The following is a 144,179-nucleotide window of genomic DNA, read 5'->3' on the forward strand; positions in this document are numbered from 1 at the left end:
AGCGTAAAGTAAATAACGATAATGAAATTGCAATAAAATTGCGATAAAATAAAATTGCGATAATTAAAAAGTACGATAATTAAAAGTGCGATTAAATAACAATAAATAAAAGTGCGATAATTAGAAGTGCAATTAAATATAAAATAAAGGAAATTAAATATGAAATAAAAGAATTATGCTTATTTAAACTTCCGTAATCATGATGTTTGACGTGTTGATTTTAGTTTTATGCCCATGGGTTAATTGTCCTTTGTCCTGGATTATTTAATATGTCCGTCTGGTTTTTGTCCATAACAGTCCATCAGTCATAAATATAAAGTGCGAGTGTCCTCGTCAAATTATTATTATACCCGAAGTTAAATATTCCAACTAATTGGGGATTCGAATTGTAACAAGGTTTTAATACTTTGTTTAATGAATACACCAGGTTATCGACTGCGTGTAAACCAAGGTTTTACTACTTTGTTAACAATTACACCAATTACCCTTGAATGTAATTTCACCCCTGTTTTAATTATTCTAATGGCTATTAATCCATTCTCGTGTCCGGTTAAATGAACGATTATTCGTACATATAAATACCCCGCCCGTCGTGTCCGATCGAGTGTATATGGTAATTTATAGGGACGCCCAATTGTAAATCTTTATATTAACATTAACAAACTTTCATTTAGTTAAACAAATATAAAGCCCATTAATAGCCCATAGTCTAATTTCCACAAGTGTCGTTCTTTTGTCCAAACCCCAATTATGGTACAAAGCCCAATTACCCAATTTTAGTAATTAGCCCAACATCATGATTACTTCGTTTTAAATAAGCATAATAATAACTTAGCTACGAGACATTAATGTAAAAAGGTTGAACATAACTTACAATGATTAAAAATAGCGTAGCGTTACACGGACAGAATTTCGACTTACACCCTTACAATATTTGCTAACATACCCTTAGTATTAGAATTATAATTAAAATTAAAATATAAATTATAAATATAAATATAAATTTTACGTATGATAAGAGAAGAAAAAGATGATGAAAAATGATCAGAATTCGGTTTGCTTTATAGGCAGAGTTGATTTTTGGGGCTCCGCGACTCGCGGCAAAATCCTCTTCAAACTCCGCGAGTCGCGGAGAATGAATTTACAGCTCACACCCTTGGAGTCTTTCTCTGCCGACGGTTTTATAATATATATATAATATATATATAATTAATTGTATATTATATTATATTTATATACATAGTTAACTTGTAATTTTTAGTCCGTTGCGTCGAGCGTTAAGAGTTGACTCTGGTCCCGGTTCCGGATTTTCGAACGTCCTTGCGTACAATTTTATATTTTGTACTTTGCTTTTTGAATCTTGTACTCTTGTAATTTCGAGACGTTTCTTATCAATAATTGGAACCTTTTTGATTGTCTTTTGTACTTTTGAGCTTTTTGGTCGTTTGCGTCTTCAATTCGTCGAATCTGTCTTTTGTCTTCACCTTTTATTATTTAAACGAATATCACTTGTAAATAGAACAATTGCAACTAAAAGCTTGTCTTTCTTGAGGAATAATGCTATGAAATATATGTTCGTTTTTAGCATTATCAAATATTCCCACACTTGAGCGTTGCTTGTCCTCAAGCAATATCGTTTTGAAATACAAGAATCACTTCTTTATTCTTCACACTTTGTACATCAGTGATTTCTATACGGCGGTATAAACAATGGTAGTAACGATATGGTTTACAGTCCCACATGACTATAAAAATTTAGATCCATTAAGGAAATTGGATCTTTATGAAAACATTTGATCTTTTGAAATTTAAATCTAGTTTTTACCCTAGATAAGTTTTCCGGGATAACCCTTTTCCGGTGTTTGCAAAATATTTTTGTGGGTTTGGTGGGTTTCAGATTTGAAAATTTTAGCTCAAAACTTGCTGTTTTGTGTCACCCACTTGCTAACCTTGTATTTGGAAAGCAACACGTCCAGTTTACTTGTCCCGTATATTACCTTTCGGTAAACTACCGTCCGGTTGTAAAGGAAAGCGTTGAACAAGCAACTGTTAAGGCAATGTCCCGTGACATGCTTTTGATTATGGTCTATAACGTGTCGGACGCAATTACTATCCTTGGTAGGAGCAATAGTAAAGCTCACCCTTATAATTTTTCGGTCTGGCACAAGGTCCTGTCTTTGACCATGCTATGCAACCACCGTTCTTACGGTTGACACCCGATTTAGTTCAGGTGACCTAATGAATTCCAGGTGAATTCCTAGGATTTTACGTTCAATGGTAATGAACGCATTGAAAATAGGGTTTTCAGAAAACAAATCGGTTTGTAATCTTGATCAAAATATTTTCTCGTTTAAGCTCGAGTTTAGATATCATCGAATTCCATGAGTTTGTAATTCTCAATCTTTAAGGTCAATCTCTAGGATTGAGTAATATCAGTCTTAAAAGCTGATTTTTAATCTTTAAGGAGATTATCCTTTCTGGGGATCTGATTCATTAGTCTTATCCAGCTAATTTGCATGGTGCCCCCCCATTGTACGAGATAAATCCTTCTCATGGTTAGGATAAATCTGACCACTTGGCGACCCTGTTTAATGCTGAGGTCCGTGGATTTCCTGCTGATTTTAGTGATGACTTTTCTAGATTTTTCGTCAACCTACAGCTGGTCTGGACGACAACTTCATGACCTAAATCAAGAAGCGCGTGTCTTTTTCGGAAGACTTTACTTCCTTTTAATGATGGAATTGATTCATCTTGTAGATCCATCTCTTCTTTTCTTTCATCGGGTAAAACAGTTTAGTTTAGTCCAAAGCAAAAGTATTTTCAGTTATTTGTTACAGATATATGTGACATATGTTTAAAATAACTTGGTAAATTTTCCCACACTTGGCTTTTTATTTTTCTTTTTATCGTCCTCTATTCCATTTTAAATGAATTTTGACATTTTAGTTTGTTTCTTAATTTATGTCCTTTCCGAGGTAACAATAATTTCGGTGTTAAAACCTAGTTTTATCGTTCATAAATATGTATAAACATGATTTGAATTCATTTAATTGAAAATTTTGAAAAATTTTACTAGAATTGGGTAGTCAGTATATAAGACTAGGGCTGTTCTTTATTATCAGAGAGCACTAGATTCTAATACAACTACTGCTTTACTAGTATTTTTAATGGTAACCAAGTGTATAAAGTAAAAAATTTTAAAATCCGAAAGAATTTAACCCCTTCCCACACTTAAGATCTTGCAATGCCCTCATTTGCAAGAAATCAGTAACAATTTAAATTATTGAGGGTGATTTGTGTGAAAATGATTAAATTTTACCAAAGTTTCAAAATATATTGGCGTTTGTTTGCTGAATGATAAATGGTGCACATCATTTGTTCATTCCGTCTTGTTGTTATTTCACATATATTTTGCATCTTGTCGTCAAAATTAGTTGCTTTTGCTGAACTTAATGCCAGTCTTTGAAAATGCGTTGTTTTACCCTGTTGTGTACATAAGATAAACTGCAAACATATATACATATTTTTGAAGTTTGGTATATTGCCCCACATTAAAAAATTATTAAAATCTAAGAATAAAAGTTAGACAATTATAAAAATGATTACAATATTAACAAAAGTATTAAACGTATCAATAATTACAAATTACAAAATAAATAAAAAATAATAAGTAAACTAAGGATGATATTGGTACCAATAGGGGTTCCAGGCATAACCATAAGTGCTATAGAATGCTTCGGCAGGGTCATACGTAGGATATGGTGGCTGCATCTCTATAGACCAAGGAGGGAAGATGGGTTTCGGTGTAGGAATATAGTTTCTACCTATATGTTGGCAATGAGCTATGATTTGGTTCTGATGAACTTGCCAATCTTCAAATGCTCTCTGTCTAGCATTTTCGTATTCCTGAGAAGCTATAAACCTATGCATTTCTTGCATCTCATTCCCCCCTCCTACATTACCTTGCTGCTGGTTTCTCTCCACCTGTGGATGTCTACCATGGTATCGTACTGCGGCGTTATTTCGCCTCTTCAAAACTTTCGCACCATGGTATACATTTAAACCTATAGTATCGCGGGGTTCCGGCTCTTCTAGTAATAATCCCCCCCGACTTATATCCACACCGAGATATTCACCAATCAAAGTAATAAAAATACCACCTCCTATTATGCTATGTGGTCGCATCCCCCGAACCATAGCTGATAAATAATAACCCACACAATATGGTATACTTACAGCGCTTTGTGGGTCTCGAATACACATATGGTAAAACAAATCCTGTTCATTTACTTTTTCTTTGTTCTTACCCCTTTGTGTAATCGAATTAGCTAAAAACCTATGTATCACTCTTAATTCGGCTCTATCTATATCCAAATAAGAGTAATTTCCCCCTTTGAAACGGTGATGGCTTGTCATTTGACTCCACACACCGTGTGTATCAAAATTCTCATCTATCTTTCTACCGTTTAGTATCAATCCTCTACAATCGGCAGACGCTAACTCCTCAGGCGTATATATACGTAAAGCCTGAGCCATGTCCAGTAAAGACATGTGGCGCATCGAACCGCCTAACAAAAATCTAATTAAAGAACGATCGGTTAAACTAGCTACCCGATCATTCAACTCTATACTACATAACAATTATTCACACCATACTTTATATACAGGTCTACGTATGGTGAATAAACATATCCAGTCATTAAAAGAAGAATTACCATACCTCTGTACAAGTAATTCCCTAATTGGCCCGGCCAATTCTACAGCTTCTAAGGGTCCCCATTCTATGACCCTCGGTACCTCAACAACCTTAGAATGAAGAGTATGCAAACCCCGTTGATATTTTGGATAATCTATCCAAAGTCTGTCAAATCTCAGGTTCGGGTGCAACTATTCCAAGTGCATATCGGAAAAGGTCATGATTGGATGAGGTATATCCTGCTTGTAGTAGTTATCCACCTCCTGTTGTTCCAAATTCTCAGCAGGAGCATTGCGGGCTTGGGATGAAGATTCACCCCTTTCATTCTGCAAAACACATCAAACACAATTTTTGTGCATCCAAATATGCATTAGTGTCAGCAAAATCATCAATCAAAATAATTACAATGACATTATCAATTTATATCAAACTTAAACTTATTTTCACATTTTTATCAAATCTACACTTTTTCAAATAAGCATATACAAAAATTTTCGCCAAGTTCATAAGCATTCAAATCAAATAACATGTCAAAATAATCATTACTAGCAATTAAACAAGTCTCAAATGGCATTATCTTTCAAAAATCAAGTTCATGAATTTTAGACTTGAAAAAGTCCACTTTAATTCTCAAAATCATGTTTAGGCTCAAAGTTTGGATCATTTAACTACCTAGACATGTTACACTACTCAATTTAGCAACAATTCATGACAAAAATCGGCCATAACCTGTTTATATCAAAAAGCCCCAAATTTGCTCAAGAACACAAACCCTAGATTATTCAAAATTTGAAGTTTAAGGCTTCTAATCATGTTAAACAGCATCAATCTAGGTTATACAAGCATAATACATAAACAATTTAAGCCTAATTACACTAAAAAGCATCAAAATCAAATTGGGGAAAAAATAGCTCAAGAACACCAAATTTCGGATTAAATGGTGTTTAGGTGTAGAAATTTACCGTTTTTCTTGAGTAATTCTTAGATAGCATCCTTCTCAACATGATTTTAGCAAAAGATTTGGTGATTAACGGTTAAAAATTGGGATTTTTGGGGTGTTTTTGGGTGTATTTTCGGGGTTTTCGCAGCTATTTTCGCAGTATTTTTGGGTTGAGGAGTATGAAACTGAGCAGTTGCAGCTCTTTATTTTTTTTCTGTAATCCGGCCCCTCCGCGAGTCGCGGTGAAATACCCTTCAAACTCCGCGACTCGCGGAGTTTGGTATATTTTTTTTTTTTTTTTTTATAATCATTAACTTATTAAAACAATTAAGTAATTAATTTTAAAATTTTGTTTCCTTTGTTATTTAGGACGAGGTCGTTTCGGATCGATGTCCTAGTCCGTCCTTCGACAAAATTTTAAAATTTGTCTTTTTGTAGCGATTGTTTTAAAAGCTAAGATTTTTGGGTTTTTTAATGTTTTTGGCATACTTTAAATCAATAAGATTAAAAATAATGATAATAAAAGTTCTCGTCCCTCCCTCGGGTAAAGCAATTTCGGTTCAAAGACCTAGTCTTCAACTTACGACGAATTTTAAAAATCATATTCTTAACTTAATGAGATAAAGTAAATTTTTGTTTTTAAATTCACACAACTTAAATATAAAATTCAAAATTAATATTAAAAATTCACACCAAACTTTAAAATTTAAAATGCATAAAATTAAAAATTTATATTTTAAAAATTCACACCAAACTTAATTTAAAAATTCATAAATTCATATCAAACTTATATTAATTTTTCAAATATTAACAATTTTAAATATATTGTTTTTACAAAATTTACAATATTAATTTAAGATTTAAATATTAATTTTAAAAACATGGTAAAAATAAATTTAAAAATCTTTTTGTCTTTTTATCCCACTTTAATCAATCAAATATTATCAAAAATATGCGCCCCTCTTTTCGGTAAAGTAATTTCGGTTCCAAGACCTAATTTAACTCATGACGAATTTTTTAAATATTTTGGGTTGATTGTTTAAAGATATTTATACCTTAAGAATAAACGTTAAATTTCGCAGTGATGTAATAAATTTTTGAATGATATCAATAATTTCGGTCGCCAAACCTAATTTTATTCAATACCAATTTAATACTTTTTAGCGAACAAATTAGCGTTTATTATCAAAAGGTTAAAAATAAAAATAAAAATAAAAACTGTACAGACATACCTGTGAAATAGATTTCTTATTTATATGATCTATCCCATTCATAAGATAGTCGGTTTAATTGGTTTTCCATGGCTACATAGGCGTAACCTCGAGCATTCAGTATCTTTTCTTCTAAACATATGAACGGTCCGTCTCTGCATAAAGTAACAAATTCGGTATTTGAATAGGTTTGATTATTTGAACATTTACCTCCATGTGACCATTTTCCGCATTTGTGACATCGTTCTAGGTGTCGTGCTCTTCTTTTCGCTGCGGATTTTGATTTTCCTTTACCAAATTGTAACTTATTATCTTCGCATCTGGATTCTTTTCTAACTCCGTCCATTCTTTCTCTGATTACTGATACTATTTCACTTGGGAGTATGTCATTATTACGTTTAGTGATCAAAGCGTGTAGCATTAGACCATGGTTTAGTTCACAGGCAGTCTTCATTTTGTAAAAACCTAAAAAAAATAAAAATTCAGAATGGGGGGAGAAGGCTAGTTCTTTAGGGTCTGCTAGGGAAAGACCATTCGGGTTCCATTTTCGAGAACTACACGAAAACAGACAATCTAACTCTAACAGAAATACATATTATCCTTTAAAGACTTGATTCTCCCCACACTTAGTTAGCTGTGGTGTCGAAATTGTGATTAACTTCGTTGTCGACTTCCATCGGACCATGTATGTAATGTTTAACTCTGTGACCATTAACTTTAAATTCAATCCCATTTGAATTTATTAATTCTATCGTTCCGTATGGGAAAACTCTTTTGACTATGAATGGTCCAGACCATCTTGATTTCAATTTTCCAGGAAATAGCTTGAATCGTGAATTGAAAAGAAGAACTCTGTCTCCTTCTTTAAATTCTTTTGAACTTCTGATTCTTTTATCATGCCATTTCTTCGTTCTTTCTTTATAGATTAACGAATTTTAGTATGCTTCATGTCTTAATTCTTCTAATTCGTTTAGTTGACTTAATCGTAGACGTCCGGCTTTATGTAAATCAAGATTACATGTCTTCAAAGCCCAAAATGCTTTGTGTTCAATTTCTACTGGAAGATGACATGCTTTTCCATAAACAAGTCTAAAAGGTGTGGTTCCAATTGGAGTTTTGTAGGCTGTTCTAAAAGCCCAGAGTGCATCCTCCAATTTAATGGACCATTCCTTCGGATTTGATCCTACGGTTTTCTCTAGAATACGTTTTAAAGCTCGGTTGGTATTTTCAACTTGTCCACTTGTTTGTGGATGATATGCGGTGGAGATTTTATGAGTTACTCCATATCTTTTAAGAACTTTCTCAAGTTGATTATTACAGAAATGAGTACCCCGATCACTTATTAAAGCTTTCGGTGTTCCAAACCTTGCAAAAAGACGTTTTAAAAAGTTAACTACAACTCGTGCATCGTTAGTTGGGAGAGCTTGTGCTTCCGCCCATTTAGATACATAATCAATGGCTACGAGTATATATAGATTATTATTAGATTTTGGAAATGGACCCATAAAGTCAATACCCCAAATGTCAAATACTTCACATACTTGGATGACATTTTGTGGCATTTCATCACGTTGACTTATTTTTCCGGCCCTTTGACATGCATCACAGGATTTGCAAAGAAGGTGTGCGTCTTTGTAAATTGTAGGCCAATAGAATCCAGCTTCATAAACTTTTCTTGCTGTTAGTTGAGGCCCATAATGCCCTCCTGTTGGTCCTGTGTGACAATGGTTTAATATTTTACTAGCTTCATCTCCAAATACACATCGGCGTATTATTCCATCGGGACAACTTTTAAACAAATGTGGATCTTCCCAGAAATAGTGTTTTATATCACTGAAGAATTTCTTTCGTCTTTGGTACGATAATCCTTTTTCAAGGAATCCACAAACTAAGTAGTTTGCATAGTCTGCAAACCATGGGATTTCTTTATAATCTATCTTCAATAGATATTCATCAGGAAAGTTGTCTTGTATGGCTGATTCATTTAGAACTTCTAATTCGGGATTTTCAAGACGAGAAAGATGATCAGCGGCGAGATTTTCTGCTCCTCTTTTATCTCGGATTTCAATATCAAACTCTTGTAAGAGTAAGATCCAACGGATTAATCTTGGTTTAGCATCTTGTTTTGAAAATAGGTATCTAAGAGCAGAATGGTCGGTATAGACCACCGTTTTTGCTAGAACGAGATATGATCGAAATTTGTCAAAAGCAAAGACAATAGCAAGGAGTTCTTTTTCAGTAGTTGTATAGTTCGTTTGTGCTCCTTGTAACGTCTTACTAGCATAATATATATGTTGAAATCGTTTTTCAATCCTTTGTCCTAAAACGGCTCCCATTGCAAAATCACTTGCATCGCACATTAGTTCAAATGGTAGATTCCAATTTGGTGTTATCATGATCGGCGCATTAGTGAGTTTTTCTTTAAGAATATTAAAAGATTTGATACACTCATCTGAAAAGATGAATGGCGCATCCTTTTCTAGGAGTTTATTCATGGGAGTGGCAATTTTAGAAAAATCTTTTATGAAACGTCGGTAAAAACCGGCATGCCCTAGAAAACTCCTAACTCCTCTAACATTGGTGGGATGTGGAAGTTTAGCAATTACATCTACTTTAGCTCTATCCACTTCAATTCCTTCTTTTGAAATTTTATGTCCAAGAACGATGCCTTCTTTAACCATGAAATGGCATTTCTCCCAATTAAGTACTAGATTTGATTTTTCGCATCTAATTAGCATTCGTTCCAGATTAACTAGACATGATTTAAATGTATCACCGAAGACTGAAAAGTCATCCATGAAAACTTCCATGCATTCTTCTATCATGTCGTGAAAAATCGCCATCATACACCTTTGAAAGGTTGCAGGGGCGTTACAAAGTCCAAATGGCATGCGTTTGTAAGCAAAAGTACCATAAGGGCACGTGAATGTGGTTTTCTCTTGGTCCTCCGGTGCTATTGGAATTTGAAAATATCCGGAAAATCCATCTAGAAAACAATAGTAACTATTTCCGGCTAATCTTTCCAACATTTGATCTATGAAAGGTAAGGGAAAGTGATCTTTTCTTGTGGCGTCATTTAATTTTCTATAATCAATACATACACGCCATCCTGTTACAGTCCTAGTAGGAATAAGCTCATTTTTCTCATTTGTAATGACAGTCATGCCACCCTTCTTAGGTACGCATTGAACTGGGCTTACCCATGGACTATCAGAAATTGGATATATCAAACCTGCATCTAGCAGTTTAATAATCTCTTTCTTAACTACATCTTGCATATTAGGATTTAGTCTTCGTTGACATTGCACATACGTTTTATGACCTTCTTCCATAAGGATTTTATGTGTGCAATACGAAGGACTTATTCCTTTAATATCATGAATCTTCCATGAAATGGCTGGTTTATGAGCTTTCAACACAGAAATGAGTTGTGATTTCTCATTTTCAGTAAGAGAAGACGATATTATTATAGGTAATTCAGATTCACCATGTAAATAAGCATATTCCAAATGGTTTGGAAGTGGCTTTAACTCTAATTTCGGAGGTTCTTCTATCGATGATTTATATCGATATCTGTCTTCTTCTTTTAGCATTTGAATTTCTTCTGTTGTTGGTTCATATCCATTAGCTATAAGTGTAGCTAACATTTCAGCTTCATCAATTGGTTCATTACCTTCTCCTAAAGAACATTCTCCTGTTCCTTGTAATTCTGGAAATTCTTCTAATAATTCTGCATGTGCATCTATAGTTTGAATATAATAACATGTATCATCTGCAGATTATGGTTGTTGCATTGCTCTATCAACTGAAAAGGTAACACTCTCATCCTCTATACTTAGGGTCAGTTTCTTACCGAACACGTCTATCATTGCTTTAGCCGTGTTTAAGAATGGTCTTCCTAATATGAGAGGAACTTGAGAATCTTCTTCCATGTCTAAAACAACAAAATCTACTGGAAATACTAAAGTACCAACTTTAACTAGCATGTTCTCCATTATCCCTCTAGGATATTTTATTGATCTATCGGCTAGTTGTATGCTTATTCTTGTTGGTTTCAATTCTCCAAGGTCTAGTTTAGCGTATAGTGAATACGGCATTAGATTTATACTAGCACCTAAGTCTGCCAATGCTTCTATTGAACTAAGACTACCCAAAAAACATGGAATTGTGAAACTTCCTGGATCAGATAGTTTTTCTGGTATCTTATTCAACAGCACTGCTGAACAATTAGCATTCATAGTAACAGCCGAGAGTTCTTCCATTTTCTTTCTATTTGAGATTAGGTCTTTCAAGAATTTAGCATATCTAGGCATTCCTGAAATCACATCAATGAAAGGAAGATTTACATTTATCTGTTTAAACATATCCAAGAATTTGGATTGCTCGGCTTCAAGTTTCTCTTTCTTCATTTTACTCGGGTAAGGAAGTGGTGGTTGATATGGTTTAACATAAGGTTTATCCTTAACTGTGTTATTTTCATTAACCTTTTCAACTACCGGTTCTTTTTCCTTATCTTGGTCAGGTTGTGGTTCTTGTGGAGTAGGAATAGTTTCATCAGAAGTTACAGGTATTTCAGGTGGTTTAAGTGTTGTACCACTTCTTGTGGTAATAGCTTTAGCTGTTTCATTCCTGGGGTTAGCATTTGTATCACTAGGTAGACTTCCCGGTTTTCTTTCACCTATTAACCTTGCTAGGTTACTTACTTCTTGTTCCAGATTTTGAATAGAAGCTTGTTGATTTCTAAATGCTTGAGCATTTTGTTCATTAGTTTGTTTTTGAGATGTGAAAAACTGCGTTTGAGTTTCAACTAGCTTCGTCATCATATCTTCTAAATTCGGTTTTTTATCATCGGTTTGTTGTGGTGGTTTGTTTTGAAAATTCGGTCTTTGCTGATTGTAAGTATTATTGGATACTTGTTGATTGCTAGGACCTTGTTGGTTGTTGTATGGAATATTTCGGTTATAATTCTGGTTTTGATTGTAAATCGGTCTTGGCGGTTGATAATTATTCTGATAATTATTTCCAGGCCTTTGGTTTATGTGTGATGACCCGGGAATTTCCGACCAAATTTAAACTTAATCTTTATATATTCCGACACGATAAGCAAAGTATGTAATGTTGAGTCTAGAAAAATTTTGAAACGATGTTCATATATCCAATTGACCTTCGACTGCTCCCGATGATTCACGAACCATTGCTGATAAACATGTGGTTATATATAAATATGTGTATATATAAATATATATATAATATAAATAATAACATGAACATTAATAAACTATAATATACATTTATTGTAATGAATATGTACAATAAAATACATTTTAATAAAAACTATTATTTTATATGTATATTTCTTGTATATATATATATATATATATATATATATATAGTGTAATATTTAATTTAATTATTTAATATATATGTATGTGCGTAGTAAATTTTGTTATTTAAAACTGTTTATATATATACATAACGTATATTGAATATAATTGATTATGAGTTTAAATGGTAAATGTCTGTTGTTTTCGGTTGACGTTTAAATATTTTTAAAATAGGTCTAATATATATATATAAAGTTTTAAAATAAAAGTTGTTCCAAAATTTGAATAAAAAGATAATAGTTTTGATAAATATTTTTTTTTACCTTTTCGAACTAAGTTTTTGTACTCCGTACATATAAATTGGAACAGAAAATAAATAATTTTCGAACCTTTTTGATCAGCTTTCAATCAGGTAATGAGTGAAATAATTAAATATATTTAATCTAAAAGTTTGGGATTTTTTAGGAACACTTTTATCCGTAACTGTTTAGCAATGGACACACCCCGTGTAAACCTAACATCATGACAATTAAAGTTCACGATTTTCAATTTAACTACTCTGCTCAATGATTCATTCCACTAGCTTTTTAATATTATTAATTATTAATTATTAATTATAAATATTATATCTTCTTTCTATTATATATATATGTATATGTATTATTAGGATTAGATTATAGATAGATATAGAAAACTAGCTGTAGATGGTGAAGACCATCGACACCATCAAAGAGGAGCCACCACCATGCGACCACCTCAGCACATCCATCACCGGCGGCCATAACAACCACCACAGGCATCCTTCCACCGTGAGCAAAACTCCATCATTTATCCACCACCTCAACCCTTCTCCTCTCCAAACCGACATCTCCTTAATTCGATTCACATGTGCTTGTGCAGTCAACACCACCGGAGCCATCCTCTTCTGCCGTTACCTCCACCGTTGTTTTCTCACTCTCTTCCACTCGCTCTCTCTCTTCCCCCTCTCTCATCATAAAACCGCCACCCTTACCAACCATTAAACTATTATCATCACCGGCCACCATCCTAAACCCCACCATAACAACCACCACCGTGAATCGCTGCTACTGCTATGATCATATCTGTTTTGGAAGTGCAGTTGTAATTGCAGCGGCTGTTGTAAATGTTTCCGTTAAAGCTCGATGATGTTGGTGAAATGAAGAAAGAGATGATACGTTGAAGAAGACGATAAACAATGAGAGTTATTATGATAAACCGCGATGATGATTCTGTGAATTGATGAGAGATGATACACTAATGATTCACGAAGGTGATGATGTTGAATAAAGATGATGAGGACGCGATATTGATGATGATAAAACCGATGTGAAAATGACGATGTGTAAATCACGATGATGATGATCATCGTGATGATGATAATTTGAATATGAAGATGAATATGGCGATTGGTGATGACGTGAACTGAATTATGATGATGTCGGGGTTATAAGGGTGATGGTTATGATGATAGGATGATGATGATAATTGATAAAAGAAAGATGATGATGTTCATGATGATATGATGATGATGATGTACGATGATGATGATTGAATGAAGTTGTACATTTTCTGTTTGTTCTTGTGTGTTCACCATCGACACATTTTTTTTCTTTAAATTAAAGGTATTATTATTATTATTATTATTATTATTATTATTATTATTATTATTATTATTATTATTATTATTATTATTATTATTATTATTATTATTATTAGTATTATCATTATCATTATTATTATTTTCAAACCTAAACATTATTATTATCTTTATATTATTTTTATTATAATTATTATAATTATTTTATTTTTTTACAAACAAAAGATAATTATATAAAGATATATATCTATTACGTATATCATGTATACTAATACTAGATTTTTAATATATTAACAAATATAATATTATTTATATCACTAATAACAATATATAAACTTGTTCAATTACGGTTATATGTTTTAATATATATACTTGATATAGGTTCGTGAATCCGAGGCCAACCCTATACTTGTTCAATGTCGTTATATGTATTTTTACTACAAAATACATTATGGTGAGTTCATTTGATTCCCTTTTTACTCATTACATTTTTGGGCTGAGAATACATGCGCTGCTTTTATAACTGTTTTACGAAATAGACACGAGTAATTGAAACTACATTCTATGGTTGGATTATTAAACTGAATATGCCCCTTTTTATTAAGTCTGGTAATCTAAGAATTAGGGAACAGACACCCTAATTGACGCGAATCCTAAAGATAGATCTATCGGGCCCAACAAGCCCCATCCAAAGTACCGGATGCTTTAGTACTTCGAAATTTATATCATGTCCGAAGGAGGATCCCGGAATGATGGGGATATTCTTATATGCATATTGTTAATGTCGGTTACCAGGTGTTCAATCCATATGAATGATATTTTTGTCTCTATGCATGGGACGTATGTTTATGAGAAATGGAAATATGAAATCTGGTGGTCTATTAAAAATATGAAATGATTATTTATGCTAAACTAATGAACTCACCAACCTTTTGGTTGACACTTGAAAGCATGTTTATTCTCAGGTATGAAAGAAATCTTCCGCTGTGCAATTGCTCATTTTAAAGATATTACTTGGAGTCATTCATGACATATTTCAAAAGACGTTGCATTCGAGTCGTTGAGTTCATCAAGATTATTACTAAGTCAATTATAGTTAGATATTATAAAATGGTATGCATGCCGTCCACTTTTGATGTAATGAAATGTTATCTTTTCAAAAACGAATGCAATGTTTGTAAAATGTATCATATAGAGGTCAAGAACCTCGCGATGTAATCAACTGTTGTGATTCGTTTATAATCGATATGGATTTCGTCCAGATGGATTAGGACGGGTCTTCACAGTTGGTATCAGAGCGATGGTCTTAGCGAACCATGTCTGCATTAGTGTGCCTAACTGATAAGTCGTTAGGATACATTATTGAGTCTGGACTTCGACCGTGTCTACATATCAAAAGTTTTTGCTTATCATTGTGTGTCAAAAATTACCTGCTTATCATTCTTAGAGAATCATTTGCTTATCATTCTTAGTCTAGACACGTTTTACTGCATTGACTGCATAAATAGTGTATAGACAAAATTCATATCTTAGCGTATCTGTTACTGTAGATCTTGCCTGATATCTTTCGTAAATTTCTCCGTAATTTAAGGGATCCTGGTACTATATATATCTATGTAAATTATGCATTGAGAATACCATCCAACTATCAATTACTATCACTAAACTCTTCATATCAAAAATCTTTCCTGAGATCGCGTAAGATGGCCTCTACGAATCGATCAAATTCCTCTGACTCCGAAGACAGCGTGACAGGAGCACATCAATCAATCAACTATCGTGATTACTGGAGAAAATGGGGGTGGGTTCGCGACATACTCACTCTATGGAGAAGGGAAGAAGGTACTCCATATCATGAATCGAATCTACCACCTAACCTTGGAGTACTCGACCCGCTCACTGGCGAACCTGTTCGCAACACCGTTTATACCCTTTTTGCCAGAATTTTTCGTCTTGAGACTACCATTAATGGAACTAGAAAAGATATCCAATCTCTACCTCACATTGATAACCAACCAGGGTTAGTAGAAGAAGTTAAAGAACTCCGAGCTCGAGTGCTAACTTTAGAGAGCACGGTACACAGTCTGCAAACACCAGCAGTATCACCAACACCAGTCACATCACCAACCTTAGCACCAACAACACTAGTACCACCAACAACAACATCCGCATCACCAGCTTCGACATCTCATTCTATACCTCATGTATAATCATCGTTCTACGTATCGTTCTATCTATTTTATTTTCGTTCGACATGGCGATTATGTAATCTCTAATGTTTTAGAAATTATATATTCTTGCTCTAATGATAAATCAAATGAGATCAATATCACATTAACTCATTAACTTCATGATTACATCTAAAGAAAATATATACGTATATATGTTTTCATAAAGATTGTAATTAAAAATTCTTTTGCACAAACTGTTAATGGTGAAAATATTTTAACGGGTAGGTAATACCCGAGGAGTATTTAGATATCACATTAATAAGTTACACTGTACATTCTTCGGAATTGATTCAACGATCATTTACTATCCTATTTACAACCACCAATTTACGTATCCGTTCACCAAAGAATAACTATTTTCATTCAAATTCAATTTCATATTTGGATTTTGATCTATCAGAATCCAACAAGTGGCATAATGAAGAAATAATGGACACAATAAAAATTGATTAGAAACAGACTAATTGACAATATGAAATTTTGTTAAGAAACCACGCTAACAAAATCCTAGCTAACTGTTCCTAGCTAACTGTTAATTCTATATTACATTTTATTTATCGCAATTTATTTTATCGCAATTTTAATTCTCGCAATTTTATTTATCGTTATTTAATTTCTGTATTTACTTTACGCACTTTAAATATCGGGACACGTATACAAAGTTTTGACATATCATATCGACACATCTATATATATTATTTGGAATCACCATAGACACTCTATATGCAGTAATGATCGAGTTCTCTATACAGGGTTGAGGTTGATTCTATAATAATATATATACTTTGAGTTGTGATCGAGTCTGAGACATGTACACGGGTCACGGTACGTATTAATTAATTCGAATATTATATATTAAATTATATATGAATTATTGGACTGTCAACTATGGACTAATAACATTGGACAATTAAAATGAATTAAAATATTGATTATAATATATGAAACTAAATAATTCTTCAAGTTTGCCACTTGATTTCATTTTAAACCCCATTCGTATCATCACAATTACAATCTGCGTTCAAACCTTTCATGATTCTTGAAAACACCTCAATCGAGAGGATGAACCAACCGCACTTCATTTACGGAAGGAAAGAGTTATGCATATAGTAGTGCACCTGAGAAACTCTCGGCAACTGAGTAAAAGTTTAACATTTAGCCGCGTCAGATCCTTTGACATTTATTAGCAAAAATAACTTAGTAATCTCTTTCCAAAGTAGCAAATTTTGTCACAGCTTCAGCAAATCAACTTCGACTTTTCGTTCGAAACAACCTCATTATCATCTTGACTAATATGTATGTTCATTTATTGTTACCGGGAACCTTTTATATTCCACCATATTACCGTCAGCGTTTAATCATCTAAAAACACAACTTTCTTGAAATCATCTCGGATCGATAACAAATGATTCAGATAGGGTAGCAGTAAATGTAGAGGAATCGGCAATCAGTACTTTGAAAACTCACAGCATATCTACATCAACAGTTATATGTATGACATTTATCTCTTAGAATTATGATCTCTCATTCTGAAATTCTGAAAAGCACTCAGTCACAAATCAATACTCTGAATGTTGAAAAAGCTGAATGAAGCAGCAGAAACTGTAGATAACCGTAAACGACCATAATCATCGAAAGTTTGATGATAAAAATTAGTATGTTGGAAAAGCTCAGAAAAGTTGGAACTGGAAAGCGGATTGAGCTAACCATAAAGGAAACCAAGGAGAAATACAAGTAACATACCCTAAATTCATAGAACCCAGATAAATCTAGATCCGTTGAAATCTTTAGAGAATATCTTGCTCCGAAGTCATGTTAAAATCTTGCGGAAAATCTTTCTCCATCAACCATCGAACTTAGATATTCCAAAATAACATCATCAATATCTTCGATATTTCTGAGGATATTTTCATAAATATTCTCATCCGAAATTATATACCTCTTCGTGCTTTCTGTGTAACATTATATTAGAAACATTCAATAGAAAATTTAGTACCGAAAAGCGGATCATGCGAAACTATGAAGGAAGCCGTGGACAAATCACAAGGAATAAGTTTGACTTCAAAGAATCCAAATGATTCTGTTTCTGATGAAATCTTTAGCGAACACCTTGCTTCCGAATCTAAACCCTTACGGATAAATCTCCTTCATCATCCATCGATATTAGAAATTCCAAGATATCATCGTATCTTCCATTATAAATATTCTCCATATTTATGAAGATATTTTCATAATTATTCTTATCTGAAATCAATAATCTATTCGTGCTATCAATGTTACATCATATAGAAACTGTTAGTTTCTATATTCTGTAAACTTTCGAGCTTAAAATATGAATGTTTTTGGAAGTAGTGTTGGGAACTGATGCACGAGTTAGTATAATATAATGACACTTGATCAACGTGATTATATTATAGTAAGTCATGCTGAGTTCTAATGGGACATGATGGTTCACAGTAGATCATACCACCATCATGTGTTATGTTACATAACTCTTTCATTCTAATTAACTTCTGAACATATCAAGAAAATATATTCTTGATAGCTCTACTCTCAATGATTCTAGTAATTTGACTAATCAAATTGTGCTATTACGTTCTTTCTTGATTATAACATTAAATTCATTCGAAACTCCATACTTACAAATTCTAGACCATTACTCGTTTTACTAGAGATCAAGAGGAGATTAAAAAGACGAAGAGCTCCGAAACATAAAGGAAGATATAAAACTCGACAACAATACTGAAATTACAATAATTAAAAATTAAAACATCACGACAATTAAAAATTAAAAGATTACAATCAAACTACTCGTCGTCGTCAATTGTCATCTGCAAAGTAGCGTTCATCAGTCATTTCACCATCCGTGAGGTACTCTGGAGACATCGGTATTTCTCTTGATGCCTCAACTGCTGCTTCAGTTGATTCATCGAGATAACGATAACCCAACGTCTCTTCATCTTCAAGAACCGCATACAAAGAAATACGTTTACCACGATCTTCAATGGTATCTTTTATAAAGTACCATTGATCATCGGTACACAGAAAACTTGCCCTACAATCCGCATCATAATCGTCTTTATAAAAGAACACAGACGTGAATTCACACGGGACTTTTTCCTTCAGAAAGGATAGCAAGTCTTGTAAACCAACATCACGAATGTCAATATCTTCAAACGAAATACTGTCGCACCACTTATATTCCTTCATTTGATTACGGAAATCACCTCCGTAATGAACATCGAATGAAACAATCATTGGGGGAAGTGTTAACATTTTTAAGCTTGGGAGTGTTTGATTTTGATTTTGAGAAAGGTTGAAATGTAAAAGAAATAAATGTTTGAGTGTATAAAATGAAGTATATGGTTGGTGTTTTTATAGTGTAAAAGTGACCGTTGGGATAGCCGTTGGAATTTTTTATTTTATTTTACTAACGGCTAAAAAAAAAAAAAAAAAAAAAAAAAAAAAAAAAAAAAAAAAAATTGGGCAAGTTTTTGGGCAAAGGTGGACGATGCCCGTTGGGACCTCTCTCATGATAGTTTCATTCGTGCTCTTCGAATAATCGAATTATTTTATATGTATTATTCGATACTGATAAAACTCTATTTATCAGCTCATATTCGTCAAGAAAACATATTTATTGTTAACTATGACGACCTCACTCAAATTTCGGGACGAAATTTCTTTAACGGGTAGGTACTGTGATGACCCGGGAATTTCCGACCAAATTTAAACTTAATCTTTATATATTCCGACACGATAAGCAAAGTATGTAATGTTGAGTCTAGAAAAATTTTGAAACGATGTTCATATATCCAATTGACCTTCGACTGCTCCCGATGATTCACGAACCATTGCTGATAAACATGTGGTTATATATAAATATGTGTATATATAAATATATATATAATATAAATAATAACATGAACATTAATAAACTATAATATACATTTATTGTAATGAATATGTACAATAAAATACATTTTAATAAAAACTATTATTTTATATGTATATTTCTTGTATATATATATATATATATATATATATATATATAGTGTAATATTTAATTTAATTATTTAATATATATGTATGTGCGTAGTAAATTTTGTTATTTAAAACTGTTTATATATATACATAACGTATATTGAATATAATTGATTATGAGTTTAAATGGTAAATGTCTGTTGTTTTCGGTTGACGTTTAAATATTTTTAAAATAGGTCTAATATATATATATAAAGTTTTAAAATAAAAGTTGTTCCAAAATTTGAATAAAAAGATAATAGTTTTGATAAATATTTTTTTTTACCTTTTCGAACTAAGTTTTTGTACTCCGTACATATAAATTGGAACAGAAAATAAATAATTTTCGAACCTTTTTGATCAGCTTTCAATCAGGTAATGAGTGAAATAATTAAATATATTTAATCTAAAAATTTGGGATTTTTTAGGAACACTTTTATCCGTAACTGTTTAGCAATGGACACACCCCGTGTAAACCTAACATCATGACAATTAAAGTTCACGATTTTCAATTTAACTACTCTGCTCAATGATTCATTCCACTAGCTTTTTAATATTATTAATTATTAATTATTAATTATAAATATTATATCTTCTTTCTATTATATATATATGTATATGTATTATTAGGATTAGATTATAGATAGATATAGAAAACTAGCTGTAGATGGTGAAGACCATCGACACCATCAAAGAGGAGCCACCACCATGCGACCACCTCAGCACATCCATCACCGGCGGCCATAACAACCACCACAGGCATCCTTCCACCGTGAGCAAAACTCCATCATTTATCCACCACCTCAACCCTTCTCCTCTCCAAACCGACATCTCCTTAATTCGATTCACATGTGCTTGTGCAGTCAACACCACCGGAGCCATCCTCTTCTGCCGTTACCTCCACCGTTGTTTTCTCACTCTCTTCCACTCGCTCACTCTCTTCCCCCTCTCTCATCATAAAACCGCCACCCTTACCAACCATTAAACTATTATCATCACCGGCCACCATCCTAAACCCCACCATAACAACCACCACCGTGAATCGCTGCTACTGCTATGATCATATCTGTTTTGGAAGTGCAGTTGTAATTGCAGCGGCTGTTGTAAATGTTTCCGTTAAAGCTCGATGATGTTGGTGAAATGAAGAAAGAGATGATACGTTGAAGAAGACGATAAACAATGAGAGTTATTATGATAAACCGCGATGATGATTCTGTGAATTGATGAGAGATGATACACTAATGATTCACGAAGGTGATGATGTTGAATAAAGATGATGAGGACGCGATATTGATGATGATAAAACCGATGTGAAAATGACGATGTGTAAATCACGATGATGATGATCATCGTGATGATGATAATTTGAATATGAAGATGAATATGGCGATTGGTGATGACGTGAACTGAATTATGATGATGTCGGGGTTATAAGGGTGATGGTTATGATGATAGGATGATGATGATAATTGATAAAAGAAAGATGATGATGTTCATGATGATATGATGATGATGATGTACGATGATGATGATTGAATGAAGTTGTACATTTTCTGTTTGTTCTTGTGTGTTCACCATCGACACATTTTTTTTCTTTAAATTAAAGGTATTATTATTATTATTATTATTATTATTATTATTATTATTATTATTATTATTATTATTATTATTATTATTAGTATTATCATTATCATTATTATTATTTTCAAACCTAAACATTATTATTATCTTTATATTATTTTTATTATAATTATTATAATTATTTTATTTTTTTACAAACAAAAGATAATTATATAAAGATATATATCTATTACGTATATCATGTATACTAATACTAGATTTTTAATATATTAACAAATATAATATTATTTATATCACTAATAACAATATATAAACTTGTTCAATTACGGTTATATGTTTTAATATATATACTTGATATAGGTTCGTGAATCCGAGGCCAACCCTATACTTGTTCAATGTCGTTATATGTATTTTTACTACAAAATACATTATGGTGAGTTCATTTGATTCCCTTTTTACTCATTACATTTTTGGGCTGAGAATACATGCGCTGCTTTTATAACTGTTTTACGAAATAGACACGAGTAATTGAAACTACATTCTATGGTTGGATTATTAAACTGAATATGCCCCTTTTTATTAAGTCTGGTAATCTAAGAATTAGGGAACAGACACCCTAATTGACGCGAATCCTAAAGATAGATCTATCGGGCCCAACAAGCCCCATCCAAAGTACCGGATGCTTTAGTACTTCGAAATTTATATCATGTCCGAAGGAGGATCCCGGAATGATGGGGATATTCTTATATGCATATTGTTAATGTCGGTTACCAGGTGTTCAATCCATATGAATGATATTTTTGTCTCTATGCATGGGACGTATGTTTATGAGAAATGGAAATATGAAATCTGGTGGTCTATTAAAAATATGAAATGATTATTTATGCTAAACTAATGAACTCACCAACCTTTTGGTTGACACTTGAAAGCATGTTTATTCTCAGGTATGAAAGAAATCTTCCGCTGTGCAATTGCTCATTTTAAAGATATTACTTGGAGTCATTCATGACATATTTCAAAAGACGTTGCATTCGAGTCGTTGAGTTCATCAAGATTATTACTAAGTCAATTATAGTTAGATATTATAAAATGGTATGCATGCCGTCCACTTTTGATGTAATGAAATGTTATCTTTTCAAAAACGAATGCAATGTTTGTAAAATGTATCATATAGAGGTCAAGAACCTCGCGATGTAATCAACTGTTGTGATTCGTTTATAATCGATATGGATTTCGTCCAGATGGATTAGGACGGGTCTTCACATTATGTATGAAATATTCTCTCTTTGTTCCATTGTTAATTCAATACTGAGACAATCTTTTGTCAAATGTGGTCCTCCACACTGCTCACAACTAATTCGTATTGAGTGAATATCTTTAGTCATCTTTTCCATTCGTCTCTCCACAGCATCTATCTTTGCGGAAATGGAATCTAAGTCATGGCTAGAATCGGCTCTAGCTGCTTTAGATGATCTAATGATATCTTTTTCTTGGTGCCACTCATGTGAGTGGGAAGCAGTGTTATCAATAATTTTGTAAGCATCAGTTTCGGTTTTCTTCATAATAGAACCACCAGCTGCTATATCTATGTCTTTTCTTGTAGTGATGTCGCATCCTTGGTAGAATATTTGTACTATTTGACAGGTGTCTAAACCATGTTGCGGACATCCTCTTAACAACTTTCCATATCTTGTCCACGCCTCATATAGAGTTTCATTTGGTTTCTGTGTGAACGTAACAATTTCTGCTTGAAGTCTTACGGCTTTAGATGCAGGAAAGAATTGTTTAAGAAATTTGTCAATTAAAACGTCCCATGTATCGATCGCCCCTTCAGGTAACGATTCCAACCAATCTTTGGCTTCTCCCTTTAAAGTCCAGGGAAATAACATGAGATATATCTGTTCATCCTCCACTTCTCGGATTTTAAATAGTGTGCAGATCCTATTAAAGGTACGTAGATGTTCATTTGGATCTTCCTTCGGCGCACCACTAAATTGGCATTGATTAGTCACCATGTGTAGAATTTGTCCTTTGATTTCATAATCTGGCGCATTAATGTCTGGATGAGTAATTGCGTGACCTTGGCCAGTGCGTTTAGCTCTCATTCGGTCTTCCATACTTAAAGGTTCCAGATTCTCCATAATTGAATTTGTTGAATCGGTATCACTAGATGATTCTGATTTAATGGTTCGTTCCTCAACAATCTCTGTTTGAATGATTGGTGGCTCCGGAGGAAATTTTAATGGTTCAGGATCTACGAACCGTTCCTGAATATTTTCCGGATTCTCAATTGTGAGGTCGGGTTCAAAAAATGGATTATCGGAAATTTGAACTGAAGTACTTGGTCGACTGGATGACGATTCTAAAGAAAAATCAACGGCGGTTATATTTGTTAAACGATGTCTTGATCGAGTTACAGGTGGTGAACGTACAAAAGGTGATGAACGTCTTGCTCGGTGCATTCACTGAATATCCTATTAGTTTTAAAAAGGAAAGAAAAATTATAATAAGTTATCCAATCAATAGACTTTTCTGATTTTGCCCACGTTTCGAATAGCCAAAAGATGCAGCAGAGGGGCAGGATTCGTTTGGTCTCAATATAATTGAGGACTGTTTGGCTCCAATAACCCGGTCCACGTACAAATCCAACTATTACTACGAACCAGAAAATTTTGATGTCTATCAATTTAACCACTTAAAATAAATTTTCGTAATTTAAAGAAATTTAGATAAGAAGTAGAATAAAAATCTATGTCCTAAAACTAGAATAGCGAGAAATAAGAAAGAAAAAGAGTTCGTCGCAAAAGGTCGAAAAAGAAAAAATTGGTTGAAAAATAAAAGGTGACGGAAAAATAAAAGAAACTTATAAAAACTTAAAAATACTTGACTAACCTAACCTTATTACTACAACTAACTTAAAATTATAATCGCAAATTGAAATTACTAATTGGAATGATAATTGATACATAGTAAAAGGTGTCTAAAAAAAAATATTAAAGCTTACAGGAAAAACTAAATCCCAAATGGAAATAACTTAAAAAGAAACTAAAACTTAAAAAGGCGTCGCAAAATTCTAAAGTACCTAAATCTTAGTCTAAAGAAAAAGCACTTAAGGAATTCTACGGCAAAGCCTAAAAATCTAGGAGTAAAAATAACTATAGCAAAAACTAAGTTTAAAATTAAATATGAAAGAAAAATACAAATATTATGCTACAACGATTAAAAAGGGACAAAATATAAAAATATACAAAAAGTTGTAAAAAGTACAATTTTTATAAAAATATTATTTTTATATTATTTATTTACTAAAACTACTAATTTTACAATTTAATAAAACTAATTAATACTAAATACATAAATTAAATAAAAAGTAAAAGTTAAAATAAAATTAATTATAATAATAATACATAATTAGGGTTTATATTAATAATAATTAATAAATACTCCGTAATTAATACAGATTTAGGGTTCTGTCGGTGGTGTCAGAGTCACTCCGCGACTTGCGGTAATTAAAACTTCAAACCCCGCGACTCGCGGGGTTCCAAAATTCAGATGACAGCTTATTTCTTCAACGCGTTTTCTTTATTTATTTATTTATTTTATTTTCTGTTTTTAATTTTTTCTGTTTATAAAAAAAAATAATATGTGTATAAATAAAACTTATATTTAAAACTTAAATAAAAATAGAATTACTTTATAATTTTAATAAATAAAATGATTAAAACTAGATTTATATATATATCTTTTTTTTTTATATTAGCGTTGCGCTTCCGGCGTTTAAGAGTGTCCCCGGCAGCGGCGCCAAAAATACTTGATGTTATGCGAGGTGTATATAAAATAGTTATTAATTTTAGCAGAAAATACTATTAAATACGATACAATTTTACACAAGATATTTATTTATTTATAGAATGGATATACTTAAACCTTGCTACAACACTTATAGGCAGTGTACCTAATCGTACAGTAGTGTAGTTTTTAGTAAGTCCGGTTCGTTCCACAGGGAAATCTTTAAACAAAGCGTAACGCTATATTAGTTTACTTTTATAAAAATACAAACATATATATAAGTAATATTATTATTATAAAGGGGGGTTTTTACCGTTTAATGACCGGTTTGTCGATTTTAAGACTTTAGACGCAGTTAAAACCTAATGTAAAATATAAAATAAATACAAGACTTAAATTAAAGCGTAAAGTAAATAACGATAATGAAATTGCGAATAATAAAAGTGCGATAAAATAAACTTGCGATAATTAAAAAGTACGATAATTAAAAGTACGATTAAATAACAATAAATAAAAGTGCGATAATTAGAAGTGCAATTAAATATAAAATAAAGGAAATTAAATATGAAATAAAAGAATTATGCTTATTTAAACTTCCGTAATCATGATGTTTGACGTGTTGATTTTAGTTTTATGCCCAAGGGTTAATTGTCCTTTGTCCTGGATTATTTAATATGTCCGTCTGGTTTTTGTCCATAACAGTCCATCAGTCATAAATATAAAGTGCGAGTGTCCTCATCAAATTATTCTTATACCCGAAGTTAAATATTCCAACTAATTGGGGATTCGAATTGTAACAAGGTTTTAATACTTTGTTTAATGAATACACCAGGTTATCGACTGCGTGTAAACCAAGGTTTTACTACTTTGTTAACAATTACACCAATTACCCTTGAATGTAATTTCACCCCTGTTTTAATTATTCTAGTGGCTATTAATCCATTCCCGTGTCCGGTTAAATGAACGATTATTCGTACATATAAATACCCCGCCCATCGTGTCCGATCGAGTGTATATGGTAATTTATAGGGACGCCCAATTGTAAATCTTTATATTAACATTAACAAACTTTCATTTAGTTAAACAAATATAAAGCCCATTAATAGCCCATAGTCTAATTTCCACAAGTGTCGTTCTTTTGTCCAAACCCCAATTATGGTACAAAGCCCAATTACCCAATTTTAGTAATTAGCCCAACATCATGATTACTTCGTTTTAAATAAGCATAATAATAACTTAGCTACGAGACATTAATGTAAAAAGGTTGAACATAACTTACAATGATTAAAAATAGCGTAGCGTTACACGGACAGAATTTCGACTTACACCCTTACAACATTCGCTAACATACCCTTATTATTAGAATTAAAATTAAAATTAAAATTAAAATTAAAATATAAATATAAATATATACGATACAATTTTACACAAGATATTTATTTATTTATAGAATGGATATACTTAAACCTTGCTACAACACTTATAGGCAGTGTACCTAATCGTACAGTAGTGTAGTTTTTAGTAAGTCCGGTTCGTTCCACAGGGAAATCTTTAAACAAAGCTCAATGCTATATTAGTTTACTTTTATAAAAATACAAATATATATATATATATATGTAATATTATTATTATAAAGGGGGGGTTTTACCGTTTAATGACCGGTTTGTCGATTTTAAGACTTTAGTCGCAGTTAAAACCTAATGTAAAATATAAAATAAATAAAAGACTTTAAATTAAAGCGTAAAGTAAATAACGATAATGAAATTGCAATAAAATTGCGATAAAATAAAATTGCGATAATTAAAAAGTACGATAATTAAAAGTGCGATTAAATAACAATAAATAAAAGTGCGATAATTAGAAGTGCAATTAAATATAAAATAAAGGAAATTAAATATGAAATAAAAGAATTATGCTTATTTAAACTTCCGTAATCATGATGTTTGACGTGTTGATTTTAGTTTTATGCCCATGGGTTAATTGTCCTTTGTCCTGGATTATTTAATATGTCCGTCTGGTTTTTGTCCATAACAGTCCATCAGTCATAAATATAAAGTGCGAGTGTCCTCGTCAAATTATTATTATACCCGAAGTTAAATATTCCAACTAATTGGGGATTCGAATTGTAACAAGGTTTTAATACTTTGTTTAATGAATACACCAGGTTATCGACTGCGTGTAAACCAAGGTTTTACTACTTTGTTAACAATTACACCAATTACCCTTGAATGTAATTTCACCCCTGTTTTAATTATTCTAGTGGCTATTAATCCATTCTCGTGTCCGGTTAAATGAACGATTATTCGTACATATAAATACCCCGCCCGTCGTGTCCGATCGAGTGTATATGGTAATTTATAGGGACGCCCAATTGTAAATCTTTATATTAACATTAACAAACTTTCATTTAGTTAAACAAATATAAAGCCCATTAATAGCCCATAGTCTAATTTCCACAAGTGTCGTTCTTTTGTCCAAACCCCAATTATGGTACAAAGCCCAATGACCCAATTTTAGTAATTAGCCCAACATCATGATTACTTCGTTTTAAATAAGCATAATAATAACTTAGCTACGAGACATTAATGTAAAAAGGGTGAACATAACTTACAATGATTAAAAATAGCGTAGCGTTACACGGACAGAATTTCGACTAACACCCTTACAATATTTGCTAACATACCCTTATTATTAGAATTATAATTAAAATTAAAATATAAATTATAAATATAAATATAAATTTTACGTATGATAAGAGAAGAAAAAGATGATGAAAAATGATCAGAATTCGGTTTGCTTTATAGGCAGAGTTGATTTTTGGGGCTCCGCGACTCGCGACAAAATCCTCTTCAAACTCCGCGAGTCGCGGAGAATGAATTTACAGCTCACACCCTTGGAGTCTTTCTCTGCCGACGGTTTTATAATATATATATATATATAATATATATATATAATTAATATAATTAATTATATATTATATTATATTTATATACATAGTTAACTTGTAATTTTTAGTCCGTTGCGTCGAGCGTTAAGAGTTGACTCTGGTCCCGGTTCCGGATTTTCGAACGTCCTTGCGTACAATTTTATATTTTGTACTTTGCGTTTTGAATCTTGTACTCTTGTAATTTCGAGACGTTTCTTATCAATAATTGGAACCTTTTTGATTGTCTTTTGTACTTTTGAGCTTTTTGGTCGTTTGCGTCTTCAATTCGTCGAATCTGTCTTTTGTCTTCACCTTTTATTATTTAAACGAATATCACTTGTAAATAGAACAATTGCAACTAAAAGCTTGTCTTTCTTGAGGAATAATGCTATGAAATATATGTTCGTTTTTAGCATTATCAAATATTCCCACACTTGAGCGTTGCTTGTCCTCAAGCAATATCGTTTTGAAATACAAGAATCACTTCTTTATTCTTCACACTTTGTACATCAGTGATTTCTATACGGCGGTATAAACAATGGTAGTAACGATATGGTTTACAGTCCCACATGACTATAAAAATTTAGATCCATTAAGGAAATTGGATCTTTATTAAAACATTTGATCTTTTGAAATTTAAATCTAGTTTTTACCCTAGATAAGTTTTCCGGGATAACCCTTTTCCGGTGTTTGCAAAATATTTTTGTGGGTTTGGTGGGTTTCAGATTTGAAAATTTTAGCTCAAAACTTGCTGTTTTGTGTCACCCACTTGCTAACCTTGTATTTGGAAAGCAACACGTCCAGTTTACTTGTCCCGTATATTACCTTTCGGTAAACTACCGTCCGGTTGTAAAGGAAAGCGTTGAACAAGCAACTGTTAAGGCAATGTCCCGTGACATGCTTTTGATTATGGTCTATAACGTGTCGGACGCAATTACTATCCTTGGTAGGAGCAATAGTAAAGCTCACCCTTATAATTTTTCGGTCTGGCACAAGGTCCTGTCTTTGACCACTATGCAACCACCGTTCTTACGGTTGACACCCGATTTAGTTCAGGTGACCTAATGAATTCCAGGTGAATTCCTAGGATTTTACGTTCAATGGTAATGAACGCATTGAAAATAGGGTTTTCAGAAAACAAATCGGTTTATAATTTTGATCAAAATATTTTCTCGTTCAAGCTCGAGTTTAGATATCATTGAATTCCATGAGTTTGAATTCTCAATCTTTAAGGTCAATCTCAAGGATTGAGTAATATCAGTCTTAAAAGCTGATTTTTAATCTTTAAGGAGATTATCCTTTCTGGGGATCTGATTCATTAGTCTTATCTAGCTAATTTGCATGGTGCCCCCCATTGTACCAGATAAATCCTTCTCATGGTTAGGATAAATCTGACCACTTGGCGACCCTGTTTAATGCTGAGGTCCGTGGATTTCCTGCTGATTTTAGTGATGACTTTTCTAGATTTTTCGTCAACCTACAGCTGGTCTGAACGACAACTTCATGACCTAAATCAAGAAGCGCGTTTCTTTTTCAGAAGACTTTACTTCCTTTTAATGATGGAATTGATTCATCGTGTAGATCCATCTCTTCTTTTCTTTCATCGGGTAAAACAGTTTAGTTTAGTCCAAAGCAAAAGTATTTTCAGTTATTTGTTACAGATATATGTGACATATGTTTAAAATAACTTGGTAAATTTTCCCACACTTGGCTTTTTATTTTTCTTTTTATCGTCCTCTATTCCATTTTAAATGAATTTTGACATTTTAGTTTGTTTCTTAATTTATGTCCTTTCCGAGGTAACAATAATTTCGGTGTTAAAACCTAGTTTTATCGTTCATAAATATGTATAAACATGATTTGAATTTATTTAATTGAAAATTTTGAAAAATTTTACTAGAATTGGGTAGTCAGTATATAAGACTAGGGCTGTTCTTTATTATCAGAGAGCACTAGATTCTAATACAACTACTGCTTTACTAGTATTTTTAATGGTAACCAAGTGTATAAAGTAAAAAATTTTAAAATCCGAAAGAATTTAACCCCTTCCCACACTTAAGATCTTGCAATGCCCTCATTTGCAAGAAATCAGTAACAATTTAAATTATTGAGGGTGATTTGTGTGAAAATGATTAAATTTTACCAAAGTTTCCAAATATATTGGCGTTTGTTTGCTGAATGATAAATGGTGCACATCATTTGTTCATTCCGTCTTGTTGTTATTTCACATATATTTTGCATCTTGTCGTCAAAATTAGTTGCTTTTGCTGAACTTAATGCCAGTCTTTGAAAATGCGTTGTTTTACCCTGTTGTGTACATAAGATAAACTGCAAACATATATACATATTTTTGAAGTTTGGTATATTACCCCACATTCAAAAATTATTAAAATCTAAGAATAAAAGTTAGACAATTATAAAAATGATTACAATATTAACAAAAGTATTAAACGTATCAATAATTACAAATTACAAAATAAAAAAAACATAATAAGTAAACTAAGGATGATATTGGTACCAATAGGGGTTCCAGGCATAACCATAAGTGCTATAGAATGCTTCGGCAGGGTCATACGTAGGATATGGTGGCTGCATCTCTATAGACCAAAGAGTGAAGATGGGTTTCGGTGTAGGAATATAGTTTCTACCTATATGTTGGCAATGAGCTATGATCTGGTTCTGATGAACTTGCCAATCTTCAAATGCTCTCTGTCTAGCATTTTCGTATTCCTGAGAAGCTATAAACCTATGCATTTCTTGCATCTCATACCCCCTCCTACATTACCTTGCTGCTGGTTTCTCTCCACCTGTGGATGTCTACAATGGTATCGTACTGCGGCGTTATTTCGCCTCTTCAAAACTTTCGCACCATGGTATACATTTAAACCTATAGTATCGCGGGGTTCCAGTTCTTCTACTAATAATCCCCCCCGACTTATATCCACACCGAGATATTCACCAATCAAAGTAATAAAAATACCACCTCCTATTATGCTATGTGGTCGCATCCCCCGAACCATAGCTGATAAATAATAACCCACACAATATGGTATACTTACAGCGCTTTGTGGGTCTCGAATACACATATGGTAAAACAAATCTTGTTCATTTACTTTTTCCTTGTTTTTACCCCTTTGTGTAATCGAATTAGCTAAAAACCTATGTATCACTCTTAATTCGGCTCTATCTATATCCAAATAAGAGTAATTTCCCCCTTTGAAACGGTGATGGCTTGTCATTTGACTCCACACACCGTGTGTATCAAAATTTTCATCTATCTTTCTACCGTTTAGTATCAATCCTCTACAATCGGCAGACGCTAACTCCTCAGGCGTATATATACGTAAAGCCTGAGCCATGTCCAGTAAAGACATGTGGCGCATCGAACCGCCTAACAAAAATCTAATAAAAGAACGATCGGTTAAACTAGCTACCCGATCATTCAACTCTATACTACATAACAATTCTTCACACCATACTCTATATACAGGTCTACGTATGGTGAATAAACATATCCAGTCATTAAAAGAAGAATTACCATACCTCTGTACAAGTAATTCCCTAATTGGCCCGGCCAATTCTACAGCTTCTAAGGGTCCCCATTCTATGACCCTCGGTACCTCAACAACCTTGGAATGAAGAGTATGCAAACCCCGTTGATATTTTGGATAATCTATCCAAAGTCTGTCAAATCTCAGGTTCGGGTGCAACTCTTCCAAGTGCATATCGGAAAAGGTCATGACTGGATGAGGTATATCCTGCTTGTAGTAGTTATCCACCTCCTGTTGTTCCAAATTCTCAGCAGGAGCATTGCGGGCTTGGGATGAAGATTCACCCCTTTCATTCTGCAAAACACATCAAACACAATTTTTTGTGCATCCAAATATGCATTAGTGTCAGCAAAATCATCAATAAAAATAATTACAATGACATTATCAATTTATATCAAACTTAAGCTCATTTTCACATTTTTATCAAATCTACACTTTTTCAAATAAGCATATACGAAAATGTTCGCCAAGTTCATAAGCATTCACCTCAAATAACATGTCAAAATAATCATTACTAGCAATTAAACAAGTCTCAAATGGCATTATCTTTCAAAAATCAAGTTCATGAATTTTAGACTTGAAAAAGTCCACTTTAATTCTCAAAATCATGTTTAGGCTCAAAGTTTGGATCATTTAACTACCTAGACATGTTACACTACTCAATTTAGCAACAATTCATGACAAAAATCGGCCATAACCTGTTTATATCAAAAAGCCCCAAATTTGCTCAAGAACACAAACCCTAGATTATTCAAAATTTGAAGTTTAAGGCTTCTAATCATGTTAAACAGCATCAATCTAGGTTATACAAGCATAATACATAAACAATTTAAGCCTAATTACACTAAAAAGCATCAAAATCAAATTGGGGAAAAAATAGCTCAAGAACACCAAATTTCGGATTAAATGGTGTTTAGGTGTAGAAATTTACCGTTTTTCTTGAGTAATTCTTAGATAGCATCCTTCTCAACATGATTTTAGCAAAAGATTTGGTGATTAACGGTTAAAAATTGGGATTTTTGGGGTTTTTTCTCGGGTTTTTCGGGTGCAGTTTTTGCAGGTTGTTTGAGTTGAGGAGTATGAAACTGAGCTGTTGCAGCTCTTTATTTTTTTTTTATTTTTTTTATTTTTTATAATCATTAACTTATTAAAACAATTAAGTACTTAATTTTAAAATTTTGTTTCCCTTGTTATTTAGGACGAGGTCGTTTCGGATCGATGTCCTAGTCCGTCTCTCGACAAAATTTTAAAATTTGTCTTTTTGTAGCGATTGTTTTAAAAGCTAAGATTTTTGGGTTTTTTCAATGTTTTTGGCATACTTTAATTCAATAAGATTAAAAATAATGATAATAAAAGTTCTCGTCCCTCCCTCGGGTAAAGCAATTTCGGTTCAAAGACCTAGTCTTCAACTTACGACGAATTTTAAAAATCATATTCTTAACTTAATGAGATAAAGTAAATTTTTGTTTTTAAATTCACACAACTTAAATATAAAATTCAAAATTAATATTAAAAATTCACACCAAACTTAAAATTTGAAATGCATAAAATTAAAAATTCATATTTTAAAAATTAAAAATTCACACCAAACTTAATTTAAAAATTTATAAATTCATACCAAACTTAATTTAAAAATTTATAAATTCATACCAAACTTATATTAATTTTTCAAATATTTACAATTTTAAATATATTAATTTAAGATTTAAATATTAATTTTAAAAACATGGTAAAAATAAATTTAAAAATCTTTTTGTCTTTTTATCCCACTTTAATCAATCAAATATTATCAAAAATATGTGCCCCTCTTTTCGGTAAAGTTATTTCGGTTCCAAGACCTAATTTAACTCATGACGAATTTTTGAAATATTTTGGGTTGATTGTTTAAAGATATTTATACCTTAAGAATAAACGTTAAACTTCGCAGTGATGTAATAAATTTTTGAATGATATCAATAATTTCGGTCGCCAAACCTAATTTTATTCAATACCAATTTAATACTTTTTAGCGAACAAATTAGCGTTTATTATCAAAAGGTTAAAAATAAAAATAAAAATAAAAACTGTACAGACATACCTGTGAAATAGATTTCTTAGTTATATGATCTATCCCATTCATAAGATAGTCGGTTTAATTGATTTTCCATGGCTACATAGGCGTAACCTCGAGCATTCAGTGTCTTTTCTTCTAAACATATGAACGGTCCGTCTCTGCATAAAGTAACAAATTCGGTATTTGAATAGGTTTGATTATTTGAACATTTACCTCCATGTGACCATTTTCCGCATTTGTGACATCGTTCTAGGTGTCGTGCTCTTCTTTTCGCTGCGGATTTTGATTTTCCTTTACCAAATTGTAACTTATTATCTTCGCATCTGGATTCTTTTCTTACTCCGTCCATTCTTTCTCTGATTACTGATACTATTTCACTCGGTAGTATGTCATTATTACGTTTAGTGATCAAAGCGTGTAGCATTAGACCATGGTTTAGTTCACAGGCAGTCTTCATTTTGTAAAAACCTAAAAAAAATAAAAATTCAGAATGGGGGGAGAAGACTAGTTCTTTAGGGTCTGCTAGGGAAAGACCATTCAGGTTCCATTTTCGAGATTTACACGAAAACAGACAATCTAACTCTAACAGAAATATATATTATCCTTTAAAGACTTGATTCTCCCCACACTTAGTTAGCTGTGGTGTCGAAATTGTGATTAACTTCGTTGTCGACTTCCATCGGACCATGTATGTAATGTTTAACTCTGTGACCATTAACTTTAAATTCAATCCCATTTGAATTTATTAATTCTATCGTTCCGTATGGGAAAACTCTTTTGATTATGAATGGTACAGACCATCTTGATTTCAATTTTCCAGGAAATAGCTTGAATCGTGAATTGAAAAGAAGAACTCTGTCTCCTTCTTTAAATTCTTTTGAACTTCTGATTCTTTTATCATGCCATTTCTTCGTTCTTTCTTTATAGATTAACGAATTTTCGTATGCTTCATGTCTTAATTCTTCTAATTCGTTTAGTTGACTTAATCGTAGACGTCCGGCTTCATGTAAATCAAGATTACATGTCTTCAAAGCCCAAAATGCTTTGTGTTCAATTTCTACTGGAAGATGACATGCTTTTCCATAAACAAGTCTAAAAGGTGTGGTTCCAATTGGAGTTTTGTAGGCTGTTCTAAAATCCCAGAGTGCATCCTCCAATTTAATGGACCATTCCTTCGAATTTGATCCTACGGTTTTCTCTAGAATACGTTTTAAAGCTCGGTTGGTATTTTCAATTTGTCCACTTGTTTGTGGATGATATGCGGTGGAGATTTTATGAGTTACTCCATATCTTTTAAGAACTTTCTCAAGTTGATTATTACAGAAATGAATACCCCGATCACTTATTAAAGCTTTCGGTGTTCCAAACCTTGCAAAAAGACGTTTTAAAAAGTTGACTACAACTCGTGCATCGTTAGTTGGGAGAGCTTGTGCTTCCGCCCATTTAGATACATAATCAATGGCTACGAGTATATATAGATTATTATGAGATTTTGGAAATGGACCCATAAAGTCAATACCCCAAATGTCAAATACTTCACATACTTGGATGACATTTTGTGGCATTTCATCACGTTGACTTATTTTTCCGGCCCTTTGACATGCATCACAGGATTTGCAAAGAAGGTGTGCGTCTTTGTAAATTGTAGGCCAATAGAATCCAGCTTCATAAACTTTTCTTGCTGTTAGTTGAGGCCCATAATGCCCTCCTGTTGGTCCTGTGTGACAATGGTTTAAAATTTTACTAGCTTCATCTCCAAATACACATCGGCGTATTATTCCATCGGGACAACTTTTAAACAGATGTGGATCTTCCCAGAAATAGTGTTTTATATCACTGAAGAATTTTTTTCGTCTTTGGTACGATAATCCTTTTTCAAGGAATCCACAAACTAAGTAGTTTGCATAGTCTGCAAACCATGGGATTTCTTTATAATCTATCTTTAATAGATATTCATGAGGAAAGTTGTCTTGTATGGCCGATTCATTTAGAACTTCTAACTCAGGATTTTCAAGACGAGAAAGATGATCAGCGGCGAGATTTTCTGCTCCTCTTTTATCTCGGATTTCAATATCAAACTCTTGTAAGAGTAAGATCCAACGGATTAATCTTGGTTTAGCATCTTGTTTTGAAAATAGGTATCTAAGAGCAGAATGGTCGGTATAGACCAGCGTTTTTGCTAGAACGAGATATGATCGAAATTTGCCAAAAGCAAAGACAATAGCAAGGAGTTCTTTTTCAGTAGTTGTATAGTTTGTTTGTGCTCCTTGTAACGTCTTACTAGCATAATATATATGTTGAAATCGTTTTTCAATCCTTTGTCCTAAAACGGCTCCCATTGCAAAATCACTTGCATCGCACATTAGTTCAAATGGTAGATTCCAATTTGCTGTTATCATGATCGGCGCATTAGTGAGTTTTTCTTTAAGAATATTAAAAGATTTGATGCACTCATCTGAAAAGATGAATGGAGCATCCTTTTCTAGGAGTTTATTCATAGGAGTGGCAATTTTAGAAAAATCTTTTATGAAACGTCGGTAAAAACCGGCATGTCCTAGAAAACTCCTAACTCCTCTAACATTGGTGGGATGTGGAAGTTTAGCAATTACATCTACTTTAGCTCTATCCACTTCAATTCCTTCTTTTGAAATTTTATGTCCAAGAACGATGCCTTCTTTAACCATGAAATGGCATTTCTCCCAATTAAGTACTAGATTTGATTTTTCGCATCTAATTAGCATTCGTTCCAGATTAACTAGACATGATTTAAATGTATCACCGAAGACTGAAAAGTCATCCATGAAAACTTCCATGCATTCTTCTATCATGTCGTGAAAAATCGCCATCATACACCTTTGAAAGGTTGCAGGGGCGTTACAAAGTCCAAATGGCATGCGTTTGTAAGCAAAAGTACCATAAGGGCACGTGAATGTGGTTTTCTCTTGGTCCTCCGGTGCTATTGGAATTTGAAAATATCCGGAAAATCCATCTAGAAAACAATAGTAACTATTTCCGGCTAATCTTTCCAACATTTGATCTATGAAAGGTAAGGGAAAGTGATCTTTTCTTGTGGTGTCATTTAATTTTCTATAATCAATACATACACGCCATCCTGTTACAGTCCTAGTAGGAATAAGCTCATTTTTCTCATTTGTAATGACAGTCATGCCACCCTTCTTAGGTACGCATTGAACTGGGCTTACCCATGGACTATCAGAAATTGGATATATCAAACCTGCATCTAGCAGTTTAATAATCTCTTTCTTAACTACATCTTGCATATTAGGATTTAGTCTTCGTTGGCGTTGCACATACGTTTTATGACCTTCTTCCATAAGGATTTTATGTGTGCAATACGAAGGACTTATTCCTTTAATATCATGAATCTTCCATGCAATGGCTGGTTTATGAGCTTTCAACACAGAAATGAGTTGTGATTTCTCATTTTTAGTAAGAGAAGACGATATTATTACAGGTAATTCAGATTCACCATGTAAATAAGCATATTCCAAATGGTTTGGAAGTGGCTTTAACTCTAATTTCGGAGGTTCTTCTATCGATGATTTATATCGATATCTGTCTTCTTCTTTTAGCATTTGAATTTCTTCTGTTGTTGGTTCATATCCATTAGCTATAAGTGTAGCTAACATTTCAGCTTCATCAATTGATTCATTACCTTCTCCTAAAGAACATTCTCCCGTTCCTTGTAATTCTGGAAATTCTTCTAATAATTCTGCATGTGCATCTATAGTTTGAATATAATAACATGTATCATCTGCAGATTGTGGTTGTTGCATTGCTCTATCAACTGAAAAGGTAACACTCTCATCCTCTATACTTAGGGTCAGTTTCTTACCGAACACGTCTATCATTGCTTTAGCCGTGTTTAAGAATGGTCTTCCTAATATGAGAGGAACTTGAGAATCTTCTTCCATGTCTAAAACAACAAAATCTACTGGAAATACTAAAGTACCAACTTTAACTAACATGTTCTCCATTATCCCTCTAGGATATTTTATTGATCTATCGGCTAGTTGTATGCTTATTCTTGTTGGTTTCAATTCTCCAAGGTCTAGTTTAGCGTATAGTGAATACGGCATTAGATTTATACTAGCACCTAAGTCTGCCAATGCTTCTATTGAACTAAGACTACCCAAAAAACATGGAATTGTGAAACTTCCTGGATCAGATAGTTTTTCTGGTATCTTATTCAACAGCACTGCTGAACAATTAGCATTCATAGTAACAGCCGAGAGTTCTTCCATTTTCTTTCTATTTGAGATTAGATCTTTCAAGAATTTAGCATATCTAGGCATTCCTGAAATCACATCAATGAAAGGAAGATTTACATTTATCTGTTTAAACATATCCAAGAATTTGGATTGCTCGGCTTCAAGTTTCTCTTTCTTCATTTTACTCGGGTAAGGAAGTGGTGGTTGATATGGTTTAACATAAGGTTTATCCTTAACTGTGTTATTTTCATTAACCTTTTCAACTACCGGTTCTTTTTCCTTATCTTGGTCAGGTTGTGGTTCTTGTTCATTAGTTTGTTTTTGAGATGTGAAAAACTGCGTTTGAGTTTCAACTAGCTTCGTCATCATATCTTCTAAATTCGGTTTTTTATCATCGGTTTGTTGTGGTGGTTTGTTTTGAAAATTCGGTCTTTGCTGATTGTAAGTATTATTGGATACTTGTTGATTGCTAGGACCTTGTTGGTTGTTGTATGGAATATTTCGGTTATAATTCTGGTTTTGATTGTAAATCGGTATTGGCGGTTGATAATTATTCTGATAATTATTTCCAGGCCTTTGGTTTATGTATGAAATATTCTCTCTTTGTTCCATTGTTAATTCAATACTGAGACAATCTTTTGTCAAATATGGTCCTCCACACTGCTCACAACTAATTCGTATTGAGTGAATATCTTTAGTCATCTTTTCCATTCGTCTCTCTACAGCATCTATCTTTGCGGAAATGGAATCTAAGTCATGACTAGAATCGGCTCTAGCTGCTTTAGATGATCTAATGATGTCTTTTTCTTGGTGCCACTCATGTGAGTGGGAAGCAGTGTTATCAATAATTTTGTAAGCATCAGTTTCGGTTTTCTTCATAATAGAACCACCAGCTGCTATATCTATGTCTTTTCTTGTAGTGATGTCGCATCCTTGGTAGAATATTTGTACTATTTGACAGGTGTCTAAACCATGTTACGGACATCCTCTTAACAACTTTCCATATCTTGTCCACGCCTCATATAGAGTTTCATTTGGTTTCTGTGTGAATGTAACAATTTCTGCTTGAAGTCTTACGGCTTTAGATGCAGGAAAGAATTGTTTAAGAAATTTGTCAATTAAAACGTCCCATGTATCGATCGCCCCTTCAGGTAACGATTCCAACCAATCTTTGGCTTCTCCCTTTAAAGTCCAGGGAAATAACATGAGATATATCTGTTCATCCTCCACTTCTCGTATTTTAAATAGTGTGCAGATCCTATTAAAGGTACGTAGATGTTCATTTGGATCTTCCTTCGGCGCACCACTAAATTGGCATTGATTAGTCACCATGTGTAGAATTTGTCCTTTGATTTCATAATCTGGCGCATTAATGTCTGGATGAGTAATTGCATGACCTTGGCCAGTGCGTTTAGCTCTCATTCGGTCTTCCATACTTAAAGGTTCCAGATTCTCCATAATTGAATTTGTTGAATCGGTATCACTAGATGATTCTGATTTAATGGTTCGTTCCTCAACAATCTCTGTTTGAATGATTGGTGGCTCCGGAGGAAAGTTTAGTGGTTCAGGATCTAGGAACCGTTCCTGAATATTTTCCGGATTCTCAATTGTGAGGTTGGGTTCAAAAAATGGATTATCGGAAATTTGAACTGAAGTACTTGGTCGACTGGATGACGATTCTAAAGAAAAATCAACGGCGGTTATATTTGCTAAATGTCTTGATCTAGTTACAGGTGGTGAACGTACAAAAGGTGATGAACGTCTTGCTCGGTGCATTCACTGAATATCCTATTAGTTTTTAAAAGGAAAGAAAAATTATAATAAGTTATCCAATCAATAGACTTTTCTGATTTTGCCCACGTTTCGAATAGCCAAAAGATGCAGCAGAGGGGCAGGATTCGTTTGGTCTCAATATAATTGAGGACTGTTTGGCTCCAATAACCCGGTCCACGTACAAATCCAACTATTACTACGAACCAGAAAATTTTGATGTCTATTAATTTAACCACTTAAAATAAATTTTCGTAATTTTAAGAAATTTAGATAAGAAGTAGAATAAAAATCTATGTCCTAAAACTAGAATAGCGAGAAATGAGAAAGAAAAAGAGTTCGTCGAAAAATGTCGAAAAAGAAAAAATTGGTTGAAAAATAAAAGGTGACGGAAAAATAAAAGAAACTTATAAAAACTTAAAAATACTTGACTAACCTAACCTTATTACTACAACTAACTTAAAATTATAATCGCAAATTGAAATTACTAATTGGAATGATAATTGATACATAGTAAAAGGTGTCTAAAAAAAATATTAAAGCTTACAGGAAAAACTAAATCCCAAATGGAAATAACTTAAAAAGAAACTAAAACTTAAAAAGGCGTCGCAAAATTCTAAAGTACCTAAATCTTAGTCTAAAGAAAAAGCACTTAAGGAATTCTACGGCAAAGCCTAAAAATCTAGGAGTAAAAATAACTATAGCAAAAACTAAGTTTAAAATTAAATATGAGCTAAAAATACAAATATTACGCTAAAACGATTAAAAAGGGACAAAATATAAAAATATACAAAAAGTTGTAAAAAGTACAATTTTTATAAAAATATTATTTTTATATTATTTATTTAATAAAACTACTAATTTTACAATTTAATAAAACTAATTAATACTAAATACATAAATTAGATAAAAAGTAAAAGTTAAAATAAAATTAATTATAATAATAATACATAATTAGGGTTTATATTAATAATAATTAATAAATACTCCGTAATTAATACAGATTTAGGGTTCTGTCGGTGGTGTCAGAGTCACTCCGCGACTTGCGGTAATTAAAACTTCAAACCCCGCGACTCGCGGGGTTTCAAAATTCAGATGACAGCTTATTTCTTCAACGCGTTTTTCTTTATTTATTTATTTATTTTATTTTTTGTTTTTAATTTTTTCTGTTTATAAAAAAAATAATATGTGTATAAATAAAACTTATATTTAAAACTTAAATAAAAATAGAATTACTTTATAATTTTAATAAATAAAATGATTAAAACTAGATTTATATATATATCTTTTTTTTTTCTTTTATATTAGCGTTGCGCTTCCGGCGTTTAAGAGTGTTCCCCGGCAGCGGCGCCAAAAATACTTGATGTCATGCGAGGTGTATATAAAATAGTTTATATTTTACTAGGAAAAACTATTAAATACGATACAATTTTACACAAGATATTTATTTATTTATAGAATGGATATACTTAAACCTTGCTACAACACTTATAGGCAGTGTACCTAATCGTACAGTAGTGTAGTTTTTAGTAAGTCCGGTTCGTTCCACAGGGAAATCTTTAAACAAAGCTCAACGCTATATTAGTTTACTCTTATAAAAATACAAATATATATATATGTAATATTATTATTATAAAGGGGGTTTTTACCGTTTAATGACCGGTTTGTCGATTTTAAGACTTTAGTCGCAGTTAAAACCTAATGTAAAATATAAAATAAATAAAAGACTTTAAATTAAAGCGTAAAGTAAATAACGATAATGAAATTGCAATAAAAGTGCGATAAAATAAAATTGCGATAATTAAAAAGTACGATAATTAAAAATGCGATTAAATAACAATAAATAAAAGTGCGATAATTAGAAGTGCAATTAAATATAAAATAAAGGAAATTAAATATGAAATAAAAGAATTATGCTTATTTAAACTTCCGTAATCATGATGTTTGACGTGTTGATTTTAGTTTTATGCCCATGGGTTAATTGTCCTTTGTCCTGGATTATTTAATATGTCCGTCTGGTTTTTGTCCATAACAGTCCATCAGTCATAAATATAAAGTGCGAGTGTCCTCGTCAAATTATTATTATACCCGAAGTTAAATATTCCAACTAATTGGGGATTCGAATTGTAACAAGGTTTTAATACTTTGTTTAATGAATACACCAAGTTATCGACTGCGTGTAAACCAAGGTTTTACTACTTTGTTAACAATTACACCAATTACCCTTGAATGTAATTTCACCCCTGTTTTAATTATTCTAGTGGCTATTAATCCATTCCCGTGTCCGGTTAAATGAACGATTATTCGTACATATAAATACCCCGCCCGTCGTGTCCGATCGAGTGTATATGGTAATTTATAGGGACGCCCAATTGTAAATCTTTATATTAACATTAACAAACTTTCATTTAGTTAAACAAATATAAAGCCCATTAATAGCCCATAGTCTAATTTCCACAAGTGTCGTTCTTTTGTCCAAACCCCAATTATGGTACAAAGCCCAATTACCCAATTTTAGTAATTAGCCCAACATCATGATTACTTCGTTTTAAATAAGCATAATAATAACTTAGCTACGAGACATTAATGTAAAAAGGTTGAACATAACTTACAATGATTAAAAATAGCGTAGCGTTACACGGACAGAATTTCGACTTACACCCTTACAACATTCGCTAACATACCCTTATTATTAGAATTATAATTAAAATTAAAATTAAAATTAAAATATAAATATAAATTTTACGTATATAAAATAGTTTATATTTTACTAGGAAAAACTATTAAATACGATACAATTTTACACAAGATATTTATTTATTTATAGAATGGATATACTTAAACCTTGCTACAACACTTATAGGCAGTGTACCTAATCGTACAGTAGTGTAGTTTTTAGTAAGTCCGGTTCGTTCCACAGGGAAATCTTTAAACAAAGCTCAACGCTATATTAGTTTACTTTTATAAAAATACAAATATATATATATGTAATATTATTATTATAAAGGGGGGTTTTTACCGTTTAATGATCGGTTTGTCGATTTTAAGACTTTAGTCGCAGTTAAAACCTAATGTAAAATATAAAATAAATAAAAGAATTTAAATTAAAGTGTAAAGTAAATAACGATAATGAAATTGCAATAAAAGTGCGATAAAATAAAATTGCGATAATTAAAAAGTACGATAATTAAAAGTGCGATTAAATAACAATAAATAAAAGTGCGATAATTAGAAGTGCAATTAAATATAAAATAAAGGAAATTAAATATGAAATAAAAGAATTATGCTTATTTAAACTTCCGTAATCATGATGTTTGACGTGTTGATTTTAGTTTTATGCCCATGGGTTAATTGTCCTTTGTCCTGGATTATTTAATATGTCCGTCTGGTTTTTGTCCATAACAGTCCATCAGTCATAAATATAAAGTGCGAGTGTCCTCGTCAAATTATTATTATACCCGAAGTTAAATATTCCAACTAATTGGGGATTCGAATTGTAACAAGGTTTTAATACTTTGTTTAATGAATACACCAGGTTATCGACTGCGTGTAAACCAAGGTTTTACTACTTTGTTAACAATTACACCAATTACCCTTGAATGTAATTTCACCCCTGTTTTAATTATTCTAGTGGCTATTAATCCATTCCCGTGTCCGGTTAAATGAACGATTATTCGTACATATAAATACCCCGCCCGTCGTGTCCGATCGAGTGTATATGGTAATTTATAGGGACGCCCAATTGTAAATCTTTATATTAACATTAACAAACTTTCATTTAGTTAAACAAATATAAAGCCCATTAATAGCCCATAGTCTAATTTCCACAAGTGTCGTTCTTTTGTCCAAACCCCAATTATGGTACAAAGCCCAATTACCCAATTTTAGTAATTAGCCCAACATCATGATTACTTCGTTTTAAATAAGCATAATAATAACTTAGCTACGAGACATTAATGTAAAAAGGTTGAACATAACTTACAATGATTAAAAATAGCGTAGCGTTACACGGACAGAATTTCGACTTACACCCTTACAACATTCGTTAACATACCCTTATTATTAGAATTATAATTAAAATTAAAATTAAAATTAAAATATAAATATAAATATGTACGATATAGATAGAGAGATGGATATTTTTTTGTCTTTTTATCCCACTTTAATCAATCAAATATTTTCAAAAATATGCGCCCCTCTTTTCGGTAAAGTAATTTCGGTTCCAAGACCTAATTTAACTCATGACGAATTTTTGAAATATTTTGGTTTGATTGATTAAAGATATTTATACCTTAAGAATAAACGTTAAATTTCGCAGTGATGTAATAAATTTTTGAATGATATCAATAATTTCGGTCGCCAAACCTAATTTTATTTAATACCAATTTAATACTTTTTAGCGAACAAATTAGCGTTTATTATCAAAAGGTTAAAAATAAAAATAAAAATAAAAACTGTACAGACATACCTGTGAAATAGATTTCTTAGTTATATGATCTATCCCATTCATAAGATAGTCGGTTTAATTGGTTTTCCATGGCTACATAGGCGTAACCTCGAGCATTCAGTGTCTTTTCTTCTAAACATATGAACGGTCCGTCGCTGCATAAAGTAACAAATTCGGTATTTGAATAGGTTTGATTATTTGAACATTTACCTCCATGTGACCATTTTCCGCATTTGTGACATCGTTCTAGGTGTCGTGCTCTTCTTTTCGCTGCGGATTTTGATTTTCCTTTACCAAATTGTAACTTATTATCTTCGCATCTGGATTCTTTTCTAACTCCGTCCATTCTTTCTCTGATTACTGATACTATTTCACTCGGTAGTATGTCATTATTACGTTTAGTGATCAAAGCGTGTAGCATTAGACCATGGTTTAGTTCACAGGCAGTCTTCATTTCGTAAAAACCTAAAAAAAATAAAAATTCAGAATGGGGGGAGAAGACTAGTTCTTTAGGGTCTGCTAGGGAAAGACCATTCGGGTTCCATTTTCGAGAACTACACGAAAACAGACAATCTAACTCTAACAGAAATACATATTATCCTTTAAAGACTTGATTCTCCCCACACTTAGTTAGCTGTGGTGTCGAAATTGTGATTAACTTCGTTGTCGACTTCCATCGGACCATGTATGTAATGTTTAACTCTGTGACCATTAACTTTAAATTCAATCCCATTTGAATTTATTAATTCTATCGTTCCGTATGGGAAAACTCTTTTGACTATGAATGGTCCAGACCATCTTGATTTTAATTTTCCAGGAAATAGCTTGAATCGTGAATTGAAAAGAAGAACTCTGTCTCCTTCTTTAAATTCTTTTGAACTTCTGATTCTTTTATCATGCCATTTCTTCGTTCTTTCTTTATAGATTAACGAATTTTCGTATGCTTCATGTCTTAATTCTTCTAATTCGTTTAGTTGACTTAATCGTAGACGTCCGGCTTCATGTAAATCAAGATTACATGTCTTCAAAGCCCAAAATGCTTTGTGTTCAATTTCTACTGGAAGATGACATGCTTTTCCATAAACAAGTCTAAAAGGTGTGGTTCCAATTGGAGTTTTGTAGGCTGTTCTAAAAGCCCAGAGTGCATCCTCCAATTTAATGGACCATTCCTTCGAATTTGATCCTACGGTTTTCTCTAGAATACGTTTTAAAGCTCGGTTGGTATTTTCAATTTGTCCACTTGTTTGTGGATGATATGCGGTGGAGATTTTATGAGTTACTCCATATCTTTTAAGAACTTTCTCAAGTTGATTATTACAGAAATGAGTACCCCGATCACTTATTAAAGCTTTCGGTGTTCCAAACCTTGCAAAAAGACGTTTTAAAAAGTTGACTACAACTCGTGCATCGTTAGTTGGGAGAGCTTGTGCTTCCGCCCATTTAGATACATAATCAATGGCTACGAGTATATATAGATTATTATGAGATTTTGGAAATGGACCCATAAAGTCAATACCCCAAATGTCAAATACTTCACATACTTGGATGACATTTTGTGGCATTTCATCACGTTGACTTATTTTTCCGGCCCTTTGACATGCATCACAGGATTTGCAAAGAAGGTGTGCGTCTTTGTAAATTGTAGGCCAATAGAATCCAGCTTCATAAACTTTTCTTGCTGTTAGTTGAGGCCCATAATGCCCTCCTGTTGGTCCTGTGTGACAATGGTTTAAAATTTTACTAGCTTCATCTCCAAATACACATCGGCGTATTATTCCATCGGGACAACTTTTAAACAGATGTGGATCTTCCCAGAAATAGTGTTTTATATCACTGAAGAATTTTTTTCGTCTTTGGTACGATAATCCTTTTTCAAGGAATCCACAAACTAAGTAGTTTGCATAGTCTGCAAACCATGGGATTTCTTTATAATCTATCTTCAATAGATATTCATCAGGAAAGTTGTCTTGTATGGCCGATTCATTTAGAACTTCTAACTCAGGATTTTCAAGACGAGAAAGATGATCAGCGGCGAGATTTTCTGCTCCTCTTTTATCTCGGATTTCAATATCAAACTCTTGTAAGAGTAAGATCCAACGGATTAATCTTGGTTTAGCATCTTGTTTTGAAAATAGGTATCTAAGAGCAGAATGGTCGGTATAGACCACCGTTTTTGCTAGAACGAGATATGATCGAAATTTGTCAAAAGAAAAGACAATAGCAAGGAGTTCTTTTTCAGTAGTTGTATAGTTTGTTTGTGCTCCTTGTAACGTCTTAGTAGCATAATATATAGGTTGAAATCGTTTTTCAATCATTTGTCCTAAAACGGCTCCCATTGCAAAATCACTTGCATCGCACATTAGTTCAAATGGTAGATTCCAATTTGGTGTTATCATGATCGGTGCATTAGTGAGTTTTTCTTTAAGAATATTAAAAGATTTGATACACTCATCTGAAAAGATGAATGGCGCATCCTTTTCTAGGAGTTTATTCATAGGAGTGGCAATTTTAGAAAAATCTTTTATGAAACGTCGGTAAAAACCGGCATGCCCTAGAAAACTCCTAACTCCTCTAACATTGGTGGGATGTGGAAGTTTAGCAATTACATCTACTTTAGCTCTATCCACTTCAATTCCTTCTTTTGAAATTTTATGTCCAAGAACGATGCCTTCTTTAACCATGAAATGGCATTTCTCCCAATTAAGTACTAGATTTGATTTTTTGCATCTAATTAGCATTCGTTCCAGATTAACTAGACATGATTTAAATGTATCACCGAAGACTGAAAAGTCATCCATGAATACTTCCATGCATTCTTCTATCATGTCGTGAAAAATCGCCATCATGCATCTTTGAAAGGTTGCAGGGGCGTTACAAAGTCCAAATGGCATGCGTTTGTAAGCAAAAGTACCATAAGGGCACGTGAATGTGGTTTTCTCTTGGTCTTCGGGTGCTATTGGAATTTGAAAATATCCGGAAAATCCATCTAGAAAACAATAGTAACTATTTCCGGCTAATCTTTCCAACATTTGATCTATGAAAGGTAAGGGAAAGTGATCTTTTCTGGTGGCGTCATTTAATTTTCTATAATCAATACATACACGCCATCCTGTTACAGTCCTAGTAGGAATAAGCTCATTTTTCTCATTTGTAATGACAGTCATGCCACCCTTCTTAGGCACGCATTGAACTGGGCTTACCCATGGACTATCAGAAATTGGATATATCAAACCTGCATCTAGCAGTTTAATAATCTCTTTCTTAACTACATCTTGCATATTAGGATTTAGTCTTCGTTGGCGTTGCACATACGTTTTATGACCTTCTTTCATAAGGATTTTATGTGTGCAATACGAAGGACTTATTCCTTTAATATCATGAATCTTCCATGCAATGGCAGGTTTATGAGCTTTCAACACAGAAATGAGTTGTGATTTCTCATTTTCAGTAAGAGAAGACGATATTATTACAGGTAATTCAGATTCACCATGTAAATAAGCGTATTCCAAATGGTTTGGAAGTGGCTTTAACTCTAATTTCGGAGGTTCTTCTATCGATGATTTATATCGATATCTGTCTTCTTCTTTTAGCATTTGAATTTCTTCTGTTGTTGGTTCATATCCATTAGCTATAAGTGTAGCTAACATTTCAGCTTCATCAATTGGTTCATTACCTTCTCCTAAAGAACATTCTCCTGTTCCTTGTAATTCTGGAAATTCTTCTAATAATTCTGCATGTGCATCTATAGTTTGAATATAATAACATGTATCATCTGCAGATTGTGGTTGTTGCATTGCTCTATCAACTGAAAAGGTAACACTCTCATCCTCTATACTTAGGGTCAATTTCTTACCGAACACGTCTATCATTGCTTTAGCCGTGTTTAAGAATGGTCTTCCTAATATGAGAGGAACTTGAGAATCTTCTTCCATGTCCAAAACAACAAAATCTACTGGAAATACTAAAGTACCAACTTTAACTAGCATGTTCTCCATTATCCCTCTAGGATATTTTATTGATCTATCGGCTAGTTGTATGCTTATTCTTGTTGGTTTCAATTCTCCAAGGTCTAGTTTAGCGTATAGTGAATACGGCATTAGATTTATACTAGCACCTAAGTCTGCCAATGCTTCTATTGAACTAAGACTACCCAAAAAACATGGAATTGTGAAACTTCCTGGATCAGATAGTTTTTCTGGTATCTTATTCAACAGCACTGCTGAACAATTAGCATTCATAGTAACAGCCGAGAGTTCTTCCATTTTCTTTCTATTTGAGATTAGATCTTTCAAGAATTTAGCATATCTTGGCATTCCTGAAATCACATCAATGAAAGGAAGATTTACATTTATCTGTTTAAACATATCCAAGAATTTGGATTGCTCGGCTTCAAGTTTCTCTTTCTTCATTTTACTCGGGTAAGGAAGTGGTGGTTGATATGGTTTACCATAAGGTTTATCCTTAACTGTGTTATCTTCATTAACTTTTTCAACTACCGGTTCTTTTTCCTTATCTTGATCAGGTTGTGGTTCTTGTGGAGTAGGAATAGTTTCATCAGAAGTTACAGGTATTTCAGGTGGTTTAAGTGTTGTACCACTTCTTGTGGTAATAGCTTTAGCTGTTTCATTCTTGGGGTTAGCGTTTGTATCACTAGGTAGACTTCCCGGTTTTCTTTCACCTATTAACCTTGCTAGGTTACTTACTTCTTGTTCCAGATTTTGAATAGAAGCTTGTTGATTTCTAAATGCTTGAGCATTTTGTTCATTGGTTTGTTTCTGAGATGTGAAAAACTGCGTTTGAGTTTCAACTAGCTTCGTCATCATATCTTCTAAATTCGGCTTTTTATCATCGGTTTGTTGTGGTGGTTTGTTTTGAAAATTCGGTCTTTGCTGATTGTAAGTATTATTGGATACTTGTTGATTGCTAGGACCTTGTTGGTTGTTGTATGGAATATTTCGGTTATAATTCTGGTTTTGATTGTAAATCGGTCTTGGCGGTTGATAATTATTCTGATAATTATTTCCAGGCCTTTGGTTTATGTATGAAATATTCTCTCTTTGTTCCATTGTTAATTCAATACTGAGACAATCTTTTGTCAAATGTGGTCCTCCACACTGCTCACAACTAATTCGTATTGAGTGAATATCCTTAGTCATCTTTTCCATTCGTCTCTCTACAGCATCTATCTTTGCGGAAATGGAATCTAAGTCATGGCTAGAATCGGCTCTAGCTGCTTTAGATGATCTAATGATATCTTTTTCTTGGTGCCACTCATGTGAGTGGGAAGCAGTGTTATCAATAATTTTGTAAGCATCAGTTTCGGTTTTCTTCATAATAGAACCACCAGCTGCTATATCTATGTCTTTCCTTGTAGTGATGTCGCATCCTTGGTAGAATATTTGTACTATTTGACAGGTGTCTAAACCATGTTGCGGACATCCTCTTAACAACTTTCCATATCTTGTCCACGCCTCATATAGAGTTTCATTTGGCTTCTGTGTGAACGTAACAATTTTTGCTTGAAGTCTTACGGCTTTAGATGCAGGAAAGAATTGTTTAAGAAATTTTTCAACTAAAACGTCCCATGTATCAATCGCCCCTTCAGGTAACGATTCCAACCAATCTTTGGCTTCTCCCTTTAAAGTCCAGGGAAATAACATGAGATATATCTGTTTATCATCCACTTCTCGTATTTTTAATAGTGTGCAGATCCTATTAAAGGTACGTAGATGTTCATTTGGATCTTCCTTCGGCGCACCACTAAATTGGCATTGATTAGTCACCATGTGTAGAATTTGTCCTTTGATTTCATAATCTGGCGCATTAATGTCTGGATGAGTAATTGCGTGACCTTGGCCAGTGCGTTTAGCTCTCATTCGGTCTTCCATACTTAAAGGTTCCAGATTCTCCATAATTGAATTTGTTGAATCGGTATCACTAGATGATTCTGATTTAATGGTTCGTTCCTCAACAATCTCTGTTTGAATGATTGGTGGCTCCGGAGGAAAGTTTAATGGTTCAGGATCTACGAACCGTTCCTGAATATTTTCCGGATTCTCAATTGTGATGTTGGGTTCAAAAAATGGATTATCGGAAATTTGAACTGAAGTACTTGGTTGACTGGATGACGATTCTAAAGAAAAATCAACGGCGGTTATATTTGTTAAACGATGTCTTGATCGAGTTACAGGTGGTGAACGTACAAAAGGTGATGAACGTCTTGCTCGGTGCATTCACTGAATATCCTATTAGTTTTAAAAAGGAAAGAAAAATTATAATATGTTATCCAATCAATAGACTTTTCTGATTTTGCCCACGTTTCGAATAGCCAAAAGATGCAGCAGAGGGGCAGGATTCGTTTGGTCTCAATATAATTGAGGACTGTTTGGCTCCAATAACCCGGTCCACGTACAAATCCAACTATTACTACGAACCAGAAAATTTTGATGTCTATCAATTTAACCACTTAAAATAAATTTTCGTAATTTAAAGAAATTTAGATAAGAAGTAGAATAAAAATCTATGTCCTAAAACTAGAATAGCGAGAAATAAGAAAGAAAAAGAGTTCGTCGCAAAAGGTAGAAAAAGAAAAAAAATGGTTGAAAAATAAAAGGTGACGGAAAAATAAAAGAAACTTATAAAAACTTAAAAATAGTTGACTAACCTAACCTTATTACTACAACTAACTTAAAATTATAATCGCAAATTGATATTACTAATTGGAATGATAATTGGTACATAGTAAAAAGTCTAAAAATATTAAAGCTTACAGGAAAAACTAAATCCCAAATGGAAATAACTTAAAAAGAAACTAAAACTTAAAAAGGCGTCGCAAAATTTTAAAGTACCTAAATCTTAGTCTAAAGAAAAAGCACTTAAGGAATTCTACGGCAAAGCCTAAAAATCTAGGAGTAAAAATAACTATAGCAAAAACTAAGTTTAAAATTAAATATGAGAGAAAAATACAAATATTATGCTACAACGATTAAAAAGAGACAAAATATAAAAATATACAAAAAGTTGTAAAAAGTACAATTTTTATAAAAATATTATTTTTATATTATTTATTTACTAAAACTACTAATTTTACAATTTAACAAAACTAATTAATACTAAATACATAAATTAAATAAAAAGTAAATCTTAAAATAAAACTAATAATAATAATAATAATAATTAGGGTTAAATAATAATAATAATTAATTAAAACCCGTAATTAATGCTGAATTAGGGCTTCTGTCCGTGTGTCAGGTACCCTCCGCGAGTCGCGGCAATTATTGCATCAAACCCCGCGAGTCGCGGGGTTCAAAAATTCAGATGACAGCTTTAAATTCGACGCGTTTTTTCTTTATTTTTTTTTTATTTTCTGTTTTCTGTTTTTAAATAAATAAAAGATATTAAAATAAAACTTATATTTTTATAAACTAAAATAAAAATAAAGAAACTTATAAAACTTAAATATTTAACAAAATCTTAAAAATACTTATATTTTTGTTTTTCTTTTTATATTTTCGAATATTTAAAACGTATTTTTACAAAAAAGACTTTTAAATACGATACAATTTTACACAAGATATTTATTTATTTATAGAATGGATATACTTAAACCTTGCTACAACACTTATAGGCAGTGTACCTAATCGTACAGTAGTGTAGTTTTTAGTAAGTCCGGTTCGTTCCACAGGGAAATCTTTAAACAAAGCGTAACGCTATATTAGTTTACTTTTATAAAAATACAAACATATATATAAGTAATATTATTATTATAAAGGGGGGTTTTTACCGTTTAATGACCGGTTTGTCGATTTTAAGACTTTAGACGCAGTTAAAACCTAATGTAAAATATAAAATAAATACAAGACTTAAATTAAAGCGTAAAGTAAATAACGATAATGAAATTGTGAATAATAAAAGTGCGATAAAATAAACTTGCGATAATTAAAAAGTACGATAATTAAAAGTACGATTAAATAACAATAAATAAAAGTGCGATAATTAGAAGTGCAATTAAATATAAAATAAAGGAAATTAAATATGAAATAAAAGAATTATGCTTATTTAAACTTCCGTAATCATGATGTTTGACGTGTTGATTTTAGTTTTATGCCCATGGGTTAATTGTCCTTTGTCCTGGATTATTTAATATGTCCGTCTGGTTTTTGTCCATAACAGTCCATCAGTCATAAATATAAAGTGCGAGTGTCCTCATCAAATTATTCTTATACCCGAAGTTAAATATTCCAACTAATTGGGGATTCGAATTGTAACAAGGTTTTAATACTTTGTTTAATGAATACACCAGGTTATCGACTGCGTGTAAACCAAGGTTTTACTACTTTGTTAACAATTACACCAATTACCCTTGAATGTAATTTCACCCCTGTTTTAATTATTCTAGTGGCTATTAATCCATTCCCGTGTCCGGTTAAATGAACGATTATTCGTACATATAAATACCCCGCCCATCGTGTCCGATCGAGTGTATATGGTAATTTATAGGGACGCCCAATTGTAAATCTTTATATTAACATTAACAAACTTTCATTTAGTTAAACAAATATAAAGCCTATTAATAGCCCATAGTCTAATTTCCACAAGTGTCGTTCTTTTGTCCAAACCCCAATTATGGTACAAAGCCCAATTACCCAATTTTAGTAATTAGCCCAACATCATGATTACTTCGTTTTAAATAAGCATAATAATAACTTAGCTACGAGACATTAATGTAAAAAGGTTGAACATAACTTACAATGATTAAAAATAGCGTAGCGTTACACGGACAGAATTTCGACTTACACCCTTACAACATTCGCTAACATACCCTTATTATTAGAATTATAATTAAAATTAAAATTAAAATTAAAATATAAATATAAATATATACGATATAGATAGAGAGATGGATATTTTTTTGTGTGTTTTTTCGATCAGAATTCGTTTGCTTTTATAGGAAGTTTCTGAAATTGGGGCTCCGCGACTCGCGGCAAAATCCTCTTCAAACTCCGCGAGTCGCGGAGAATGAATTTACAGCTCACACCCTTGGAGTCTTTCTCTGCCGACGGTTTTATAATATATATATAATAAATATATAATTAATATAATTAATTATATATTATATTATATTTATATACATAGTTAACTTGTAATTTTTAGTCCGTTGCGTCGAGCGTTAAGAGTTGACTCTAGTCCCGGTTCCGGATTTTCGAACGTCCTTGCGTACAATTTTATATTTTGTACTTTGCGTTTTGAATCTTGTACTCTTGTAATTTCGAGACGTTTCTTATCAATAATTGGAACCTTTTTTATTATCTTTTGTACTTTTGAGCTTTTTGGTCGTTTGCGTCTTCAATTCGTCGAATCTGTCTTTTGTCTTCACCTTTTATTATTTAAACGAATATCACTTGTAAATAGAACAATTGCAATTAAAAGCTTGTCTTTCTTGAGGAATAATGCTATGAAATATATGTTCGTTTTTAGCATTATCAAATATTCCCACACTTGAGCGTTGCTTGTCCTCAAGCAATATCGTCTTGAAATACAAGAATCACTTCTTTATTCTTCACACTTTGTACATCAGTGATTTCTATACGGCGGTATAAACAATGGTAGTAACGATATGGTTTACAGTCCCACATGACTATAAAAATTTAGATCCATTAAGGAAATTGGATTTTTATGAAAACATTTGATCTTTTGAAAATTAAATCTAGTTTTTACCCTAGATAAGTTTTCCGGGATAACCCTTTACCGGTGTTTGCAAAATATTTTTGTGGGTTTGGTGGGTTTCAGATTTGAAAATTTTAGCTCAAAACTTGCTGTTTTGTGTCACCCACTTGCTAACCTTGTATTAGGAAAGCAACACGTCCAGTTTACTTGTTCCGTATATTACCTTTCGGCAAACTACCATCCGGTTGTAAAGGAAAGCGTTGAACAAGCAACTGTTAAGGCAATGTCCTCTGACATGCTTTTAATTATGGTCTATAACGTGTCGGACGCAATTACTATCCTTGGTAGGAGCAATAGTAAAGCTCACCCTTATAATTTTTCGGTCTGGCACAAGGTCCTGTCTTTGACCATGCTATGCAACCACCGTTCTTACGGTTGACACCCGATTTAGTTCAGGTGACCTAATGAATTCCAGGTGAATTCCTAGGATTTTACGTTCAATGGTAATGAACGCATTGAAAATAGGGTTTTCAGAAAACAAATCGGTTTGTAATTTTGATCAAAATATTTTCTCGTTTAAGCTCGAGTTTAGATATCATCGAATTCCATGAGTTTGTAATTCTCAATCTTTAAGGTCAATCTCTAGGATTGAGTAATATCAGTCTTAAAAGCTGATTTTTAATCTTTAAGGAGATTATCCTTTCTGGGGATCTGATTCATTAGTCTTATCCAGCTAATTTGCATGGTGCCCCCCCCATTGTACGAACATATATTTCATAGCATTATTCCTCAAGAAAGACAAGCTTTTAATTGCAATTGTTCTATTTACAAGTGATATTCGTTTAAATAATAAAAGGTGAAGACAAAAGTCAGATTCGAGGAATTGAAGACGCAAACGACCAAAAAGCTCAAAAGTACAAAAGATAATCAAAAAGGTTCCAATTATTGATAAGAAACGTCTCGAAATTACAAGAGTACAAGATTCAAAACGCAAAGTACAAAATATAAAATTGTACGCAAGGACGTTCGAAAATCCGGAACCGGGACTAGAGTCAACTCTTAACGCTCGACGCAACGGACTAAAAATTACAAGTTAACTATGTATATAAATATAATATAATATATAATTAATTATATTAATTATATATATATTATATATATATTATAAAACCGTCGGCAGAGAAAGACTCCAAGGGTGTGAGCTGTAAATTCATTCTCCGCGACTCGCGGAGTTTGAAGAGGATTTTGCCGCGAGTCGCGGAGCCCCAATTTCAGAAACTTCCTATAAAAGCAAACGAATTCTGATCGAAAAAACACACAAAAAAATATCCATCTCTCTATCTATATCGTATATATTTATATTTATATTTTAATTTTAATTTTAATTTTAATTATAATTCTAATAATAAGGGTATGTTAGTGAATGTTGTAAGGGTGTAAGTCGAAATTCTGTCTGTGTAACGCTACGCTATTTTTAATCATTGTAAGTTATGTTCAACCTTTTTACATTAATGTCTCGTAGCTAAGTTATTATTATGCTTATTTAAAACGAAGTAATCATGATGTTGGGCTAATTACTAAAATTGGGTAATTGGGCTTTGTACCATAATTGGGGAAACGACACTTGTGGAAATTAGACTATGGGCTATTAATGGGCTTTATATTTGTTTAACTAAATGAAAGTTTGTTAATGTTAATATAAAGATTTACAATTGGGCGTCTCTATAAATTACCATATACACTCGATCGGACACGATGGGCGGGGTATTTATATGTACGAATAATCGTTCATTTAACCGGACACAGGAATGGATTAATAGCCACTAGAATAATTAAAACAGGGGTGAAATTACATTCAAGGGTAATTGGTGTAATTGTTAACAAAGTAGTAAAACCTTGGTTTACACGCAGTCGATAACCTAGTGTATTCATTAAACAAAGTATTAAAACCTTGTTACAATTCGAATCCCCAATTAGTTGGAATATTTAACTTCGGGTATAAGAATAATTTGATGAGGACACTCGCACTTTATATTTATGACTGATGGACTGTTATGGACAAAAACCAGACGGACATATTAAATAATCCAGGACAAAGGACAATTAACCCATGGGCATAAAACTAAAATCAACACGTCAAACATCATGATTACGGAAGTTTAAATAAGCATAATTCTTTTATTTCATATTTAATTTCCTTTATTTTATATTTAATTGCACTTCTAATTATCGCACTTTTATTTATTGTTATTTAATCGTACTTTTAATTATCGTACTTTTTAATTATCGCAAGTTTATTTTATCGCACTTTTATTATTCACAATTTCATTATCGTTATTTACTTTACGCTTTAATTTAAGTCTTGTATTTATTTTATATTTTACATTAGGTTTTAACTGCGTCTAAAGTCTTAAAATTGACAAACCGGTCATTAAACGGTAAAAACCCCCCTTTATAATAATAATATTACTTATATATATGTTTATATTTTTATAAAAGTAAACTAATATAGCGTTACGCTTTGTTTAAAGATTTCCCTGTGGAACGAACCGGACTTACTAAAAACTACACTACTGTACGATTAGGTACACTGCCTATAAGTGTTGTAGCAAGGTTTAAGTATATCCATTCTATAAATAAATAAATATCTTGTGTAAAATTGTATCGTATTTAATAGTATTTTCTGCTAAAATTAATAACTATTTTATATACACCTCGCATAACATCAAGTATTTTTGGCGCCGCTGCCGGGGACACTCTTAAACGCCGGAAGCGCAACGCTAATATAAAAAAAAAAGATATATATATAAATCTAGTTTTAATCATTTTATTTATTAAAATTATAAAGTAATTCTATTTTTATTTAAGTTTTAAATATAAGTTTTATTTATACACATATTATTTTTTTTTATAAACAGAAAAAATTAAAAACAGAAAATAAAATAAATAAATAAATAAAGAAAAACGCGTTGAAGAAAGAAGCTGTCATCTGAATTTTGGAACCCCGCGAGTCGCGGGGTTTGAAGTTTTAATTACCGCAAGTCGCGGAGTGACTCTGACACCACCGACAGAACCCTAAATCTGTATTAATTACGGAGTATTTATTAATTATTATTAATATAAACCCTAATTATGTATTATTATTATAATTAATTTTATTTTAACTTTTACTTTTTATTTAATTTATGTATTTAGTATTAATTAGTTTTATTAAATTGTAAAATTAGTAGTTTTATTAAATAAATAATATAAAAATAATATTTTTATAAAAATTGTACTTTTTACAACTTTTTGTATATTTTTATATTTTGTCCCTTTTTAATCGTTTTAGCGTAATATTTGAATTTTTAGCTCATATTTAATTTTAAACTTAGTTTTTGCTATAGTTATTTTTACTCCTAGATTTTTAGGCTTTGCCGTAGAATTCCTTAAGTGCTTTTTCTTTAGACTAAGATTTAGGTACTTTAGAATTTTGCGACGCCTTTTTAAGTTTTAGTTTCTTTTTAAGTTATTTCCATTTGGGATTTAGTTTTTCCTGTAACCTTTAATATTTTTTTTTAGACACCTTTTACTATGTATCAATTATCATTCCAATTAGTAATTTCAATTTGCGATTATAATTTTAAGTTAGTTGTAGTAATAAGGTTAGGTTAGTCAAGTATTTTTAAGTTTTTATAAGTTTCTTTTATTTTTCCGTCACCTTTTATTTTTCAACCAATTTTTTCTTTTTCGACCTTTTTCGACGAACTCTTTTTCTTTCTCATTTCTCGCTATTCTAGTTTTAGGACATAGATTTTTATTCTACTCCTTATCTAAATTTCTTAAAATTACGAAAATTTATTTTAAGTGGTTAAATTGATAGACATCAAAATTTTCTGGTTCGTAGTAATAGTTGGATTTGTACGTGGACCGGGTTATTGGAGCCAAACAGTCCTCAATTATATTGAGACCAAACGAATCCTGCCCCTCTGCTGCATCTTTTGGCTATTCGAAACGTGGGCAAAATCAGAAAAGTCTATTAATTGGATAACTTATTATAATTTTTCTTTCCTTTTTAAAACTAATAGGATATTCAGTGAATGCACCGAGCAAGACGTTCATCACCTTTTGTACGTTCACCACCTGTAACTCGATCAAGACATCGTTTAACAAATATAACCGCCGTTGATTTTTCTTTAGAATCGTCATCCAGTCGACCAAGTACTTCAGTTCAAATTTCCGATAATCCATTTTTTGAACCCGACCTCACAATTGAGAATCCGGAAAATATTCAGGAACGGTTCGTAGATCCTGAACCATTAAACTTTCCTCCGGAGCCACCAATCATTCAAACAGAGATTGTTGAGGAACGAACCATTAAATCAGAATCATCTAGTGATACCGATTCAACAAATTCAATTATGGAGAATCTGGAACCTTTAAGTATGGAAGACCGAATGAGAGCTAAACGCACTGGCCAAGGTCACGCAATTACTCATCCAGACATTAATGCGCCAGATTATGAAATCAAAGGACAAATTCTACACATGGTGACTAATCAATGCCAATTTAGTGGTGCGCCGAAGGAAGATCCAAATGAACATCTACGTACCTTTAATAGGATCTGCACACTATTTAAAATCCGAGAAGTGGAGGATGAACAGATATATCTCATGTTATTTCCCTGGACTTTAAAGGGAGAAGCCAAAGATTGGTTGGAATCGTTACCTGAAGGGGCGATCGATACATGGGACGTTTTAATTGACAAATTTCTTAAACAATTCTTTCCTGCATCTAAAGCCGTAAGACTTCAAGCAGAAATTGTTACGTTCACACAGAAACCAAATGAAACTCTATATGAGGCGTGGACAAGATATGGAAAGTTGTTAAGAGGATGTCCGCAACATGGTTTAGACACCTGTCAAATAGTACAAATATTCTACCAAGGATGCGATATCACTACAAGAAAAGACATAGATATAGCAGCTGGTGGTTCTATTATGAAGAAAACCGAAACTGATGCTTACAAAATTATTGATAACACTGCTTCCCACTCACATGAGTGGCACCAAGAAAAAGATATCATTAGATCATCTAAAGCAGCTAGAGCCGATTCTAGCCATGACTTAGATTCCATTTCCGCAAAGATAGATGTTGTGGAGAGACGAATGGAAAAGATGACTAAAGATATTCACTCAATACGAATTAGTTGTGAGCAGTGTGGAGGACCACATTTGACAAAAGATTGTCTCAGTATTGAATTAACAATGGAACAAAGAGAGAATATTTCATACATAAACCAAAGGCCTGGAAATAATTATCAGAATAATTATCAACCGCCAAGACCGATTTACAATCAAAACCAGAATTATAACCGAAATATTCCATACAACAACCAACAAGGTCCTAGCAATCAACAAGTATCCAATAATACTTATAATCAGCAAAGACCTAATTTTCAAAACAAACCACCACAACAAACCGATGATAAAAAACCGAATTTAGAAGATATGATGACGAAGCTAGTTGAAACTCAAACGCAGTTTTTCACATCTCAAAAACAAACTAATGAACAAAATGCTCAAGCATTTAGAAATCAACAAGCTTCTATTCAAAATCTGGAACAAGAAGTGAGTAACCTAGCAAGATTAATAGGTGAAAGAAAACCGGGAAGTCTACCTAGTGATACAAACGCTAACCCCCGAAATGAAACAGCTAAAGCCATTACCACAAGAAGTGGTACAACACTTAAACCACCTGAAATACCTGTAACTTCTGATGAAACTATTCCTACTCCACAAGAACCACAACCTGATCAAGATAAGGAAAAAGAACCGGTAGTTGAAAAAGTTAATGAAGATAACACAGTTAAGGATAAACCTTATGTTAAACCATACCAACCACCACTTCCTTACCCGAGTAAAATGAAGAAAGAAAAACTTGAAGCCGAGCAATCCAAATTCTTGGATATGTTTAAACAGATAAATGTAAATCTTCCTTTCATTGATGTGATTTCGGGAATGCCAAGATATGCTAAATTCTTGAAAGATCTAATCTCAAATAGAAAGAAAATGGAAGAACTCTCGGCTGTTACTATGAATGCTAATTGTTCAGCAGTGCTGTTGAATAAGATACCAGAAAAACTATCTGATCCAGGAAGTTTCACAATTCCATGTTTTTTGGGTAGTCTTAGTTCAATAGAAGCATTGGCAGACTTAGGTGCTAGTATAAATCTAATGCAGTATTCACTATACACTAAACTAGACCTTGGAGAATTAAAACCAACCAGAATAAGCATACAACTAGCCGATAGATCAATAAAATATCCTAGAGGGATAATGGAGAACATGCTAGTTAAAGTTGGTAATTTAGTATTTCCAGTAGATTTTGTTGTTTTGGACATGGAAGAAGATTCTCAAGTTCCTCTCATATTAGGATGACCATTCTTAAACACGGCTAAAGCAATGATAGACGTGTTCGGTAAGAAACTGACCCTAAGTATAGAGGATGAGAGTGTTACCTTTTCAGTTGATAGAGCAATGCAACAACCACAATCTGCAGATGATACATGTTATTATATTCAAACTATAGATGCACATGCAGAATTATTAGAAGAATTTCCAGAATTACAAGGAACAGGAGAATGTTCTTTAGGAGAAGGTAATGAACCAATTGATGAAGCTGAAATGTTAGCTACACTTATAGCTAATGGATATGAACCAACAACAGAAGAAATTCAAATGCTAAAAGAAGAAGACAGATATCGATATAAATCATCGATAGAAGAACCTCCGAAATTAGAGTTAAAGCCACTTCCAAACCATTTGGAATACGCTTATTTACATGGTGAATCTGAATTACCTGTAATAATATCGTCTTCTCTTACTGAAAATGAGAAATCACAACTCATTTCTGTGTTGAAAGCTCATAAACCAGCCATTGCATGGAAGATTCATGATATTAAAGGAATAAGTCCTTCGTATTGCACACATAAAATCCTTATGGAAGAAGGTCATAAAACGTATGTGCAACGCCAACGAAGACTAAATCCTAATATGCAAGATGTAGTTAAGAAAGAGATTATTAAATTGCTAGATGCAGGTTTGATATATCCAATCTCTGATAGTCCATGGGTAAGCCCAGTTCAATGCGTACCTAAGAAGGGTGGCATGACTGTCATTACAAATGAGAAAAATGAGCTTATTCCTACTAGGACTGTAACAGGATGGCGTGTATGTATTGATTATAGAAAATTAAATGACGCCACCAGAAAAGATCACTTTCCCTTACCTTTCATAGATCAAATGTTGGAAAGATTAGCCGGAAATAGTTACTATTGTTTTCTAGATGGATTTTCCGGATATTTTCAAATTCCAATAGCACCCGAGGACCAAGAGAAAACCACATTCACGTGCCCTTATGGTACTTTTGCTTACAAACGCATGCCATTTGGACTTTGTAACGCCCCTGCAACCTTTCAAAGGTGTATGATGGCGATTTTTCACGACATGATAGAAGAATGCATGGAAGTTTTCATGGATGACTTTTCAGTCTTCGGTGATACATTTAAATCATGTCTAGTTAATCTGGAACGAATGCTAATTAGATGCGAAAAATCAAATCTAGTACTTAATTGGGAGAAATGCCATTTCATGGTTAAAGAAGGCATCGTTCTTGGACATAAAATTTCAAAAGAAGGAATTGAAGTGGATAGAGCTAAAGTAGATGTAATTGCTAAACTTCCACATCCCACCAATGTTAGAGGAGTTAGGAGTTTTCTAGGGCATGCCAGTTTTTACCGACGTTTCATAAAAGATTTTTCTAAAATTGCCACTCCTATGAATAAACTCCTAGAAAAGGATGCTCCATTCATCTTTTCAGATGAGTGCATCAAATCTTTTAATATTCTTAAAGAAAAACTCACTAATGCGCCGATCATGATAACACCAAATTGGAATCTACCATTTGAACTAATGTGCGATGCAAGTGATTTTGCAATGGGAGCCGTTTTAGGACAAAGGATTGAAAAACGATTTCAACCTATATATTATGCTAGTAAGACATTACAAGGAGCACAAACAAACTATACAACTACTGAAAAAGAACTCCTTGCTATTGTCTTTGCTTTTGACAAATTTCGTTCATATCTCGTTCTAGCAAAAACGGTGGTCTATACCGACCATTCTGCTCTTAGATACCTATTTTCAAAACAAGATGCTAAACCAAGATTAATCCGTTGGATCTTACTCTTACAAGAGTTTGATATTGAAATCCGAGATAAAAGAGGAGCAGAAAATCTCGCCGCTGATCATCTTTCTCGTCTTGAAAATCCTGAGTTAGAAGTTCTAAATGAATCAGCCATACAAGACAACTTTCCTGATGAATATCTATTGAAGATAGATTATAAAGAAATCCCATGGTTTGCAGACTATGCAAACTACTTAGTTTGTGGATTCCTTGAAAAAGGATTATCGTACCAAAGACGAAAGAAATTCTTCAGTGATATAAAACACTATTTCTGGGAAGATCCACATTTGTTTAAAAGTTGTCCCGATGGAATAATACGCCGATGTGTATTTGGAGATGAAGCTAGTAAAATTTTAAACCATTGTCACACAGGACCAACAGGAGGGCATTATGGGCCTCAACTAACAGCAAGAAAAGTTTATGAAGCTGGATTCTATTGGCCTACAATTTACAAAGACGCACACCTTCTTTGCAAATCCTGTGATGCATGTCAAAGGGCCGGAAAAATAAGTCAACGTGATGAAATGCCACAAAATGTCATCAAAGTATGTGAAGTATTTGACATTTGGGGTATTGACTTTATGGGTCCATTTCCAAAATCTCATAATAATCTATATATACTCGTAGCCATTGATTATGTATCTAAATGGGCGGAAGCACAAGCTCTCCCAACTAACGATGCACGAGTTGTAGTCAACTTTTTAAAACGTCTTTTTGCAAGGTTTTGAACACCGAAAGCTTTAATAAGTGATCGGGGTACTCATTTCTGTAATAATCAACTTGAGAAAGTTCTTAAAAGATATGGAGTAACTCATAAAATCTCCACCGCATATCATCCACAAACAAGTGGACAAATTGAAAATACCAACCGAGCTTTAAAACGTATTCTAGAGAAAACCGTAGGATCAAATTCGAAGGAATGGTCCATTAAATTGGAGGATGCACTCTGGGCTTTTAGAACAGCCTACAAAACTCCAATTGGAACCACACCTTTTAGACTTGTTTATGGAAAAGCATGTCATCTTCCAGTAGAAATTGAACACAAAGCATTTTGGGCTTTGAAGACATGTAATCTTGATTTACATGAAGCCGGACGTCTACGATTAAGTCAACTAAACGAATTAGAAGAATTAAGACATGAAGTATACGAAAATTCGTTAATCTATAAAGAAAGAACGAAGAAATGGCATGATAAAAGAATCAGAAGTTCAAAAGAATTTAAAGAAGGAGACAGAGTTCTTCTTTTCAATTCACGATTCAAGCTATTTCCTGGAAAATTGAAATCAAGATGGTCTGGACCATTCATAGTCAAAAGAGTTTTCCCATACGGAACGATAGAATTAATAAATTCAAATGGGATTGAATTTAAAGTTAATGGTCACAGAGTTAAACATTACATACATGGTTCGATGGAAGTCGACAACGAAGTTAATCACAATTTCGACAACACAGCTAATTAAGTGTGGGGAGAATCAAGTCTTTAAAGGATAATATGTATTTCTGTTAGAGTTAGATTGTCTGTTTTCGTGTAGTTCTCGAAAATGGAACCCGAATGGTCTTTCCCTAGCAGACCCTAAAGAACTAGTCTTCTCCCCCCATTCTGAATTTTTATTTTTTTTTAGGTTTTTACAAAATGAAGACTGCCTGTGAACTAAACCATGGTCTAATGCTACACGCTTTGATCACTAAACGTAATAATGACATACTACCGAGTGAAATAGTATCAGTAATTAGAGAAAGAATGGACGGAGTAAGAAAAGAATCCAGATGCGAAGATAATAAGTTACAATTTGGTAAAGGAAAATCAAAATCCGCAGCGAAAAGAAGAGCACGACACCTAGAACGATGTCACAAATGCGGAAAATGGTCACATGGAGGTAAATGTTCAAATAATCAAACCTATTCAAATACCGAATTTGTTACTTTATGCAGAGACGGACCGTTCATATGTTTAGAAGAAAAGACACTGAATGCTCGAGGTTACGCCTATGTAGCCATGGAAAATCAATTAAACCGACTATCTTATGAATGGGATAGATCATATAACTAAGAAATCTATTTCACAGGTATGTCTGTACAGTTTTTATTTTTATTTTTATTTTTAACCTTTTGATAATAAACGCTAATTTGTTCGCTAAAAAGTATTAAATTGGTATTGAATAAAATTAGGTTTGGCGACCGAAATTATTGATATCATTCAAAAATTTATTACATCACTGCGAAGTTTAACGTTTATTCTTAAGGTATAAATATCTTTAAACAATCAACCCAAAATATTTCAAAAATTCGTCATGAGTTAAATTAGGTCTTGGAACCGAAATAACTTTACCGAAAAGAGGGGCGCATATTTTTGATAATATTTGATTGATTAAAGTGGGATAAAAAGACAAAAAGATTTTTAAATTTATTTTTACCATGTTTTTAAAATTAATATTTAAATCTTAAATTAATATATTTAAAATTGTAAATATTTGAAAAATTAATATAAGTTTGGTATGAATTTATAAATTTTTAAATTAAGTTTGGTATGAATTTATAAATTTTTAAATTAAGTTTGGTGTGAATTTTTAATTTTTAAAATATGAATTTTTAATTTTATGCATTTCAAATTTTAAGTTTGGTGTGAATTTTTAATATTAATTTTGAATTTTATATTTAAGTTGTGTGAATTTAAAAACAAAAATTTACTTTATCTCATTAAGTTAAGAATATGATTTTTAAAATTCGTCGTAAGTTGAAGACTAGGTCTTTGAACCGAAATTGCTTTACCCGAGGGAGGGACGATAACTTTTATTATCATTATTTTTAATCTTATTGATTTAAAGTATGCCAAAAACATTAAAAAACCCAAAAATCTTAGCTTTTAAAACAATCGCTACAAAAAGACAAATTTTAAAATTTTGTCGAAGGACGGACTAGGACATCGATCCGAAACGACCTCGTCCTAAATAACAAGGGAAACAAAATTTTAAAATTAATTACTTAATTGTTTTAATAAGTTAATGATTATAAAAAAAAAACGAAAAAAAAAAAATATACCAAACTCCGCGAGTCGCGGAGTTTGAAGGGTATTTCACCGCGACTCGCGGAGGGGCCGGATTACAGAAAAAAAATAAAGAGCTGCAACTGCTCAGTTTCATACTCCTCAACCCAAAAATACTGCGAAAATAGCTGCGAAAACCCCGAAAATACACCCAAAAACACCCCAAAAATCCCAATTTTTAACCGTTAATCACCAAATCTTTTGCTAAAATCATGTTGAGAAGGATGCTATCTAAGAATTACTCAAGAAAAACGGTAAATTTCTACACCTAAACACCATTTAATCCGAAATTTAGTGTTCTTGAGTCATTTTTTTTCCAATTTGATTTTGATGCTTTTTAGTGTAATTATGCTTAAATTGTTTATGTATTATGCTTGTATAACCTAGATTAATGCTGTTTAACATGATTAGAAGCCTTAAACTTCAAATTTTGAATAATTTAGGGTTTGTGTTCTTGAGCAATTTGGGGCTTTTTGATATAAACAGGTTATGGCCGATTTTTGTCATGAATTGTTGCTAAATTGAGTAGTGTAACATGTCTAGGTAGTTAAATGATCCAAACTTTGAGCCTAAACATGATTTTGAGAATTAAAGTGGACTTTTTCAAGTCTAAAATTCATGAACTTGATTTTTGAAAGATAATGCCATTTGAGACTTGTTTAATTGCTAGTAATGATTATTTTGACATGTTATTTGATTTGAATGCTTATGAACTTGGCGAAAATTTTTGTATATGCTTATTTGAAAAAGTGTAGATTTGATAAAAATGTGAAAATGAGCTTAAGTTTGATATAAATTGATAATGTCATTGTAATTATTTTGATTGATGATTTTGCTGACACTAATGCATATTTGGATGCACAAAAAATTGTGTTTGATGTGTTTTGCAGAATGAAAGGGGTGAATCTTCATCCCAAGCCCGCAATGCTCCTGCTGAGAATTTGGAACAACAGGAGGTGGATAACTACTACAAGCAGGATATACCTCATCCAGTCATGACCTTTTCCGATATGCACTTGGAAGAGTTGCACCCGAACCTGAGATTTGACAGACTTTGGATAGATTATCCAAAATATCAACGGGGTTTGCATACTCTTCATTCCAAGGTTGTTGAGGTACCGAGGGTCATAGAATGGGGACCCTTAGAAGCTGTAGAATTGGCCGGGCCAATTAGGGAATTACTTGTACAGAGGTATGGTAATTCTTCTTTTAATGACTGGATATGTTTATTCACCATACGTAGACCTGTATATAAAGTATGGTGTGAAGAATTGTTATGTAGTATAGAGTTGAATGATCGGGTAGCTAGTTTAACCGATAGTTTTTTTATTAGATTTTTGTTAGGCGGTTCGATGCGCCACATGTCTTTACTGGACATGGCTCAGGCTTTACGTATATATACGCCTGAGGAGTTAGCGTCTGCCGATTGTAGAGGATTGATACTAAACGGTAGAAAGATAGATGAAAATTTTGATACACACGGTGTGTGGAGTCAAATGACAAGCCATCACCGTTTCAAAGGGGGAAATTACTCTTATTTGGATATAGATAGAGCCGAATTAAGAGTGATACATAGGTTTTTAGCTAATTCGATTACACAAAGGGGTAAAAACAAGGAAAAAGTAAATGAACAAGATTTGTTTTACCATATGTGTATTCGAGACCCACAAAGCGCTGTAAGTATACCATATTGTGTGGGTTATTATTTATCAGCTATGGTTCGGGGGATGCGACCACATAGCATAATAGGAGGTGGTATTTTTATTACTTTGATTGGTGAATATCTCGGTGTGGATATAAGTCGGGGGGGATTATTAGTAGAAGAACCGGAACCCCGCGATACTATAGGTTTAAATGTATACCATGGTGCGAAAGTTTTGAAGAGGCGAAATAACGCCGCAGTACGATACCATGGTAGACATCCACAGGTGGAGAGAAACCAGCAGCAAGGTAATGTAGGAGGGGGGAATGAGATGCAAGAAATGCATAGGTTTATAGCTTCTCAGGAATACGAAAATGCTAGACAGAGAGCATTTGAAGATTGGCAAGTTCATCAGAACCAGATCATAGCTCATTGCCAACATATAGGTAGAAACTATATTCCTACACCGAAACCCATCTTCCCTCCTTGGTCTATAGAGATGCAGCCACCATATCCTACGTATGACCCTGCCGAAGCATTCTATAGCACTTATGGTTATACCTGGAACCCCTATTGGTACCAATATCATCCTTAGTTTACTTATTATTTTTTTTTTTTTTGTAATTTGTAATTATTGATACGTTTAATACTTTTGTTAATATTGTAATCATTTTTATAATTGTCTAACTTTTATTCTTAGATTTTAATAATTTTTGAATGTGGGGTAATATACCAAACTTCAAAAATATGTATATATGTTTGCAGTTTATCTTATGTACACAACAGGGTAAAACAACGCATTTTCAAAGACTGGCATTAAGTTCAGCAAAAGCAACTAATTTTGACGACAAGATGCAAAATATATGTGAAATAACAACAAGACGGAATGAACAAATGATGTGCACCATTTATCATTCAGCAAACAAACGCCAATATATTTGGAAACTTTGGTAAAATTTAATCATTTTCACACAAATCACCCTCAATAATTTAAATTGTTACTGATTTCTTGCAAATGAGGGCATTGCAAGATCTTAAGTGTGGGAAGGGGTTAAATTCTTTCGGATTTTAAAATTTTTTACTTTATACACTTGGTTACCATTAAAAATACTAGTAAAGCAGTAGTTGTATTAGAATCTAGTGCTCTCTGATAATAAAGAACAGCCCTAGTCTTATATACTGACTACCCAATTCTAGTAAAATTTTTCAAAATTTTCAATTAAATGAATTCAAATCATGTTTATACATATTTATGAACGATAAAACTAGGTTTTAACACCGAAATTATTGTTACCTCGGAAAGGACATAAATTAAGAAACAAACTAAAATGTCAAAATTCATTTAAAATGGAATAGAGGACGATAAAAAGAAAAATAAAAAGCCAAGTGTGGGAAAATTTACCAAGTTATTTTAAACATATGTCACATATATCTGTAACAAATAACTGAAAATACTTTTGCTTTGGACTAAACTAAACTGTTTTACCCGATGAAAGAAAAGAAGAGATGGATCTACACGATGAATCAATTCCATCATTAAAAGGAAGTAAAGTCTTCCGAAAAAGAAACGCGCTTCTTGATTTAGGTCATGAAGTTGTCGTTCAGACCAGCTGTAGGTTGACGAAAAATCTAGAAAAGTCATCACTAAAATCAGCAGGAAATCCACGGACCTCAGCATTAAACAGGGTCGCCAAGTGGTCAGATTTATCCTAACCATGAGAAGGATTTATCTGGTACAATGGGGGGCACCATGCAAATTAGCTAGATAAGACTAATGAATCAGATCCCCAGAAAGGATAATCTCTTTAAAGATTAAAAATCAGCTTTTAAGACTGATATTACTCAATCCTTGAGATTGACCTTAAAGATTGAGAATTCAAACTCATGGAATTCAATGATATCTAAACTCGAGCTTGAACGAGAAAATATTTTGATCAAAATTATAAACCGATTTGTTTTCTGAAAACCCTATTTTCAATGCGTTCATTACCATTGAACGTAAAATCCTAGGAATTCACCTGGAATTCATTAGGTCACCTGAACTAAATCGGGTGTCAACCGTAAGAACGGTGGTTGCATAGTGGTCAAAGACAGGACCTTGTGCCAGACCGAAAAATTATAAGGGTGAGCTTTACTATTGCTCCTACCAAGGATAGTAATTGCGTCCGACACGTTATAGACCATAATCAAAAGCATGTCACGGGACATTGCCTTAACAGTTGCTTGTTCAACGCTTTCCTTTACAACCGGACGGTAGTTTACCGAAAGGTAATATACGGGACAAGTAAACTGGACGTGTTGCTTTCCAAATACAAGGTTAGCAAGTGGGTGACACAAAACAGCAAGTTTTGAGCTAAAATTTTCAAATCTGAAACCCACCAAACCCACAAAAATATTTTGCAAACACCGGTAAAGGGTTATCCCGGAAAACTTATCTAGGGTAAAAACTAGATTTAATTTTCAAAAGATCAAATGTTTTCATAAAGATCCAATTTCCTTAATGGATCTAAATTTTTATAGTCATGTGGGACTGTAAACCATATCGTTACTACCATTGTTTATACCGCCGTATAGAAATCACTGATGTACAAAGTGTGAAGAATAAAGAAGTGATTCTTGTATTTCAAGACGATATTGCTTGAGGACAAGCAACGCTCAAGTGTGGGAATATTTGATAATGCTAAAAACGAACATATATTTCATAGCATTATTCCTCAAGAAAGACAAGCTTTTAGTTGCAATTGTTCTATTTACAAGTGATATTCGTTTAAATAATAAAAGGTGAAGACAAAAGACAGATTCGACGAATTGAAGACGCAAACGACCAAAAAGCTCAAAAGTACAAAAGACAATCAAAAAGGTTCCAATTATTGATAAGAAACGTCTCGAAATTACAAGAGTACAAGATTCAAAATGCAAAGTACAAAATATAAAATTGTACGCAAGGACGTTCGAAAATCCGGAACCGGGACCAGAGTCAACTCTTAACGCTCGACGCAACGGACTAAAAATTACAAGTTAACTATGTATATAAATATAATATAATATATAATTAATTATATTAATTATATATATATATATATTATATATATATTATAAAACCGTCGGCAGAGAAAGACTCCAAGGGTGTGAGCTGTAAATTCATTCTCCGCGACTCGCGGAGTTTGAAGAGGATTTTGCCGCGAGTCGCGGAGCCCCAAAAATCAACTCTGCCTATAAAGCAAACCGAATTCTGATCATTTTTCATCATCTTTTTCTTCTCTTATCATACGTAAAATTTATATTTATATTTATAATTTATATTTTAATTTTAATTATAATTCTAATAATAAGGGTATGTTAGCAAATATTGTAAGGGTGTAAGTCGAAATTATGTCCGTGTAACGCTACGCTATTTTTAATCATTGTAAGTTATGTTCAACCTTTTTACATTAATGTCTCGTAGCTAAGTTATTATTATGCTTATTTAAAACGAAGTAATCATGATGTTGGGCTAATTACTAAAATTGGGTAATTGGGCTTTGTACCATAATTGGGGTTTGGACAAAAGAACGACACTTGTGGAAATTAGACTATGGGCTATTAATAGGCTTTATATTTGTTTAACTAAATGAAAGTTTGTTAATGTTAATATAAAGATTTACAATTGGGCGTCCCTATAAATTACCATATACACTCGATCGGACACGATGGGCGGGGTATTTATATGTACGAATAATCGTTCATTTAACCGGACACGGGAATGGATTAATAGCCACTAGAATAATTAAAACAGGGGTGAAATTACATTCAAGGGTAATTGGTGTAATTGTTAACAAAGTAGTAAAACCTTGGTTTACACGCAGTCGATAACCTGGTGTATTCATTAAACAAAGTATTAAAACCTTGTTACAATTCGAATCCCCAATTAGTTGGAATATTTAACTTCGGGTATAAGAATAATTTGATGAGGACACTCGCACTTTATATTTATGACTGATGGACTGTTATGGACAAAAACCAGACGGACATATTAAATAATCTAGGACAAAGGACAATTAACCCATGGGCATAAAACTAAAATCAACACGTCAAACATCATGATTACGGAAGTTTAAATAAGCATAATTCTTTTATTTCATATTTAATTTCCTTTATTTTATATTTAATTACACTTCTAATTATCGCACTTTTATTTATTGTTATTTAATCGTACTTTTAATTATCGTACTTTTTAATTATCGCAAGTTTATTTTATCGCACTTTTATTATTCGCAATTTCATTATCGTTATTTACTTTACGCTTTAAATTTAAGTCTTGTATTTATTTTATATTTTACATTAGGTTTTAACTGCGACTAAAGTCTTAAAATCGATAAACCGGTCATTAAACGGTAAAAACCCCCCTTTATAATAATAATATTACTTATATATATATTTGTATTTTTATAAAAGTAAACTAATATAGCGTTGAGCTTTGTTTAAAGATTTCCCTGTGGAACGAACCGGACTTCCTAAAAACTACACTACTGTACGATTAGGTACACTGCCTATAAGTATTGTAGCAAGGTTTAAGTATATCCATTCTATAAATAAATAAATATCTTGTGTAAAATTGTATCGTATTTTGATGTAGCGTGAGGGTACGAAATAGTATTATTTTTACTAGGAAATACTACAAAATATGACACAAGTTTTATTAATTTACGGATGGGATATACCTAAACCTTGCTACAACACTATAGGCAGTGTACCTAATCGTAGAGTAGTGTAGTTTTTAGTAAGTCCGGTTCGTTCCACAGGGAGCTAGTGATTACGTACTATATTTTTATAAAACTATATTTATATAAATATATATATATATATATATATATATATATATATATATATATATATATATATATATATATATATATATATATATATATAAGTAGTAATATTATTATAAAAGGGGGTTTTTACCGTTTAATGACCGGTTTGTCGATTTTATATTTTTAAGCGTAAAGATAAATGACAATAATTAAAGTGCGTAAAATAAATAAATGACGATAAATAAAATAACAATAAATAAAATTGCGATAGAATATGAAATAAAAGGATTATGCTTATTTAAACTTCCGTAATCATGATGTTTGACGTTTTGATTTTAATTCATTGTTACTCGGGTTAATTGTCCTTTGTCATGGTTTATTTGATACCTATCTGGTTTTTATCCATAATAGTCCATCGGTCATAAATATAAAGTGCGAGTGTCCTCGTCAAATTACCCTTATACCCGAAGTCAAATATTCCAACTAATTAAGGATTTAAACTGTGACGCAGTTATCACTTCTGTCAACAATTACACCAGTTATCACTGTATGTAATCTACCCCTGTTTTGATTAGATATGAATATTAATTTACCCACTTGATCAGTTTGAATAATCAATTACCCAACCCGAATAATTAATTAAATGATTATAATAGATTCCATATGAACGTCACTAAATAGGACAACCATAATCATTATTAATTATTAGGATAATTAATTTGAAGATAGGTTCGACAGACTCCAATGAGTTGTCACTCAATTAGATAATACCCCCCATCTATTAATAGTCAATAGTCCAATTTCCACAAGTGTCGGTCTTTTGCCCAAACCTTAATTATGGTACAAAGCCCAATTACCCAATTTTAGTAATTAGCCCAACATCATGATTACTTCGTTTTAAATAAGCATAATAATAACTTAGCTACGAGACATTAATATAAAAAGGTTGAACATAACTTACAATGATTAAAAATAGCGTAGCGTTACACGGACAGAATTTCGACTTACACACTCAAACGATCTCTATCATAAATCTTATTATTATCATAATTTAAAATTAAAATTAAGATTATTGTTATATCTTATTACATTAACATTATGATAGAGATTTTTAGATATTGATATTGATAATAGATTTTTAGGATAGAAAAAGGGATGCTTTTAAATTGATCGATAATCATCGCCTTTTATAGGCAAAATATGAAATTGAATTTTCATTTACGACCCCTGAACTATGCTAAATTAACAACTTTTTATTATTTAATATTATTCTTATTATGAATTATTTAAATATTATATTTTATTCTTGTGCATAGTTGACTCGTAATTTTTACACCGTTGCGTCGAGCGTTGAGAGTTGACTCATGTCCCGGTTCCGGATTTTCGAACGTCCTTGCGTACTATTTTATATCGTGTACTTTGCGTTTTGTAACTTGTACTCTTGTCATTTTTAGACGTTCTTCATCAATAATTTGAACCTTTTTAATTGTATCTTGTACTTTTGAGCTTTTTGGACCTTTTTGTCTTCAATTTGTCGAATCTGCCTTTTGTCTTCGCACTTATTTAATATAAACGAATATCACTTGAAAATGGAACAATTGCAACTAAAATCTTGTCTTTCTTGGGGGATAATGCTATGAAATATATGTTCCTTTTTAGCCTTATCAATATCCCCACACTTGAGCGTTGCTTGTCCTCAAGCAATATAGTCTTGAAATACTAGAATCACTTCTTTATTCTTCACATTTTGTACATCAGTGATTTTGATATGGCGGTATAAACAATGGTAGTAACGATATGGTTTACAGTCCCACATGACTATAAAAATTTAGATCCATTAAGGAAATTGGATCTTTATGAAAACATTTGATCTTTTGAAGATTCATTCTAGCTTTTACCCTAGATAAGTTTTCTGATTTGATCCATCATCGGTGTTGCAAAATATATTTGTGGATCAATATTTTGGCTAAAACTTTTAGGTTCGTGTAATCCACTGCTATCCCGGTATCGGAAAGCACACATCCAGTTTACTTGTTCCGTATATTACCTTTCGGTAAACTACCGTCCGGTTGTAAAGGAAAGCGATGAACAAGAAACTGTTAAGGCAATGTCCCGTGACATGCAGATGATTATGGTCTTATTAACGTGTCGGATGCTAGAACTATCCTTGGTAGGAGCGATAGTAAAGATCATCCTATAATTTTTCGGTCTGGCACAAGGTCCTGTCTCCGACCATGCTATGCAACCACCGTTCTTACGGTTGACACCCGATTTGGTTCAGGTGACCTAATGAATTCCAGGTGAATTTCTTAGGATTTTACGTTCAATGGTAATGAACGCATTGAAAATGGTTTTTCAGAAAACAAATCGGTTTGTATTTTTGATCAAAATATTTTCTCGTTCATGCTCGAGTTTAGATATCATCGAATTCCATGAGTTTGAATTCTCAATCTTTAAGGTCAATCTCTAGGATTGAGTATTATCAGTCTTAAAAGCTGATTTTTAATCTTTAAGGAGATTATCCTTTTCTGGGGATCTGATTCATTAGTCTTATCAAGCTAATTTGCACGGTGCCTCCCCATTATACGATATAAATCCTTCTCATGGTTAGGATAAATCTGACCACTTGGCGACCCTGTTTGATGCTGAGGTCCGTGGATTTCCTGCTGATTTTAGTGATGACTTTTCTAGATTTTTCGTCAACCTACAGCTGGTCTGGACGACAACTTCATGACCTAAATCAAGAAGCGCGTGTCTTTTTTGGAAGACTTTACTTCCTTTTAATGATGGAATTGATTCATCGTGTAGATCCATCTTTCTTTCAAATGTATTACAGTAAACCGGGTAAAACAGATTAGTATCGTCCAAAGCAAAAGTACCTGCAATAATCTTGTACAAAAATATGTGATATATGTTTTAAATTGAATAACTTGGTACATTCTTCCCACACTTAGTTTCTTTCTTTGCCTTTTTATTTTCTTCTATTTCATTTTAAATGAATTTAAGCGTTTTAGGGTGTTTCTCAATTTATGTCCTTTTCGAGGTAACGATAATTTCGGTATTATCACCTAGTTTTCATCGTTCATAAATATGTATAAACATGATTTTGAGTTCATTTAATTGAAAATTTTTCAAATTTTCACAAAATTTGGCAAATAAACTAAGTGTAAACCCGAGAGAATTTATAACCCTTCCCCACACTTGAGATCATGCAATGCCCTCATTTGCATGAAATCAGACTATAATTATAAATTCATGAGGGTGATTAGTGTAGAAAAGTGATTAAAAATACCCAGTTTGTAAGCATATTATTTTACATCACATTTGATATTTTGCGCCTTGTCATCAAAATTAGTAGCTTTTTGTTGAACTTAATGACAGTCTTTGAAAGTGCGCTGTTTTACCCTGTTGTGTACATAACATAAAATACAAACATATATACATATTTTTGAAGTTTGGTATATAACCCCTACGTTCAAAAATTAATATAATATATATATATATATATATTTTTGCATACTTTAGATCAATAAAATTAAATGATAACAAAATTTGTCGCCCCGCCCTCGGTTAAAGCAATTTCGGCTCAACGACCTAGTCTTTAACTCACGACGAATTTTAGAAATCATTTTTTAAACTTAATGAATTAAAGTAAATTTTGTTTTTAAAAACTTAAATTAAAATGCATATTAATTTCATAAAAAAACCTACAAAACAAAAATTCAGAATGGAGGGAGAAAACTAGTTCTTTAGTGTCTGCTAGCGGAAAAGACCAATCGGGTTCCATTCTCGGAACTACACGAGAACAGAACAACTAACTCTAGATAGCATTTTCTTTTTAGAACATTTGAATCTCCCCACACTTAGGTAGCCGTGGTGTCAAAATTGTGATTAACTTCATCGTTAATTTCTCTTGGTCCATAATCAACTTGCATATCTGTGACTTTTGCTTTAAGCCAGTGACCAGCTTTTTCCGTAATATCCACAAATTCAACTAGCTTCGCCTTTTCTTTAGGCGACAGATTGGATACTAACCGGTTATATAACTTAAAGTTTCCCTTACTTTTAGCATCAATAACCCGTTTAAAAAGTTTCTTCATTGAACTGTTAATAACGGGGTTATTTAATTTCGTATCAACTATGGGGTTCTTTATTATCAAGTCATCATTAGGTGTTACTTCATTTTCCCCACACTTAGGCGTTCTATTATTGTTAAGCATTACCGTTGGAGTTGGTAAAACAACATGGTTCTTACCAATCGTTTTTGTCGGTTCAACGGTTTTGGTTTGTGGATATTTAGACTGTCGAATCATAAAGGTGATCGATTTCTCATCATTACTAAGTGTCATTCTACCCTTTCTTACATCAAATAACGCCCCGGTGGATGCTAAGAATGGTCGACCTAAAATTAGAGGAACGTTTGAGTCCTCTTCTATGTCAATGACAATGAATTCGACTAGAAAGGTTAAATTACCTACTTGAACGGGTAGGTTGTCAGCAATTCCAACTGGGTGCTTAATGGTTTGATCAAGGAGTCGAACACTCATATCCGTTGGAGTTAACTCACCTACACCTAATCTCTTATATAATGAAAGAGGCATAACACTCACACTTGAACCTAAATCTGCTAGTGCATCATACATGACACAGTCACTAAGTAGACAAGGAACAATAAATTCACTCGGATCACCTACCCTAGGTGGAGGATTTGGTGGAACTGTCGTCACCGGGTTTACTTCTACTGTTTTTGTTTTTGCACTTTTTTATTCTTCTTCTTCTTCTTCTTTTCAGAGGTATCACAAACTTTATTACCTATTACTTGCTCATACTCAACTCCTTTTCTTGGAAACGGGATGGGTGGTCTGTATGGTGCCACCACTGGCTTTACATACTCGGGTGGTGGTGGTGGTGTAACTTCTTCATTGTTACTTACATCTAAAACCTCCTCAACTTCTGGTATTGATTTTTCAGAATTTGTTGATATCATGTTAACATTCTCATTCCGAGGATTTACTTCAGTATTACTCGGTAGCTTTCCTTGTTCCCTCTCACTCATCATGCTAGCAAGAGTACCTACGTGTTTTTCTAGATTCAAAATGGAAGCTTGTTGAGTTCTTAATGACTGATCAAATCTCTCGTTCGTTTGGGTTTGACTTTCAATAAATTGTGTTTGAGATTCAACTAGCTTAAATACCACTTCTTCCAGATTTGACTTTTTCTCGTCGGTTTGTTGTGGTGGTTTATACAAGCCAGGCCTTTGTTGATTGAAAGTGTTGTTTTGAGTTGGTTGGTTATTCGGACCTTGTTGGTTATACGAGTTATTATCGGGTCCTTTTGGATTGTAAAGAATGTTTTGATTTCGATTGAAGTTTGGCCTTGGCGGTTGATAATTATTCTGATAACTATTTTCCAGCCTTTGGTTCATGTAGACAACATTCTCACGTTGTTCCATCGTTTGTTCAATGTGACAGTCTTTCATTAAGTGTGGTCCACCGCATTGCTCACAACTAATTCGTATTGCGTGAATATCTTTATTTTTGTATTTATTTTATATTTTACATTAGGTTTTAACTGCGACTAAAGTCTTAAAATCGACAAACCGGTCATTAAACGGTAAAAACCCCCCTTTATAATAATAATATTACTTATATATATATATTTGTATTTTTATAAAAGTAAACTAATATAGCATTGAGCTTTGTTTAAAGATTTCCCTGTGGAACGAACCGGACTTACTAAAAACTACACTACTGTACGATTAGGTACACTGCCTATAAGTGTTGTAGCAAGGTTTAAGTATATCCATTCTATAAATAAATAAATATCTTGTGTAAAATTGTATCGTATTTAATAGTTTTTCCTAGTAAAATATAAACTATTTTATATACACCTCGCATAACATCAGGTAGCATGCAATTGAAAGCAAGTAGCATCATGCAGTAGTGGAATCATGTAGTAGCATACGGCATATAGCGGAAAAAGTAAGCAGTAGCATGCAGTAAATTCAGCGGAAACAAGTAAACTAGCAAGTTGTAGATTAGTCCTATTAGTGAATCCTACTCGGGTCGATCTTAGACTCACTAATGCAACCTAATTCCCTACAACCAATGCTCTGATACCAAATGTGATGCCTCGTACAAAACCATTGTGTACGAATCATCAATAACAGGATCATTACAAGGTTAAGTACTATATGCGTTTTCAAAAAGAGTTTGCATTCATAATTAAAAGTGATGTCAAACCAACATCGAAAGTTTTATATTCCAAAAGTATGCTTCACTGAGTAGAAGCAATAATTAAGTGTACGTGACCCCAAATGGTCGTTACAAGTCATAATTCAAAAGTACTAATGTTTGAATGCAAAGTAAAGTAGTTCATGCGTGGACAACTCTAAGCAGCGGGTGTCTACAGCACAACAAGTAAGACAGCGGAAGCAACCTCAAGCACCTGAGAAATACATGCTTAAAAATGTCAACACAAAGGTTGGTGAGCTATAGTTTAAGAATAACAGTGTGTATGGTAGGCCACGAGATTTCAGTGCTACAAAGAGCGTTTCAAAACAGTATGATAAAGTATATGTTAACCGTGAGAACTTGGTAACTAACTTAACGTTTATACCCCCTGAAAATACACTTGGAAAGTGCGTATGTCTACGAAGTGTTAAACACTCGTTAAATGCTAGCGCGACTAGCCCGAGTGCGGATGTCAAACCCTATGGATCCATATCTAAGATTCGCGTTCACGGTTCAAAAACCAATGATTAAACGTTACCGAGCTAAAGGGAATGTTTATGCCGTTGTATAACCCACACATATAAAGCTTAAGTACTCGTGCCTAGTATGTAAAACATAAAATCCGCATGTATTCTCAGTTCCCAAAATAAGTTAAAGTAAAAAGGGAATGCTATAACTCACAATGATAATGTAGTCGTAAAGTCGGTTCGGAAAAGGTATGCAAGTAATCGGTCCGAAGGTCCTCAACCTAAGGCAAATAGTACTAAGTCAGTAAATCATCTTAATAGGTTTAAAAGTATGTAATTAAGGTCTTAAGGGTCATCATCATTCATCATCAAACAAAAGGCGTAAAGTAAGTTTCGTTTATGAAAGTAGTTTAAAACAAAGTCTGACTTCAGTCAGTCACCACGGCCTCTACCCTTACTGAATTAAGGTGAGACCAGTGGCCATGGCTCCGTCTATGAGTCCCTTAAGTGTGGTAAAATTTATAGAAGCAAACTCGTCTTCGTTTAACCGTGGTGACTGTTTAAGTGCGAGTAGGTCTGAAATTTCTGCACAACGTTAAAGGACATAGTGACGATCGGAGGGCCATAAATCCTAAACCGTAACTCGGATTAAGACGAGTCCTATATGAAAAGTTATATACTAGAAAGGTTCTATCTAAAAATCAAGGTTAGAACAGCCCAGGTCTATTGGTCTGTTACAGAAACATCAGATCAGTAGCTTTTGGACAGAAACAGTAAGTTTAAAAGGGTTCCGGTGGTCTTGGTGCTTGATGTTCATCATGGTTCTCATCCTTGATGCATATAGCTTCAAGTGTACAACTCATTGATGTATCTACATCATCTTAACCAAGTCTTGACCATCATAACCCTAGTGCAAGTCTAAGACATGAAGCATAACTCACTTAAGAGTTGCATGTAGTTTGATGAACCAAAGTTACATCAAAGTCTTAGGTTTGACACTTACATGAACTATAATAGAAATATTGAACTCTAAACTTGAAAATAAACTAACTAATCAAGATCTTAAGATGTAGAACAAAGTTCCTAGTTAGATCTTGAAGATCCAAGACTCAAATGTCTAGATCAAGCATAAGTATACAAAGTTATAATTAAAAAGTTTCCTTCATATGTTCTTGAACTTTAAAGTTAACTTTAAGTTCAAGATTAATGAGATCAAAGTTAACTAGTAATCTTTGACCAACAAACCAACCACATGAAATTTAAAGTGCATAAATGAAGTAGTAAACTTAAATAAACAAGAAAAGGTTCATGGTTGTTCATACTTTAAAGATTCAAACCAAAGTTTGATCTTTAGAAAGTAAACTTTAAAGTTTACTTCATGAGCTTCAAGTATGTCTTTAATCAACACATGGAACTTGCAACTTTAGAAACAATTGAAGTAGAATCATAAACTAGTGAGTTTATGTTCTTGTGTTCTTGAAAATACAAGATAATAGAAGAATCAAAACTAGAAAGTTTGATCTTGTAACTAGTAAAGAATAACTAACAATTACATGTAACAAACTAACAACAAGTAATCAAACTACAAATAACAAAAGATGATGATGATGATTAAGGGTGTATGGTATTCGGTTTTGTTTAAGAAAAAGGAGAGAAGAATGCTTCAAGTTACTTACAAAAGTTAGAGAGAAAGGAGAGAAAATTGGAAACTAGTAAGTGTGTGTTTTGAATGAGAGATTACAAAATGAAGAAGTGAATGAAAAGTGAAACAAAACTCCCCATATGCTTGAGGGAAACCGACGGTTTGCTTAGTGGGGGAGGGAGGATGGCTTTGTTCTTTGGTCACTTGCAAGTAAAGCTTCAAAAGTGTGGTTAAAATGGGTGATTACATGGGGATTACATGCAACTAGATTCCTAGTCTTTCAAACTAACTAGTTAAACATGAAACTAATACTTACAAGTCTAAGTGGACTAGTTAATCCATTTAAATGGGTAGGGTGGGCTTGTAAGCCCAAAGTCATAAGTCTATTAACTTAAAATAAGCCCAAGTTCCAATAATAACAAGTTAAGCCCAACAAAGCCCAAGTAACTAACTAACAACCTTAGTTAATTAAAATGATTAATAAAACTTAATCATGAATGCAAATAATACTTGAAAATATTATTCGTGCAAGTTTCGTGTGTCACAAAGACGTTTCGAGCACTTAAAGGTCAAGTTCGGGAAACCATGGCAACATGTAAATGTAATAACATACATTCGTTATATCACACATATTAATAATAATAATTATTAATAAATAAACGTTGGAAAATCCAGGGTCGTTACACACCTGCAACCTTCGAAAACCCACTTGCAATCATCGTTTTCTGCTGCTAATCATTTTCTATTTTTCTGTCAACAGACCCAAACCAAACTGCTACTCCTTATTACTTTCTTTCACTACTATAACAGCTTTATTATTACTACCACAGCTGTATTTTATAATTTTTCTTCTCTTTTAGCGATCGACAACTACCCTATCAATCCATCCTCATTACTCTTCTAACATTGTTGCTCTTTTAGAATTATCTACAAGTATATTTGCCGTGTCTGTTGCCCAACATGAAAGTGCCACCATCAAATCCCACTTGTACAAGTTGTTGATTAAATATTGGCGACTATTCTTCCTATTATAATCAAACCCAATTACTTTTGAAGTATAGTAGCCGTCCTTTTCGTGTTTCCACACTTTACAGCTATTATCAATAGTTTATTGATTGGGCCATGAACTTTATCTCGGTTGACACCTTTTGTTTTCTATTATACGAACCAAGAGTTAAGCGAGTTATTGAAGATGATGATGATTCGTGAATGGCGAACTGTGATGACGGTTGTATGATGATGAATGAGATGATAATCGATGTGTTGATGCTACGGCAGCTATATGTACCTGTTTCTAATTCTACAACGATGACAAATGATGATTTGTAGTAAGTTGATGATGAACGTATATGAGATGTGATGATAACGTAGGGATGATGATAAAGATGATAATGATGGAGGTTCAGTATGTTAATGATGATGATAAGATGAGCTGTAAAGGGGTTTAGATAACGATTAGGTCTAGTTCCTGTTATAAATTCCAAAACGTATATAATTTGGGCCGGTATTACTATTTCATGTGGACTAGTGGGTTTGTTAATGACGAGTTGGGCCGTGTTCCTATTCTTGGGCCGATATATACATTTGTCTGTTGGGCCTAGAACCCCTTCGATTGAACTGTAAAGATTGAGGTCAATTTGTAATGGAAGAAGAAAAAGAAACGGACTCAATGTAGGATAAATATATAAAAAATACAAATTAAAATATAAAAGCATGTTAGTTCAGCTTGTTTGAGTGATTGTTGGGTGAATGAGAGGTCGTAGGTTCGAACCCGGTCTAAGGCATTTTTTTTAGGAAAAGCTTAAAGGTAGTTTACTCATTTTAATTATTATTATTATTATTATTATTATTATTATTATTATTATTATTATTATTATTATTATTATTATTATTATTATTATTATTATTATTATTATTATTATTATTATTATTATATTTATTAATTATTGGTATTATTATGTTAACATTAATAAAATGATTAATATTATTATTATTTTTGTTATTAAGCAACATCATTAAGTATTATTAATGTTATTATTAGTAATACTAATATTGATATAAGTATTATTATGATTAGGATTATCATTATTATCATTACTATGAAAATAACACAAACTAGTTTTATTATCATTAATATTAGTATTAGTATTTTTTATATAATTATTAGTATTATTATTATCATTAGCATAAGTATTATTATTATTATTATTATTATTATTATTATTATTATTATTATTATTATTATTATTATTATTATTATTATTATTATTATTATTATTATTATTATTATTATTATTATTATTATTATTATTATTATTATTATTATTATCATTTTTATCAAAATTTATATTATTAATAAAATTATCATTTAGATTGTTATTAGTATCAATATTATTATAACAAATAAGTATTTTCTACATAAGAGTATATTTATTACAACTACTATAATATTACATATAATTATATACATTAAGATTTTTATATAAATATTTACGAATAACAAATTATTGATTTTTAATATAATATTAATCATATGTATATATAAAACTATATAAATATTAACTATTTTAATTATATATACAAATTAAATATATAGGATATATAATTTAAGATATAAAATATAAATTACTCGATTATAATTATATGTGTTAATATATATATACTTGATATAGGTTCATGAATCCGAGGCCAATTATGCATTGTTCAGTATCGTCGTATGCATATTTTTACTACAAAATATCGTATTGTGAGTTCATTTGCTCCCTTTTTAAATGCTTTTGCAATATATATTTTTGGGACTGAGAATACATGCGCTGCTTTTATAACTGTTTTACGAAATAGACACAAGTATTTGAAACTACATTCTATGATTAAATTATTATACCGGATATCACCCTTTTTAGTTTGGTAGCCTAAGAATTTGGGAACAGACCCCCAAATTGACGCGAATCCTGAAGATAGATCTATGGGCCTAACAAACCCCATTCAGGTTATGGATGCTTTAGTACTTCAATTTTATATACAGGTGAATACGACTACGGTTCGTTTTACCTTTAATCACCTTATAAAAGTAGCTCGTATTCATACTGTGAGTAATACGAGCTACTTTTATAAGGTGATTAAAGGTAAAACGAACCGTAGTCGTATTCATACTGTGAGTAATACTGAGGGTATATTTGTGGAAGGGAATGAGGTGCCAAATGAGTTTGTCAAGCACTATGAGCAGTTTTTGGGAACAGCTTTGTCTTGTATCGAGTTAGAAATCCTCGAATGTTATTCACAAAGTTGGTTTCTTCTTAAAAATGTTCAGAAATTATAAGGCCTGTTACTCCTTCGGAGATTGACATTGAGTTCATTACTTTATCGTAATCAATCATTTCCATAATTGTAATCACCTTACTCGCAGTATGAATACGAGCTACTTTTATAAGGTGATTAAAGGTAAAACGAACCGTAGTCGTATTCATACTGTGAGTAATGCCGAGGGTATATTTGTGGAAGGGAATGAAGTGCCAAATGAGTTTGTCAAGCACTATGAGCAGTTTTTGGGGACAGCTTTGTCTTGTATCGAGTTAGAAATCCTCGAATGTTATTCACAAAGTTGGTTTCTTCTCAAAAATGTTCAGAAATTATAAGGCCTGTTACTCCTTCAGAGATTAAAGCGGCTATTTTTGACATTGGGGATAGTAAATCTCCAGGACCCGATGGTTATTCAGCCATGTATTTTAAACAATCATGGGATATTATTGGTGGTGATGTCACCCAGGTGGTTATGGGTTTTTTCATTAATGGCCAATTATTAACGAAAATAAATTCTACTATTATAGCTCTTCTCCAGAAGGTTCAAGCGCCAACTAACGTCACCGATTATCGTCCAATTTCATGTTGTAATGTCTTATATATATGTATCAACAAAGTTATTACTAATCGGATCAAGTCAAGCCTTGATGATGTTGTTAGCATGAATCAGTCGGCTTTTATTCCTGAACGACGTATCATGGATAATATCTTTCTTACTCAAGAACTAATGAGAAACTACCATACTAATCGTGGGAAACCTAGATGTGCATTCAAAGTTGATATTCAGAAAGCCTATGACACGGTTGACTAAAACTTCCTTCACTCTACGCTTATATGCTTTGGTTTCCCTATAAAGACGGTTAAGTGGATTATGAAATGCGTTACAACCACGTCTTACTCTGTCAATATTAATGGCCAATTTCATAGTTTATTCAAAGGTAAGCGGGGCCTTCGACAAGGGGACCCTATGTCTCCTTACTTTTTTAGTCTTCGTTAATGATAAAGAGTGCAGCTAATTTCCTCTGTGTTGACGACTATGCAAGTTTATTGGTGTTTGGTTTTTATTCTTCCTGATATGATTATCGAAGACATAGAGAAAATTTTGCGGGTGTCAAGGCGATTTGAAGAGGGTAAAGCGAAGGTGAGGTGGGATGATTTATGCATGCCGAAGCTTGAAGGTGGGCTAGGGATAAAGAGACTTAAGTATTGGAATGTTGCGCTAATGACTTCTCATATTTGGAGTATCATTACGAATAAGCAAACTCTTTGGGTTCAATGGATTCATGCGTATCGCTTATCCGATAGGCACTTTTGGGATGTTCCTATCCCGGCCAATACTAGTTGGAGTTGGAGGAAATTATTGACCATACATTCTACTGTTTGAAGGTTTATATTTCACTCTATTGTTAATGGTCAAACCACCTCAGCCTGGTTCGACACTTGGTCCTCATCTGACCCAATCGCAGATACAGTGTCTAGAAGGGACATTGCTTCGTTGGGTTTTCATCCTAACACTAAAGTCGCTGACCTTGCACAGTATACACGTTGGACGGATTGGTGGATCCAAAAGTATCCGCTAATGGCTGATGTTTCTGTTTCTTTATATGATGCAGGTGATGTGATGCGCTGGAAAAAAGATGACTCTTCGCTGCATGTTTTTTCGGTGAATCAGGTTTAGGATTCTATTCGTCTACGAGCTAACAAAGTTGATTGGTTCTCGGTAGTGTGGTTTTCTCATGGTATTCCCAGAAACGCTTTTCTTATGTGGTTGCTTATGGGAGAAAGATTAAAGACTCAATATCGGCTTAAACCGTGGGAAATTCCATGATGATCTACATTGTTGTGCCCTCTGTGTAAGAGTTTTGAGGACTCTCACTCACATTTATTTTTTGATTGTGTTTTTTCTTCTAAAGTTTGGGAAAGTGCTTTGCGCATGATTAGGTTTCCCATCAACAGTAACAAATGGCAAGTAATCGCAGCTTCTTTGGGGTTGTATGCTTCTCGTAATGTTTCTTCTATTATAGTGGCAAAGCTTGTGTTTGCAGCATTTATTTATTTTATTTGGCAAGAAAGGAATAATCATATCTTTAAGAAGTCTCATAGAACGGAGGTGAAGCTTTTTGAAGATATCTACTGCACGGTTCGTTTGAAGCTTTTATCCATTCGGTTCAAGAGCTCAAAAGGGGTAGAATATATGAAGTCTATATGGCACATGTAATTTTCATTTTTATTGGTCTTAAGGCCTGCGTGCCATTCTTGTAATTTGGTTGTGGCTTTTATCTGTAGCTTCTGGACTCTCTCGTAGCTCCAGGTCCTTTTTGTATCGATTCTATTATTATTTTTAATAATTTTCATCGGGGTAATCCCATTACCAAAAAAAAAACTAGCAAAATCTACATGAACGCGTATTGATCACGCAGTTGCATGGTACGGGCGCATCCCCTGAAATCGATTACACAATCCTATCCGAATTTGAACCTGATACTTCCATAATTATGACAATCCTATCCGAATTTGAACATGATACTTTGCATAATTACGACCGATTTTATTGTAATTTTGTTATGAAAAGATATAGCAGTTTGGATGATTCTAGAATTAGGATATGTCTATAAATATAAACCTTTAGCCTTCATAAACTACACATTTTGCGTAACATCTACTCTGTCAAGATCATGTAAGATTATCAAGCAAGTATCTTCAAGGTTTCCAGATCAGTCATTGCGACGGTAAACTATAAACTCTCACCGAGTTTTTCTGGCACGAACATGAGCCACGAAACGTTTCTTCGTTTCAAGCTAGCTAAATCATTCATATTGTACACGGACCAGTTAATCATTTTATCTCCAAAACTTGTTATCTCCTACTCCCATACCAGAACAAAGCCCTGTTTTTTACCGGGAGTAACCAAAGTGAGATTTCACCATTCTAATATACTTTTCTATTATATTAACCAAATCATGGGTTATTAATATTTTATTTAATTTTACTGTGGTGTACAATAGAAGCTTTTGAAACATAATTTTAAAAGATTTATAGACATTTTTCTGATATATCATTATGCCAAAAAAAAATAATACAGTTGATTTTACACAATTTACTCATTGTCTTCTGCTTGTACAAGCCATAAATCTGAGTGTCGATCATTATCCCACGCTAAGAACGAAAAAAAGAGGAATTTAAAGGAGATCACGTACAAGTCATAAAGCTAAATGAAGAACTCACCCTTAAAAGTTAAAGGGATACCGAGTTTATAACCACCAACTGAGTAGTTTAGAATTTTTCTAATACAACTCTAAAAATAACGATTAAAGAATTTAAACATGCACAACTCTCTAATACATTGAAATATTCAACTCACTTCTAGAAAATATCATCACTCAACCTACCTTATGTACCACTACTTTTTACTCTAATTTTATTCTTAATGATAAATCAACAGTTTTAGAAAGAAAAAAAAAACAGACTATCATTTTAATCCACCCTCAAGAAATACCTAAAGATGTTGGGTATCATTAAGAAAAATTCTATGAATAATTTTAAGTTTGTTCATCCATTTATGTGGGATGAAACCCAACTAATGTGATCATTACACACTTCGGTTATTTTATAAGACTACTCTTATATATTACATATTACGTATAGTATTTGCATAAACACAATGCCTTATCAATGTTACGTCAAAACTTCTTTCTCATCACTAACTTATTACATTTTACTACTACCTCCGTCCCATATTAATAGTCCACAGACAAAAAACACACGGTTTAAGAAAATATCATAAAAGTACAGTACTTTCTGTTTACTTTCCAGTTTTACCCTTACATTTTCTTTCTCTTTTAGTCATATCCACATACATTAAGGGCATAATAGAACTTAAACTTCTTATTCAGTCCTATTTATGAAAGCGGACTATTAATTTGAGACATCCCAAAAATAAAATACTTGACTATTAATATGGGACAGAAGGAGTAGTATTCATGACATATACTTTCACCATAAAATGGGTCCACCTAAATTAATTAATTAGTACAATGTATACCTTTTAGTGCTTATAGTAATAAAAATTCAAATGCTCCGTGTTAGATTATGTTTGGCAAAGTCTTGGAGCTAGGGATGGCAATGGATCTTTCATCCATGGCTATCCACAGAATCCACTCCATTTATAATGGATATGGATGATGTAAATAGACCTAGATATGGATATGGATGATCCAAATATTTCGTGGATCAAATATGGATGATAATTTAGTATCCATGGATATATTCATTACCACCTGAAATACATCTATATATACATATATACATACGCATATACATCTACATATCAATATACATATACATATTGTTAGGACCCCGAAGTTGTATAGTGTTAATGTGAAACATGCTTAAATGAAGGTTCCTTAGAAGAGGGCTATATAAGGAACCTATGTAATCCTAATTAGATAGCCATTGTATTGTAACTGATTTCTAGAAGCTGTGGAATGTAAATTTTACCGATTCTCTCTCATACCGAGTCTCCTTCTTACTTACCGAATCTCATTCTAACTTATCTCATCTTCCAATCTCAACATGATCTGACCTATCATTTGGTATCAGAGCATCCAGGGAGTGATATTACATCACTAGATCGATCCAGAGATTGAAGATTACAGAATCTGTACGCTCTCGGTATATTGAATCATATTCGGTATATTCGAATCTGATAATATGACGTTCAGATTCTAGTGATAAGTTCAGCGAAGGTGTACTAGGTTGATTAGAAAGAGTTCCAATCATCATTACAGCTTTTGAACAACAATTATGAAGAATCAAGTTGATTTTTAGAGTTCGTGGCTAAAACTCTCGGTATTGATCAATTCTAGCTTGATTCTGTATTTTAGTAAAGGTTTGAGGTTTCAGTTGTGATCGTGAGGTGTTTAATCACATTTCTGACGGTTTAATTTCATCAATTCTTCAAGTTTTGAAGATTTGATCAACATTCAGTATCGTAACTGCCATACCGAATCTGCTTCAAAGGTGTTAATTCTCATTAAGTGTTGCAGATTGTGATGTGTTTGTGATTTTATCACATTCTGTTTGATCATACGCAGCTAATTGGTGTGGTTTGAGAAAGGATTCGATTATTTTCTAAGATTCTATACTTAGACTTGGTATTGTCAACTGCTACAGTTGACATTCGGTATCCTATACATTCGGTATCTTTGATATTCGGTGTGTTACTAACTTGTTTCCTTGTGCAGCAAGGTTACCAAATCTAATTCAAAGGAATTGGATTGTGTTTTCATTTAAAAGTTTACAGAATTTGACTACCGAGTCAAATACCGAACCAGAGTCTCGGTATCACTTAATTCATTGGTCTTAAGTATTCTAAGGCTTCAAATTTTGTGGTTACCGAATCTTTACCGAATCTGGTGTATTACTTTTGTTACTGATCAATTTCTGATACACAATCTGGTTTACCGAATCTTGACCGAATCTGCTACAGTACCGAACCAAATACCGAATCTGACATTTTGTTAGATTTTTGTGAACATTTATCCTAGATTTGTGTAATACCGAATCTTTAAGGAATCTACCTCAATTTCAAGATGTCTACACAAGATACTTTGATCATTGGATCAGATTCCCGACCTCCAGTGTTGTTTGATGGCAAGTACACTCAGTGGCTTCATCGTATCACTCAGTACATAGACTACAAGGGAGAGAAAGCAAAGTACATATGGGCTTCTCTTAGAGATGGTCCAGTTGTAGAGTATCATCCGGATACTGGTATGCCAGTTCCAGTCTATGAACTTTCTGGTGATAAACGAGAGAGAGCTCAGGGTGACATAGAAGCAAAGAACATTGTTATACAAGCTATCCCGTATGAGTTGTTTGAAAATGTTGATAGCAACACCACAGCAAAAGATATATGGGAAGAGATCAAACGACAGCAAGAAGGTTATGACATGTCAGATGTTACTAAACTGAATAAGGCTCTGGGATTTTATGAAGATTTCAAGCAGGAACCCGAAGAACAAGTCAAGGATGCCTACCGTCGTTTTAATGGTGTTCTCAATGAGTTGAAAAAGTGCAAGATTATAAAAGTAAATGCTGAAGTCAACATGAAGTTTCTCAAAAAGCTCAATGTTGATTGGCTTCCTTATGGAACCATTGTTCGATCTACCAAAGAGATTGACAAGATGACTATTCATGAGCTTGTTGGAGTTCTTATGCATTATCAACCTGAAGTGTCTAAACTTTAAGAGGGAAGGAAAGAGTCATCTGTGACGACCCGAAAATTTTTGACCAAATTTAAACTTAATTTTAATATGTTTTCGACACGATAAGCAAAGTATGTATTATTGAAATCAAAAACTTTGAACTGTGTTTATATATACATTTGACCTTTGACTACTCCCGACGATTCACGAACCATTGGGTGTATATATATATGTATATATATATATATATATATATATATATACATATATAAAATTGGATATGTATAAGTGATTATATTATTATTACAATTAATATTATTAATATCATTAATATAATTATAACTACTAAGATCATTATTATTTGTATTATTATCATTATTAGTAATTAAATTTATTAAAATTATCATTATTGATATTATCATATTATTATTTATTATTACTAGTCACTTTATCAATAATACTAATAATATTATTATTAGTATTATTAATTGTATTAATATATTTACACTTATTAATTAACAAAATATAAGAATCAGATATATTTATATTGATATATATATATAAATACATACATATATAAAAATATACAGATAATTATATACAAATACATATTTAGATATATAATACGCTTATATATATAACTTTATACAGATAAAAATACGTAATCAGTTTCCTATCTCCATCAAGGTGTTCCCTAAATTGATTCATGACTATAACATAGTACAAATCATCACCAATTAAGTCATGATATCAAACAAAATCAACTTTAACGGATTGTATTTTTCTCAATATTTCTTCTGACAGAATCAAAAATTGTCGAGCTAATTTAACTAGTGAACAAGTGATAATTGAGTTACATTAGCTGTGACTATAATTAATAACCTCTATAAACACTTTACAATGTGTAATCGAAATAAAATAATAAAACAAACTCGCCACCATCATCTTCAATCGAAGATCAAACCTGCTGCTACTATCCTTGTTCCTACTACTCGTTAAGGATCAACAAGAACCACCACAAAACAATTGCCTCTCTTATGTTAGAACCGAATACCATGTAAACCCAATCACGACACCATCACCTTGTCTTTTTCAAACTAATCGACCATCTCAACCACCCATATCACCACCTTGTACAATCAAGAACCACCCCATTTTCATCTCTATTTTCTTTCTTTCGTTTTCTTCTTCCTTTCGATTTTCTGTGTGAGTATAACCAACTGAAATGTCCCATTCATATTGATTATAAACGTTCCATATTAATTGATTTCGTCGCGAGGTTTTGACCTCTATATGAGACGTTTTTCAAAGACTGCATTCATTTTTAAAACAACCATAACCTTTATTTTATCTATAAAGGTTTAAAAAGCATTACGTAGATTATCAAATAATGATAATCTAAAATATACCGTTTACACACGACCATTACATAATGGTTTACAATAAGAATATATTACATCAAAAATAAGTTTCTTGAATGCAGTTTTCACATAATATCATACAAGCATGGACTCCAATTCCTGTCCTTATTTTAGTATGCAACAGCGGAAGCTCTTAATAATCACCTGAGAATAAACATGCTTAAAACGTCAATAAAAATGTTGGTGAGTTATAGGTTTAACCTATATATTATCAAATCATAATAATAGACTACAAGATTTTATATTTCAATATACATCCCATACATAGAGATAAAAATCATTCATATGGTGAACACCTGGTAACCGACATTAACAAGATGCATATAAGAATATCCCCTATCATTTTGGGAAATCTTTAGGACATGATAAAAACAAATTCGAAGTACTAAAGCATCCGGTACTTTGGATGGGGTTCGTTAGGCCCAATAGATCTATCTTTAGGATTCGCGTCAATTAGTAGATCGGTTTACTAATTCTTAGGTTACCAAGCAAAAGGGGCATATTCGGCTTCGATCATTCACCCATATAATGTAGTTTCATTTACTTGTGTCTATTTCGTAAAATATTTATAAAATTGCATTTATTCTCATCCTAAAATATTAGATTTTAAAAGTGGGACTATAACTCAGTTTCACAGATTTTTACTTCGTCGGGAAGTAAGACTTGGCCACTGGTCGATTCACGAACCTATAATAAATATGTACATATATATCAAAGTATGTTCAAAATATATTTACAACATTTTTAATACGTTTTACTGTTTTAAGTTTATTAAGTCAGCTGTCCTCGTTAGTAACCTACGACTAGTTGTCCACAGTTAGATGTACAGAAATAAATCGATATATATTATCTTGAATCAATCCACGACCCAGTATATACACGTCTCAGGCTAGATCACAACTCAAAGTATATATATTTTTGGAATCAACCTCAACCCTGTATAGCTAACTCCAACATTACTGCATATAGAGTGTCTATGGTTGTTCCAAATAATATATATACATGGGTCGATATGATATGTCAAAACATTTGCATACGTGTCTATGGTATCTCAAAATTACATAATATATTAGAATACATGTATAATACAATATAAGTTAGCTAGGATATGATTAATATAGATTTGTTACAATATTTTCCGTAGCTACAACAATCAAAAAATATCCAATCTTGTTTTACCCATAACTTCTTCGTTTTAAATCCGTTTTGAGTGAATCAAATTGCTATGGTTTCATATTGAACTCTATTTTATGAATATAAACAGAAAAAGTATAGGTTTATAGTCGGAAATATAAGTTACAAGTCGTTTTTGTAAAGGTAGTCATTTCAGTCGAAAAAACGACGTCTAGATGACCATTTTAGAAAACATACTTTCACTTTGAGTTTAACCATGATTTTTGGATATAGTTTCATGTTCATAAGAAAAATAATTTTCCCAGAAGAACAACTTTTAAATCAAAGTTTAACATAGTTTTTAATTAACTAACCCAAAACAGCCCGCGGTGTTACTACGACGGTGTATATCCGGTTTTACTGTGTTTTTCGTGTTTTCAGGTTTTAAATCATTAAGTTAGCATATCATATAGATATAGAATATGTGTTTAGTTGATTTTAAAAGTCAAGTTAGAAGGATTAACTTTTGTTTGCGAACAAGTTTAGAATTAACTAAACTATGTTCTAGTGATTTCAAGTTTAAACCTTCGAATAAGGTAGTTTTATATATATGAATCGAATGATGTTATGAACATCATTACTACCTCAGGATTTGTGGATAAACCTACTGGAAATAAGAAAAATAGATCTAGCTTCAAAGGATCCTTGGATGGCTTGAAAGTTCTTGAAGCAGAATCATGACACGAAAACAAGTTCAAGTAAGATGTCCACTCGAAATAAGATTGTTATAGTTATAAAAATTGAATCAAAGTTTGAATATGAGTATTACCTTGTATTAGAAAGATATATTACTGTAAATAAGAAAGATTTCTTGATGTTGGATGATCACTTTACAAGATTGGAAGTAAGCTAGCAAACTTGGAAGTATTCTTGATTTTATGAAACTAGAACTTATAGAATTTATGAAGAACACTTAGAACTTGAAGATAGAACTTGAGAGAGATCAATTAGATGAAGAAAAATGAAGAATTAAAGTGTTTGTAGGTGTTTTTGGTCGTTGGTATATGGATTAGATATAAAGGATGTGTAATTTTGTTTACATGTAAATAAGTCATGAATGATTACTCATATTTTTGTAATTTTATGAGATATTTCATGCTAGTTGCCAAATGATGGTTCCCACATGTGTTAGGTGACTTACATGGGCTGCTAATAGCTGATCATTGGAGTGTATATACCAATAGTACATACATCTAAAAGCTGTGTATTGTACGAGTACGAATACGGGTGCATACGAGTAGAATTGTTGATGAAACTGAACGAGGATGTAATTTTAAGCATTTTTGTTAAGTAGAAGTATTTTAATAAGTGTCTTGAAGTCTTTCAAAAGTGTATGAATACATGTTAAAACACTACATGTAAATACATTTTAACTGAGTCGTTAAGTCATCGTTAGTCGTTACATGTATATGTTGTTTTGAAACCTTTAGGTTAACGGTCTTGTTAAATGTTATTAACCCATTGTTTATTCTATCTAAAGAGATGTTAAATTGTTACATTATCATAATATTATGATATATAATATATCTTAGTATGATATATATACAGTTAAATGTCGTTACAAAGATAATCGTTACATATATGTCTCGTTTCGAAATCATTATGTTAGTAGTCTTATTTTTACATATGTAGTTCATTATTAATACACTTAATGATATATTTATTTATCATTTAACATAATTAACCAAGTGTATCAATATCTTAATATGATTCATATGTACTTAGTAGGATGTTGTTATAACGATAAGTTATAACGATAATCGTTATATATATCGTTTTCGAGTTTCTTAATTTAATAGTCTCATTTTTATGTATATAACTCATTGTTAAAATACCTAATGAGATACTTACTTATCATAAAATCATGTTAACTATATATATAACCATATATATGTCATCATATAGTTTTTACAAGTTTTAACGTTCGTGAATCACCGGTCAACTTGGGTGGTCAAATGTCTATATGAAACCTATTTCAATTAACCAAGTCTTAACAAGTTTCATTGCTTAACACGTTGGAAACATTTAGTCATGTAAATATCAATATCAATTAATATATATAAACATGAAAAAGTTCGGGTCACTACAGTACCTACCCGTTAAATAAATTTCGTCCCGAAATTTTAAGCTGTTGAAGGTGTTGACGAATCTTCTGGAAATAGATGCGGGTATTTCTTCTTCATCTGATCTTCATGCTCCCAGGTAAACTCGGGTCCTCTACGAGCATTCCATCGAACCTTAACAATCGGTATCTTGTTTTGCTTAAGTCTCTTAACCTCACAATCCATTATTTCGACGGGTTCTTCAATGAATTGAAGTTTTTCATTGATTTGGATTTCGTCCAACGGAATAGTGAGATCTTCTTTAGCAAAACATTTCTTCAAATTCAATACGTGGAAAGTGTTATGTACAGTCGCGAGTTGTTGAGGTAGCTCCAGTTGGTAAGCTACTGGTCCGACACGATCTATAATCTTGAATGGTCCAATGTACCTTGGATTTAGTTTCCCCCGTTTACCAAATCGAACAACGCCTTTCCAAGGTGAAACCTTAAGCATGACCATTTCTCCAATTTTAAACTCTATATCTTTTCTTTTACTGTCCGCGTAGCTCTTTTGTCGACTCTGGGCGGTTTTTAATCGTTGTTTAATTTGGATGATTTTCTCGGTAGTTTCTTGTATTATCTCCGAACCCGTAATCTGTCTATCCCTCACTTCATTCCAAAAAATCGTAGACCTACACTTTCTACCATAAAGTGCCTCAAACGGCGCCATCTCAATACTAGAATGATAACTGTTGTTGTAGGAAAATTCTGCTAACGGTAGGTGTCGATCCCAACTGTTTTCGAAATCAATAACACATGCTCGTAGCATGTCTTCAAGCGTTTGTATCGTCCTTTCGCTCTGCCCATCAGTTTGTGGATGATAGGCAGTACTCATGTCTAGACGAGTCCCCAATGCTTGTTGCAACGTCTGCCAGAATCTTGAAACAAATCTACCATCCCTATCAGAGATAATAAAGACGGTTATTCCATGTCTGGAGACAACCTCCTTCAAATACAATCATGCCAACTTCTCCATTTTGTCATCTTCTCTCATTGGCAGGAAGTGTGCTGACTTGGTGAGACGATCAACTATTACCCAAATAGTATCATAACCACTTGCAGTCCTTGACAATTTAGTGATGAAATCCATGGTAATGTTTTCCCATTTCCATTCCGGGATTTCAGGTTGTTGTAGTAGACTTGATGGTTTCTGATGTTCAGCTTTGACCTTAGAACACGTCAAACATTCTCCTACATATTTAGTAATATCGGCTTTCATACCCGGCCACCAAAAGTGTTTCTTGAGATCTTTATACATCTTCCCCGCTCCGGGATGTATTGAATATCTGGTTTATGTGCTTCCTTAAGTACCATTTCTCTCACATCTCCAAACCTTGGTACACAAATTCTATCAGTCCTATATCGGGTTCCGTCTTCCAGAATATTAAGATGTTTCTCTGATCCTTTGGGTATCTCATTCTTCAACTTTCCTTCTTTTACAACCCCCTGTTGCGCCTCCTTTATTTGAGTAGTAAGGTTAGTACGAATAATTATATTCATAGCCTTTACCCGTATAGGTTCTCTGTCCTTTCTACTCAAAGCTTCAGCTACCACATTCGCCTTCCCCGGGTGGTATCGAATCTCAAAATCATAATCATTCAACAGTTCAATCCACCTGCGTTGTCTCATATTCAGTTGCTTCTGATTAAATATATGTTGGAGACTTTTGTGGTCGGTATATATAATACTTTTGACCCCATATAAATAATGCCTCCAAGTCTTTAATGCAAAAACAACAGCACCCAATTCCAAATCGTGAGTCGCATAATTTTGCTCGTGAATCTTCAATTGTCTAGACGCATAAGCAATCACCTTCGTTCGTTGCATCAATACACAATCGAGACCTTGCTTTGATGCGTCACAATAAACCACAAAATCATCATTCCCTTCAGGCAATGACAATATAGGTGCCGTAGTTAGCTTTTTATTTAATAACTGAAATGCCTTCTCTTGTTCATCCTTCCATTCAAATTTCTTCCCTTTATGCGTTAATGCAGTCAAGGGTTTTGCTATATTGGAGAAATCTTGAATGAATCTTCTGTAGTAACCATCCAATCCTAAAAATTGACGTATATGCTTCGGAGTTTTTGGGGTTTCCCACTTTTCAACGGTTTCGATATTTGCCGGGTCCACCTGGATACCTTCTTTGTTCACTATGTGACCGAGGAATTGAACTTCTTCCAACCAAAATGCACACTTTGAAAACTTAGCTTACAGTTTTTTCTTTCCTCAATACTTCTAGCACTTTTTTCAAATGTTCTTCGTGCTCTTGATCATTCTTTGAGTAAATAAGTATGTCATCGATGAAAACAATGACAAACTTGTCAAGATATGGCCCACACACTCGGTTCATAAGGTCCATGAACACAGCTGGTGTGTTAGTCAATCCAAACGGCATAACCATAAACTCGTAATGACCATAACGCGTCCTAAAAGCAGTTTTTGGAATATCATCCTCCTTTACTCGCATTTGATGATATCCAGAACGTAAATCGATTTTCAAATAAACCGACGAGCCTTGTAGTTGATCAAATAAGTCGTCAATTCTCGGCAGTGGATAACGGTTTTTGATGGTAAGTTTATTCAACTCTCTGTAGTCAATACACAACCTAAATGTACCATCCTTCTTCTTGACAAACAAAACAGGAGCTCCCCATGGTGATGTGCTTGGTCGAATGAAACCACGTTCTAATAGTTCTTGCAGTTGGCTTTGTAGTTCTTTCATCTCGCTGGGTGTGAGTTTGTAAGGAGCATGAGCTATTGGTGCAGCTCCTGGTACAAGATCTATTTGAAATTCAACAGATCGATGTGGAGGTTGGTCCGGTAATTCTTTCGGAAATACATCGGGAAATTCTTTTGCGACGGAAACATCATTGATGCTCTTTTCTTCAGTTTGTACTTTCTCGACGTGTGCTAGAACAGCATAGCAACCTTTTCTTATTAGTTTTTGTGCCTTCAAATTACTAATAAGATGTAGCTTCGTGTTGCCCTTTTCTCCGTACACCATTAAGGGTTCTCCTTTTTCTCGTATAATGCGAATTTCATTTTTGTAACAAACGATCTCTGCTTTCACTTCTTTCAACCAGTCCATACCGATTATCACATCAAAACTCCCTAACTCTACTGGCATCAAGTCAATCTTATATGTTTCACTAACCAGTTTAATTTCTCGATTCCGACATATATTATCTGCTGAAATTAATTTACCATTTGCTAATTCGAGTAAAAATTTACTATCCAAAGGCGTCAATGGGCAACTTAATTTAGCACAAAATTCTCTACTCATATAGCTTCTATCCGCACCCGAATCAAATAAAACATAAGCAGATTTATCGTCAATAAGAAACGTACCCGTAATAAGCTCCGGGTCTTCCTGTGCTTCTGCCGCATTAATATTGAAAACTCTTCCACGGCCCTGCCCATTAGTATTCCGCTGATTCGGGCAATTTCTAATAATGTGGCCCGGTTTTCCACATTTATAACAAACAGCGTTGGTATTACTTGCTCCGACACTATTCGTTTCGGCATTACTTGTTCAGACATTATTTGTTCCTTTAGTTCTGTTAAACTTTGGTCCGTAGACCTCACACTTTGTTGCGCTATGACCATTTCTTTTACACCTGTTGCAAAATGTTGTGCAAAACCCCTGATGATTTTCTTCACACCTATGACATGGCTGTTTTTGGTTTTTGTTGCCGTTATTGTTATTGAGGTTGTTGTTGGGATTGTTATTGTTATTGTTATTGAAACGGTTGTTGTAGTTGTTGTTGTTGGGATGTTTGTTGTAGTTATTGTTAGGATTGCGGTTATTGTTGCGATTGTTGTTGCGGTTGTTGGGATAGTTGTTGCGATTGTGGTTGTAATTGTTGTTGTTGTTGTTGTACTGGTGACTCTTGTCACCGTTTTCCTCCCACTTCCTCTTGAGTTGTTTCGTGTTGGCTTCTTCTTCCGCATGCTCTTTAATTCTTCCCTCAATTTGATTTATGAGTTTATGAGCCATTCGACTTGCCTTCTGTATAGAAGCGGGCTTGTGTGAACTCACATCTTCTTGAATCCTTACTGGTAACCCTTTTACAAACGCGTCGATCTTCTCTTCTTCATCTTCGAATGCTCCCGGACACAATAAGCACAACTCTGTGAATCGTCGTTCATATGTGGTAACGTCGAACCCTTGTGTTCGTAACTCTCTAAATTCTGCCTTAAGTTTATTGACTTCGTTTCTAGGACGGTACTGCTCGTTCATCAATTGCTTGAATGCCGACCACGGTAATGCGTAAGCAGCATTTTGTCCTACCTGTTCAAGATAGGTGTTCCACCACGTTAACGCAGTACCTGGGAAGGTATGCGTAGCATACTTAACTTTGTCCTCTTCAGTACACTTACTTATGGCAAACACCGATTCGACTTTCTCGGTCCACCGTTTCAATCCAATTGGTCCTTCAGTTCCATCAAATTCCAAAGGTTTGCAGGCAGTGAATTCTTTGTAGGAGCATCCTACACGATTCCTTGCACCGTTAGCTGCATTGCTAGATTCAGAGTTATTGTTGGTATGTAGCGCAGCCTGTACTGCGGCTATGTTTGCAGCAAGAAAGGTACGAAATTCCTCTTCGCTCATATTCATGGTGTGTCGAGTAGTCGATGCCATTTCCTTCAAAATAGCGAACTGAATCGAGTTAATCATACAGAATATTAAGAGTAGTCAATAGTATTTCGTAGCATAATATGAACTCATTTATAAAAGCTTTTTCTTCATATTAGCATTTTATAAGTTTAAATTCGGGTACTACCTACCCGTTAAGTTCATACTTAGTAGCTAATATACAATTCAACTATTACAATTCCATATGAAAAACTGATTATAATAATATATCACATATAAATATTCTTCAAACTTACAACATCGCTATATTACATATAACATGAAATATAGTACACTTTGATATATGACAGTTTTGAAGATAAATCTATTTAATACGCAAGTTGTTCAGCAAATGAAATAAAGACACGTAATTCATAACTCCAGAAACAAGTCATGCATTCTGGTTTTACTAAGACAACTTACCATCCTTGGTCTTGTGGAAAATAACCGTTATGACCATTGGCTAGGCAGCATGTTGTAATGTCGTCAAAAGGACGAGGGTTTCGTAATGCCCAACAGCCCCGTAATAATCTAAAAACCTTGTTTCTCACCCCAACTACTGAATCCGTCACTTGTGGAAAAGTTTTATTTAAAAGCTGCAATCCGATGTTCTTTTTCTCACTTTGGTAAGAAGCGAACATCACTAACTGTGATGACCCGAAAATTTTTGACTTATTTAAACCAATTCTCTATACGATTTATTATTTTGACACGTTAAACAAAGTTTGTTAGATTGAGTCTCAAAATTTTAGAATTGTTTCATATATACAATTACCTTTGACTACTCTCGACGATTCATGAACAATTATATGTATGTATATATATATATGTACAAGTAAAAACGACTTTCCTACAGTAAAATACTATTTGTTACAGTAAAACACTATTTGCTACAGTAAACCGTACTTTGCTACAGTAGCTACAGTGAAAATACTATTTGCTACAGTAAACACTATTTGCTACAGTACACTATTTGATGTCAACGAACTAGAAAACAAGCAGAAATGAGCTGTCCAGCCTAGCCATGTGATCGCATGGAAAAAGCACTGAAAACCCATGCTATCGCATGGGGACCAAAATCAGGAAACATGCCTATAAAAGGCAGTTTACTCGACGATGTATTTACACAAAGTTTTTTTTATCTCTATATTTATATTTATATTATAATTATAATTTTAAATTTAAGTTTAATAATAATAAGGTATATACGAGGGTGTTTTTAATTCGGGTTTCAAACCGCTTTAAGCTAAGGAAGTATTGGGTATTGTTCGGGGTATTGTTCTTGAATCCAAGGCCAACCATACAGTCGTCTACCATCATTACGTTTACGCAATTTACCTACAATATTGAGTCTCAATATTGAACTGTGAGTTTATAGTCTCCCTTTTTAAATATTTTAAATATTTTTGGGCTGAGAATACATGCAATTTATTTTAAGCGCAATAAGACACAAGTACATACTAAATTCTACACTGAGTTAAACCGAAAATCCCTTAGCTTTGGTAACTAGTAGCTGCCAGTACATAGGATATGGACTGGTGGGCGCGAATAATTGTATATGGATCCATAGGGCTTGACATCCCCGTCCGAGCTAGAGCGCTAGCCTTTTAACGGACGTATGTTATTTGAGTTTATGACACGTTGGTTTACGTGTATTAAAACGAATGGGGTAATTTTCATTATAGCGTTAAGTTTAGTTACCAGGGTGCTCTGTTACGTAGAATCTATTGATAAACTTTTGATGAAATCTTGTGGTCTATCTTTATATATATTTATGACTCGAGCAATTAAACCTATAACTCACCAACATTCGTGTTGACCTTTTTAGCATGTTTTATTCTCAGGTCGTTAGACTGCTTCCGCTGTGATGTGGTTGTTGCCTGCATGGAGTCTCTCATGCTTTGTACAAAGTTTATTGCATTCAAAATAAAACTGCGTTGTGTAATAAATAATTGGACTGTGATGTCAACCTATAAATTAAAGACTTATGTATTTTGGGGTTTTGCTTATACCTAAGCACTCGCCCACATGTTTATAACTTTTTATGTTTAGAAAGTCTCTTATTTTAATGAATGTAATATTTTATCAAAACGTATCATATAGAAGTCAAAACCTCACTGTGGAATCAATGATTAACGTGCCGCGTCAATAGCGATTTTGACGGGTCGTTACAGTTGGTATCCGAGCTTGAGGTTATAGGGAACCAGAATTTGCATTAATGTGTTTAACTGGTTATTGTTAGGATGCATTAGTGAGTCTGGACTATGACCATATCTGTTTTTACCGATTTTTGCTTATCATTTTGTCAAAAACATTATATGTGATATATTTATATGCTAACGTAATTGTTGTTTCAATTATGTGATAGATGAATTCTTCTAATCCTATCATTTTGTACTACTCGGAATCGGACACTGAATCTATTCTATCCACAACTGAAAAGGGCATTTCAATACCTATTAAAGAAGAAATTGTGTTAGCCGGGGAATCTCAACTCCCGATAAACCCAGAGGAGGTTCCAGCTCCACCCAGCTTTAGTTTTCCAGAGCCACGGTATCATTGGCATGGACCCATGATCCCTGGAGTAAACGAAGATCATCCATTTCTAAACGAACATGGACATTGGGCCAGATACACCACCGACGGGCGGGTTGTGCAGATTACGCCTGGCAGATTTCGGTTCATGACCACCAGTACATATTCTCTTACACATGATGCAGACAGTTCGTCATCATATTCTCCTACACATGACTCAGATAGTTCGTCATCAGATGAGATCAGTGAGGAGGAGGATTTTGCTAATGAAATAAAAGAAGTCACTAAGGAGAAATTCTAACTTGCTATAGATAATAAAAACAACCACAATAATAAAAAGTCCTTAATTATTAAAAAAGGAACATGACCATTCGATCCGTAACCACCCTTATTGTATTAAACCCACTGAGGCAACGGGTACCTCAAAACCCCAACCAAAAATAAAATACACTGCTAGAATGTCTGTCGGACCATGTGCACACAAACAATTGGCAGAGAGAACCAAATGGGAACAAGTTTCTGATAGTTCTGAATAAACGACCTCGCAACCATAAATCTTCCATGCGCTATTCTATTGCTTATGTGTGCTACTCTATCTTGTTATGTAGAATAAGCATATGTAAAATATCGGTATTGTATGGTATTGTATTATTTTGGTTTATTAATAATAAATGCATGGAATGATTATTTGTATTATTACTACTTATTATTATTATTACATAATAACGTAGTAACTCACTATAATTTTTTCATAGTGGAATATTATTAGGATTTTAGTAGTTAATTCCTTGTACTAGCTATTATGTATGAACTTAACGGGTAGGTAATACCTTAGAAATAATTATAAAATGCTAATAAGAAGAAAAGGCTTTTATAATAATTGGTTCATATTATTAATATGCTACGATTAAGTATTGACAACTCATTTTACCTATAATATTCTATATGATTAAATTATATCTGTTGTTTTTATTGAAGAAACATGTCTCAAATGTCGGATGCTGAGTTTGAGGAACTAGTCGAGAAACGTGTGAATGAAAGAATTGCTGCAGCTGAGGCAGCAAAAGCAACAGCCGAAGCAGCAGCCAAAGCAGCAGCCGTAAACACAAACTCACGAAATGGATGCTCATACAAAACTTTTCAAGGATGCAAACCACAGACGTTTAGTGGAATCGAGGGACCAGTCGGTCTAACCCGATGGTTTGAAAAGATGGAGTCTGTTTTCAAAATCAGTAATTGTGCGGACGGAGACAAGTCAAAGTATGCTTCGTGCACGTTGCAAGACGGTGCACTTACTTGGTGGAACAATTATGCTAAAGCAGAAGGAGTAGATAAGGCATATGATATCTCTTGGGAAGAACTAAAAAAGATGCTAATCGAGGAGTACTGTCCTCGAAACGAGATCAGAAAAATGGAATCTGAGTTATGTAATCTGAAGGTTTTCGGCGCGAATCTCAATAACTATGAAAAACGTTTCATGGAACTAGCCTTGTTATGTCCCGAATAAGTGCCAAACGAGAAACGAAAGATAGAAATGTATATTGATGGTTTATCGGTCAATATCAAAGGAAATGTTACATCATCCAAACCGAATACGATGTAGGAAGCCATGACAATGGCACACCAACTCATGGACCAGATCACAGAGAGTTCGATTAAGGCACCAATTACCGAAGTCAAGACAACTGAAGGAAAGAGGAAATGGGAAGACAATAAGGGCAAAAGTACTCACCTGAAGAAGCAAGAAACTTTTAAAGGTAAACAAGATGGGGCAACTGCTAGTCCAAACTATAAGGGACCCCATCCATTCTGTAAAAGATGTTACACACATCACGCAGGTTATTGCCAAGTGGTCTGTGGTAAGTGCAACAAGAAAGGACATGTGGCGAAAGATTGTTAGGCCATCGTTTCTGAAGTAAAGACAAAACCGACTGATGTCAAGAAATGTTTTGGATGCGGGAAGTCTGGTTACTTTATAAATTAATGCCCTGATAAGGAGAAGAACAAAGAACCCGCATGTGGGAGGGCATTTAATGTTAGTACCAGTGAAGCACGTGAGGATCCTAATCTTGTTACGGGTACGTTTACCATTAATAATCAACTAGCTTCTATTATGTTTGTTACGGGTGCTGATAGAAGTTATATGTGTAAAGACTTTAGTTCTAAACTAAAATGTGCATCATTACCTCTAGACGATAAATATACTATTGAATTACCTAATGGTAAACTGATAAAAGCCTATAAAATTTGCCATGGTTGTGAAATAAATCTCGCTGGTGAAACCTTCAAAATTGATTTGATACCCGTAGAATTAGGAAGATTTGACGTAATCGTTGGCATGGACTGGATGTCCAAAACCAGAACGGAAGTTGTTTGCGCTGAGAAAGCGATCCGCATCCCTCGAAAGGATGAAACGTCATTAATGATTTATGGGGAGAAAAGCAACTCGAAGCTGAACCTTATCAGCTTTATGAAGGCCCAGAAACTTATAAGAAAAGGTTGTTATGATATTCTGGCACACGTAAAGAAGATAGATACTGAAGAAAGAAGCATTGATAACATGCCGGTTGTAAGAGAATATCCCAGAGTATTTCCAGAAGAATTACCGGGGCTACCTCCACATAGATGTGTAGAATTCCAGATTGATCTCATACCAGGAGCTGCACCTGTAGCCCGATCTCCATATAGACTTTCACCTTCAGAAATGCAAGAATTACAAGAGCAGTTGCAAGAATTATCGGTCCGTGGATTTATTCGTCCCAGTTTTTCACCTTAGGGTGCTCCTATTCTGTTCGTCAAGAAGAAGGATGGATCTTTGAGAATGTGCATAGATTACCGACAATTAAACAAATTAACGATCAAGAATCGGTACCCATTATCGAGGATTGATGATTTGTTTGATCAATTGCAAGGATCAAGTGTTTATTCTAAGATTGATCTACGCTTCGGATATCATCAGCTGAGAGTGAAGGAAGAAGATGTTCCTAAAACCGCGTTCAGAACCCGTTACGATCACTATGAATTTTTAGTCATGCCTTTTGGATTGACTAATGCTCCAGCAGTATTCATGGATCTAATGAATCGCATCTATAGACCGTATTTAGACAAATTTGTCATTGTTTTTATCGACGACATATTGATTTACTCGAAGAACAAGGAAGAACATGAGCAACACTTAAGACTGGTACTGGAGGTTGATGTCATGCGAGGTGTATATAAAATAGTTTATATTTTACTAGGAAAAACTATTAAATACGATACAATTTTACACAAGATATTTATTTATTTATAGAATGGATATACTTAAACCTTGCTACAACACTTATAGGCAGTGTACCTAATCGTACAGTAGTGTAGTTTTTAGTAAGTCCGGTTCGTTCCACAGGGAAATCTTTAAACAAAGCTCAACGCTATATTAGTTTACTTTTATAAAAATACAAATATATATATATATGTAATATTATTATTATAAAGGGGGGTTTTTACCGTTTAATGACCGGTTTGTCGATTTTAAGACTTTAGTCGCAGTTAAAACCTAATGTAAAATATAAAATAAATAAAAGACTTTAAATTAAAGCGTAAAGTAAATAACGATAATGAAATTGCAATAAAAGTGCGATAAAATAAAATTGCGATAATTAAAAAGTACGATAATTAAAAGTGCGATTAAATAACAATAAATAAAAGTGCGATAATTAGAAGTGCAATTAAATATAAAATAAAGGAAATTAAATATGAAATAAAAGAATTATGCTTATTTAAACTTCCGTAATCATGATGTTTGACGTGTTGATTTTAGTTTTATGCCCATGGGTTAATTGTCCTTTGTCCTGGATTATTTAATATGTCCGTCTGGTTTTTGTCCATAACAGTCCATCAGTCATAAATATAAAGTGCGAGTGTCCTCGTCAAATTATTATTATACCCGAAGTTAAATATTCCAACTAATTGGGGATTCGAATTGTAACAAGGTTTTAATACTTTGTTTAATGAATACACCAGGTTATCGACTGCGTGTAAACCAAGGTTTTACTACTTTGTTAACAATTACACCAATTACCCATGAATGTAATTTCACCCCTGTTTTAATTATTCTAGTGGCTATTAATCCATTCCCGTGTCCGGTTAAATGAACGATTATTCGTACATATAAATACCCCGCCCGTCGTGTCCGATCGAGTGTATATGGTAATTTATAGGGACGCCCAATTGTAAATCTTTATATTAACATTAACAAACTTTCATTTAGTTAAACAAATATAAAGCCCATTAATAGCCCATAGTCTAATTTCCACAAGTGTCGTTCTTTTGTCCAAACCCCAATTATGGTACAAAGCCCAATTACCCAATTTTAGTAATTAGCCCAACATCATGATTACTTCGTTTTAAATAAGCATAATAATAACTTAGCTACGAGACATTAATGTAAAAAGGTTGAACATAACTTACAATGATTAAAAATAGCGTAGCGTTACACGGACATAATTTCGACTTACACCCTTACAATATTTGCTAACATACCCTTATTATTAGAATTATAATTAAAATTAAAATATAAATTATAAATATAAATATAAATTTTACGTATGATAAGAGAAGAAAAAGATGATGAAAAATGATCAGAATTCGGTTTGCTTTATAGGCAGAGTTGATTTTTGGGGCTCCGCGACTCGCGGCAAAATCCTCTTCAAACTCCGCGAGTCGCGGAGAATGAATTTACAGCTCACACCCTTGGAGTCTTTCTCTGCCGACGGTTTTATAATATATATATAATATATATATAATTAATATAATTAATTATATATTATATTATATTTATATACATAGTTAACTTGTAATTTTTAGTCCGTTGCGTCGAGAGTTAAGAGTTGACTCTGGTCCCGGTTCCGGATTTTCGAACTTCCTTGCGTACAATTTTATATTTTGTACTTTGCGTTTTGAATCTTGTACTCTTGTAATTTCGAGACATTTCTTATCAATAATTGGAACCTTTTTGATTGTCTTTTGTACTTTTGAGCTTTTTGGTCGTTTGCGTCTTCAATTCGTCGAATCTGCCTTTTGTCTTCACCTTTTATTATTTAAACGAATATCACTTGTAAATAGAACAATTGCAACTAAAAGCTTGTCTTTCTTGAGGAATAATGCTATGAAATATATGTTCGTTTTTAGCATTATCAAATATTCCCACACTTGAGCGTTGCTTGTCCTCAAGCAATATCGTTTTGAAATACAAGAATCACTTCTTTATTCTTCACACTTTGTACATCAGTGATTTCTATACGGCGGTATAAACAATGGTAGTAACGATATGGTTTACAGTCCCACATGACTATAAAAATTTAGATCCATTAAGGAAATTGGATCTTTATGAAAACATTTGATCTTTTGAAATTTAAATCTAGTTTTTACCCTAGATAAGTTTTCCGGGATAACCCTTTTCCGGTGTTTGCAAAATATTTTTGTGGGTTTGGTGGGTTTCAGATTTGAAAATTTTAGCTCAAAACTTGCTGTTTTGTGTCACCCACTTGCTAACCTTGTATTTGGAAAGCAACACGTCCAGTTTACTTGTCCCGTATATTACCTTTCGGTAAACTACTGTCCGGTTGTAAAGGAAAGCGTTGAACAAGCAACTGTTAAGGCAATGTCCCGTGACATGCTTTTGATTATGGTCTATAACGTGTCGGACGCAATTACTATCCTTGGTAGGAGCAATAGTAAAGCTCACCCTTATAATTTTTCGGTCTGGCACAAGGTCCTGTCTTTGACCACTATGCAACCACCGTTCTTACGGTTGACACCCGATTTAGTTCAGGTGACCTAATGAATTCCAGGTGAATTCCTAGGATTTTACGTTCAATGGTAATGAACGCATTGAAAATAGGGTTTTCAGAAAACAAATCGGTTTATAATTTTGATCAAAATATTTTCTCGTTCAAGCTCGAGTTTAGATATCATTGAATTCCATGAGTTTGAATTCTCAATCTTTAAGGTCAATCTCAAGGATTGAGTAATATCAGTCTTAAAAGCTGATTTTTAATCTTTAAGGAGATTATCCTTTCCGGGGATCTGATTCATTAGTCTTATCTAGCTAATTTGCATGGTGCCCCCCATTGTACCAGATAAATCCTTCTCATGGTTAGGATAAATCTGACCACTTGGCGACCCTGTTTAATGCTGAGGTCCGTGGATTTCCTGCTGATTTTAGTGATGACTTTTCTAGATTTTTCGTCAACCTACAGCTGGTCTGAACGACAACTTCATGACCTAAATCAAGAAGCGCGTTTCTTTTTCGGAAGACTTTACTTCCTTTTAATGATGGAATTGATTCATCGTGTAGATCCATCTCTTCTTTTCTTTCATCGGGTAAAACAGTTTAGTTTAGTCCAAAGCAAAAGTATTTTCAGTTATTTGTTACAGATATATGTGACATATGTTTAAAATAACTTGGTAAATTTTCCCACACTTGGCTTTTTATTTTTCTTTTTATCGTCCTCTATTCCATTTTAAATGAATTTTGACATTTTAGTTTGTTTCTTAATTTATGTCCTTTCCGAGGTAACAATAATTTCGGTGTTAAAACCTAGTTTTATCATTCATAAATATGTATAAACATGATTTGAATTCATTTAATTGAAAATTTTGAAAAATTTTACTAGAATTGGGTAGTCAGTATATAAGACTAGGGCTGTTCTTTATTATCAGAGAGCACTAGATTCTAATACAACTACTGCTTTACTAGTATTTTTAATGGTAATCAAGTGTATAAAGTAAAAAATTTTAAAATCCGAAAGAATTTAACCCCTTCCCACACTTAAGATCTTGCAATGCCCTCATTTGCAAGAAATCAGTAACAATTTAAATTATTGAGGGTGATTTGTGTGAAAATGATTAAATTTTACCAAAGTTTCCAAATATATTGGCGTTTGTTTGCTGAATGATAAATGGTGCACATCATTTGTTCATTCCGTCTTGTTGTTATTTCACATATATTTTGCATCTTGTCGTCAAAATTAGTTGCTTTTGCTGAACTTAATGCCAGTCTTTGAAAATGCGTTGTTTTACCCTGTTGTGTACATAAGATAAACTGCAAACATATATACATATTTTTGAAGTTTGGTATATTACCCCACATTCAAAAATTATTAAAATCTAAGAATAAAAGTTAGACAATTATAAAAATGATTACAATATTAACAAAAGTATTAAAGGTATCAATAATTACAAATTACAAAATAAAAAAAAATAATAAGTAAACTAAGGATGATATTGGTACCAATAGGGGTTCCAGGCATAACCATAAGTGCTATAGAATGCTTCGGCAGGGTCATACGTAGGATATGGTGGCTGCATCTCTATAGACCAAGGAGGGAAGATGGGTTTCGGTGTAGGAATATAGTTTCTACCTATATGTTGGCAATGAGCTATGATCTGGTTCTGATGAACTTGCCAATCTTCAAATGCTCTCTGTCTAGCATTTTCGTATTCCTGAGAAGCTATAAACCTATGCATTTCTTGCATCTCATTCCCCCCTCCTACATTACCTTGCTGCTGGTTTCTCTCCACCTGTGGATGTCTACCATGGTATCGTACTGCGGCGTTATTTCACCTCTTCAAAACTTTCGCACCATGGTATACATTTAAACCTATAGTATCGCGGGGTTCCGATTCTTCTACTAATAATCCCCCCGACTTATATCCACACCGAGATATTCACCAATCAAAGTAATAAAAATACCACCTCCTATTATGCTATGTGGTCGCATCCCCCGAACCATAGCTGATAAATAATAACCCACACAATATGGTATACTTACAGTGCTTTGTGGGTCTCGAATACACATATGGTAAAACAAATCTTGTTCATTTACTTTTTCCTTGTTTTTACCCCTTTGTATAATCGAATTAGCTAAAAACCTATGTATCACTCTTAATTCGGCTCTATCTATATCCAAATAAGAGTAATTTCCCCCTTTGAAACGGTGATGGCTTGTCATTTGACTCCACACACCGTGTGTATCAAAATTTTCATCTATCTTTCTACCGTTTAGTATCAATCCTCTACAATCGGCAGACGCTAACTCCTCAGGCGTATATATACGTAAAGCCTGAGCCATGTCCAGTAAAGACATGTGGCGCATCGAACCGCCTAACAAAAATCTAATAAAAGAACGATCGGTTAAACTAGCTACCCGATCATTCAACTCTATACTACATAACAATTCTTCACACCATACTTTATATACAGGTCTACGTATGGTGAATAAACATATCCAGTCATTAAAAGAAGAATTACCATACCTCTGTACAAGTAATTCCCTAATTGGCCCGGCCAATTCTACAGCTTCTAAGGGTCCCCATTCTATGACCCTCGGTACCTCAACAACCTTGGAATGAAGAGTATGCAAACCCCGTTGATATTTTGGATAATCTATCCAAAGTCTGTCAAATCTCAGGTTCGGGTGCAACTCTTCCAAGTGCATATCGGAAAAGGTCATGACAGGATGAGGTATATCCTGCTTGTAGTAGTTATCCACCTCCTGTTGTTCCAAATTCTCAGCAGGAGCATTGCGGGCTTGGGATGAAGATTCACCCCTTTCATTCTGCAAAACACATCAAACACAATTTTTTGTGCATCCAAATATGCATTAGTGTCAGCAAAATCATCAATCAAAATAATTACAATGACATTATCAATTTATATCAAACTTAAGCTCATTTTCACATTTTTATCAAATCTACACTTTTTCAAATAAGCATATACGAAAATGTTCGCCAAGTTCATAAGCATTCAACTCAAATAACATGTCAAAATAATCATTACTAGCAATTAAACAAGTCTCAAATGGCATTATCTTTCAAAAATCAAGTTCATGAATTTTAGACTTGAAAAAGTCCACTTTAATTCTCAAAATCATGTTTAGGCTCAAAGTTTGGATCATTTAACTACCTAGACATGTTACACTACTCAATTTAGCAACAATTCATGACAAAAATCGGCCATAACCTGTTTATATCAAAAAGCCCCAAATTTGCTCAAGAACACAAACCCTAGATTATTCAAAATTTGAAGTTTAAGGCTTCTAATCATGTTAAACAGCATCAATCTAGGTTATACAAGCATAATACATAAACAATTTAAGCCTAATTACACTAAAAAGCATCAAAATCAAATTGGGGAAAAAATAGCTCAAGAACACCAAATTTCGGATTAAATGGTGTTTAGGTGTAGAAATTTACCGTTTTTCTTGAGTAATTCTTAGATAGCATCCTTCTCAACATGATTTTAGCAAAAGATTTGGTGATTAACGGTTAAAAATTGGGATTTTTGGGGTTTTTTCTCCGGTTTTTCGGGTGCAGTTTTCGCAGGTTGTTTGAGTTGAGGAGTATGAAACTGAGCTGTTGCAGCTCTTTATTTTTTTTCTGTAATCCGACCTCTCCGCGACTCGCGGAGGTTTTGCACTTCAAACTCCGCGACTCGCGGAGTTTTTTTTTTTTTTTTTTTTTTTAATCATTAACTTATTAAAACAATTAAGTACTTAATTTTAAAATTTTGTTTCCCTTGTTATTTAGGACGAGGTCGTTTCGGATCGATGTCCTAGTCCGTCTCTCGACAAAATTTTAAAATTTGTCTTTTTGTAGCGATTGTTTTAAAAGCTAAGATTTTTGGGTTTTTTCAATGTTTTTGGCATACTTTAATTCAATAAGATTAAAAATAATGATAATAAAAGTTCTCGTCCCTCCCTCGGGTAAAGCAATTTCGGTTCAAAGACCTAGTCTTCAACTTACGACGAATTTTAAAAATCATATTCTTAACTTAATGAGATAAAGTAAATTTTTGTTTTTAAATTCACACAACTTAAATATAAAATTTAAAATTAATATTAAAAATTCACACCAAACTTAAAATTTGAAATGCATAAAATTAAAAATTCATATTTTAAAAATTAAAAATTCACACCAAACTTAATTTAAAAATTTATAAATTCATACCAAACTTAATTTAAAAATTTATAAATTCATACCAAACTTATATTAATTTTTCAAATATTTACAATTTTAAATATATTAATTTAAGATTTAAATATTAATTTTAAAAACATGGTAAAAATAAATTTAAAAATCTTTTTGTCTTTTTATCCCACTTTAATCAATCAAATATTATCAAAAATATGCGCCCCTCTTTTCGGTAAAGTTATTTCGGTTCCAAGACCTAATTTAACTCATGACGAATTTTTGAAATATTTTGGGTTGATTGTTTAAAGATATTTATACCTTAAGAATAAACGTTAAACTTCGCAGTGATGTAATAAATTTTTGAATGATATCAATAATTTCGGTCGCCAAACCTAATTTTATTCAATACCAATTTAATACTTTTTAGCGAACAAATTAGCGTTTATTATCAAAAGGTTAAAAATAAAAATAAAAATAAAAACTGTACAGACATACCTGTGAAATAGATTTCTTAGTTATATGATCTATCCCATTCATAAGATAGTCGGTTTAATTGATTTTCCATGGCTACATAGGCGTAACCTCTAGCATTCAGTGTCTTTTCTTCTAAACATATGAACGGTCCGTCTCTGCATAAAGTAACAAATTCGGTATTTGAATAGGTTTGATTATTTGAACATTTACCTCCATGTGACCATTTTCCGCATTTGTGACATCGTTCTAGGTGTCGTGCTCTTCTTTTCGCTGCGGATTTTGATTTTCCTTTACCAAATTGTAACTTATTATCTTCGCATCTGGATTCTTTTCTTACTCCGTCCATTCTTTCTCTGATTACTGATACTATTTCACTCGGTAGTATGTCATTATTACGTTTAGTGATCAAAGCGTGTAGCATTAGACCATGGTTTAGTTCACAGGCAGTCTTCATTTTGTAAAAACCTAAAAAAAATAAAAATTCAGAATGGGGGGAGAAGACTAGTTCTTTAGGGTCTGCTAGGGAAAGACCATTCAGGTTCCATTTTCGAGATTTACACGAAAACAGACAATCTAACTCTAACAGAAATATATATTATCCTTTAAAGACTTGATTCTCCCCACACTTAGTTAGCTGTGGTGTCGAAATTGTGATTAACTTCGTTGTCGACTTCCATCGGACCATGTATGTAATGTTTAACTCTGTGACCATTAACTTTAAATTCAATCCCATTTGAATTTATTAATTCTATCGTTCCGTATGGGAAAACTCTTTTGACTATGAATGGTCCAGACCATCTTGATTTCAATTTTCCAGGAAATAGCTTGAATCGTGAATTGAAAAGAAGAACTCTGTCTCCTTCTTTAAATTCTTTTGAACTTCTGATTCTTTTATCATGCCATTTCTTCGTTCTTTCTTTATAGATTAACGAATTTTCGTATGCTTCATGTCTTAATTCTTCTAATTCGTTTAGTTGGCTTAATCGTAGACGTCCGGCTTCATGTAAATCAAGATTACATGTCTTCAAAGCCCAAAATGCTTTGTGTTCAATTTCTACTGGAAGATGACATGCTTTTCCATAAACAAGTCTAAAAGGTGTGGTTCCAATTGGAGTTTTGTAGGCTGTTCTAAAAGCCCAGAGTGCATCCTCCAATTTAATGGACCATTCCTTCGAATTTGATCCTACGGTTTTCTCTAGAATACGTTTTAAAGCTCGGTTGGTATTTTCAATTTGTCCACTTGTTTGTGGATGATATGCGGTGGAGATTTTATGAGTTACTCCATATCTTTTAAGAACTTTCTCAAGTTGATTATTACAGAAATGAGTACCCCGATCACTTATTAAAGCTTTCGGTGTTCCAAACCTTGCAAAAAGACGTTTTAAAAAGTTGACTACAACTCGTGCATCGTTAGTTGGGAGAGCTTGTGCTTCCGCCCATTTAGATACATAATCAATGGCTACGAGTATATATAGATTATTATGAGATTTTGGAAATGGACCCATAAAGTCAATACCCCAAATGTCAAATACTTCACATACTTGGATGACATTTTGTGGCATTTCATCACGTTGACTTATTTTTCCGGCCCTTTGACATGCATCACAGGATTTGCAAAGAAGGTGTGCGTCTTTGTAAATTGTAGGCCAATAGAATCCAGCTTCATAAACTTTTCTTGCTGTTAGTTGAGGCCCATAATGCCCTCCTGTTGGTCCTGTGTGACAATGGTTCAAAATTTTACTAGCTTCATCTCCAAATACACATCGGCGTATTATTCCATCGGGACAACTTTTAAACAGATGTGGATCTTCCCAGAAATAGTGTTTTATATCACTGAAGAATTTTTTTCGTCTTTGGTACGATAATCCTTTTTCAAGGAATCCACAAACTAAGTAGTTTGCATAGTCTGCAAACCATGGGATTTCTTTATAATCTATCTTCAATAGATATTCATCAGGAAAGTTGTCTTGTATGGCCGATTCATTTATAACTTCTAACTCAGGATTTTCAAGACGAGAAAGATGATCAGCGGCGAGATTTTCTGCTCCTCTTTTATCTCGGATTTCAATATCAAACTCTTGTAAGAGTAAGATCCAACGGATTAATCTTGGTTTAGCATCTTGTTTTGAAAATAGGTATCTAAGAGCAGAATGGTCGGTATAGACCACCGTTTTTGCTAGAACGAGATATGATCGAAATTTGTCAAAAGCAAAGACAATAGCAAGGAGTTCTTTTTCAGTAGTTGTATAGTTTGTTTGTGCTCCTTGTAACGTCTTACTAGCATAATATATAGGTTGAAATCGTTTTTCAATCCTTTGTCCTAAAACGGCTCCCATTGCAAAATCACTTGCATCGCACATTAGTTCAAATGGTAGATTCCAATTTGGTGTTATCATGATCGGCGCATTAGTGAGTTTTTCTTTAAGAATATTAAAAGATTTGATGCACTCATCTGAAAAGATGAATGGAGCATCCTTTTCTAGGAGTTTATTCATAGGAGTGGCAATTTTAGAAAAATCTTTTATGAAACGTTGGTAAAAACCGGCATGCCCTAGAAAACTCCTAACTCCTCTAACATTGGTGGGATGTGGAAGTTTAGCAATTACATCTACTTTAGCTCTATCCACTTCAATTCCTTCTTTTGAAATTTTATGTCCAAGAACGATGCCTTCTTTAACCATGAAATGGCATTTCTCCCAATTAAGTACTAGATTTGATTTTTCGCATCTAATTAGCATTCGTTCTAGATTAACTAGACATGATTTAAATGTATCACCGAAGACTGAAAAGTCATCCATGAAAACTTCCATGCATTCTTCTATCATGTCGTGAAAAATCGCCATCATACACCTTTGAAAGGTTGCAGGGGCGTTACAAAGTCCAAATGGCATGCGTTTGTAAGCAAAAGTACCATAAGGGCACGTGAATGTGGTTTTCTCTTGGTCCTCCGGTGCTATTGGAATTTGAAAATATCCGGAAAATCCATCTAGAAAACAATAGTAACTATTTCTGGCTAATCTTTCCAACATTTGATCTATGAAAGGTAAGGGAAAGTGATCTTTTCTTGTGGCGTCATTTAATTTTCTATAATCAATACATACACGCCATCCTGTTACAGTCCTAGTAGGAATAAGCTCATTTTTCTCATTTGTAATGACAGTCATGCCACCCTTCTTAGGTACGCATTGAACTGGGCTTACCCATGGACTATCAGAAATCGGATATATCAAACCTGCATCTAGCAGTTTAATAATCTCTTTCTTAACTACATCTTGCATATTAGGATTTAGTCTTCGTTGGCGTTGCACATACGTTTTATGACCTTCTTCCATAAGGATTTTATGTGTGCAATACGAAGGACTTATTCCTTTAATATCATGAATCTTCCATGCAATGGCTGGTTTATGAGCTTTCAACACAGAAATGAGTTGTGATTTCTCATTTTCAGTAAGAGAAGACGATATTATTACAGGTAATTCAGATTCACCATGTAAATAAGCATATTCCAAATGGTTTGGAAGTGGCTTTAACTCTAATTTCGAAGGTTCTTCTATCGATGATTTATATCGATATCTGTCTTCTTCTTTTAGCATTTGAATTTCTTCTGTTGTTGGTTCATATCCATTAGCTATAAGTGTAGCTAACATTTCAGCTTCATCAATTGGTTCATTACCTTCTCCTAAAGAACATTCTCCTGTTCCTTGTAATTCTGGAAATTCTTCTAATAATTCTGCATGTGCATCTATAGTTTGAATATAATAACATGTATCATCTGCAGATTGTGGTTGTTGCATTGCTCTATCAACTGAAAAGGTAACACTCTCATCCTCTATACTTAGGGTCAGTTTCTTACCGAACACGTCTATCATTGCTTTAGCCGTGTTTAAGAATGGTCTTCCTAATATGAGAGGAACTTGAGAATCTTCTTCCATGTCTAAAACAACAAAATCTACTGGAAATACTAAAGTACCAACTTTAACTAGCATGTTCTCCATTATCCCTCTAGGATATTTTATTGATCTATCGGCTAGTTGTATGCTTATTCTTGTTGGTTTCAATTCTCCAAGGTCTAGTTTAGCGTATAGTGAATACGGCATTAGATTTATACTAGCACCTAAGTCTGCCAATGCTTCTATTGAACTAAGACTACCCAAAAAACATGGAATTGTGAAACTTCCTGGATCAGATAGTTTTTCTGGTATCTTATTCAACAGCACTGCTGAACAATTAGCATTCATAGTAACAGCCGAGAGTTCTTCCATTTTCTTTCTATTTGAGATTAGATCTTTCAAGAATTTAGCATATCTAGGCATTCCTGAAATCACATCAATGAAAGGAAGATTTACATTTATCTGTTTAAACATATCCAAGAATTTGGATTGCTCGGCTTCAAGTTTCTCTTTCTTCATTTTACTCGGGTAAGGAAGTGGTGGTTGATATGGTTTAACATAAGGTTTATCCTTAACTGTGTTATTTTCATTAACCTTTTCAACTACCGGTTCTTTTTCCTTATCTTGGTCAGGTTGTGGTTCTTGTGGAGTAGGAATAGTTTCATCAGAAGTTACAGGTATTTCAGGTGGTTTAAGTGTTGTACCACTTCTTGTGGTAATAGCTTTAGCTGTTTCATTCCTGGGGTTAGCATTTGTATCACTAGGTAGACTTCCCGGTTTTCTTTCACCTATTAACCTTGCTAGGTTACTTACTTCTTGTTCCAGATTTTGAATAGAAGCTTGTTGATTTCTAAATGCTTGAGCATTTTGTTCATTAGTTTGTTTTTGAGATGTGAAAAACTGCGTTTGAGTTTCAACTAGCTTCGTCATCATATCTTCTAAATTCGGCTTTTTATCATCGGTTTGTTGTGGTGGTTTGTTTTGAAAATTCGGTCTTTGCTGATTGTAAGTATTATTGGATACTTGTTGATTGCTAGGACCTTGTTGGTTGTTGTATGGAATATTTCGGTTATAATTCTGGTTTTGATTGTAAATCGGTCTTGGCGGTTGATAATTATTCTGATAATTATTTCCAGGCCTTTGGTTTATGTATGAAATATTCTCTCTTTGTTCCATTGTTAATTCAATACTGAGACAATCTTTTGTCAAATGTGGTCCTCCACACTGCTCACAACTAATTCGTATTGAGTGAATATCTTTAGTCATCTTTTCCATTCGTCTCTCTACAGCATCTATCTTTGCGGAAATGGAATCTAAGTCATGACTAGAATCGGCTCTAGCTGCTTTAGATGATCTAATGATGTCTTTTTCTTGGTGCCACTCATGTGAGTGGGAAGCAGTGTTATCAATAATTTTGTAAGCATCAGTTTCGGTTTTCTTCATAATAGAACCACCAGCTGCTATATCTATGTCTTTTCTTGTAGTGATGTCGCATCCTTGGTAGAATATTTGTACTATTTGACAGGTGTCTAAACCATGTTGCGGACATCCTCTTAACAACTTTCCATATCTTGTCCACGCCTCATATAGAGTTTCATTTGGTTTCTGTGTGAACGTAACAGTTTCTGCTTGAAGTCTTACGGCTTTAGATGCAGGAAAGAATTGTTTAAGAAATTTGTCAATTAAAACGTCCCATGTATCGATCGCCCCTTCAGGTAACGATTCCAACCAATCTTTGGCTTCTCCCTTTAAAGTCCAGGGAAATAACATGAGATATATCTGTTCATCCTCCACTTCTCGTATTTTAAATAGTGTGCAGATCCTATTAAAGGTACGTAGATGTTCATTTGGATCTTCCTTCGGCGCACCACTAAATTAGCATTGATTAGTCACCATGTGTAGAATTTGTCCTTTGATTTCATAATCTGGCGCATTAATGTCTGGATGAGTAATTGCGTGACCTTGGCCAGTGCGTTTAGCTCTCATTCGGTCTTCCATACTTAAAGGTTCCAGATTCTCCATAATTGAATTTGTTGAATCGGTATCACTAGATGATTCTGATTTAATGGTTCGTTCCTCAACAATCTCTGTTTGAATGATTGGTGGCTCCGGAGGAAAGTTTAGTAGTTCAGGATCTACGAACCGTTCCTGAATATTTTCCGGATTCTCAATTGTGAGGTTGGGTTCAAAAAATGGATTATCGGAAATTTGAACTGAAGTACTTGGTCGACTGGATGACGATTCTAAAGAAAAATCAACGGCGGTTATATTTGCTAAATGTCTTGATCTAGTTACAGGTGGTGAACGTACAAAAGGTGATGAACGTCTTGCTCGGTGCATTCACTGAATATCCTATTAGTTTTTAAAAGGAAAGAAAAATTATAATAAGTTATCCAATCAATAGACTTTTCTGATTTTGCCCACGTTTCGAATAGCCAAAAGATGCAGCAGAGGGGCAGGATTCGTTTGGTCTCAATATAATTGAGGACTGTTTGGCTCCAATAACCCGGTCCACGTACAAATTCAACTATTACTACGAACCAGAAAATTTTGATGTCTATTAATTTAACCACTTAAAATAAATTTTCGTAATTTTAAGAAATTTAGATAAGAAGTAGAATAAAAATCTATGTCCTAAAACTAGAATAGCGAGAAATGAGAAAGAAAAAAGAGTTCGTCGAAAAAGGTCGAAAAAGAAAAAATTGGTTGAAAAATAAAAGGTGACGGAAAAATAAAAGAAACTTATAAAAACTTAAAAATACTTGACTAACCTAACCTTATTACTACAACTAACTTAAAATTATAATCGCAAATTGAAATTACTAATTGGAATGATAATTGATACATAGTAAAAGGTGTCTAAAAAAAAAATATTAAAGCTTACAGGAAAAACTAAATCCCAAATGGAAATAACTTAAAAAGAAACTAAAACTTAAAAAGGCGTCGCAAAATTCTAAAGTACCTAAATCTTAGTCTAAAGAAAAAGCACTTAAGGAATTCTACGGCAAAGCCTAAAAATCTAGGAGTAAAAATAACTATAGCAAAAACTAAGTTTAAAATTAAATATGAGCTAAAAATACAAATATTACGCTAAAACGATTAAAAAGGGACAAAATATAAAAATATACAAAAAGTTGTAAAAAGTACAATTTTTATAAAAATATTATTTTTATATTATTTATTTAATAAAACTACTAATTTTACAATTTAATAAAACTAATTAATACTAAATACATAAATTAAATAAAAAGTAAAAGTTAAAATAAAATTAATTATAATAATAATACATAATTAGGGTTTATATTAATAATAATTAATAAATACTCCGTAATTAATACAGATTTAGGGTTCTGTCGGTGGTGTCAGAGTCACTCCGCGACTTGCGGTAATTAAAACTTCAAACCCCGCGACTCGCGGGGTTCCAAAATTCAGATGACAGCTTATTTCTTCAACGCGTTTTTCTTTATTTATTTATTTATTTTATTTTCTTTTTTTAATTTTTTCTGTTTATAAAAAAAAATAATATGTGTATAAATAAAACTTATATTTAAAACTTAAATAAAAATAGAATTACTTTATAATTTTAATAAATAAAATGATTAAAACTAGATTTATATATATATCTTTTTTTTTTCTTTTATATTAGCGTTGCGCTTCCGGCGTTTAAGAGTGTTCCCCGGCAGTGGCGCCAAAAATACTTGATGTCATGCGAGGTGTATATAAAATAGTTTATATTTTACTAGGAAAAACTATTAAATACGATACAATTTTACACAAGATATTTATTTATTTATAGAATGGATATACTTAAACCTTGCTACAACACTTATAGGCAGTGTACCTAATCGTACAGTAGTGTAGTTTTTAGTAAGTCCGGTTCGTTCCACAGGGAAATCTTTAAACAAAGCTCAACGCTATATTAGTTTACTTTTATAAAAATACAAATATATATATATATGTAATATTATTATTATAAAGGGGGGTTTTTACCGTTTAATGACCGGTTTGTCGATTTTAAGACTTTAGTCGCAGTTAAAACCTAATGTAAAATATAAAATAAATAAAAGACTTTAAATTAAAGCGTAAAGTAAATAACGATAATGAAATTGCAATAAAAGTGCGATAAAATAAAATTGCGATAATTAAAAAGTACGATAATTAAAAGTGTGATTAAATAACAATAAATAAAAGTGCGATAATTAGAAGTGCAATTAAATATAAAATAAAGGAAATTAAATATGAAATAAAAGAATTATGCTTATTTAAACTTCCGTAATCATGATGTTTGACGTGTTGATTTTAGTTTTATGCCCATGGGTTTATTGTCCTTTGTCCTGGATTATTTAATATGTCCGTCTGGTTTTTGTCCATAACAGTCCATCAGTCATAAATATAAAGTGCGAGTGTCCTCGTCAAATTATTATTATACCCGAAGTTAAATATTCCAACTAATTGGGGATTCGAATTGTAACAAGGTTTTAATACTTTGTTTAATGAATACACCAGGTTATCGACTGCGTGTAAACCAAGGTTTTACTACTTTGTTAACAATTACACCAATTACCCATGAATGTAATTTCACCCCTGTTTTAATTATTCTAGTGGCTATTAATCCATTCCCGTGTCCGGTTAAATGAACGATTATTCGTACATATAAATACCCCGCCCGTCGTGTCCGATCGAGTGTATATGGTAATTTATAGGGACGCCCAATTGTAAATCTTTATATTAACATTAACAAACTTTCATTTAGTTAAACAAATATAAAGCCCATTAATAGCCCATAGTCTAATTTCCACAAGTGTCGTTCTTTTGTCCAAACCCCAATTATGGTACAAAGCCCAATTACCCAATTTTAGTAATTAGCCCAACATCATGATTACTTCGTTTTAAATAAGCATAATAATAACTTAGCTACGAGACATTAATGTAAAAAGGTTGAACATAACTTACAATGATTAAAAATAGCGTAGCGTTACACGGACATAATTTCGACTTACACCCTTACAATATTTGCTAACATACCCTTATTATTAGAATTATAATTAAAATTAAAATATAAATTATAAATATAAATATAAATTTTACGTATGATAAGAGAAGAAAAAGATGATGAAAAATGATCAGAATTCGGTTTGCTTTATAGGCAGAGTTGATTTTTGGGGCTCCGCGACTCGCGGCAAAATCCTCTTCAAACTCCGCGAGTCGCGGAGAATGAATTTACAGCTCACACCCTTGGAGTCTTTCTCTGCCGACGGTTTTATAATATATATATAATATATATATAATTAATATAATTAATTATATATTATATTATATTTATATACATAGTTAACTTGTAATTTTTAGTCCGTTGTGTCGAGCGTTAAGAGTTGACTCTGGTCCCGGTTTCGGATTTTCGAACGTCCTTGCGTACAATTTTATATTTTGTACTTTGCGTTTTGAATCTTGTACTCTTGTAATTTCGAGACGTTTCTTATCAATAATTGGAACCTTTTTGATTGTCTTTTGTACTTTTGAGCTTTTTGGTCGTTTGCGTCTTCAATTCGTCGAATCTGTCTTTTGTCTTCACCTTTTATTATTTAAACGAATATCACTTGTAAATAGAACAATTGCAACTAAAAGCTTGTCTTTCTTGAGGAATAATGCTATGAAATATATGTTCGTTTTTAGCATTATCAGAGGTACTCAAGAAAGAAGAACTGTACGCAAAATTTTCGAAGTGTGATTTTTGGTTACAAGAAGTAAAGTTTTTGGGCCATGTTGTCAGTAAACATGGAATTAAAGTTAACCCTGCCAAGATCGAAGCCATTAGTAAATGGGAAACACCGAAGACTCCAACATAAATCTGCCAATTCTTAGGTCTTGCTGGTTACTACCGAAGATTCATTCAAGATTTCTCTAGAATCACCAAACCCTTAACTGCATTGACTCAAAAGGGAAAGAAGTATGATTGGTCCACAAAACATGAATCCTCATTCCAGTTATTAAAGAAGAAGTTAACGTCTGCACCCATTTTGTCATTACCGAAAGGAAATGATGATTTCGTGATCTATTGTGATGCTTTGCCCCAAGGTTTAGGATGTTTATTAATGCAACACATAAAAGTTATCGCATATGCCTCACGGCAACTAAAAATTCATGAAAAGAACTATACGACGCACGATTTGGAACTTGGAGCAGTAGTTTTTGCACTCAAAATATGGAGACACTATCTATATGGCACCAAGTGTACAGTGTACACTGACCATAAGAGTCTTCAGCATATTTTTGATCAAAAACAACTCAATATGAGGCAACGTTGCTGGGTAGAGTTGTTAAACGATTACGATTTTGAAATCCGTTACCACCCCGGAAAGGCTAATGTTGTAGCTGATGCCCTAAGTCGGAAAGAAAGAGTAAAACCTCTTAGGGTCCGAGCTTTGAATATTACAATTCGTACTGATCTCACAAAGCAAATTCAAGCAGCACAGTTAGAGGCTTTAAAAGCAGAAACTGAAAAAGGCGAAATGAGCAAAGGGTTAGAAAAACAACTTGAAGTAAAAGCCGATGGAACCCTGTATTTTTCTGGTAGGATATGGGTACCAAGACATGGTAACCTAAGACAACTAATACTGGATAAAGCACACAAAAGGAGGTACTCAATTCATCCAAGAAACGGGAAAATGTACCACGATCTCAAGAAGTTCTACTGGTGGCCTAATATGAAGACAGAAATTGCTACTTATGTAAGCAAATGTTTGACGTGTGCAAAGGTCAAAGATGAGCACCAAAAGCCGTTAGGATTACTGCAACAACCGGAAATTCCGCAGTGGAAATGGGAAAGAATAACTATGGATTTCATTACGAAATTGCCAAGGACTACAAGTAGTCATGATACTATTTGGGTGATAGTTGATCGTCTAACTAAATCAGCCCACTTTCTACCAATAAAGGAGACAGACAGTATGGAGAAATTAGCACGCCTATATTTGAAGGAAGTAGTTTCCAGGCATGGTGTACCCATCTCTATCATATCTGATCGCGACACCCGATTCACGTCACATTTTTGGCAGTCATTACAAAAAGCATTGGGAACTCGATTACATATGAACACTGCTTATCACCCACAGACAGATGGTTAAAGTGAAAGAACAATACAAACATTAGAAGACATGTTACGGGCATGCATGATTGACTTTGGAACCAGTTGGGATCGACACTTACCGTTGGCAGAATTTTCATACAATAACAGCTATCATACGAGCATCAACGCAGCGCCATTTGAAGCACTTTACGGTAGAAAGTGCAGATCTCCTATCTGTTGGAGTGAATTAGGAGAAAGACAACTTACTAGACCAGAAATTATTCATGAAACCACTGACAAGATCATTCAAATACAACAGTGATTGAAAACGGCCATGAGTTGCCAAAAGAGTTATGCTGATGTAAGAAGAAAACCGCTAGAATTTCAAGTGAGCGACAAAGTCATGTTGAAAGTGTCACCCTGGAAAGGCGTAGTACGATTCGGTAAACGAGGAAAGTTAAGTCCTAGGTACGTAGGAACCTTTAAAATCACAGAAAGAATTGGAACAGTTGCTTATCGATTAAAGCTACCGCAAGAACTTAGTAGTGTTCACAACACATTTCACGTGTCAAATTTGAAGAAATGTTTAGCTGAAGAGGATGTCGTAATTCCTCTTGACGAAATACGAATCAATGATAAACTCCATTTTATCGAAGAACCTGTTGAAATCATGGACCGTGAGGTCAAACAATTAAAACAAAGCAAAATACCGATAGTTAGGGTTCGTTGGAACGCTAGATGAGGACCCGAGTTTACTTGGGAATGTGAGGATCAAATGAAGCAAAAGTAACCACATTTGTTCACTGATATCGCTCATGAAACAGGTACTACTCAAAATTTTGGGACGAAATTTTCTTTAACGGGGTGGTACTGTGATGACCCAAAAAATTTCGACTTATTTAAACCAATTCTCTATACGATTTATTATTTTGACACGTTAAACAAAGTCTGTTAGATTGAGTCTCAAAATTTTAGGATTGTTTCATATATACAATTACCTTTGACTACTCTCGACGATTCATGAACAATTATATGTATGTATATATATATATATGTACAAGTAAAAAATGACTTTCCTACAGTAAAATACTATTTGCTACAGTAAAACACTATTTGCTACAGTAAAATCGTACTTTGCTACAGTAGCTACAGTGAAAACACTATTTGCTACAGTAGCACTATTTGCTACAGTACACACTATTTGATGTCGACGAACTAGAAAACAAGCAGAAATGAGCTGTCCAGCCTAGCCATGCGATCGCATGGCAAAAGCACTGAAAACTCATGCGATCGCATGGGGACCAAAATCAGGAAATATGCCTATAAAAGGCAGTTTACTCGACGATGTATTTACACGAAGTTTTTTTTATCTCTATATTTATATTTATATTATAATTATAATTTTTAATTTAAGTTTAATAATAATAAGGTATATACGAGGGTGTTTTTAATTTGGGTTTCAAACTGCTTTAAGCTAAGGAAGTATTAGGTATTGTTCGAGGTATTGTTCTTGAATCCAAGGCCAACCATACAGTCGTCTACCATCATTACGTTTACGCAATTTGCCTACAATATTGAGTCTCAATATTGAACTGTGAGTTTATAGTCTCCCTTTTTAAATACTTTAAATATTCTTGGGCTGAGAATACATGCAATTTATTTTAAATGCAATAAGACACAAGTACATACTAAATTCTACACTGAGTTAAACAGAAAATCCCTTAGCTTTGGTAACTAGTAGCTGCCAGTACATAGGATATGGACTGGTGGGCGTGAATAATTGTATATGGATCCATAGGGCTTGACATCCCCGTCCGAGCTAGAGCGCTAGCCTTTTAACGGACGTATGTTATTTGAGTTTATGACACGTTGGTTTACGTGTATTAAAATGAATGGGGTAATTTTCATTATAGCGTTAAGTTTAGTTACCAGGGTGCTCTGTTACGTAGAATCTATTGATAAACTGTTGTTGAAATCTTGTGGTCTATCTTTATATATATTTATGACTCGAGCAATTAAACCTATAACTCACCAACATTCGTGTTGACCTTTTTAGCATGTTTTATTCTCAGGTCCTTAGACTGCTTCCGCTGTGATGTGCTTGTTGCCTGCATGGAGTCTCTCATGCTTTGTACAAAGTTTATTGCATTCAAAATAAAACTGCGTTGTGTAATAAATAATTGGACCGTGATGTCAACCTGTAAATTAAAGACTTATGTATTTTGGGGTTTTGCTTATACCTAAGCACTCGCCCACATGTTTATAACTTTTTATGTTTAGAAAGTCACTTATTTTAATGAATGCAATATTTTATCAAAACGTATCATATAGAGGTCAAAACCTCACTGTGGAATCAATGATTAACGTGCCGCGTCAATAGCGATTTTGACGGGTCATTACACTAACCCGTAAGCATAACATGCTTCTTTATGTTGCATGTTAGAAGCTCTTTCTAATTCACGAAATCCTATGTTGGGATATGTTGAGTCAAAATAGGTTCTTAACCCGTAGCGTAAAATTGCATTTGGGTTCCCCGCATTTAACGCTTTAAAGAAAACATGGCGTAACTTAAAGTCTCCCCAATGTGATATACCCCACCTATCAAAGGAAAGCCTTTTTGTAAACTAAGGCATTTCTGGAAAGTCTTTCAAATGTTTGACAAGTTAATTTCGCCATAACTAAATGTGCTGATGAATTCTGACCGACTCTAGACAAGATTTCCTCAATCATATCCTCTGGTAGGTCTTCTAAAATATTCGGTTGTCTACCCTTAACGTCTATTTTGTTTTTATACTGTAAAATAGACAAGGATTAGATTCGTAATAACAAACAATACAAGCAATTTTTACATAGAACATAAAAGTACAAGCACACTACAATACATTTATTACACAACATGCTCACACCCCTCTAATCTGAATCACCGGTTTCTTCTTCTTCGGACTTGGTTCTTTTTCCTAATTTTCTAGGGATATATGATGTTCCTCTAATACGAGCCATCGTTTTCCACATTGGTTTAGAAAAACCTGGTGGTTTAGAGGTTCCCGGGTTATTGTCACGATATTGAAAATACGGGTGTTGACGGTACATATAAAGTTCATCGGGGTCAGAATCAGATTTCTCTATTTTGATGCTTTTTCCCTTATTATTTTCTTTTGCCTCATTAAATTGGGTCGGGGTAATTTCTATAACATCATCGGAATCCTCATCAGGATCCGATTCATCGAAAAATTGGTAATTTTCCCAATATTTTGCTTCCTTAGCGGAAACACCATTGACCATTATTAACTTTGGTCCATTGGTTGAGGATTTTCTTTTATTTGACCGGTTTTCTGTGGTTCCTACTATTCTCCCCTCCGGAACCTCTTCTTCTTCCGGTTCCTCTTCTTCTGGTTCCTCTTCTTCCGGTTCCTCTTCTTCCGGTTCCGTTACTTCTTCTTCCGGTTCTTCGGGAACTTGTGAATCTTGCCAATATATATTCGACTCTTCATTATTATTAGGTGAGTCAATGGGATTTGATCTAGAGGTAGACATCTATCACACAATATCAAACATGTTAAGAGATTAATATATCACATAATATTTACATGTTAATAATATATAGTTTCCAACAAAAATGTTAAGCAATTATTTTTAAAGAAAACACGGTCGAAGTCCAGACTCACTAATGCATCCTAACAAACTCGATAAGACACACTAATGCAAATTTTCTGGTTCTCTAAGACCAACGCTCGGATACCAACTAAAATCAGTTGGGGACAACCACCGTCCCACCCAGTGCCTTCCCAGCTAACCGCCTGGTGACCACTGAGTGTACCTCAGATACTGATTTTAGGGCCTGCCTCTCGGCTACTGCCAACCCTCGTAAGGGATCGCAAGGAGTAAGAGCCAATGCTTCGTAACAGGTAACACTATGAGAACCTCCTTTACGACTAACCCACCACATATGGACGGCGTTATACCAGCTCTGATACTAACTGAAATGTCCCGTTCATATTGATTATAAACATTCCATATTAATTGATTTCGTCGCGAGGTTTTGACCTCTATATGAGACGTTTTTCAAAGACTGCATTCATTTTTAAACAACCATAACCTTTATTTTATCTATAAAGGTTTAAAAAGCATTACGTAGATTATCAAATAATGATAATCTAAAATATACCGTTTACACACGACCATTACATAATGGTTTACAATAAGAATATATTACATCAAAAATAAGTTTCTTGAATGCAGTTTTTACATAATATCATACAAGCATGGACTCCAAATCTTGTCCTTATTTTATTATGCAACAGTGGAAGCTCTTAATAATCACCTGAGAATAAACATGCTTAAAACGTCAACAAAAATATTGGTGAGTTATAGGTTTAACCTATATATTATCAAATCATAATAATAGACCACAAGATTTCATATTTCAATATACATCCCATACATAGAGAAAAAAATCATTCATATGGTGAACACCTGGTAACTGACATTAACAAGATGCATATAAGAATATCCCCTATCATTTCGAGAAATCCTTCGGACATGATAAAAACGAATTCGAAGTACTAAAGCATCCGGTACTTTGGATGGGGTTCGTTAGGCCCAATAGATCTATCTTTAGGATTCTCGTCAATTAGTAGATCGGCTTACTAATTCTTAGGTTACCGAGCAAATGGGCATATTCGGCTTCGATCATTCACCCATATAATGTAGTTTCATTTACTTGTGTCTATTTCGTAAAACATTTATAAAACTACATGTATTCTCATCCCAAAATATTAGATTTTAAAAGTGGGACTATAACTCACTTTCCCAGATTTTTACTTCATCGGGAAGTAAGACTTGGCCACTGGTCGATTCATTAACCTATAACAAATATGTACATATATATCAAAGTATGTTCAAAATATATTTACAATATTTTTAATACGTTTTACTGTTTTAAGTTTATTAAGTCAGCTGTCCTCATTAGTAACCTACAACTAGTTGTCCACAGTTAGATGTACAGAAATAAATCGATATATATTATCTTGAATCAATCCACGACCCAGTGTATACACGTCTCAGGCTAGATCACAACTCAAAGTATATATATTTTTGAAATCAACCTCAACCCTGTATAGCTAACTCCAACATTACAGCATATAGAGTGTCTATGGTTGTTCCAAATAATATATATACATGGGTTGATATGATATGTCAAAACATTTGCATACGTGTCTATGGTATCCCAAGATTACATAATATATTAGAATACATGTATAATACAATATAAGTTAGCTAGGATATGATTAATATAGATTTGTTACAATATTTCCCGTAGCTACAACAATCAAAAAATATCCAATCTTGTTTTACCCATAACTTCTTTGTTTTAAATCCGTTTTGAGTGAATCAAATTGCTATGGTTTCACATTGAACTCTATTTTATGAATCTAAACAGAAAAAATATAGGTTTATAGTCAAAAATATAAGTTGCAAGTCATTTTTGTAAAGGTAGTCATTTCAGTCGAAAAAACGACGTCTAGATGACCATTTTAGAAAACATACTTTCACTTTGAGTTTAACCATGATTTTTGGATATAGTTTCATGTTCATAAGAAAAATAATTTTCCCATAAGAACAACTATTAAATCAAAGTTTAACATAGTTTTTAATTAACTAACCCAAAACAGCCCGCGGTGTTACTACGACGGCGTATATCCGGTTTTACGGTGTTTTTCGTGTTTTTAGGTTTTAAATCATTAAGTTAGCATATCATATAGATATAGAACATGTGTTTAGATGATTTTAAAAGTCAAGTTTGAAGGATTAACTTTTGTTTGCGAACAAGTTTAGAATTAACTAAACTATGTTCGAGTGATTTCAAGTTTAAACCTTCTAATAAGGTAGTTTTATATATATGAATCGAATGATGTTATGAACATCATTACTACCTCAGGTTTTATGGATAAACCTACTGGAAATGTGAAAAATAGATCTAGCTTCAAAGGATCCTTGGATGGCTTGAAAGTTCTTGAAGCAGAATCATGACATGAAAACAAGTTCAAGTAAGATTTCCACTCGAAATAAGATTGTTATAGTTATAGAAATTGAATCAAAGTTTGAATATGAGTATTACCTTGTATTAGAAAGATATCTTTCTATAAATAAGAAAGATTTCTTGAGGTTGGATGATCACTTTACAAGATTGGAAGTAAGCTAGCAAACTTGGAAGTATTCTTGATTTTATGAAACTAGAACTTATAGAATTTATGAAAAACACTTAGAACTTGAAGATAGAACTTGAGAGAGATCAATTAGATGAAGAAAAATGAAGAATGAAAGTGTTTGTAGGTATTTTTGGTCGTTGGTATAAGGATTAGATATAAAGGATGTGTAATTTTGTTTACATGTAAATAAGTCATGAATGATTACTCATATTTTTTGTAATTTTATGAGATATTTCATGCTAGTTGCCAAATGATGCTTCCCACATGTGTTAGGTAACTCACATGGGCTGCTAAGAGCTGATCATTGGAATGTATATACCAATAGTACATACATCTAAAAGCTGTGTATTGTACGAGTACGAATACGGGTGCATACGAGTAGAATTGTTGATGAAACTGAACGAGGATGTAATTGTAAGCATTTTTGTTAAGTAGAAGTATTTTGATAAGTGTCTTGAAGTCTTTCAAAAGTGTATGAATACATATTAAAACACTACATGTAAATACATTTTAACTGAGTCGTTAAGTCATCGTTAGTCGTTACATGTATATGTTGTTTTGAAACCTTTAGGTTAACGGTCTTGTTAAATGTTATTAACCCATTTTTTATTATATCTAAAGAGATGTTAAATTGTTACATTATCATGATATTATGATATATAATATATCTTAGTATGATATATACACAGTTAAATGTCGTTACAACGATAATCGTTACATATATGTCTCGTTTCGAAATCATTAAGTTAGTAGTCTTATTTTTACATATGTAGTTCATTGTTAATACACTTAATGATATATTTACTTATCATTTAATATAATTAACCAAGTGTATCAATATCTTAATATGATTCATATGTACTTAGTAAGACGTTGTTATAACGATAATCGTTATATATATCATTTTCGAGTTTCTTAATTTAATAGTCTAATTTTTATGTATATAACTCATTGTTAAAATACCTAATGAGATACTTACTTATCATAAAATCATGTTATCATCATATAGATTTTACAAGTTTTAACGTTCGTGAATCACCGTCAACTTGGGTGGTCAAATGTCTATATGAAACCTATTTCAATTAATCAAGTCTTAACAAGTTTGATTGCTTAACACTTTGGAAACATTTAGTCATGTAAATATCAATCTCAATTAATATATATAAACATGGAAAAGTTCGGGTCACTACACCAAACACCACCACCATTAATTCATATTGTTCTCCAACCTCAAGACCACCGTAAAACATCACCACTAACCACCATCTCCATATCTCTCTATTTTCTCTCACTTCCATTCTAGTTCGAGAATCACCACCACTACAGTTCTATATTTTTTTCTTCTTATCTCTTCTATCTGGGAACACTTCAAACCCACTTCAACCCGAGAACAACTCGATCACTTTTTCTTCTTTCTCCAACACCATCGATCATCTTAAATTGATTATTGTTGCTTGCTCCTTTCTGTTAGAGCCAAAAACTAAACACCCATCGACTACAATTAACAATTTCCTGCTGCTATACTTGTACACTGCTGCAGTTAACCTGAACAAGAATGACAATCGAAAACCTTTTTGTTGTGACTGCTACTAGTTGACGGCTATAACTAGTGCTTCTGTGATTTTCTATGTCGATTCATTGCTTAAACAAGGGAAATGAATGAGGTGTTGATATCAATTATAAAGATGAGGTATAAAAGAATGTGTATTATATTTTTCCATTGCTTCTTGATTTATGGATCCCTTGATGATAGGTGACATATACAAGTGGGTAGGGAAAAGGGAATTCACCTTTTGCAAATACAATATTAATATTAGGTGTCTTTCTTTTCTTCCTTCTCGATGGTTGGTAATGAATGATGATGGATCGATGATAGCGAATGCCACTTGCAATATAATAAGTTGAAAAATACCGAATTATTGAAATGATTTCGGGCTTGATTTGAACGGGTAAAGAATATTATATTGCTGAAGACGTTGGTGTATTCTTGATTATGTCAAAACCCACTACAAAGTTTAAATGGCCACAAAACCTAACCTCCATTTTGGTGTAACTAGTCCATTATCAACGGCCCTATTTAGTTGGCCCAACATCACCTAAACATATTACAGATGCTATTATTTCATTTGTAAACGATAAATAATGATGTTACGAATATCATAAAGATCACGAAGCTTGATGATGATGTTGTTATGATTTTATGATGATAATACGGTGATGATTGATGGTGTATGTTTTGATGGTTGTGATAACGAAAAATGGTGATGATCGTGATCATGAAAGGTGTATGATGATGATATACGTAAAGATAAAATGATGACGAGTGATGATTATTGATGATAATAATTAGGCTATGATGATGATGATTATAATCATGAATAAAAGAAATGATAAAGATGAATGAGAAAAAACCAAAAATATAAAGGTTTAAGAGAAATTAAAATTTGTAATAAGAATAGAAAGAATCAGATGGAAGAGTGGTTAGGGTGATGCGGGCAAGCGAGAGGTCTCTGGGTCGAGCCTCGTCTCTGCCATTTTCTTTTTAGAAAGCTTATTTTTGAGGTAGCTATCTTATATTATTATTATTATTGTTGTTGTTGTTGTTGTTGTTATTATAATTAAAATTACTTAATATTATTACTAAGACTAATAACATGATTTTTTTTAGTATTATCATTAAAATAAATTATAGTATTATCATTATTATTACTAGAAAAATATTAAGTATTATTATTAGCATTATCATTTATGTTATTATTAGTAGTATCATTATGAGTAAAACCGTTATCGTTATTATATTTATCATTATTATTATCACAAATATTATTATTATTATTATTTTTATTATTATTATTAACACATAACATTTTTATTTATTTTAGTAGTATTATCTGTAACGACCCTACTTTTTCCGTTATCTTTTACCGTTAATTATTTAATAACCGTTAACTGTTATTCATGCCACGTCATTTCTATGACCTATATTATTATTTTTGTAATAATATATTAATTATTATGTGTTAAATGAATATTCGTATTCATATTTTAAGTTATACGCTTCTACGTGTCGCGGATTTCTATCCGGCGAATCTTTTCGTTTTTCAAACCAACGGTCAAGCTTTTGGGATTTTTAAATCCAAATTATTTTAAATATGATATTTTGATGTCATATGATTATATATAGTGTTTATATATTTTATTCGTCGCGTATTTGTTATCTATCCGAAAAATCAATCGCTTAGTAGCGTTTTCGCGTTTCGGGTTTTCGTTCGGGCATTCGGGCCACAAGAATTTTTTTATTTATCAAAGTTGGGCCACAAAGAGGCCCACACCATCAAAAATTTGGCCAAATGGGACCCCCCTCCCCATTTTCATTTTTTTTCATTTTCCATTTCATTATCATTTTACATATTTTCTTGTTTTTCCCTAAACCTAATTTCTCTCCTCTTCCTCTTTTCTTTTTTTCTTGGTCGTCACCTTCTCACCATCATCATCATCAATTCATCATCAAATCAAGCTTGGATCGTAGGGCTTTTTATATAATCGGATTGCTCTCGTTCTTCTCTACGCGTTCATATAAATCAATTCTTGATTAGGGTATAAACCCTAACCCTAGCTTTTCAATTTTTCTTTAACTTTTCTGTTTTTATATGTTATAATGATAGTATGATGCTTATATGTTATTGTATTGTTGATTGTATGCGTAGAAATGCTCGTTAATTCATGTTTTCGGTTTGATTAATTTGGGACAGCAGCTTGTTTGTTATTTTCTGGAAAATTAACTGTTATAAAAGTGAAATTAAAGTGTCTAAATGAGTTCCTCTCATCAAGACATTAATTTTAGACTCCGGATTCATGTCATTTCGATTCCCGGATGTCTAGTTATGATTAAAATGGTGTTATGTGGAGATTAAACTATGAAAACGAATTAAACCAGGTTTGTTCTGACTTTGTGACCATTTTTAGAGTCCTTAGGGTGTACTAGTGTGTTAGAATTGATGATGGGATGAACTTTCATGTTCGAGTCATCGAAATCCGAGCCACGGATCACCCGTTATGACTAAAACACGTTTTTGAGCGGATTAAAGGTCCAAACTGATTAAGAGCTGTAAGTCACGACTTGGTGACTGTTCTTGGGATGTTCTTGAGCACACTAATGTGTCGGGTGGGTTGGTTAGGCGAAGATATATATATAAGACTCGCCGAAAACCGATTCCCGGGGCTCAAGTTATGACCCGATGAACTTTTAATTAAAACTTATGGTTAATTATTAAAACTTATGATATAAATAATGATTCTCATTATTATTAAATTACTTATGATATAAAAGTAATTATTATAATTTAAGACTTATGATATACATTTATTATATCATTTAATTATTATTTATGATTTAATTAAACTTTTAATTAAACTTATGATTAATAATACTTTTATTAATAATGAAAAATACTTATGATAAGTATTAAACTTATATTATGAGATTATTATAATAAGACTTATAATAAGGATTAAATAATTATTTAATTATTATAAGACTTAGTTATTATTTAATTATGATTTAATTATTAAATACTTATGATTTAATAATTATAATTAGAAACTTATGGTATGATTAATAATTAATTATTAATTAATAATACTTATGATATGATTTAAAATTTATTATTAATTAATAATACTTATATTATGACTAATATTTAATTAATTAATTAATTAAATACTTATGTTATATTAATTATATCATTTAAACTTATATTAACTTTAATAATTATTTTAATTTAATTAAACTTATGTTATGACATAATTAGACGTATTTAACTTTAATAAACATTATAACTTACATTATTATTACAACTTACACTTTTAAAATTAACGTTGACTATGTTTGACCAAGGTTGACTTTTGAGTTGACTTCCGGTTGACTTTGACTTTCAGTTGACTTTTGTTGACTTTCTAAATAAGGAAACTTTCCTAAATTAAAACTTTCTAAAAATAGAAACTTTCTAAATTTGGAAACTTTCCAAAAATAGAAACTTTCCAAAAATAAAAACTTTCCAAAAATGGAAACTTTCCAAAAATAGAAACTTTCCAAAAATGGAAACCTGCTAAAAATAGAAACTTTCTAAAAATAGAAAATGTGTGTCCATACGCTGTTCCGATCAAACTGATGCATGTTGAGTATTGTTCTATGACTACTTGCAACATGTACAATAGCTATCATACTAAGACTTGACCTAAGTTAGTTATTTATATCGACCTTCTTTATTTATAGGTCGGCGTTGTGATCATTCCTGATCACTTTACTTTATTTGCTGTTCGCATATTTGTGTGGTTACTTCGTTTGCTATTAAGGTGAGTTATAGTCCCATTTTTCTATTTTAAATCTTTTGGGATGAGAATACATGCAATTTATTTTATATTTTGGACACAAGTGGAGGTTGGTTTAAATTATTCATTGTGAGCTGAACAAAAATATTTCCTAGTCTGGTAACTGTAATCACTGGTTTCTACTGGTGAACGCGAATCCTATGGATAGATCTATCGGGTTTGACAACCCCATTTCGAGCTAGTCGCGCTAGCAATTTATAATCGGAATGTTTAGTACTTCGTATTTAGTTGAAGATACACTTGTTCGGTGTATATTATTTATTGTGTTTGGCAAGGATAAATAAATGGTTAAGTGGTTACCAGGTGGCTCACAGAAAAATGGAATAATGTTTTTATATGTTTTCGAGCATATAATTTTGTGGTCCAAAAGGGGTTTTTTTTTATGTTTTCAAACATAAAATTTTATGGTTTAAATTAAATATTGTTTGCAATATTAAACCTATAATTCACTCAACATTTTTGTTGACAGTTACTCGCATGTTTTATTCTCAGGTTCATAATTGATTGCTTCCGCTGTGCTTAGAGAGTCTGCATATTTATGATGGCAGCTTTTGTTAAACATTAACTTGCATTCTATTTTGATACATTTAATAGTGGATGTTGTTGACTTGTTTTGGTCAACTTTTGGTTAAGTAATAATGTATGGTGCTTCTAAACTTACACATTTTGGTAGGTTTCCTTTATAGGAAATCATTTTTAAATAAAGAATGCAAGGTTATTTATTAAATTCATATAGAGTTATGATCAAGCTGTGGGACCAAGATAACGATGGTCGTCAAGTGTACTTTGACGGGTCGTTTCAGTTGGTATCAGAGCCTTGGTTGTAGGGAATTAGGCTGCATTGATGTCGTCACCCAGAGTCAATAGGGTGCATTAGTGAGTCTAGTCTACAGCCTGGCCTATAATGTATTATTATATATGATTATTTGTATCGTATTAGTATGTATATTGTTATCATACATACATCTGGTTATATTCTGAATTCGGGAGGAACTCCCATTCTGATTTAAACGTATTCTCCGACTCATGTGAGTTTATCATTATAAGAACACCTCGGAAAGTGAAACCGAGGGATGTCATTCTTGACTTCTGAAATTCTAGACATTTCTATGTCATCTATTATGGTTATGTATATAACGTTTGAGTTATATTACGTGAGATGTCATTCTTGACTTCTAAATACTCGGCATTTCAATGTCAGCTATTATGTTTAGGTATATAACATTCTTGTTATATTACGTGCCTTTGTGCCGTTGTGCCTATGTGCTTTGGTTTTTAACCAGAAAACGTCATTCTTGACTTTCAGAGATTTTTGGTACTTCGAAGACATTTCTATGTCATCGTTACTCCTATTCGTTACTTATGATGTTTTGTCTCTTGTGCTATCCTTAGCACATTGTTTAAGAAATTGTTTTAGAGAAATTGTGTAGAAATTCGAGGTTGATCACGTGTCCTGACCTCATATAGTGCTATTGGAATGGAACTATGAATTAGTGAAATATAATGGCGTCAGGCCAACGTGATTATATTACGTTAATCTATAAAGAAGTCCCAATATTGCGACATGAGGAATAGAAAGCGAGTCAAAGAAAATTTTTACACTACTCATTTAGAAATTCCGATGTATTACATGGGTAGGGAAAATATTCATTATCTTATTTGTTGATATACGAGGAGCTCGTCTTAACTAGATTATCTATCTCATGCTCTACCCTTTCATAACTCGCTTGTTAGCAACAGCTTCGCTCGGGAACAGTTTTGGCCCAAGGACTTATGTCCTGATAATAGTCAAAACAACATTTAACTCATTGGTTTTCATGACCTCGTAACATTTGTTGGTCAAATGTCGCACGACAATTCAGGTCATTTACTCTATCTTTCACAATCTTACTTCAACTTGTAACCTCTGAAATACAGATACTCTGTTTATCATCGGGAGTTTTACACATTTGTTTAATTGGGTGGTTCTCACGGATTTATGGGCGAATAGAAGTAATGAAATATTTTGTCATGTATACAATTTATAAAATCGTATATGTACGTATAGATTCAAATGAATAAGTTTACCTTAACCTATTTTGATTAGTACATACTAAATTATACCTTCAAAATTATTTTAAAACCACACCTTTATTGAGTTGTTTAATTAAGTCAGATTATTTTATATAAAATGGTACACATTGTACATACTTCTAAATTACTAAGAACTTCGTTCCGTTTATGTTGTCACATCAAATGTTTAAAGTTTTTTTAAAACTCCTTTGATTAATTTTATCAACTTTTCGCATTACCCTACAGAGTGTCTGGATCACAGTTCTTCTCATCCTCGGTTTAAGGATGAAACTTACCATTAAGTTCATTGATAGAAACTCTTAGGCCACTTTGGATGCCTGTTTTATAAAATTTGTTGGAAAGTCTTTGCGCTCATAAAAATTTTCCCTCTTATGGTTGGACATGGCCGAAACACGGACCGATAAATCAATTTTTTGGGATACGCTCGGTGGTCACCCTAATATAGAAAAGGTGCTAGGTGGGTTTCTACCCCAACTGTTGTTATAGTTGGTATCATGGATATATATTACACTAGACCGTTTGAGGAGTTTCTACTCTCAATATTCGCTGTCAACCGCAACACCCTCGTAAACATCAATCCTAGGATTCAATACTTTGAGGTACACGAAATTATTTTTGGAGATTCATCCCACCTGGAGTCGGTCATTCTTTATAACCCATGATTCGCGTTCTTTTCATCCGCACATAAATTTAAGAATATGGATGAATCTTAGATTTCCTCGCTCATTGAGCAAGGGAGTTCACTCTCGTTGAAATATCACACCTTTCGTACGTCTTCCTTTCGGAAATGTAATGAAAATTTACTTTGAAATCCATGATCCTCGTTATCTCCTTTGAGAGAATTGCCTTAAATATCTATGCCACTTATGTGACTACTCCATATATTTCTTCCTTCATTGTTGCAACTATATTTCATTCGTCCCAGTTCGTCCCCTTGGGGAGCTTCTGTTTTGTTTGTTAAGAAGAAGAGTGGATCGTTCCGATGGTGTATTGATTATCGTGAATTGAACAAGCTTACTGTTAAAAACTGTTACCTTCTTCCGAGAATTGATGATCTATTCGATCAGCTTCAAGGTTCGTCTGTTTATTCTAAGATTGATCTTCGTTCCGGCTATCATTAGTTGCGTGTTAAAGAATCTGATGTTCCGAAAACTTCTTTTCGCACCCATTATGGTCACTTTGAATTCCCTGTTATGCCGTTCAGATTGGCAAATGCACCTGCTGTGTTCATGGACCTCATGAACCGTGTGTGTAGACCCTATCTGGACAAATTCGTTATTGTTTTCATCGACGACATCCTTATTTATTCTAAGAATGATGAAAAGCACGAAGAATATTTGAAGTTAGTGCTTGATTTATTGAGAAAAGAAGAGTTGTACGCTAAGTTCTCTAAGTGTGCTTTCTAGTTAAGAGAAGTTCAATTCCTTGGACATATTGTTAGTGAACAGGGAATACAAGTTGATCCTGCTAAAATTACGGCGATTGAAAGGTGGGAAATTCCGAAAACTCCTACTCAGATTCGTCAGTTTCTAGGGTTGGCAGGTTACTATAGAAGGTTCATTCAAGATTTCTCTCGTATAGCGAAACCTCTGACTGCTTTAACGCACAAGGGGAAGAAGTATGAGTGGAAGGATGAACAAGAGAATGCTTTTCGGATTTTGAAGAAGAAGTTGACTACCGCTCCGATATTGTCACTACCTGAGGGTAATGATGATTTTGTTATTTATTGTGATGCATCGCTTCAGGGCTTTGGCTGTGTTTTGATGCAGTGAAATAAAGTTATTACGTACGCGTCACGTTAGTTAAAGATCCATGAACAGAATTATACAACCCGTGATTTAGAATTGGGAGTTGTTGTATTTGCGCTTAAGATTTGGAGACAGTATCTTTATGGGGTCAAAAGTACGGTGTACACCGATCACAAAAGTCTTCAACATATCCTTGATCAGAAATAGTTGAATATGAGGCAATGAAGATGGATTGAGACGTTGAATGATTATGATTGTGAGCTTTTATATCATCCGGGAAAGGCCAATGTTGTGGCTGATGCGTTAAGTCGTAAAGAAAGGGGCTGAACCTCGCAGGTTTAGGGCATTGAATATGACAATTCGAACAAACCTCGCAAGGCAGATTCTTGAGGCACAACAAGAAGCCTTGAAGGAGGAGAATTTTGTAATGGGAAGGTCCGAGGCTTGAGTAAACAGTTAGAGGTACGAACCGATGGTACTCGGTATTTTACGGGACGCCTTTGGGTTCCGAAGTTTGGTGATCTGCGACAACTTGTTTTAGATGAGGCTCATAAATCTAGGTACTCTATTCATCCTGGTTCAGGAAAGATGTATCATGATCTTAAGGGAGCTGTATTGGTGGTCTAATTTGAAAGCTGACGTGGCTACGTATGTGGCTAAGTGTTTGACCTGTGCCAAGGTTAAAGCTGAACATCAAAAACCGTCTGGACTTTTGGTGCAACCTGAGATTCCCGAGTGGAAGTGGGAAGGTATTACGATGGACTTTATTACGAAGTTACCGAGAGTTGTGGGTGGTTATGATACCATTTGGGTGATTGTTGACCGACTCACTAAGTCAGCTCACTTTTTTTTCGATTAAGGAAACATATTCGATGGAGAAGCTTACTCGTTTGTATTTGAAGGAGATTGTGTCTAGACATGGTGTTCCTGTATCGATTATTTCAGACTGAGATAGTCGATTTACATCGAGGGTTTGGCAATCCTTACAGGAAGTTTTGGGAACAAAATTGGATATGAGCACCACTTATCATCCACAGACGGATGGTCAGATTGAAAGGACCATCCAAACGTTGGAAGACATGTTACGAGCGTGCGTAATTGATTTTGGTAATGAGTGGGATAGATATTTGCCACTGGCTGAATCTTCTTATAACAACAGCTATCATGCAAGTATTAAGGCCGCACCGTTTAAAGCTCTGTATGGTTGAAAGTTTAGGTCTCCTATCTGTTGGAATGAGGTTGGGGATGCTCAACTCACAGGCCCAGAAATTATTCATGAGACTACAGAGAAGATCGTACAGATTAAAGAGAGATTGAAAACCGCCAGGAGTCGGCAAAAGAGTTACGCCGATGTTAGAAGGAAGGATTTAGAATTTCAGGTCGGTGACCTTATTATGTTGAAGGTATCACCTTGGAAGGGTGTGGTACATTTTGGTAAAAGGGGAAAGTTGAATCCTAGATTTGTTGGACCATTTGAAATTACAGAGAGAGTTGGACCCGTGGCTTATCGTTTGAAATTGCCACAAGAACTCAGTACTGCTTATGACGTTTTTCATGTATCGAATTTGAAGAAGTGTTTGGCCGAGGCCGATGAAACTATTCCTCTTGAGGAAGTTCATATTGATAAACAACTCCACTTTATTGAGGAACCTGTTGAAATTATGGATCGAGAGGTTAAGACTCTCAAGCAGGGTGGAATTCCTATCGTCCGAGTTAGATGGAATGCCAGACGCGGATCCGAGTTCACTTGGGAACGTGAAGATCAGATGAGGCCGAAGTACCCGCATTTGTTCCCAGATACTGAGTCAACCCTGCACCTGCTTAAATTTCGGGACGAAATTTCCGTAACGGGAAGGTACTGTAACGACCCTACTTTTTCCGTTATCTTTTACCGTTAATTATTTAACAACTGTTAACTGTTATTCGTGCCACGTCATTTCTATGACCTATATTATTATTTTTGTAATAATATATTAATTATTATGTGTTAAATGAATATTCGTATTCATATTTTAAGTTATACGCTTCTACGTGTCGCGGATTTCTATCCGGCGAATCTTTTCGTTTTTCAAACCAACGGTCAAGCTTTTGGGATTTTTAAATCTAAATTATTTTAAATATGATATTTTGATGTCATATGATTATATATAGTGTTTATATATTTTATTCGTCGCGTATTTGTTATCTCTCCGAAAAATCAATCGCGTAGTAGCGTTTTCGCGTTTCGGGTTTTCGTTCAGGCATTCAGGCCACAAGAATTCTTTTATTTATCAAAGTTGGGCCACAAAGAAGCCCACACCATCAAAAATTCGGCCAAATGGGACCCCCCTCCCCATTTTCATTTTTTTCATTTTCCATTTCATTATCATTTTACATATTTTCTTGTTTTTCCCTAAACCTAATTTCTCTCTTCTTCCTCTTTTCTTTTTTTCTTGGCTGCCACATTCTCACCATCATCATCATCAATTCATCATCAAATCAAGCTTGGATCATAGGGCTTTTTACATAATCGGATTGCTCTCGTTCTTCTCTACGCGTTCATATAAATCAATTCTTGATTAGGGTATAAACCCTAACCCTATCTTTTCAATTGTTCTTTAACTTTTCTGTTTTTAAATGTTATAATGATAGTATGATGCTTATATGTTATTGTATTGTTGATTGTATGCGTAGAAATGCTCGTTAATTCATGTTTTCGGTTTGATTAATTTGGGACAGCAGCTTGTTTGTTATTTTATGGAAATTTAACTGTTATAAAAGTGAAATTAAAGTGTCTAAATGAGTTCCTCTCATCAAGACATTAATTTTAGACTCCGGATTCATGTCATTTCGATTCCCGGATGTCTAGTTATGATTAAAATGGTGTTATGTGGAGATTAAACTATGAAAACGAATTGAACCAGGTTTGGTCCGACTTTGTGACCATTTTTAGAGTCCTTAGGGTGTACTAGTGTGTTAGGATTGATGATGGGATGAACTTTCATGTTCGAGTCATCGAAATCCGAGCCACGGATCACCCGTTATGACTAAAACACGTTTTTGAGCGGATTAAAGGTCCAAACTGATTAAGAGCTGTAAGTCACGACTTGGTGACTGTTCTTGGGATGTTCTTGAGTACACTAATGTGTCGGGTGGGTTGGTTAGGCGAAGATATATATATAAGACTCGCCGAAAACCGATTCCCGGGGCTTAAGTTATGACCCGATGAACTTTTAATTAAAACTTATGGTTAATTATTAAAACTTATGATATAAATAATGATTCTCATTATTATTAAATTACTTATGATATAAAAGTAATTATTATAATTTAAGACTTATGATATACATTTATTATATCATTTAATTATTATTTATGATTTAATTAAACTTTTGATTAAACTTATGATTAATAATACTTTTATTAATAATGAAAAATACTTATGATAAGTATTAAACTTATATTATGAGATTATTATAATAAGACTTATAATAAGGATTAAATAATTATTTAATTATTATAAGACTTAGTTATTATTTAATTATGATTTAATTATTAAATACTTATGATTTAATAATTATAATTAGAAACTTATTGTATGATTAATAATTCATTATTAATTAATAATACTTATGATATGATTTAAAATTTATTATTAATTAATAATACTTATATTATGACTAATATTTAATTAATTAATTAATTAAATACTTATGTTATATTAATTATATCATTTAAACTTATATTAACTTTAATAATTATTTTAATTTAATTAAACTTATGTTATGACATAATTAGACATATTTAACTTTAATAAACATTATAACTTACAATATTATTACAACTTACACTTTTAAAATTAACGTTGACTATGTTTGACCAAGGTTGACTTTTGAGTTGACTTCCGTTTGACTTTGACTTTCAGTTGACTTTTGTTGACTTTCTAAATAAGGAAACTTTCCTAAATTAAAACTTTCTAAAAATAGAAACTTTCTAAATTTGGAAACTTTCAAAAAATAGAAACTTTCCAAAAATGGAAACTTTCCAAAAATAGAAACTTTCCAAAAATGGAAACCTGCTAAAAATAGAAACTTTCTAAAAATAGAAAATGTGTGTCCATACGCTGTTTCGATCAAACCGATGCATGTTGAGTATTGTTCTATGACTACTTGCAACATGTACAATAGCTATCATACTAAGACTTGACCTAAGTTAGTTATTTATATCGACCTTCTTTATTTATAGGTCGGCGTTGTGATCATTCCTGATCACTTTACTTCATTTGCTGTTCGCATATTTGTGTGGTTACTTCGTTTGCTATTAAGGTGAGTTATAGTCCCATTTTTCTATTTTAAATCTTTTGGGATGAGAATACATGCAATTTATTTTATATTTTGGACACAAGTGGAGGTTGGTTTAAATTATTCATTGTGAGCTGAACAAAAATATTCCCTAGTCTGGTAACTATAATCACTGGTTTCTACTGGTGAACGCGAATCCTATGGATAGATCTATCGGGTTTGACAACCCCATTTCGAGCTAGTCGCGCTAGCAATTTATAATCGGAATGTTTAGTACTTCGTATTTAGTTGAAGATACACTTGTTCGGTGTATATTATTTATTGTGTTTGGCAAGGGTAAATAAATGGTTAAGTGGTTACCAGGTGGCTCACAGAAAAATGGAATAATGTTTTTATATGTTTTCGAGCATATAATTTTGTGGTCCAAAAGGAGTTTTTTTTTATGTTTTCAAACATAAATTTTTATGGTTTAAATTAAATATTGTTTGTAATATTAAACCTATAATTCACTCAACATTTTTGTTGACAGTTACTCGTATGTTTTATTCTCAGGTTCATAATTGATTGCTTCCACTGTGCTTAGAGAGTCTGCATATTTATGATGGCAGCTTTTGTTAAACATTAACTTGCATTCTATTTTGATACATTTAATAGTGGATGTTGTTGACTTGTTTTGGTCAACTTTTGGTTAAGTAATAATGTATGGTGCTTCTAAACTTACACATTTTGGTAGGTTTCCTTTATAGGAAATCATTTTTAGATAAAGAATGCAAGGTTATTTATCAAATTCATATAGAGTTATGATCAAGCTGTGGGACCAAGATAACGATGGTCGTCAAGTGTACTTTGACGAATCGTTTCATTATCATTATTAGTAATATTATAAGTATTTTCATTTTTATCAACATTATTATTATTATTAGATTTATCATGATTTTTAGTATTATTTTTATCATTATTATTATTAGTATTATTAATTCATCAAATAAAGTTTTTTCTATATAAAAAATATATTTATGACATAAAACATGACTATATTAATTTTTTTGTAATAAATATTAATTATCTAATTAAAATATATAGAAATAAATATACGTAATGAGGTTATAAATAAAACATTAAAATAACAACTATATCACTAATAATATGTAAATTTGTTCAATTACCATTATATGTGTTGATATATATATAAATGATATAGGTTCGTGAATTCGAGGTCAACCCTGCATTGTTCAGTTTCGTCATATGTAATTTTACTACAAAATACATTAAGTGAGTTTCATTTGCCTTTTTACCCTTTATATTTTTGGGCTGAGAATACATGCGCAACTTTTTTAACTATTTTACGAAATAGACACAAGTAATCAAAACTACATTATATGGTTGAATGATCGAAGCAGAATATGCCCCTTTTGCTTGGTAACCTAAGAATTAGTAAACCGATCTACTAATTGACGCGAATCCTAAAGATAGATCTATTGGGCCTAACAAACTCCATCCATGGTTACGGATGCTTTAGTACTTCGATGTTGTTTTATCATGTCCAAAAGATTTTCCGGGATGATAGGGGATATTCTTATATGCATCTAGTTAATGTCGGTTACCAGGTGTTCAATCC

General features: G+C 33.1%; 1 protein-coding gene across 1 annotated transcript; it reads left to right on the forward strand.

The window, feature by feature from the left end:
• The first annotated feature begins 84,437 nt into the window (after positions 1 to 84,437).
• Positions 84,438 to 85,619, forward strand: LOC139849784 (uncharacterized). Its single transcript, XM_071839408.1, has 3 exons — positions 84,438 to 84,741; positions 84,829 to 85,073; positions 85,260 to 85,619. The coding sequence occupies exons 1-3, from the start codon at positions 84,438 to 84,440 to the stop codon at positions 85,617 to 85,619; spliced, it is 909 nt and encodes a 302-aa protein (XP_071695509.1).
• The last annotated feature ends 58,560 nt before the right edge of the window (positions 85,620 to 144,179 follow it).

This window comes from Rutidosis leptorrhynchoides, chromosome 5, assembly GCF_046630445.1.
Source record: "Rutidosis leptorrhynchoides isolate AG116_Rl617_1_P2 chromosome 5, CSIRO_AGI_Rlap_v1, whole genome shotgun sequence".
In the NCBI taxonomy this organism is placed as follows: Eukaryota; Viridiplantae; Streptophyta; class Magnoliopsida; order Asterales; family Asteraceae; genus Rutidosis; species Rutidosis leptorrhynchoides.

Excerpts from the sequence above, each read along its gene's own strand:
- LOC139849784 (XM_071839408.1), top strand. The coding sequence starts at position 84,438 with ATGCAAGTTTATTGGTGTTTGGTTTTTATTCTTCCTGATATGATTATC. Across the intron at positions 84,742-84,828 it reads TCCTATCCCGGCCAATACTA|CCTGGTTCGACACTTGGTCC; the intron begins GTTGGAGTTGGA and ends AAACCACCTCAG. Across the intron at positions 85,074-85,259 it reads ATGTTTTTTCGGTGAATCAG|AGTTTTGAGGACTCTCACTC; the intron begins GTTTAGGATTCT and ends CCTCTGTGTAAG.